The 104,426-nt window shown below is 35.9% G+C and overlaps 3 protein-coding genes across 13 annotated transcripts; 1 reads left to right on the top strand and 2 right to left on the bottom strand.

Moving 5' to 3' along the window:
* Positions 1–10,595: 10,595 nt before the first annotated feature.
* Positions 10,596–19,921, bottom strand: LOC138332866 (uncharacterized). Of its 2 annotated transcripts, none has more exons than XM_069280839.1 (4): positions 19,747–19,921; positions 12,708–12,789; positions 11,324–11,630; positions 10,596–11,125 (listed from the first exon to the last, which is right to left on the bottom strand). In XM_069280839.1, the coding sequence occupies exons 1-4, from the start codon at positions 19,747–19,749 to the stop codon at positions 10,888–10,890; spliced, it is 630 nt and encodes a 209-aa protein (XP_069136940.1). In that variant the 5' UTR covers positions 19,750–19,921; the 3' UTR covers positions 10,596–10,887. The 2 variants fall into 2 exon arrangements, with proteins under 2 accessions (XP_069136940.1, XP_069136939.1); XM_069280838.1 differs by lacking the exon at positions 19,747–19,921 and adding an exon at positions 17,416–17,760.
* A 21,461-nt stretch (positions 19,922–41,382) lies between these two features.
* Positions 41,383–88,976, top strand: LOC138332867 (tubulin polyglutamylase ttll6-like). 10 transcript variants are annotated; one of them, XM_069280840.1, is made up of 23 exons: positions 44,902–45,413; positions 47,223–47,557; positions 57,475–57,607; positions 64,596–64,636; positions 64,909–65,027; positions 65,549–65,679; positions 65,929–66,085; positions 66,378–66,521; positions 66,721–66,806; positions 67,122–67,347; positions 67,677–67,858; positions 68,001–68,186; positions 68,478–68,652; positions 68,982–69,209; positions 72,573–72,617; positions 74,119–74,490; positions 77,509–77,601; positions 78,292–78,318; positions 78,834–79,074; positions 79,245–79,262; positions 81,487–81,534; positions 82,638–82,697; positions 84,747–88,976. In XM_069280840.1, exons 2-23 carry the CDS (start codon positions 47,272–47,274, stop codon positions 85,025–85,027), a joined length of 3,279 nt encoding a protein of 1,092 aa, XP_069136941.1. In that variant the 5' UTR covers positions 44,902–45,413; positions 47,223–47,271; the 3' UTR covers positions 85,028–88,976. The 10 variants fall into 10 exon arrangements, with proteins under 10 accessions (XP_069136942.1, XP_069136946.1, XP_069136947.1 ...); XM_069280841.1 differs by lacking the exons at positions 44,902–45,413; positions 78,292–78,318 and adding an exon at positions 41,383–41,478; XM_069280845.1 differs by lacking the exons at positions 44,902–45,413; positions 72,573–72,617; positions 74,119–74,490; positions 78,292–78,318 and adding exons at positions 41,383–41,478; positions 70,188–70,229.
* A 2,357-nt stretch (positions 88,977–91,333) lies between these two features.
* LOC138334023 (ficolin-3-like) lies at positions 91,334–93,287 on the bottom strand. The gene is made up of 5 exons (XM_069282742.1): positions 93,137–93,287; positions 92,547–92,668; positions 92,160–92,256; positions 91,894–92,058; positions 91,334–91,590 (listed from the first exon to the last, which is right to left on the bottom strand). Exons 1-5 carry the CDS (start codon positions 93,285–93,287, stop codon positions 91,334–91,336), a joined length of 792 nt encoding a protein of 263 aa, XP_069138843.1.
* Positions 93,288–104,426: the final 11,139 nt, after the last annotated feature.

Raw genomic sequence — 104,426 nt, forward strand, 5'->3', positions numbered from 1 at the left:
AACAATATGTTTCACTTATGTTACCAAATTGCTCACTTCGTTGACTACCCTCAGTATATTCGTGAAGAATCGTAGACAAACCGTTGCAAAGCCGTATCGGAACAGTATAGGACATTTAAAACTAGCTTTTCCCGGGGCCTTTCATGAAATTAAATCCGTATTGGCTCCGTCGAGATGATCCGTGAATGTGTGACCGGGGCATTAACGCTCAGCATAACGTGAGTGTGACGACTGGTTCGCCCTTTTTCGTTATGATGTAGCCGGGTGGGGTATGTTGCCTGAGGTCTTCGGCGACATGTTTCAGTTAAATAGTACTGTAACAATATGCAAATATTCCGCAGTCACCCAAACCACGCACTTCATACACGAAACACTGCATACATGAGAGGCCGTCCTTACATGACCCTGGCTGTTACACTTACGGGCTAGGGGTGTACTAGTCGTCCACTCTGGCGTCAGTTCTAGTTCTCTAAGAGAATAGCTCTATGAGATTTTTGAGTCTGCTCACTAGTTTCGAATTTACTTCCTCCTTTGTTAATTATGAGTATTTTGTTCTGCATATCTGCCATCCCTCTTATTTTTATACTAATCTTGTATGTTAGTATGTTTTCTGGTATCGGTTTGGTTGTGATACTAGTCTTATTGGTTGTCCTTTCGATATCTTTCTTACCCTCGTTTCCTATATATTCGCTGTCATCCACTTCTGGGTTTTTACTATCGGTCAGGAAGAAAAGAAACGATATTATCTTAAGTAGTGGCCTTTTACGATCAAGGGCATCAGGTATAATTCTAACGCCCTGCCTGTATTTTGATTCTTGGCATACATTTTTGTAACAAACGTGTGTATAGTAACCGAAATTCCCCTAATAACAAGACCAAATGTCTAGACACAAATAGGCATTACAATTATGTGACTGTCATTGTGTACGAAGTGCTGTAAAACCATATGTGGCCATTACAATGTCTACAATGCTCTATAGAAACACGTATGTCGATTACTTTCCGATGTGGTCCTGTCACCACTACATCGGACCTAGTGGTGTAAAACCATATGTGGCCATTACAATGTCTACTATGCTCTATATAACCACTTACGCCAATTACTGTCCGATGTGTTCCTGTCACCACTTCATCGGACCTAGTGGTGTAAAACCATATGTGGCCATTACAATGTCTACAATGCTCTATAGAAACACGTATGTCGATTACTTTCCGATGTGGTTCTGTCCCCGCTACATCGGACCTAGTGGTGTCAACCGTATGTGGCCATTACAATGTCTACTGTGCTCTATATATACACACTTACGCCAATTACTTTCTGATGTGTTCCTGTCACCACTTCATCGGACCTAGTGGTGTAAAACCATATGTGGCCATTACAATGTCTACTGTTCTCAATATAAACACTTACGCCAATTGCTTTCTGATGTGTTCCTGTCACCACTACATCGGACCCAGTGGTGTAAACCGTATGTGGCCATTACAATGTCTACTGTGCTCTATATATACACACTTACGCCAATTACTTTCTGATGTGTTCCTGTCACCACTTCATCGGACCTAGTGGTGTAAAACCATATGTGGCCATTACAATGTCTACTGTTCTCAATATAAACACTTACGCCAATTACTTTTGATGTGTTCCTGTCACCACTACATCGGACCTAGTGGTGTAAAACCATATGTGGCCATTACAATGTCTTCTGTGCTCTATATAACCACTTACGCCAATTACTTTCTGATGTGTTCCTGTCACCACTACATCGGACCTTGTGGTGAAAAAACCATATGTGGCCATTACAATGTCTACTGTTCTCTATATAAGCACTTACGCCAATTACTTTCTGATGTGTTAACGTTCCTGTCACCACTACATCGGACCTAGTGGTGTAAAACCATATATGGTCATTACAATGTCTACTGTGATCTATATAAACACTTACGCCAATTACTTTCCGATGTGTTCCTGTCACCACTACATCGGACCTTGTGGTGTAAAACCATATGTGGCCATTACAATGTCTACTGTGCTCTATATATACACACTTACGCCAATTACTTTATGATGTGTTCCTTTCACAAATACATCGGACCTAGTGGTGTAAAACCATATGTGGCCATTACAATGTCTACTGTGATCTATATAAACACTTCCGCCAATTACTTTGCGATGTGTTCCTGTCACCACTACATCGGACCTAGTGGTGTAAAACCATACGTGGCCATTACAATGTGTACTGTGATCTATTTAAACACTTACGAAAATTACTTTGCAATGTGTTCCTGTCACCACTACAACGGACCTAGTGGTGTAAAACCATAGGTGGCCATTACAATGTCTCCTGTGATCTACATCAACACTTACGCCAATTACTTTCTGATGTGTTCCTGTCACCACTACATCGGACCTAGTGGTATATACCCATATGTGGCCATTACAATGTCTACTATGCTCTATATAAACACTAACGCCAATTACTTTCGGATTTGTTCCTGTCACCACTACATCGGACCTTGTGGTGTAAAACCATAGGTGGCCATTGTAATGTGTACTGTGCTCTATATAAACACTTACGCCAATTACTTTACGATGTGTTCCTGTCACCACTACATCGGACCTAGTGGTGTAAAACCATAGGTGGCCATTACAATGTCTACTGTGCTTCATATAAACACTTACGCCAATTACCCCATGAAGTGGTGTAAAACCATATGTGGCCATTACAATGTCTACTGTGATCTATATAAACACTTCCGCCAATTACTTTCTGATGTGTTCCTGTCATCACTACAACGGACCTAGTTGTGTAAAACCATATGTGGCCATTACAATGTCTACTGTGATATATATAAACACTAACGCCAATTACTTTCCGATGTGTTCCTGTCACCACTACATCGGACCTAGTGGTGTAATACCATATGTGGCCATTACAATGTCTACTGTGATCTATATAAACACTTGCGTCAATTACTTTCCGATGGGTTCCTGTCACCACTACAAGGGACCTAGTGGTATATAACCATATGTGGCCATTACAATGTCAACTGTGCTCTATATAAACACTTACGCCAATTACTTTCCGATGTGGTTCTGTCCCCGCTACATCGGACCTAGTTGTGTAAAACTATGTGTGGCCATTACAATGTCTACTGTGCTTCATATAATCAGTTACGCCAATTACTTTACGATGTGTTCCTGTCACCACTACATCGGACCTAGTGGTGTAAAACCATATGTGGCCATTACAATGTCTACTGTGCTCTATATAAATACTTCCGCCATTTACTTTCTGATGTGTTCCTGTCACCACTACATCGGACCTAGTGGTGTAATACCATATGTGGCCATTACAATGTCTACTGTGATCTATATAAACACTTGCGTCAATTACTTTCCGATGGGTTCCTGTCACCACTACAAGGGACCTAGTGGTATATAACCATATGTGGCCATTACAATGTCAACTGTGCTCTATATAAACACTTACGCCAATTACTTTCCGATGTGGTTCTGTCCCCGCTACATCGGACCTAGTTGTGTAAAACTATGTGTGGCCATTACAATGTCTACTGTGCTTCATATAATCAGTTACGCCAATTACTTTACGATGTGTTCCTGTCACCACTACATCGGACCTAGTGGTGTAAAACCATATGTGGCCATTACAATGTCTACTGTGCTCTATATAAATACTTCCGCCATTTACTTTCTGATGTGTTCCTGTCACCACTACATCGGACCTAGTGGTGTAAAACCATATGTGGCCATTACAATGTCTACTGTGCTCCATATAACAATAACTTTCCGATGTGTTCCTGTCACCACTATATCGGACCTAGTGGTGTAAAACCATATGTGGCCATTACAATGTCTACTGTGATCTATATAAACACTTCCGCCAATTACTTTCTGATGTGTTCCTGTCACCACTACGACGGACCTAATGGTGTAAAACTATATGTGGCCATTACAATGTCTACTGTGATCGATATAAACACTAACGCCAATTACTTTCCGATGTGTTCCTGTCACCACTACATCGGACCTAGTGGTGTAAAACCATATGTGGTCATTACAATGTCTACTGTGATCGATATAAACACTTCCGCCAATTACTTTCCGATGTGTTCCTGTCACCACTACATCGGACCTAGTGGTGTAAAACCATATGTGGTCATTACAATGTCTACTGTGATCGATATAAACACTTCCGCCAATTACTTTCCGATGTGTCCCTGTCACCACTACATCGGACCTAGTGGTGTAAAACCATAGGTGGCCATTGTAATGTCTACTGTGATCGATATAAACACTTCCGCCAATTACTTTCCGATGTGTTCCTGTCACCACTACATCGGACCTAGTGGTGTAAAACCATATGTGGTCATTACAATGTCTACTGTGATCGATATAAACACTTCCGCCAATTACTTTCCGATGTGTTCCTGTCACCACTACAACGGACCTAGTGGTGTAAAACCATATGTGGCCATTACAATGTGTACTGTGCTCCATATAAACAGTTACGCCAATTACTTTCCGATGTGTTCCTGTCAGCACTACAACGGACCTAGAAACAAAAGGCTGTTGATTACTTCAACACATCGTATTAACTGTATGAAAAAAATCCAAGTTGCTGAATTCAACAGCCTCGAGGAATTAATGGATTATCTTTGATTTTAATTATGGAATGAATCCTGCTTTTGATCGATTTCATGGGGTGATGAATTGAAGTTCATGTTAAATATGTTTCGAGAGCAATTTAAAGGTATATCTGTCCAAATCTTCATACTCAAGAATCGAGAAAGCTTTTAATAGTTTATTCACAACCAACACCAAAAAGTACCAACATTTTGAAATTTACAATGCATAAGTGCTAAATTTACAAGTAAAGTTATAAGCGAAAAATGATGCCTGGCATTACTGCCAAAAACCATTATATTTACATTTACAGTGCAGGAAAATAAATACATCCGGTCAGACCATGAAACCAAGCTGTGGTCTAAAGCTCCATGTCACATTTGTAGTATTATTAGTAATTGTAAAGTTAATTCTGCTCGTATCTAAACATAAATAAGACATACATTATGTGCTGTAACTAATATTTATAAGGTGTCATACATGTTTGTCTGTCCATTTCAATTATTTTCATAGCTTTTGGTTTTCAATAGATCACTTGAGAAAAAATTTATAAAAAAATACTCGCCCAGTTATGTCACATATAACTTTAATCCATCACGTCATGAATTACTGTGAGGTTGCGATGATCATTAATAATTAATTACCCTAGCTGTTAATAGGACGCTACCCTATTAACCGAACCAAACTTATTTCTCTGGGCTTGTTCCAGTCTACAACGAAAGACGACAGAAAATTGTCCGCCATTAAAATACAACTAATTTATGAATAAGGAAATTTTTATAATATGTCAAACATCTATTTAGAAACAATTATCTGATCAGTGTGCTCCAGAAAAACCTGATATGTTCACAATAGAATTACAGCGCTGCGAAAAGATAATTTCTGAGTATACGTGTGTGATTAAGGTTCATGTAAAGGCTTTAACCAGTGATATTTTGCAAGCCTATAACTCATTACTGTGCTGCAATTGAACAAAACTAACTTCATTAATTGTTGGGATGTACCCTGGCTAACTGTCAGTCTGACTGTGGATATGTAATTTGTGAAGCTGCTTGTAAATTTCAGTAAAATAAGAGAAAAATGTATATTTCTGGAGAAGACATAGAACTCGTGTGAATTGCATTGATGACACCAAATAATCATGCTATCGTGTTCAGTAGTGACTATGCCAGGTACTCCAACTGTAATTTTGGCAAAATCGGACCAGCGAATAGCGCAGGAGCCTATTGTTGTAATGCAAATGGCTGCTATAAATGGCGGATCACAAATATAGCATATAAGAAGACATTTTAATTGATATAAGTGTTCTTATATACATTATAAGGTACTCTGAACATGACAAGAAGACTATTTACGAAAAAAAATGTTAAAATGTGGACTTTGAGGCTCTTTCCGGAAATTTGCATTTTTCGCCCCCAACAGATCGGTTGAACTTTTTTTTTCGTGAAGAGTCCTCTTGTCATGTTCAGAATATCTTATGGTGTCTATAAGAAAATTTGTATCAATTGAGATGGCTTCTTATATGCGATATTTGTGATCCGTCATTTATAGCAGCCATTTGCATTTACTACAGTAGGCTCCTGCGCTATTTGCTGGTCCGATTTTGCCAAACAAACTGTTGGAGTACCTGGCATATTCACAACTGAACACGATGGCATGATTATTTGGTTCCATCAATGCAATTCACACGAGTTCTATTTTCTCCAGAAATATACATTTTTCTCATATTTTACTGAATTTTACAAGCAGCTTCACAAATTACATATCAACAGTAAGACTGACAGTTAGCCAGGGTACATACCAACAATTAATGAAGTTAGTTTTGTTCAATTGCAGCACAGTAATGAGTATATTACTGTTTAAAGCCTTTACATGAATTCGTATAAATTTTGGCTTTGACCCCCTGGAACAGAAAGAGTGGAGCCCAATAGGGGAATTAGAGGTAAATATTCAAATTCCTTTAGAAAAGAAACAATGAACTTATATTCAGAACATTACATAGCATTACAAACCAGGTGAGCGATACAGGCCCTCTGGGCCTCTTGGTTTTTTTTCTCACACCTCTTATGATTTAACAAAACCCATTTATACGCGTTCAGGGCGTAAAATCATCTTGCCTTAGGCTTCCTGATTCAAAGCCTATTAACCATTTTATCAGCGCTTCGAATTCAGTCGTTCCGCGTAAGTTATAGTTCGATCGAAGAAAAACGATGTTCAATCGGTACTTACTGATTTTATGATTAAAAACAAGAACGGAACAACCAAACAATGCATGGTAAATGGCAAATTTCTAATAATATTGGTTATCTGAAGCGTGTGACGTCACAGATTCAAGAGTATGACGTCCTATGCGCGGACTGTTACATGAATGGGGTAAAATTCCGCCAAAAATCACGTAAAGGTACCAGACAGATCGGACAAGATAGAAAAATCTAGCACGGGGTATCATGTGAGCTTTCCCTGCCCGAGGTGCGAGAAACCCCTGTCAGGTATGGGAGACACATTTGTCTTCCATGAAAATAGTGTGATAAGACTGACATCGTTCTTAATGCTTATGTAGCTTTGATACAAGTTACACAACCGATAATAGGCACATCGCCATTTATTGACTGTTGTATAAATACATATTAAATTTTGTTTTAATGCCATTTATGCAGACAGGAAGCATTATATTGATTTTATTTGGTTATCGGAAGGGGCGGCTGGATCGGCATGAGTGATGCAACTCTGTTGCACATTTAGCGCATGAATTAGCATTACGTAGTTCCGTCCAGTCAGCAACTGAAGACAGAAAATGGCTGACGAACAAGGTCCATACGGTCAACGAAAGTGGCATCTTTGTTTATGTACATATCTAGTAATTTGAACTTCAAAGTGTATTTTTGCACTCAGATATCTTACATTAACAGTTTTAGCAATACCATTGTATTACAATGTATTATTTTGAAGAAAAAAATGTATAGTGGTTTCCTATTGTCAATGTTTACTCCAACGTCTCGGCTACCACACTATCTGATAGTTCACAGTCACCAAGACTTGGCATACGAAGCTTTCAAGAGAGATAGTTTAATATTCATATCAACTATGAAGTAACTGATTTAGTTGTCTTGTAAGGTGTTCAATCATTAGCCGTGGCGTTTCGGTTAGGATGTCGCTCCAATTATTGAATACTAGTATGTATATATTAGGGCTCAAACATCAATCACCGTTACTTGTTTCCTGGTACATCTGTACTAGCTTCTTGTTATGGGTTTACTTTGGTATGGTATATTAGGTTTAGTACATATAAGCTTATTGAAATTAGAAGCAAGACTAGTTTTTTTAACTACAACTCGGTATTCTCAGCTTGTGTCAATTAATTGCTATCATAATCCATCGTCTTTCTAAGAAAACGAACGCGATAACAATGCGTTTGGATAAGACTAACTACGCTGATGTCCAAGGATCCGTGAAAGACGAATGTAAATTTAAATACGAGCGTCGTCATGGCAATAAACTGTAACAGGCCTAGAGGTAATTACCATAGCTTTAAGCAGAGCACAGATGACTCATTACGGACAAAAAATTGAATTTTGCCATTCTGAACAACTTGAATAGTTCTAAGAAGTAACATTGTTCGTTAAGCTTCAGATATGGCATGGTATAGATAGCGTATAAAGACGTATACTTCTGTCAATTTTGAAAATTGTGTTAAGATTCAAATTTGAAGATACTACCGAACCTCGGTTTATCAAACGACAATTATCTATGAGTTAAATGCACTGCTATACTATTGAATCGGCGAGATATTTAACGACACGAATGTTGTCCAACGTGTATTTTGTATGAACAGCAGCAGGGACATGACCCAAATCATAATACATTTCATTAAGAGGTTTATTTGTCGTGTATATCTTTGGTCATTAAAGTCGGGTTATTCCTGAAATCCATAAAGAGACAAGGTAATGTAAATTTCAGACTACAAGAGGTTTGTGTTGATTATATCCTACATTGATGGTGGTTAGTTGATATACGTAACTTCCTTTGACAGTACACGCCATTTCACATCCTCTGTATGGGATAAGTTGTATGTGGTAAATACTTGTGTGTTTTATGTGGTAAATACATGTGTGTTGTATGTGGTAAATACACTAGTGTTTATTATCTGCAATGTGTCTTCTTATATTCTTTCCAATAAAAAATGTTACGAGTGTATCGCTAAAGAATAATGTCACCTGGTTACAACGAACTACCAAAGAGGAAAACATACAGTCCCGAAGGGCCAAAATGACCTCTTATCGTGTTTCGTCCGCCGTACGTAAACTGTCTTATGTGACCGGATGGGGTGTGTTGCTTGATGTTTTCGGCGGCATGCTTCAGTGATAAAGCACTATAAAAAGGGCAATAGTTCCACTATACAAGGAGACATAACATGAATATACCGCAGTCTCCCACAACACGCACCTCGCACAACATACACGCAACACAACACATATATGGGAGTCCATCATGACCATGACTGTTGATAGGGCGTTAATTAATCAAGCAAACAAACGTACACTTTTCACATTTTGAACTTCTGCTAAAGTTCTGCCGGTGCGATTCAGCTGAAACGTACATGAAATAATCCTGAAGTCCAAGATTGCTGCCACAGCCGCCATCTTGAAAACACATTTTAAACTTCTCAAGTTCTTCCAATGCGATTTAGCTAAAACTTGCATGAAATGATCCTGACATGGCTCCGACAAAGTGTTATTTTTCATTTTAATCCGAAATCCACAGCCGCCATCTTGAAAACACATTTTGAACTTCTTCCCAAGGTCTAACAGTGCTATTTGACTGAAAGTTGCCTGAAATAATCCATACATGGTCCCGACAAAGTGTTGTTATTTGTCGAGTTGATCACAAATTTAAAATGGCCGCCACAGTTGCTATCTTGAAAACCCCTTTTTCAACTCAGGTTCTACAAGTGCGATTTAGCTGGAACTTTCCTGAAATGATCCTGATATTATCTTGACAGTGTTGTTATATTTCTGGTTGATCTAAAATCGAAGATTGCTACCACAACACCATATATAATTAATTTCCTATACGACAATTGCCAAGGTAGTCAGATGACCGTAATGCCCTTGGGCCTCTTGTTTTATAAATAATAATGTGTTTCGTCCTTCGGGTGTGTTGTTTGCTTTCTGGCGTACTGCACTTTCAAAGAGTTCCTTTATTACACGGATACATACTACCACAATCTCCCAAGAGATTCACACACAGCATATTGCAGGCAGTGGAGTTCATAATTAAATAATTTTAGTAAGTATGAGTCACATCAAGCAATCAATTGAACCCATCAGTTGTGAAGATTCTATAAAAAAAAGGGTAAAATAGTTCGCTTTTGCAAAGAGACACAACAAAAACATACTACAGTCTCCCGAAACAAGCACGCATTCATCAAATCCCAAACAGAGGAGACCATCCTTAAATGGCCACCGCTGTCAATAGACGTTAATGTAAATCAAAGAACGAGTCCTACAGGATCAAAAGGACTTTCTTATATATGATGCATATTTTAATTGATGCGACGTTCATACAACCATTTTATTTGACAACACATCTTTCAACGAACATTGAATACAACACCCTCGCATCATTACATTTTTGTATGTGAAATCATTTTCAAATAGTGATAGTCTTCAAACACTACGCACATAGATACCAAAACTATAATTGATTATAAGTCAGTTAACTGGTGCCATAACACAAAGACAATGGAAGAGTGAACATATTCATTCTCACGTCTAAGACATCCAATAGCCAAACAAGCACATGCTCCATCAGTCTACACTAAATTTAGTTAACCTATTAATGCTATGGACAATCCATACCTAGCCACTCCTTGAACAATATGGTGTTCGAAGGGAGGGAACTCAGACAAAAAGTAAACGATTTACAATCATTTTATTACTATGACAAAAAGTAAACTGTTTGGAATAACTTTATTTTTAACATGTAAACAGTAACAAAGCGCATTGTTGAAAAACATAACCGATGATTTTATAAATCAGGACAACTATATCATAAACGATATTGTTTGTCTTCGTTCAAGTGGATCTACACAATACTAGCTCAAGTGGTGTAACAAATTTTTATTTTTTTTTAGGTTTTTGTGGAAAGACAGAAAATAATTCCGTGTGTGAATCTTTGTTTCTTTTCATCTGATGCAAGTGTACATTCTGAAAGTTAAAATGTATCTTTTTATCCTGCTTTTGTTAACAACACCATCCGTACCGTAGTGGGCACGTGCGATAGGCTGGGGAGTAGTCGGACACGTGCATACCCTCAGAAACCCATTCTGGGTTAATATTGAAGTCTCTGTGGGCTACATATTTCTTGTTGTCATAAAAACAGCTTTTTGATGAGAATATGTACGGGTCTCGGTCATCCCACACGGCAGGTGGCGCTTGGTAATCATTCGATATAGCGAGGTTAATCCTATCCGGAACCACCCTGGAAAACATAAGGAAAATGTATGTCATAGTGTAAGTATTGGTTTGTTAAGGATGTACGCTAGCTCAATCAAGTTACTTCCCTATGTTATCACTCGACCGGATAATTGTTTTGAGAAATTCAAATTCCTATTGGCTCAAAAATATAGAGAAAAAACATCTCTTCAGCTGTAACTAGGCATTATCAGTGATAACCTACTTCTTCACTTGTTTCTCCCAGAAGTCCATACTTCGTGTTGCATAGCTCCGTTTAACATCCGATTCGATGAATTTAGGAATAGGATCAAATGTTCGATTAAGTGCATTAAATTTTGGCAGCTGAACTTTGGGCTCAAACGGTCGTCTGCGTCTAGCTGCGCTCCTTAAAGGATGCTGGAAATCAGAAGGCTTCTCCCTCTTTGTGAATCGAGGAGAGGGAGCAGAGCTCTGTACAAGTTGCGGAAGTGTTACAGATCTATGTAAGGCTGGACGATGGTCTACCTGTTGTTGTACTAAGTCGCTGTTATCTGTAATGCAAGCAAAGTAATGTATTTAGGAAGTATTGTCTTATTACATAAAAAGGGATTTGATAATTACCTGGGTTATCCCCTATGGCAAAAGAAGACGTATAATACGTTTCACTGACGTAATATGTTGGTCCAGACGGCACCGAGTGTAATTAAAGATAAATGTCTTTCCCTCCATATGAGGTCTGAACGGTACAAAAGGTAACATTGGTAAAAGAATGTGTCCTTTGCCCAATATCAGAAGGAGCATTATAATTTTAATGGGAAAACATGTAATTTATATCGCGGCCATACCTTCATAAAGTCAAAGTCCTATGTATATACATATATGGCATATACAGCGTGACTTCACCATTAGGTAAACGCTTATTTATAGATATGTATATGTAGTATTAAAAATTATCTATAATATAATTCAAACCATGACGCACTTTCTTGAAACATTACGGTCGCCATCTTGATCTGAAGACAGTGGTTTTATGTTGTTTGTCATTTTCATTTGAGGCTAAACATTTTGCAATGCAGCGTCTCGCTGTTAAGCGAGGTCAAACATATAGCAATTTCCCTACGTTGGTTTTATTTAACAGAAGCCATTGTGTGGCTGGTTTCTGAGGGCTTCTATAAACTACTACGTTATGTAGCACAAAACCAACCGTTTACTGTTAAGCACTTTTTAATCGATTTTACATCGTCAATTACACTTAAAGGAATTTTGAAATCTGAAATGACGGAAGTGATCATCATGATATAAAAGAATATGATTTGTGTAATAGATTTAGACTGTCATCCGTTTCAATGAGTTCTCATTAAATATCTTGATTATACGAATACTGGCATGAGGTATTATCTGCCCGAGAGTGTTGTACAATCTCATTACTTTGGGTGTTCATGGGCCGTTAACATTGCTTCAATCTATTCAGTCTGCTTCCATCGACTATTCCATAGCAAAACCACACATTGAGGAAGTTTAATTCTAAGTACAGTATCGTAAATGTTTTTGTCAATCAAAAAGCGAAAAAAATATTTCTCAGTAAGCACCAAACTTAATATTTTAAATAACAAAACGAACCCACTTACTTTTTCGAACTTGTGCAAGTCCTGATAGGGCCCTGTGTTCCTCTTTCTTCACTGTGGGCAACATTTCAACTGGCCCCTGTACCTACAAAAATAAAGATGTTACTCATCTGTAACAGAAAGGGTCTTTAGGGGCGAGGAAACATGATAATAAAAGATAAAGGGACAATTCAGTCAGGCTAATTCTGTTACATTTGTATGTTGACCAACGTTGGACAGATCTCGGACGAGTTCGAAAATCAGCATGATTCGATTTACTTACGGAGTTATTGCCATTTGCACTAATAATTATTACTGAACCTTGTGAACACGATAACTTACGTTAATATGCACGTAAGTTATCGTGGCCCACTACCTTTCCGAAACGGCTTTTAATTTTTATCAAAACATGGCTGTAATGTCATCTATTGTTATAACTTGAGGCATAGTCGGAACAAAGTCTACTATTATCACCTACTACTGTGGAAAATTTTGCGAACTATTCCTGTGGAAAAGGTGACTATTCCACAATTAAAGGTGAATGTAGATACTGGTGGACTTGGCTTAGCATGTAGTCAGAAATACATACTCATTCATTAAATCCTCGGAGAGATGAAGTAAAGATAAGCCCAGGTTTCAAAGTTGTGATGTACTTATAAACTTATTTTCATAATACCGATATACATAAATATATATGTATACAATTTTCATCACTTCACTCCAAAATAAATGTCATCAGTTCTTTCACAGCCACCGTATCAATAACCCAGAAAATAATTAACTTGAACAAATCCAGGGGAGAGAAGATTAGATCCCAAAGACAAATGCTGATTTTTCTGCCAAAATGAAATTACAGATGCTTGATACGCTTTTTTTCATATTTTGTATATCAAAATCACTTCATATTCCATTAAAATCAATCAAACAAACTTACACCCCTACGTCTATCAAGAAGATAATAATTCCACAGGGGAATACTTTCAAAAACACACTCTTTTGCTGCATGATTTCACTATTGTGTGTATATATCCAAAACATTGGGGAATATTTTGTTGTTTTTTTTTCTTCTAAATTTTGCTAAATTTGCTCCCTCTAAGGCCTGTGCTGCATGGGAAAAGATTTTTGCCGAAATCTCTACAAATTTATATCCAAAATTCATCACTACTGCATATATAGAGCTACATATTTATGGTCCTCCATGTTGAATAGTGAAAACTAAACTGAGTAAATGTTTCAGTGTGAGTACCATATAGTACCTGTGCATGTATCAAAAACATCATGCAAATCATGATTCTTGTTCTCCAGTGAGGTAAATAAGTGAACCACAAATAGTTTCCAAGGTTTGAATAGGTAATAAGGGTTTCCCTGGAGATGTGGAATAGTTAAACAATACCCAGTGTAATAGTGGAGAGTACCAGTGACATTCAGTGCCATGTTTTAAGTATGAGAAACACCTCAAAATGTGGATTAGTCGAGATAATGAATAGTTATCGGCACTTACGGGCCTCGAACAATTCATTATCTTGACTATTCCACAGTTTTTGGTGTTTCTCCTATACATAAAAAATGTAAAACGAGTTCGGTAAGTTTATAGAGTCGCAAAGGTATTTAACTTACCGTTAATACTACACGTATCATCACCTTCTGAATAGTTTGATTAAAAAATGAATACAAGAGGCCCATGGGCCTTAACGGTCACCTGATATTTGATACAAATTAGTCATTTACCAGCCAACTGATGGCTTTTGTTCACGAAATGGGAACATAGATCTAATAGGTCTACATACAATGTTCCATTAAGTTTGGTGCATATTAACTCAAATTATTATATTCAAATGGTTCAATAATTATTATTGCAAAGGGCAGTAACTCTGTTATCAAGTTAGAGTAGGATCAAGCTGATTTTCGAACTCGTCGGAGATCTTTCCAATGTTAGTCTACATACAAAGTTTAAATTAAGCTGGGTAATTATTTGTGCAAAGCACAATAACTCTGTATAATACATTCGCATCACGCTGATTTTTTAACTTGTCTGAGATCTTTCCAATTTTAGTCTACATACAAATTTCATTAAGCTCAATGTATATTTACTCAAGTTATCGCGTTCACAAGGTCCAGTAATAATTATTAGTGCAAAAGCCAGTAACTCTGTAAATAACTGTCGGATTCATTTCTGTGATGATTTCAGCCAAATTGCATGTACATGTATTTTTTTACAAAATATGCAATATCCCAGATACATTTGAGTTTCATGATCACCACATTACAGTTTTGTTTTAGAATTTCACTGTCTGGACGCAAGCGGTTTACTTCATTAACTTTCACTGCGTTGCGTGTAGCTACAAAGAACTTAGTGTAAGTTAATTCAAGGTAAGAGCTTGTGAAGATCAGCAGCGGCCATCACAAATACTCGAACAATACTTATAATGCTCTTTATAGAATAATTATTTCAAAGTAAATACTCAATTAGCAGCGGACATCACATATACTCGAACAATACTAATAATGCTCGTTATAGAATAATTACTTCAAAGTAAATACTCAATCAGCAGCGGACATCACAAATACTCGAACATACTAATAATGCTCGTTATAGAATACTTACTTCAAAGTAAATACTCAATCAGCAGCGGACATCACAAATACTCGAACATACTAATAATGCTCGTTATAGAATACTTACTTCAAAGTAAATACTCAATCAGCAGCGGGCATCACAAATACTCGAACATACTAATAATGCTTGTTATACATGTACATGTAGAATACTTATTTCAAAGTAAATACTCAATCAGCAGCGGACATCACAAATACTCGAACTTACTAATAATGCTTGTTATAGAATACTTATTTCAAAGTAAATACTCAATCAGCAGCGGACATCACAAATACTCGAACAATACTAATAATGCTCGTTATAGAATACTTCCTCACAAGTAAATACTCAATCAGCAGCGGACATCACATATACTCGAACAATACTTATAATGCTCGTTATAGAATACTTACTCCCAAGTAAATGCTCAACTAAGGATGTGTGCTGCATATTTGCCTACGAATAATAATTACTGGACATTGTGAACATTATACATTGAGCTTAATGAAACTTTGTATGTAGACTAAAATTGGAAGGATCTCTGACAAGTTAAAAAAATCAGCGTGATGCGACTGTATCATACAATATCATACATATTGTCCTTTGCACAAATAATTACCCTATTAATGTTCTAAAAAAAGCAAATTCTCGAATTAAAACATCTACGTATATATATGTATGTGTATATTTCTTGATGAATTCCACTACAAGGAATCGTTGACGATAAAACATTACACCATCCCACCTGTGCAAACAAAGTGACCTGAAGGAATTTGATCTTAAATCCTGAACTTTAATATAGATACATAATAACTGTGTATATAAGTTGACAGTCCATATAACCCAAACAAACCATTAAACACAATCTATTCTGCGAGATTTAAAACATTCCCTTCTTTGAATCAAAGTGTCATCGATACTTCGGGGTAATATATACTGTAAAACTATTATGTCATCATTTCACATTGATCCATAAATGTTTCCTACACTATATCTTCTGGCTGGAATATCTGGAGATTCCAGTCAGTCTTACATATAATATATATCATTCCTATTTTATTAGTCCCCTGTCGGTAAACCTTTGTCTGTCTGTTCGGATGCAGGTTTCCAGACGATAACTTAAGAACATATTGATGGATTATAATGACAATTTATACACGGTAGCGTGTGAGATAACAAAGATTGGAATTGTATCTGCGATCCACTTCAAAAGCCACTTACCAATAGATTACAATCACTGTAATAGTTTGTGTGTGTGGGGGGGGGGGGGGTAGTTATTGCTGCAAAAAATGAAGAGTTACATGAACAAGTATATAATGAGGCCCTGGTCGTTAATAGGACGTGAATATAATAAACAAAACGAAGTACTCATAATAGTAAGTTAATGATTTTAAACAAATGTCCCTCCTACAGCACGCTGGTGCCAACTGACTGCTCTATTGGGAGTGAGTGACAAATCGACCATATCAAACCTCCATTCTTTATAACGAGTATTAAATATCGAGTAAGTTTGACGTCTAAAACACACACGATGACGAAACAGTTCATCCGACAACTGAGCGAGGACGCGGGTCAATTGTCGAGTTATCTCGTCAAATAAATACAATGCGAACGGTCAATCATGATTGGATGGTTTCATTTTAAGAGGTCATTTTAAAGTATAATATACTCTTTATGAACAGCTGTCTCGTGTGTCGGTGAACACAATAGCGTAATAATTTGTGTATTCGATAACAGTCACGCGGCGTCAAACGAGTCGCCACAGCTATATAGGTTATTGGTAATAAGATGGGAGTGGGGCTCAATTACCCCTTTATCAAATACATGCAAGTAAGAATAAGTCTTATCGTGTTAGAGAAAAAGAAGTTTGAAATTATACCTCATTATATTCCTGCTTCTGATTCATAATCAACAAATATTAATGTTTTCGAAAATTAATTAGGAAATATCAGAAATTCTATGACTTATTATTAAGACGTTGATTTCAATTTTAAGTTGACATAAAAAACCGTAAAATCAATATAAGAAATATGATATAATCAAGCCTTGTTTGAACTTTTTGATAACGATATGAATTTGATCATCTCTAATAACTAATACCACACTATATAGGTACAGTAAATACATAATACTTACATCCATCCTGAAGTAAACAGTTCCCCTGGAATATCCACACTGTTTCAGGAAAGACTTTCACTTTGTATACACCCTAATTTGAAGATCACCAACTTTTGATATATGTACAATATAATAATGTACTCCCTTCAAGTAAATATACCACCTACTTACGATATCGTGAAGTCAAAGTATAACATAAATCGTCATAAGGGGCAGTAGGCTGAGTGAGAACATTGTATACCCATAACAAAAGACGGGTATATTAAAAATCCAAAACTTAATAACACTTTATACAGAACAAATAAAATGTTGGCTGGATCAGTCTTCGGCTGGGCAGGTGTATATATACGGCAGATTATAACAATTAAGCTCTTAGTGTGTATCCGTACAGGTAGACATGGGCTTTGCGTAATTTATACGAGCGTAATACGATTATCCATACTGCAAATGGATTTTGCTAATACTTTAATTATTAATAAAATTAAGCCTGCTACGTGTTAACTGCCCGATTAGGTTTGCTCGTGAAAGGAACGTCATTTCTCCTGTATCATGCCATAAATGTGTGTGTGATAGGTAGCTGGGTGTAATACCATTCTTTGTACAAAGGTGCCTTTCAAAGCACAGATGGTTATGACAGAGAGGCAATGACGATTTCGAAGATGATTGATGTTTTCGTCATCAGTCAAGGATAATTATCCATAGACAATGACGTCATGAAAAGTTTTCGTTTCGTTTCAGTAGCAATAACGTTCGTTCAAGCATTCGCCGAATTACTTTAGTACAGTCGTGATGTTGTAGTGGTCCTATTATGCCCTGCAGGTTGAATTGTAGCCGCTCAGTATAGAGGGAGTGTGACGAATGGTTCTCATGCTGAACAGTGATATATCAGAAGAAAAATCATGAATATACCGCAGTCTTCCAAAACACGCACCACGCACTTCAAACACGCTACACACCCTATATATGGGAGGCCGTCCTAACATGACCCTGACTGTAAATAGGACTTTAATAAAACAAACAAACAAAAACAAAAGTTGCCCTATTCGGAATATAGTCAATAAAACTCGAAGGCGCTTACCTCCTGGAATATCTTAATATAGTCTCGAGATGTTGTAAACGATTCCAAATCATTCTTGCTCAAACAATTTTGATATTTTGGCTCCTCTATTGTGTCTATCTTTTAACTTTTTATAAAAAAAATAGAACGCCGATGGCTGACTTATACCATCCCAGCCTGCTTCTTATTATTGTCCGACTTGTTAACATGTGTATATTGACCTGGTTACAAGAGCAACTGAAATTTTGTCAAACGAAAACCTGCATGCCCATCCCCCATAATCCCAAACAATACTGTCAAGTTTCATTGAAATGGACCCAATAGTTAAGGTGCAGTTCTTTGGATAAATTTTGAAGCCTTTGCATTGTAACCTGGTTACGATGGCAACCAAAATTTGGACAAATTAAAACCTGCTTGCACATCCTGACATGGTTTCCAACAATACTCTCAAGTTTCATTGAAATCGATCATTTAGGTGGAGTTGTTTCTTAGGCTCTCTATCGAATTACGCGAAAATCTTAACTCGTAAAAATCAGTTCTTTACAGTAATGCGGACTGTGCCGTTATTCTGTTAGGATCGTGTGGTCGTTAAAGCAACCTGAACGACATCGGGCATTACATGATTTATCTCCCCTCGGTAGCTCCGGTTGGTCGTTAAAGGTGACTCAATCTGCTATCTTCTATTTTTCTAATCTATAGAGATTTTGGTTATTTAAAAGTGACCACATTGTAACTGTTTACGTTCATCAACGGTTTGTACGTTTTCAATATAATTTCACCTATTTGGCCGTGTTATTCTAACGACACATACTATCATACCGCAGTCTCCCAAGTAACGCATGCAATCGCATACATATGATGCCATTGTTAAATGAGATTTAAAACAATCACATTAAAACTGAGTTTAAAAGGTCAAATATACAATGTAGTGTGGCTGTGGTACTCCAAAGTACAAAACCAATAAAGAAACTGGGTATATAAAGAATTGGTTGGCAAGAAAGAAACCACTATGTAAATCATGACAAAGTATCACAAATATTGGAAATACAAACCTGTCAAAACAATATCATTAGCCTGCAAAGAAGTGTATAGAAACCCAGGTAAACGTAGTTGCACTAAACGATTAATTAACTTTAGTCACGTAGACATTCGATCAAGAAAACAATCTGAGGAACAAACAATCAGTTTTGTTGTGTTGTTTTACTGGGTATTGTAATATTGATAATAGGGTTCTTAGATACTATTAAATACTAAAAAAAGGTTTTTTTTATATATCAGAAACATATACCTACCATTTAGATGCCTATCTCCTTATCAATAACCAAGGACGTTGTCGCAGGTCTAGCTAGGTGGAATCTGGAGCTTTCTCCCAGACGGTATACATTTTCACTTCGATTATAATGCATATCAATAAATGGCATCAATAAACGATGACAACCTACGTAGATCAGTATAATGGAGTTTCGATTTTTATAACATATCTCTGAACATCGTGATAGCTCATTCAATGAAACATGTCCTATTAAAATGACTATGAAATTGATTTTCTGTGGACATGTTTACAATTTAAAGTAATTGTCAACATAATCTCCCCGCAAGACTTGAAAGTGTTAAGTGGGAACCGCCATTAAAATGCCCTCTTTTCTGGCAATTATAAACCTAATGTTTCGGGAAAGGATTTACATAAATATACAGTTATGCTTGTGCAGAGGAGATCCGTTGGTCTTTAAAAGCAAATTGTTTATCAAGTAGTCTAAAATGTTTCGCAGGCAAATCTAACGGAATTGTTTGCCTGTGGGATCGTACAGTAAGATAGGCTATAGGCCCTAGTAATACCTGCTATTTATCAATAAGAGATGGGTCTTACTGGGGTACAATGTGGATATCAAGTCGTACTTAAACTCACTTAGTGATGTTTACATACGGTAACATTTGTGTAGTTACAGCGTAAATTACATATGATAACCTTTGTGTAGTTACAGCTTAACGTACATATGTAACAGGAGAGGAGAAAATGTAGCGGCCAGACCGGGATTCGAACCCGGGACCCTCAGAATACTAGCCGAGTGCTCTACCGACTGAGCTACCTGGTCACCAATGATCGACCCAGTCCAATCCCGCTACACTCCTCCCTCCTTTCTCGAAGTCTTCTCCCTCGAAGACATACGAGACCCTTCCAAACACCACCACCGTGGGTTATTTAGTTGGGCGCCAATTCTGTAACAGGAGAGGAGAAAATGTAGCGGCCAGACCGGGATTCGAACCCGGGACCCTCAGAATACTAGCCGAGTGCTCTACCGACTGAGCTACCTGGTCACCGATGATCGACCCAGTCCAATCCCGCTACACATATAATAAGCTTTGTGCAGACACAGCATAACTGTGTGTTCTATAAGATCAGGTATTATCATTTGTGATGGTGTTTGTTGAATGTCGACTTACACTATTACACAGACACATCATTATACTGGAATGCGGTATAACACAAACGACGGGCAAGAGTTCCAATAGAGAGTCCCAACACGAACTTACTCTCTCCCAAAATATGCACGCACTTCAAATACGCAACACACCACACATATGGGAGGCCGTCCTTACATGATCCTGACTTTTATCAGGTCGTCAACCTAATAAACACACCACATACATGGGAGGCCGTCCTTACATGATCCTGACTTTTAATAGGACGTCAACCTAATAAACACACCACATACATGGGAGGCCGTCCTTACATGATCCTGACTTTTAATAGGACGTCAATCTAATAAACACACCACATACATGGGAGGCCGTCCTTACATGATCCTGACTTTTAATAGGACGTCAATCTAATAAACACACCACATACATGGGAGGCCGTCCTTACATGATCCTGACTTTTATCAGGTCGTCAACCTAATAAACACATCACATACATGGGAGGCCTACCTTACATGATCCTGACTTTTAATAGGACGTCAATCTAATAAACACATCACATACATGGGAGGCCGTCCTTACATGATCCTGACTTTTAATAGGACGTCAATCTAATAAACACATCACATACATGGGAGGCCGTCCTTACATGATCCTGACTTTTAATAGGACGTCAATCTAATAAACACATCACATACATGGGAGGCCTTCCTTACATGATCCTGACTTTTAATAGGACGTCAATCTAATAAACACATCACATACATGGGAGGCCGTCCTTACATGATCCTGACTTTTAATAGGACGTCAATCTAAATAAACACACACATACATGGGAGGCCGTCCTTACATGATCCTGACTTTTAATAGGACGTCAATCTAATAAACACAACACATACATGGGAGGCCGTCCTTACATGATCCTGACTTTTAATAGGACGTCAATCTAATAAACACACACACATACATGGGAGGCCGTCCTTACATGATCCTGACTTTTAATAGGACGTCAATCTAATAAACACAACACATACATGGGAGGCCGTCCTTACATGATCCTGACTTTTAATAGGACGTCAATCTAATAAACACAACACATACATGGGAGGCCGTCCTTACATGATCCTGACTTTTAATAGGACGTCAATCTAATAAACACAACACATACATGGGAGGCCGTCCTTACATGATCCTGACTTTTAATAGGACGTCAATCTAATAAACACAACACATACATGGGAGGCCGTCCTTACATGATCCTGACTTTTAATAGGACGTCAATCTAATAAACACAACACATACATGGGAGGCCGTCCTTACATGATCCTGACTTTTAATAGGACGTCAATCTAATAAACACAACACATACATGGGAGGCCGTCCTTACATGATCCTGACTTTTAATAGGACGTCAATCTAATAAACACACACATACATGGGAGGCCGTCCTTACATGATCCTGACTTTTAATAGGACGTCAATCTAATAAACACAACACATACATGGGAGGCCGTCCTTACATGATCCTGACTTTTAATAGGACGTCAATCTAATAAACACATCACATACATGGGAGGCCGTCCTTACATGATCCTGACTTTTAATAGGACGTCAATCTAATAAACACACCACATACATGGGAGGCCGTCCTTACATGATCCTGACTTTTAATAGGACGTCAATCTAATAAACACACACATACATGGGAGGCCGTCCTTACATGATCCTGACTTTTAATAGGACGTCAATCTAATAAACACAACACATACATGGGAGGCCGTCCTTACATGATCCTGACTTTTAATAGGACGTCAATCTAATAAACACACACATACATGGGAGGCCGTCCTTACATGATCCTGACTTTTAATAGGACGTCAATCTAATAAACACACCACATACATGGGAGGCCGTCCTTACATGATCCTGACTTTTAATAGGACGTCAATCTAATAAACACACACATACATGGGAGGCCGTCCTTACATGATCCTGACTTTTTAATAGGACGTCAATCTAATAAAACACAACACATACATGGGAGGCCGTCCTTACATGATCCTGACTTTTAATAGGACGTCAATCTAATAAACACATCACATACATGGGAGGCCGTCCTTACATGATCCTGACTTTTAATAGGACGTCAATCTAATAAACACATCACATACATGGGAGGCCGTCCTTACATGATCCTGACTTTTAATAGGACGTCAATCTAATAAACACACCACATACATGGGAGGCCGTCCTTACATGATCCTGACTTTTAATAGGACGTCAATCTAATAAACACAACACATACATGGGAGGCCGTCCTTACATGATCCTGACTTTTAATAGGACGTCAATCTAATAAACACACACATACATGGGAGGCCGTCCTTACATGATCCTGACTTTTAATAGGACGTCAATCTAATAAACACACACATACATGGGAGGCCGTCCTTACATGATCCTGACTTTTAATAGGACGTCAATCTAATAAACACAACACATACATGGGAGGCCGTCCTTACATGATCCTGACTTTTAATAGGACGTCAATCTAATAAACACAACACATACATGGGAGGCCGTCCTTACATGATCCTGACTTTTAATAGGACGTCAATCTAATAAACACACACATACATGGGAGGCCGTCCTTACATGATCCTGACTTTTAATAGGACGTCAATCTAATAAACACAACACATACATGGGAGGCCGTCCTTACATGATCCTGACTTTTAATAGGACGTCAATCTAATAAACACACCACATACATGGGAGGCCGTCCTTACATGATCCTGACTTTTAATAGGACGTCAATCTAATAAACACACCACATACATGGGAGGCCGTCCTTACATGATCCTGACTTTTAATAGGACGTCAATCTAATAAACACACCACATACATGGGAGGCCGTCCTTACATGATCCTGACTTTTAATAGGACGTCAATCTAATAAAACACACACATACATGGGAGGCCGTCCTTACATGATCCTGACTTTTAATAGGACGTCAATCTAATAAACACAACACATACATGGGAGGCCGTCCTTACATGATCCTGACTTTTAATAGGACGTCAATCTAATAAACACAACACATACATGGGAGGCCGTCCTTACATGATCCTGACTTTTAATAGGACGTCAATCTAATAAACACACACACATACATGGGAGGCCGTCCTTACATGATCCTGACTTTTAATAGGACGTCAATCTAATAAACACACACATACATGGGAGGCCGTCCTTACATGATCCTGACTTTTAATAGGACGTCAATCTAATAAACACATCACATACATGGGAGGCCGTCCTTACATGATCCTGACTTTTAATAGGACGTCAATCTAATAAACACACATACATACATGGGAGGCCGTCCTTACATGATCCTGACTTTTAATAGGACGTCAATCTAATAAACACACACACATACATGGGAGGCCGTCCTTACATGATCCTGACTTTTAATAGGACGTCAATCTAATAAACACACACACATACATGGGAGGCCGTCCTTACATGATCCTGACTTTTAATAGGACGTCAATCTAATAAACACATCACATACATGGGAGGCCGTCCTTACATGATCCTGACTTTTAATAGGACGTCAATCTAATAAACACATCACATACATGGGAGGCCGTCCTTACATGATCCTGACTTTTAATAGGACGTCAATCTAATAAACACATCACATACATGGGAGGCCGTCCTTACATGATCCTGACTTTTAATAGGACGTCAATCTAATAAACACACCACATACATGGGAGGCCGTCCTTACATGATCCTGACTTTTATCAGGACGTCAATCTAATAAACACATCACATACATGGGAGGCCGTCCTTACATGATCCTGACTTTTAATAGGACGTCAATCTAATAAACACACCACATACATGGGAGGCCGTCCTTACATGATCCTGACTTTTAATAGGACGTCAATCTAATAAACACATCACATACATGGGAGGCCGTCCTTACATGATCCTGACTTTTAATAGGACGTCAATCTAATAAACACACCACATACATGGGAGGCCGTCCTTACATGATCCTGACTTTTAATAGGACGTCAATCTAATAAACACATCACATACATGGGAGGCCGTCCTTACATGATCCTGACTTTTAATAGGACGTCAATCTAATAAACACATCACATACATGGGAGGCCGTCCTTACATGATCCTGACTTTTAATAGGACGTCAATCTAATAAACACATCACATACATGGGAGGCCGTCCTTACATGATCCTGACTTTTAATAGGACGTCAATCTAATAAACACAACACATACATGGGAGGCCGTCCTTACATGATCCTGACTTTTAATAGGACGTCAATCTAATAAACACAACACATACATGGGAGGCCGTCCTTACATGATCCTGACTTTTAATAGGACGTCAATCTAATAAACACAACACATACATGGGAGGCCGTCCTTACATGATCCTGACTTTTAATAGGACGTCAATCTAATAAACACACACATACATGGGAGGCCGTCCTTACATGATCCTGACTTTTAATAGGACGTCAATCACAACACATACATGGGAGGCCGTCCTTACATGATCCTGACTTTTAATAGGACGTCAATCTAATAAACACACACATACATGGGAGGCCGTCCTTACATGATCCTGACTTTTAATAGGACGTCAATCTAATAAACACATCACATACATGGGAGGCCGTCCTTACATGATCCTGATTTTTAATAGGACGTCAATCTAATAAACACAACACATACATGGGAGGCCGTCCTTACATGATCCTGACTTTTAATAGGACGTCAATCTAATAAACACAACACATACATGGGAGGCCGTCCTTACATGATCCTGACTTTTAATAGGACGTCAATCTAATAAACACACATACATGGAGGCCGTCCTTACATGATCCTGACTTTTAATAGGACGTCAATCTAATAAACACAACACATACATGGGAGGCCGTCCTTACATGATCCTGACTTTTAATAGGACGTCAATCTAATAAACACAACACATACATGGGAGGCCGTCCTTACATGATCCTGACTTTTAATAGGACGTCAATCTAATAAACACAACACATACATGGGAGGCCGTCCTTACATGATCCTGACTTTTAATAGGACGTCAATCTAATAAACACACACATACATGGGAGGCCGTCCTTACATGATCCTGACTTTTAATAGGACGTCAATCTAATAAACACACATACAGGGACCGTCCTTACATACCTGGGAGGCCGTCCTTACATGATCCTACATGATCTTTTAATAGGACGTCAATCTAATAAACACACCACATACATGGGAGGCCGTCCTTACATGATCCTGACTTTTAATAGGACGTCAATCTAATAAACACATCACATACATGGGAGGCCGTCCTTACATGATCCTGACTTTTAATAGGACGTCAATCTAATAAAACACATCACATACATGGGAGGCCGTCCTTACATGATCCTGACTTTTAATAGGACGTCAATCTAATAAACACACACATACATGGGAGGCCGTCCTTACATGATCCTGACTTTTAATAGGACGTCAATCTAATAAACACATCACATACATGGGAGGCCGTCCTTACATGATCCTGACTTTTAATAGGACGTCAATCTAATAAACACACACATACATGGGAGGCCGTCCTTACATGATCCTGACTTTTAATAGGACGTCAATCTAATAAACACACATCACATACATGGGAGGCCGTCCTTACATGATCCTGACTTTTAATAGGACGTCAATCTAATAAACACACACACATACATGGGAGGCCGTCCTTACATGATCCTGACTTTTAATAGGACGTCAATCTAATAAAACACATCACATACATGGGAGGCCGTCCTTACATGATCCTGACTTTTAATAGGACGTCAATCTAATAAACACATCACATACATGGGAGGCCGTCCTTACATGATCCTGACTTTTAATAGGACGTCAATCTAATAAACACATCACACATACATGGGAGGCCGTCCTTACATGATCCTGACTTTTAATAGGACGTCAATCTAATAAACACATCACATACATGGGTGGCCTACCTTACATGATCCTGACTTTTAATAGGACGTCAATCTAATAAACACATCACATACATGGGAGGCCGTCCTTACATGATCCTGACTTTTAATAGGACGTCAATCTAATAAACACATCACATACATGGGAGGCCGTCCTTACATGATCCTGACTTTTAATAGGACGTCAATCTAATAAACACATCACATACATGGGAGGCCGTCCTTACATGATCCTGACTTTTAATAGGACGTCAATCTAATAAAACACATCACATACATGGGAGGCCGTCCTTACATGATCCTGACTTTTAATAGGACGTCAATCTAATAAACACATCACATACATGGGAGGCCGTCCTTACATGATCCTGACTTTTAATAGGACGTCAATCTAATAAACACATCACATACATGGGAGGCCGTCCTTACATGATCCTGACTTTTAATAGGACGTCAATCTAATAAACACATCACATACATGGGAGGCCGTCCTTACATGATCCTGACTTTTAATAGGACGTCAATCTAATAAACACATCACATACATGGGAGGCCGTCCTTACATGATCCTGACTTTTAATAGGACGTCAATCTAATAAACACAACACATACATGGGAGGCCGTCCTTACATGATCCTGACTTTTAATAGGACGTCAATCTAATAAACACATCACATACATGGGAGGCCGTCCTTACATGATCCTGACTTTTAATAGGACGTCAATCTAATAAACACATCACATACATGGGAGGCCGTCCTTACATGATCCTGACTTTTAATAGGACGTCAATCTAATAAACACACCACATACATGGGAGGCCGTCCTTACATGATCCTGACTTTTAATAGGACGTCAATCTAATAAACACACACATACATGGGAGGCCGTCCTTACATGATCCTGACTTTTAATAGGACGTCAATCTAATAAACACACACACATACATGGGAGGCCGTCCTTACATGATCCTGACTTTTAATAGGACGTCAATCTAATAAACACAACACATACATGGGAGGCCGTCCTTACATGATCCTGACTTTTAATAGGACGTCAATCTAATAAACACACAACACATACATGGGAGGCCGTCCTTACATGATCCTGACTTTTAATAGGACGTCAATCTAATAAACACAACACATACATGGGAGGCCGTCCTTACATGATCCTGACTTTTAATAGGACGTCAATCTAATAAACACAACACATACATGGGAGGCCGTCCTTACATGATCCTGACTTTTAATAGGACGTCAATCTAATAAACACAACACATACATGGGAGGCCGTCCTTACATGATCCTGACTTTTAATAGGACGTCAATCTAATAAACACATCACATACATGGGAGGCCGTCCTTACATGATCCTGACTTTTAATAGGACGTCAATCTAATAAACACATCACATACATGGGAGGCCGTCCTTACATGATCCTGACTTTTAATAGGACGTCAATCTAATAAACACATCACATACATGGGAGGCCGTCCTTACATGATCCTGACTTTTAATAGGACGTCAATCTAATAAACACAACACATACATGGGAGGCCGTCCTTACATGATCCTGACTTTTAATAGGACGTCAATCTAATAAACACAACACATACATGGGAGGCCGTCCTTACATGATCCTGATTTTAATAGGACGTCAATCTAATAAACACAACACATACATGGGAGGCCGTCCTTACATGATCCTGACTTTTAATAGGACGTCAATCTAATAAACACACACATACATGGGAGGCCGTCCTTACATGATCCTGACTTTTAATAGGACGTCAATCTAATAAACACACATCACATACATGGGAGGCCGTCCTTACATGATCCTGACTTTTAATAGGACGTCAATCTAATAAACACACACACATACATGGGAGGCCGTCCTTACATGATCCTGACTTTTAATAGGACGTCAATCTAATAAACACATCACATACATGGGAGGCCGTCCTTACATGATCCTGACTTTTAATAGGACGTCAATCTAATAAACACATCACATACATGGGAGGCCGTCCTTACATGATCCTGACTTTTAATAGGACGTCAATCTAATAAACACATCACATACATGGGAGGCCGTCCTTACATGATCCTGACTTTTAATAGGACGTCAATCTAATAAACACATCACATACATGGGAGGCCGTCCTTACATGATCCTGACTTTTAATAGGACGTCAATCTAATAAACACATCACATACATGGGAGGCCGTCCTTACATGATCCTGACTTTTAATAGGACGTCAATCTAATAAACACACATCACATACATGGGAGGCCGTCCTTACATGATCCTGACTTTTAATAGGACGTCAATCTAATAAACACATCACATACATGGGAGGCCGTCCTTACATGATCCTGACTTTTAATAGGACGTCAATCTAATAAACACATCACATACATGGGAGGCCGTCCTTACATGATCCTGACTTTTAATAGGACGTCAATCTAATAAACACATCACATACATGGGAGGCCGTCCTTACATGATCCTGACTTTTAATAGGACGTCAATCTAATAAACACATCACATACATGGGAGGCCGTCCTTACATGATCCTGACTTTTAATAGGACGTCAATCTAATAAACACACCACATACATGGGAGGCCGTCCTTACATGATCCTGACTTTTATAGGACGTCAATCTAATAAACACATCACATACATGGGAGGCCGTCCTTACATGATCCTGACTTTTAATAGGACGTCAATCTAATAAACACATCACATACATGGGAGGCCGTCCTTACATGATCCTGACTTTTAATAGGACGTCAATCTAATAAACACATCACATACATGGGAGGCCGTCCTTACATGATCCTGACTTTTAATAGGACGTCAATCTAATAAACACATCACATACATGGGAGGCCGTCCTTACATGATCCTGACTTTTAATAGGACGTCAATCTAATAAACACACCACATACATGGGAGGCCGTCCTTACATGATCCTGACTTTTAATAGGACGTCAATCTAATAAACACATCACATACATGGGAGGCCGTCCTTACATGATCCTGACTTTTAATAGGACGTCAATCTAATAAACACACCACATACATGGGAGGCCGTCCTTACATGATCCTGACTTTTAATAGGACGTCAATCTAATAAACACATCACATACATGGGAGGCCGTCCTTACATGATCCTGACTTTTAATAGGACGTCAATCTAATAAACACACCACATACATGGGAGGCCGTCCTTACATGATCCTGACTTTTAATAGGACGTCAATCTAATAAACACACCACATACATGGGAGGCCGTCCTTACATGATCCTGACTTTTATCAGGAGGTCAATCTAATAAACACATCACATACATGGGAGGCCGTCCTTACATGATCCTGACTTTTAATAGGACGTCAATCTAATAAACACACCACATACATGGGAGGCCGTCCTTACATGATCCTGACTTTTAATAGGACGTCAATCTAATAAACACAACACATACATGGGAGGCCGTCCTTACATGATCCTGACTTTTAATAGGACGTCAATCTAATAAACACATCACATACATGGGAGGCCGTCCTTACATGATCCTGACTTTTAATAGGACGTCAATCTAATAAACACATCACATACATGGGAGGCCGTCCTTACATGATCCTGATTTTTAATAGGACGTCAATCTAATAAACACAACACATACATGGGAGGCCGTCCTTACATGATCCTGACTTTTAATAGGACGTCAATCTAATAAACACATCACATACATGGGAGGCCGTCCTTACATGATCCTGACTTTTAATAGGACGTCAATCTAATAAACACATCACATACATGGGAGGCCGTCCTTACATGATCCTGACTTTTAATAGGACGTCAATCTAATAAACACATCACATACATGGGAGGCCGTCCTTACATGATCCTGATTTTTAATAGGACGTCAATCTAATAAACACAACACATACATGGGAAGCCGTCCTTACATGATCCTGACTTTTAATAGGACGTCAATCTAATAAACACATCACATACATGGAGGCCGTCCTTACATGATCCTGATTTTAATAGGACGTCAATCTAATAAACAACACATACATGGGAGCCGTCCTTACATGATCCTGACTTTTAATAGGACGTCAATCTAATAAACACAACACATACATGGGAGGCCGTCCTTACATGATCCTGACTTTTAATAGGACGTCAATCTAATAAACACAACACATACATGGGAGGCCGTCCTTACATGATCCTGATTTTAATAGGACTTCAATCTAATAAACACACCACATACATGGGAGGCCGTCCTTACATGATCCTGACTTTTTAGTAGGACGTCAATCTAATAAACACATCACATACATGGGAGGCCGTCCTTACATGATCCTGACTTTTAGTAGGACGTCAATCTAATAAACACATCACATACATGGGTGGCCTACCTTACATGATCCTGACTTTTAGTAGGACGTCAATCTAATAAACACATCACATACATGGGAGGCCGTCCTTACATGATCCTGACTTTTAGTAGGACGTCAATCTAATAAACACATCACATACATGGGTGGCCTACCTTACATGATCCTGACTTTTAGTAGGACGTCAATCTAATAAACACATCACATACATGGGAGGCCGTCCTTACAAGATCCTGACTTTTAATAGGACGTCAATCTAATAAACACATCACATACATGGGAGGCCGTCCTTACATGATCCTGACTTTTAATAGGACGTCAATCTAATAAACACAACACATACATGGGAGGCCGTCCTTACATGATCCTGACTTTTAATAGGACGTCAATCTAATAAACACAACACATACATGGGAGGCCGTCCTTACAAGATCCTGACTTTTAATATGACCAGTGGCGTAGGAAGATGAAACGTAATGGGGGGCAAAGGTCCTCAATATTTTGTAACACCCCCAACCCCGCCGCACCAACAGGAGGAGATTAATTCAACTCCCAACCATATATGCTTTATGTGCATTTTTGATATATCATTAAATGTAATCCTTGTTATAGACAGTGGGGTCGCTAAAAGGAAATTAACGAATACGCAAATTGGCCAAATTAGCGTATGAGCGCCGAAGGCGCGAGATTTTAGTGTTTTAGGGGTCTGAGGGTGACCCCCGGGGAAAAAATATTGTAATTTAGAATCGCTGAGATGAGTTTTACAATGTATTTTGATGATATTGCGAGCGCCTGAAAGCATGAGATTTTGGTGTTTTGGGGGGCCGGGGCCTCCCCCGGGAAAAATATTAGAATTTAGAATAGCTTAAATGAGTTTTGATGAATTTTGGTGTTTGGGGGGTCTGGGGGTCTCCCTCGGGAAAAAAAATACGATTTAGAATGGCTGAGATGAGTTTTACGATGTATTTTAAAGATTATACAGCGTTTTTAACATGGTAATTTTTCGATTTAAAGCTACCTGCATTTAGAAATGATAATTGTGTCGTCATAACATTATGCAACCCTACTCGATCTGAATATACGGCCTCACACCATCGGCACATAGTTATGTAACATAAAAAAATGAATTAATTGTCTCGCTAAGACATAAACAAATTGATGTTTTAAGAGACATTTTTTTAAATTGTACATAGAATGCCTTGATCGATATTTTTAGTCTAGTTCGTGTGTATTGAATTTTTACTATTTAAGGTTTGACATTATGTTTTAGGAAATGCGCCGCGCAGCGGAAAATTTTCTAGAATGAAGTACGAAAAATGTGCAGGAGGACCCTTTTTTCTTTCAAATAAGCATTTTTAGAAAATTTCAGACGGCGAAAATGGCGGGGGCAAAAAGACATGTTTGCCCCCCGTCCTGGGGAACGGGGGGGGGGGGGGGGGGGGGGGGCAGTTGCCCCCCTGCCTAGACAGTAAACATATAAATTAATGTCCCCCACTACAATTTTTTAAATAATAATAATAACACTTTGAAAATTAAAAGCTATGGAATACAATCAAAATATCCATCAAACGATGATGAGCACAATGAATCATGACGTCACATCACGTCAACAAATGGCGCGAAATCATAGGATTCGCATACGCGGCACTCCAGGCCTTGCATGGACACAGAGAAATCCGAATCTTTGAGTTTATGTTAGACAAGTATTACATGTATATCATATACTTCTATAGTACTAAAGTACGTCTTTTTATTTCTAAATTATATCTTCTACATGAATTAGAAAATGAAATAAACAAGAAGAGCTTCGCTCTTCCCATGCCGTGCATGATTCATATTAGGACGTCAATCTAATAAACTATGTCAGTTGATATATTATTGACATATATCCTCAGATTATGACTGTTGTCAGTGTTGGTGAAGCGTTGGCTCTCTGGCGTCCATTCTGTCTTGACTAGCATTTGTATTGTCAGTAACACAAATCTTTTAATGATTTTTGTTGTTTATTTTTCTTCAAAACACGTTCTCACCTTGATGGTCCTTATGACATTAGATTGTCCTATTAACAGCAAAAGTAATATAAATACGCCCTATCATGTGTCTAATGTGTTGCGGTGTGTGGATGTCTACATATCTCAGGAGGATGCGGTATACTAGCTGTATCTCAGGATGCAGTATATATACTGGCTGTTTTATATCAGGAGATAACGGTATACTAGCTGTACTCGTATCTCAGGAGGATGCGGTATACTAGCTGTATCTCAGGAGGATGCGGTATACTAGCTGTATCTCAGGAAGATGCAGTATACTAGCTGTATCTCAATAGGATGCGGTATACAAGCTGTATCTCAGGAGGATGCGGTATACTAGCTGTATCTCAGGAGGATGCGGTATACTAGCTGTATCTCAGAAGGATGGGGTATACTAGCTGTATCTCAGGAGGATGCGATATACTAGCTGTATCTCAGGAGGATGCGGTATACTAGCTGTATCTCAAGAGGATGCGGTATACTAGCTGTATCTCAGGATGCGGTACACTAGCTGTATCTCAGGAGGATGTGGTATACTAGCTGTATCTCAGGAGGATGCGGTATACTAGCTGTATCTCAGGAGGATGCGGTATACTAGCTGTATCTCAGGAGGATGGGGTATACCCGTTGTATCTCAGGAGGATGGGGTATACCAGTTGTATCTCAGGAGGATGCGGTATACCAGCTGTATTTCAGGAGGATGCGGTATACTAGCTGTATCTCAGAAGGATGGGGTATACTAGCTGTATCTCAGGAAGATGCAGTATACTAGCTGTATCTCAGGAAGATGCAGTATACTAGCTGTATCTCAGTAGGATGCGGTATACTAGCTGTATCTCAGGAAGATGCGGTATACTACGTGTAGCTGTATCTCAGGAGGATGTGGTATACTAGCTGTATCTCAGGAGGATGCGGTATACTAGCTGTTTCTCATGAGAATGCGGTATACTAGCTGTATCTCATGATGCGGTATACTAGCTGTTTCTCATGAGAATGTGGTATACTAGCTGTATCTCAGGAGGATGCGGTATACTAGCTGTATCTCAGGAGGATCCGGTATACTAGCAGTATCTCAGGAGGATGCGGTATACTAGCTGTATCTCAGGAGGATGCGGTATACTAGCTGTATCTCAGGAAGATGCGGTATACTAGCTGTATCTCAGTAGGATGCGGTATACTAGCTGTATCTTAGTAGGATGCGGTATACTAGCTGTATCTCAGGAGGATGCGGTATACTAGCTGTTTCTCAGGAAGATGCGGTATACTAGCTGTTTCTCATGAGAATGCGGTATACTAGCTGTATCTCAGGATGCGATATACTAGCTGTATCTCAGGAGGATGCGGTATACTAGTTGTATCTCAGGAGAATGTGGTATACTAGCTGTATCTCAGGAGGATGCGGTATACTTGCTGTATCTTAGGAGAATGTGGTATACAAGCTGTTTCTCTGGAGGATGCGGTATACTAGCTGTTTCTCAGGAGGATGCGGTATACTAGCTGTATCTCAGGATGCGATATACTAGCTGTATCTCGGGAGGATGCGGTATACTAGCTGTATCTCAGGATGATGCGGTATACTAGCTGTTTCTCAGGAGGATGCGGTATACTAGCTGTATCTCAGGAGGATGCGGTATACTAGCTGTATCTCAGAAGGATGCGGTTTACTAGCTGTATCTCAGGAGGATGCGGTATACTAGCTGTATCTCAGGAGGATGCGGTATACTAGCTGTATCTCAGGAAGATGCGGTATACTAGCTGTATCTCAGTAGGATTTGGTATACTAGCTGTATCTCAGGAGGATGCAGTATACTTGCTGTATCTCAGGAGGATGCGGTATACTAGCTGTATCTCAGGAGGATGCGGTATACTAGCTGTATCTCAGGACGATGCGGTATACTAGCTGTATCTCAGGACGATGCGGTATACTAGCTGTATCTCAGGACGATGCGGTATACCAGCTGTATCTCAGGATGCGGTATACTAGCTGTATCTCAGGAGGATTTGGTATACTAGCTGTATCTCAGGACGATGCGGTATACTAGCTGTATCTCAGGACGATGCGGTATACTACATGTAGCTGTATCTAAGGAGGATGCGGTATACTAGCTGTATCTCAGGAGGATGCGGTATACTAGCTGTATCTCAGGAGGATGCGGTATACTAGCTGTATCTCAGGACGATGCGGTATACTAGCTGTATCTCAGGACGATGCGGTATACTAGCTGTATCTCAGGACGATGCGGTATACCAGCTGTATCTTAGGATGCGGTATACTAGCTGTATCTCAGGAGGATATGGTATACTAGCTGTATCTCAGAAGGATGCGGTATACTAGCTGTATCTCAGGAGGATGCGGTATACTACATGTAGCTGTATCTCAGGAGGATGCGGTATACTAGCTGTATCTCAGGAGGATGCGGTATACTAGCTGTATCTCAGGAGGATGCGGTATACTAGCTGAATCTCAGGAGGATGCGGTATACTAGCTGTATCTCAGGAGAATGTGGTATACTAGCTGTATCTCAGAAGGATGCGGTATACTAGCCTTATCTCAGGATGATGCGGTATACTAGCTGTATTCGCGCTGTGTCTCCTTGTAATAGTGGAACCCTTGCCATTCCATACATAACAACCACAGCTGGTATCTCCTGGATATCTACCCTGAAATTATCATTTGGGTTGTTACCCTTATTTGTTTCTCTTTGACATCAGTTCAAACACTAGCCTTTTGACTCTTTGACGCACATCCCCATAAGACATTGTCGTGTCAACCAGAACTTTTGCTCTAAACTGAAAACGTTCTTTCTTGTTTTTGGTTTATTTCCTTAGAATTATGCTGAGAAAAGACTCCAGAAAGATAAGGTAGTGTCTCGTGCTGCTGGTCTCCAGAAAGACAAGGCAGTGTCTCGTGCTGCTGGTCTCCAGAAAGACAAGGCAGTGTCTCGTGCTGCTGGTCTCCAGAAAGACAAGGCAGTGTCTCGTGCTGCTGGTCTCCAGAAAGACAAGGCAGTGTCTCGTGCTGCTGGTCTCCAGAAAGACAAGGTAATGTCTCGTGTTGCTGGGCTCCAGAAAGGCAAACCAGTGTCTGTTGTTGCTGGACTCCAGAAAGATAATGTATTGTCTCGTGCTGTGTGACTCCAGAAAGGCAATCCAGTGTCTATTGCTGCTGGACTCCAGAAAGATAAGGTAGTGTCTCGTGCTGTGGGGCTCCAGAAAGGCAATGCAGTGTCTATTGCTGCTGGACTCCAGAAAGAAAAGGCAGTGTCTCGTGCTGCTCTCGGACTCCTGTTCTTAACCACAAATATAAAATCATCACGAACTTGATTTATCTGAATTTCAAAGTGAATGGCGTGTAAGATGGCATGGATTATGAATACATTTGCAATAACAAACCAAAATTAGTCTTGCCGGCCACCAGCGTTAATTGTATCGCCATAATCATACAACATCTACTGTTATAGTATATTTTCATTAAGTAAAACCCTATTCATTCAAATCGTCTTTTACAATTATTAGTGATTACATGTATAAGCAGTGCATCCAACGTGTATTTTTGTAAACTTGGTTCTCGTTATCAAAAACATTTCCTGCCAGCAGTTGCCAATCTCTAGACATGGAGATATAGCTTCCTCAGGACGACATGTTAACGTTGTGTAGTTTGTTTACCGTTTGTGACCGATATTGTGTCAGTTTACTTTCACCAGTCGCTCTCGGAGTTTTAAATCAGAACATGACACTTTTATATATTTTGGTTGAATACAAATAACTTCATCAATGGCACTTAAAATTTTTCTCATTCATAAAAGTCTACCCACGCAAGTAAACACTAATAGTCGACATTAATTTACGTCGTTAGTTAGATATGTACCTCTCATCCTTCTCGGCTATATATCCTTATTCAGCTCCTCTCCGTTACCAAAAGTCCACTGCATTAAGTTTGTAAAAACAGTAACAAAAAACCAAAACCCAACAATTTCATACCACAATGATATAAGTCTACAGTTGTTATATCATTTAGAACAATGTGTAAACAATTAATATAATGAACCTAAAGCAGTTCTGTCTTCTTGGTATTTGCTTTCTCTAATTATTCTCCGTAGTAAATGTCGAAAACAGATTACTCGATAATGAAAGCATCCCTTTTTGATTGTTTTATTGTTCCTTTACATTTTATGGTCGAATAATTCGCTGTTAACGTGAGATTTCGTTAAGGTGTTTTCCTGTGTTGTTACACTGAAAGTGATCCGTTAATATTTCCGCTCAAGTTCTTTTGGGTTGTGGCTACTTTTGCGCGGGTTCATCGTTAGTCAACATTTCCTTAAAGTAGGTACTAGTCATAAAGCAGCGAATAATAATTATTTGGTAACAAACGTTCTTGTATGAATTGTGCCTCAGATTCCCTCGGGTTGGATTTGCGGGACTCGAAATTAAGGAAATCGGGTAACATTGCTACTGGTAATCACTGCATCTAAATTAAACCAAACATATTCAGAAACATTCTTATAGTTAATCTTATGAAAACATATATTGATATGATATTTAAATAATTATCTTTGAATGAGGGAAATCCAATTTTCCACGAAAGATCGCTTTAGTAACCAGTGGTCTGCAGAGTTACAATATACTAATGGGTTACGTCTGTAGAAATATAGAATAGTGTCAGAACTCTGCCTCTACATTATGACGACCAGCATCTGGAGTGTTATAGAGTGTGTGAGTTCCCTTCCCATGTCGTGTGGATATAGAAAATACGTGGTTAGTGTCTTAGATTATGAGCTGTATTTTGGCGATGTTATGATAGACAAAAGCGACGAGCTGGAGGCTGTTTTCCCTCAGTTCCGAATACAGCAAAAAAGTACGTCGTAGGTGTATTCCGACAATACCAAGGATGGATGTAGGATAAAAATATATAAAGGTACTGGACACTGCCTTAATGTTTTATAACAATGTACAATGTAATGTGTAATACACAATTATTTCGTATTTCAATCGAGGGGAGGTAATTCAGTCATGTTTGCTTATTTCGTGCGTGACTTCATCTCGTAAACAGATTTCAACGCGGAAGATATACGCTCGTTCCTTATTAAATATGACGCGAACTTCATTTCAAATGGTTAACAGGCATGTCTATTGCTTGTCGGTCAGCTGTAGTTAAGTCAGTTTACCTTCCTGGTCTGTTGTATAGCACTTTTAAATAGACAGTCAATGAGGTTTACACGACACCATTAATAAGCTTGTAAGACTGTAATTATCATTCTATTTGTATGGTACATGTAAGACTCAATGATGAAGTAATTACGAAATAAAAGTACTTTCCTTCGAAATTTTTTGTGGATTATTTCCATGGAGCCTTTATACATACTGATTTCAATAGTAGGAATCCAGTGAGCTGCTTTTAAAACGATTTTTTTCGGCATTATTGTGGAAAACTGTAAGAGAGGCGCCATTTAAGCTTTGAGATACCAGTACATTAGGGTGAGTTGTTCTAGAGTTTCCTCTGACGCACTCCCAAAGTTTTGACAGTCTGAACTAAAATAACACGATAAGAAATCTTAAATTCCTAGGTATATTTAGGCTTTTCTTGGTATATACTGTGTCCTATTCGTTGTCCATGAGATGTGAGATAGCTAAGTCATCTGACGCCAAGTGTCAGGAGGAACTATTGTCATCATGCTTCACTTTTCATTCAAACAACTTCTCAATAAATGAAAGGCTCAGTGTACTCATATGATTAGCACTGTACATACAGGGATTAAAGGGTCACCAGTTTTTTTTTTTTTTTTTTTTTTTTTTTAATTATTTAATTAATGCCCCTGACTTTCATATGAATTCACAGGGATGAAATAGACTAAAATCTTTAAACAAAATATTGTCAATAACTAAGAGACCGAGATACCTTATTTTGGGCCTGTAGCATACATTTCCTTTTCTTTTCATTGCATGATATATATATTATATAGCTTTAGAAAGAAAAAAAGGAAATTTAAAGCCCACAACGAATTTACATATTGCATGCATTTTATGTTGCAATAATATTGTCAGGATTGATCAAAACATTGTTAGTTCATTAATTTGAAAATTATCAAAACATGGGTTCCATCCTGCTAAACGCTCACATTAGATGGAGTGGGACGACTGTTTACCCCATTGTTATGACGTGACCGGGTCGGATGTATTTCGGTGAATTAACACTATATAACGGACAAAAATTCTACTATTACGGGGTACATCAATAATAACGCAACATCGATCGTAAAACTACATACAGGAGCACAAGCTATGAAGTAACACAGGATAAACTGAAGCTAAATCATATCCTCCAAATTGTTTGTTTGATAAGTGAGATATTCTGAAAAATAATTATACATAGCGATGATAAGTGAACACTGTCGTCGTCGGTTCATGGTGAAAACACTTCTGTAACAAAGTGCAATTAAATATTTATAGTATGGAAAGTTCGACGCATTGTTTAGTGAAGCATGCTTTCTGTTATACATGATGGATTCGTAGAACAACAAAGGTAATACAAAAGCGATGCAATAAAAGATACCTAAATACTCAACATGGGTTTACGCTTTTCCTGTCGAGTAGGACACACAATTTACATTTTATGTATGTTGACTAGTACAACCAAAGTTTGAGTTAGATGTAGCCAGAGATTTTAATAGCATATACATGTACTATCTATATGTAAAATGTATGTCTCTGATGTACATTGTAGCCTACTGTACCTAAGGTAATGTCGCGTGTACCTAAGATAATGTTTCGTGGGTAGACTTTGGCTTTCAAAGCAGCACTCGTCGACATCAAAACTATGTAAAACTGTCTTATTGGAATTTAAAATTTCATTGCGAATTCGAAACTATTTAAAAACAGAGAGCACCACTGTTTCCTAGCAGTTTATAATTATAAACCAGTACTCTAGATCTGTACACAAACATAATATAAGACGGGGCAAGGTTGTTTTTTTTATATAAACTATACGTACATGTATAAATACACATTTTATCTTGTGGAACATAGTGGACAGGTCGTAGAGGGGATGTTGCATTTCTGTACCAAATATTTATTGATGTAAACCAAATATTTCTCACAGATATAAAAAAAACATCATTGGAAAATTTGTTAAGATACATTTATCAGAATTGATGCTACATGTAGATTATCTCCCCTTTGTTGAGGAAAACATTAAGTCCAATCTCATTGATGTTTTTAATATTCTAGAGACTGCACCTGTCTTTACGGAAATAAAGTATAAAAAACTAATTCTTTCAATCACATGTATACTGTATGATCGATTGTAGGCCTGACCTTTATTTATTTATTATTCGTTTATTTTTATATATTTTTTTTTTTTTTTCAAATATTTTCAAAACATATATGATATTTAGACATAACATCAACAATCTCAAACACATTCATGCAAATGGGTTATTCACATATTACCGTGACAATACATGAATATTTTAATTTCTAGGAGACATTCAAAGTTATCTATTAACGTTTTATACATATGTACATGTTAGGGCCAACAATAAGATTAGGCTACTTTTTCATACTGAAGCCTGGATAACAATATTGTGTTCCTAACTTAGTCTAACGCTATGTGTAAATAAAAAAATAGGATGCACATACATCAGAAACAAATATATATTATTCAGAAATTATTACAAAAACCCTATATACAATGTATCTACAGTATATGTACAGAAATCAAGGGCGTTCTCTCCCATAAGAGTTGTCTTTCTTTGTGTGGTCTCTGTTATTGTTTGAGGTCAAGGATTTCACCGAGCAACGTTTGACCAATCACCGCTATTTGCATTCGGACTACATTAAATATTAATTATTATCTATCATGCGTTATATGTTTCTCTTTTAAAAATTATTTACCTAAAATAAATAAATATTACATCATGAACCTATGAATATTTTGTTTAAATCCCAAAACATGAACAAGTTTCTTTGAATTCATTGCGGATTAATATTGTTTACATTGGATGCGTGATAGGGTTACTAAGAGTCGCCATGTTTAAACAATATGGCGGAACGTGTGTGGGAAATAACGTAACATCATGATATTACTCCAACCAGTAGGTATGTACCGATTGAGCTTAATATCTAAATAACTAAAATATATAGGCCTATTTGGTAATGATTTTCAATGAACAATAGGTTATCACATATCAAAATAAACAAAGAACGAAAGAATCGTCCATAAGAAACATGAACAGACAAAATATTGCATAAATAGGCTATAACCGAACTTGACAGGGTTGAAGAATGCAAAAGTGGCATTTTATCGTCATCGTTTGTGGGTTTCTGTATTATTGCCATCGTTAAAGCTATTTTTAAGCTTTCACAAACACTCTCTGTTTTATTGGATTTATGAGATTGACCTGAAAGTTTTGGAGTTGAATTTGGTAAGAGCCAGTACGTACAGTCACAAATAGCTACTGTTGCAGTGGAAAATATATCACCTTCTTACTGACTTCAAGTCTCTACAACAGTAACTAAGTCACAAAGTGACTTCAAATAGATATAATCAAGTTACTAAATAGTGTATTTGATATTTTTCATCAAAATTGTTCTTCCATATGTCTGTACAGTAGTGTGATTAGACTTCACCTGGGTCGATCATCCAGCTACTGTTCGGATTTCCTAGCATGGTGCCCAATAAAATGCACTATCTACTGCACTTTGGTGGTGTACTGTAAGGGTCTTGCATGTTTTTCTCTTACCCGGATGGGAATATCCATATTTTTACCGATGTGAGATTTTTCTATTTCACCCTAGGATAAAGACATACCACACAAGACCCTTGCCCATGTTCACATAGGATAAGAGAAAAAATCATAATCACACTGTGTGAGTTTTTTCAGACATGATATCTTAAGATTCAGAATAAGATTCTTAAGCTGTGAAACACTCAGAAAAGCCTTGTGTGATAACTTAAACATCTTACCCCTCGTAATGATCAAGATTCTCCTGTCTCACCCTATTAAGGATATAAAAGATTTTATTAGTCTTTGAGGGTGAAGACATTGAAAAGGCCGGATTAGTGTAGCAGAATTGGACTTGGACTATCATTGGTGATCAAATAGCTCAATCATCAGAGCATCTGGCTAGTGGCAGGCGACCAATCCTTGCCAAGTACACATTCTCGCAGCCGCATGTATATTTGTATAACATGGTTAACGTTACACGCAAGAATTTGTGAAGTCATCTTCTGATAGTAGAGGCTAGCTACCATGCATATTTTCACAAGATATTGCTTGAAAATTTGTGTGAAATCATACAAATACACATGCAATGGTGAGAATGGGTACTCGGTGAGATCTGGTCGCTGACCAGTAGTGTTTGTACAGTAGGTCCTGGATTGGAATCACATTCTGACCACTACCTTTTTCTTCTCCTAGCTGTTACATATATATAGAGAGAGAGATAACTTTTACAATGTTACTCTCGATCAGCAGCATGTGGTAAAGGGTAAAAATGCACATTTTGTATTAACATTTAAGGATTAAAATCCATTTAAAGTGCTTCACATCACTCCAAGCTAGGCTGCAGTACATCTAGACTAACAGAATCAATTCAGACTGGTTTCTTCCACTGATATTTCTAGAAGCCTCTTCCAAGTCGCGGATGGTTTTAGGGGAAAATGCTGTTGACTTTTGGTGGTAAATCTATCTTGTTCATCATTATCACTTAAATCTTGGCCCTCCTTACTAAAAAGATTCCTAGTCCAGTTGTAGCATTATTGCCATCATGTAATCAGTGTTTCTGATCACAAATCTAGCCACTCAGTGTTGGAATGGTTCAAGCTGGTTATTGGAGGGTCCCAGATTGACACAGCATATTCTAGTGATGGATTTACTATAGTGTTTTGTAGGCTCTGGAACTTACTGGTCTTGCATCCCTTCATGTTGCATCACAGGAATCCAATAGGTTGTGTATAAGGGCTAGAAACAGCAGAAGTCTCTTGTGGCACACTGGATGTTACCATGGTGACGGAACATTGTTGATGTAAATGGCCATCGAGTATTACTTGCTGTGTTCGCTCTTCCTATAAGGGTCTCATTTTCATCCTATTTTTGGGCCTTTTACACCATAGAATGCTAAAGTCAAAGGACAATGTCTGCCTGTTGACCTTAATCTATTGTATTGGTTATGATGTTTCATTAGGTTTCTCTTTGTGGGTGTGATAATTTATTTCAGTAGGAGGAAGTAGAAACAGAAATGTAACGGTTGACCTATTTGAACCCAAAACTCTGATCCCTCAGGCACAGGTGTGATGCCTGGGGGTATATTGTAATAGGGGCTGTAGACTGGCTGAGTACTGGTTCAGATGTCCTCCAGATATTATCACAAGCCCTCCACCTCTGGGTCGCAAGATCAAATATTATCACAAGCCCTCCACAATCACATGTCAAGGCAAGATAATTCATTACTTTCCTTACTGGCCTTGACAAAATCCGTCGCTTTTACGGTGCTTTACTAATTGCTGCCATCTGGTGGCAAACATTTTCACTACAGTCCTGTTACTGATCGATGACGTAAATTCTGACCAATCGGAACGTTTGGGTTTTTTTCTTGAAGGTTGCTAATTTTTAGAGCTACTTTCGCTTTCAGACAGCCACGCTGTTGATTCGTAACGGGCGCTCTGATTGTGCTGTCGATTCTCACCACAGCAAATCAGCGCGTGGGTTTTCAGGCGCCAATAGTGAGTCTAGTGGCCAAGGGATCATCAACGTATGTCGATATCGCTTGATAGGCGAAGGTGTACACCTCTGGGTCGCAACAAGATCAATGATCAGTTGTCAGGTACTGACCGCTGGTCTGCTTTTTAGTGGTTTTTCTCTGGTTACTCCAGCTTTTCTCCACCATCTAAATCTGGAACATCCTTTTACTAATCTGGCTGTTAATAGGAGTAAAATTAATTGTAATTATTCCAATATTTCCCATTGCTGGTAGCAATAGGGATTGAGTAATTATCCCGATATTTCCCATTGCTGGTAGCTCTAGGGATTGCAGTTGGTATAAAAGTAAAAGTGTTTAGTGCTGTTTCCTTAATATCAAGATAATTCAACCGTAGGAAGTTCATATTTGTATTAGAAATTGTACGCATACAGATTATGTAAAAAGATAAACTTATGAGTTAAATTATCATATTTTGGATATAATTGGTAAAGTTTGCTGTACTGCTAATATATAATTCGATCACATGTAGTTTAAGGTATGTTTCTGTCTGAAGAATAGATTAGCAATACAGCATTACAAAACTTCAAGTCAAGTCATCATTTTACTGCCCATTGGTAACAATAATACTCATTGTGGTTTTTATATATTCTGAATATGGCAGTTGACTATTGTTAAAAAAGGCTTGAGATATACATTTGAATGTACATATTTGTGCGCAATTGACTTACGAGAATTTTATAGTGGCTGGTCTCACCTGCTGGAGATATGCCAACTTACATATATTGTGCTGGCCTATCCTAATGATATTGGCTTGTATACATAATACCAGGTCTCTACCGCTGGCTCTAAACACAATGCAATATCAATATGAAGACCTAAGATACATGTCAATGTTTAAGAACATTATTCTGCCAGAACTTAACCTCACATCTGTACGCATGACCAACCGGTGAGGAAAATCGGAGCCTTGTAGATTCTATAGTTTGGGTCCTGACCCAGGTGTTGTAGTGGAATAATCAATGTAGTGGAGCGCAGACCGTCGTACCTTAAAAGTGATTTTATAATGAAGCTTCAAGTTGTGAACACTTAGAATTATAACTGACCTTTGTGCACAATTGGTTTTATCAGTTACATATTGAGGTGACCAAATTTAATGCAGTTGTGTGTTTGGAAAGAGCTGTGTTCGAAAAGGATCTTTATTCTAGTTGGAGACTGATTTACTACGTACATAAAGACAGATTTTTATGTGAATTTGACCTTGAACTTTGTACTTGATTGTCAATAGAATTACACATAATTTTGGGTGGTCAAGGAATTAATTTCTAAAAATGGTAAGCCTATGAAGTATGTGATGAACCTTTTTACAAATTTATGTATATGAAGTGTAGCGTGCCAGCTTTCTAAGTTTTAATTTGAAAATACCCCTGGAAGTGTGTTACTTGTATTTGAAACATTATAATACCACGTATATGCCTTTGCTAGGGATCAATTTAGAATGAATGCAAATGTAACAATTACCATATTTGATAAATCAGTGATCAGGAAGGATTGTAGCAGGACCTGTGATAAACCTATCAAATAGACAGCTCTATAGATGTAGGACAGTTATCAGGGGGCTATATGTTATTTATTGGTCATAAACGTTAACTCTTTTGGTGATCTCTTCATTTGTTGACTGATTGTCCTGAAAGTTCAGCTTAGGGGACAATATATATATATCATTTATATATATGTTGATTTTTGAGAAATTTAAATGTCAATTATGTATTAAATTTTTCTGATTTCATGAGGTATTGTTTAGCCATGTAGAATTTAAAAGAGTTATTGCCCTTGTTTTCATGCAGTTGGTCAGCCTCACATTAAAAGGTCCAAAACTTCATCACTTTGTTATTTGATAGAAAATGTCTTTATTTCTTAATGACATAACTTAGTGGATTTGAGATAGCAAAATAGATATATATATATATATATTTCTAGTTATTGAAATATAAACCAATTCTGAGTTAGATTGGTTTTTTTGTTGAGATCAATGACCTTTTAAATATAACTTTTTTTTTCAAAAGTTATTCAAAATATTTAAGTTATAACCATTCAATTTACTTTGAAGTAGATATTCTTTTATTATTAATCTGATAACTAATTTAACTTTGCAGTATGGTATCTAGAAGGGAAAAAACATATTTAGCATGATGTTCAGCAGTCGATATGCATATTAAATTTAAATAAGTATTATATACCTCAATACTTATGTATGTAGTCTAATGCTAAAAGCCTATATTGAGAATATCTATAATAGATTATAGCTGATTGTAATGTCTGTCTGTATGTTCATATCTTAACATTGGCCCCTCTGTATACCATTCAATATTAATTATAACTCAACTGAAAAATTCAATGTAGCTGAACTGGAACTCTTTTGTTTTGTCTGGTACCAATCTGTATAGCTTGATTAGTATTCATTGATCAAATCAAGGAATAAAAACATGGATAGATGGGTTCAAGTTTCACACAGAATTGTAATTAAGGCTATCCACTTGAATATGTATCAAGCTTTACTTTGTTAATTATACATTCAAATTTTGTTATCTTAAAGGCCGAGGGGAAAAATAAAATTCTTTAAGTGAGTTTAAGATTATAAAGTATACTGGCCGTTATAATAAAAGTCTGTAAAGCATCCATGCCCATCTATTTAGGTACATTTGTAAATGCCCAGATTGTTCCAACAAGTGCCAGACAGATCTGTAAAGTTACAAATGAGATATAAAGTAAATTTTACAACCCGTAGTATTTTCTTTTATGAATGTTACCTTCTGAGAATTGATGAGGTAATTGTAATTAGTCTTTTAAAATCACCTTGTAATTATGACGTTGTTTATTGATTAGCCACATATAATAACATGTTTGCCATGACCTTGATGTTGAGGGATATGAAGTATTATCTGGTCCAGTCATATTGTTCTCATGCTGCACTACTTTGTGTCCTGTCCCAAATATCCAAAGTCAATCATGGAATGAGATTGAAACATTATATGTTATTGACATTTCTAATTCATTTTTTAGCTCCCTGTAAATGTTTTCAATTAAATACAAAACAACTCTGACCTGAGTTGACTAACAGCTAGTATACATGCGTTTTGTAGGTTAGCCAGTGTGAAGTGAGAAATCAGGGAGCCACCCCACCAGTTGAGTATGGACAGTCCGTACGACAAAGATGAACAGTCAGATGATGGTGACGACCAAAGTGAGGTAGGCGGGTCAACTTTTCGTGACCAGCAAGAGGAAGTTGTTTCCGGCATGTCTGATTCCGACTCTGATAGTGACCAGGAGGAAGTGGATCCTGACGGAACAGACTCGGGTTACGATAACAATGATGGGGTCGGAGGCGGTCCAGAGCTGTCCCTCATGGATGGGGAGTCAATTCTGGTCCAACAAGCACTGGAAATGGAGGGTGAGGGCGAAGGATACGGAGACGAAGGTGAGTGATGTAATACAATGTAGGGAGGGCGCTAGGGTACCTAAGTAGGGCTGTTGGAACCTGAAGGGCAACCAGGGTACCAAAGTAGGGCCCATTTATTCCCCTCCCACAATACAATATCTATATGCTTAAAGTGAATAGTCGGGCAAAGAAAATCAGTCTAAATGCGTTCATTGGCCTTCCAAAAGTTCTCACATGTTAATACGACGGTCAAGTTCTGCTTACGTTTCCCAGTTCTGACCATTGAAATAAAGAAAAGTTGAAAGCATTGAAAGCGAGGCTGTGTGGAAATGTAACCACAGACATAGTCAGCCGGGAGGACATTTTTGGATTCCTATACTTTAAATTAATTTCTTCGTACGCAGAGAGATTTTGACGAGATATTTTATTTTTCTATTTCATAAGAAATTATACTGGATACATTCACACCATTTTTACCGACTTTAGACATCCTTGCCCGACTGTTCACTTTAAAGAGGTGAATAGTTGGGCAAAGAAAACCAGTCTAAATTCATTCACTGGCCTTCCAAAAGTCCTTACATATCAAAACAGCAATTCAGTTCTGCTTAAATTGTCCAGTTTTGACCACTGAAATTATGGAAGGAAAATTCCCATGTATATTTAGCACAGTTTTAAAAATAACTTTGCCTAACCTTTGAAAACGATGCTGCAGGGAAATGTTAACACAGACATAACCAGCTGGCCCGAGGATGTTTTAAGATTCCTATAATATAACTGCAGATATTTACTGAAAATAAAATAAGAATTATCAAAAAAAACCCACTCTTTTAGATAATTTTGATTCATGAATTAATTGGCAAATGGTGTACATGTGAAAATAAAAGAAAAAAGTGAATCTCTGAAGTTTCAATTTTTCCTTGTTTTGATCTTTGTAAGAGCCTTACTTATGATCACTGGTGTGGACTCCTCAGATTTAAAGACTTATAGGTGCATACTAACATATAATTGTCATATATAAGGAAATTCTCCTTATATTAGCTACACTAGACAATAACGTGTCAATATTGGGCGCTTTACTATCTTCATGACTCGCCGAAATTGATATTAAATAGATTTTTACCTGTGATCCTTGAGAATCAATATGTATTTTACCTGTTCATGAAAGGGCAGACATGTTTTCACTGGTATCAAGTAGATATAAATTGTCTCTGAGACAGACGCCCAAGGTGAAAAGGTTCTTTGTTAATACTCATACCTAATGTAAGGGTTATATCTAGAAATTCTCCATAGCATTATGTACAGTCAAGTCTATTGATCATCTGCTGCATACTTACTTTGGACAAACAGAGTCACATACAGGACCTCTCCTGGACAAACCTATAGGCATATAGTCACATGTAGGACTTCTTCTGGACAAACCTATAGGCATATAGTCACATAAAGGACTTCTTCTGGACAAACTTAGGCATATAGTCACATGTAGGACTTCTTCTGGACAAACCTATAGGCATATAGTCACATAAAGGACTTCTTCTGGACAAACCTATAGGCATATAGTCACATATAGGACCTCTTCTGGACAAACTTAGGCATATAGTCACATGTAGGACTTCTTCTGGACAAACCTATAGGCATATAGTCACATAAAGGACTTCTTCTGGACAAACCTATAGGCATATAGTCACATTAGGACTTCTTCTGGACAAACCTATAGGCATATAGTCACATAAAGGACTTCTTCTGGACAAACCTATAGGCATATAGTCACATATAGGACCTCTTCTGGACAAACCTATAGGCATATAGTCACATATAGGACCTCTTCTGGACAAACCTATAGGCAAATAAAGTCACATATAGGGCCTCTTCTGGACAAACTATAGGCATATAGTCACATATAGGACCTCTTCTGGACAAACCTATAGGCATATAGTCACATATAGGGCCTCTTCTGGACAAACCTATAGGCATATAGTCACATATAGGGCCTCTTCTGGACAAACCTATAGGCATATAGTCACATATAGGACCTCTTCTGGACAAACCTATAGGCATATAGTCACATATAGGGCCTCTTCTGGACAAACCTATAGGCATATAGTCACATATAGGGCCTCTTCTGGACAAACTTAGGCATATAGTCACATATAGGGCCTCTTCTGGACAAACCTATAGGCATATAGTCACATATAGGACCTCTTCTGGACAAACTTAGGCATATATAGTCACATATAGGGCCTCTTCTGGACAAACTTAGGCATATATAGTCACATATAGGGCCTCTTCTGGACAAACTTAGGCATATAGTCACATATAGGGCCTCTTCTGGACAAACTTAGGCATATAGTCACATATAGGGCCTCTTCTGGACAAACCTATAGGCATATAGTCACATATAGGGCCTCTTCTGGACAAACCTATAGGCATATAGTCACATATAGGGCCTCTTCTGGACAAACTTAGGCATATAGTCACATATAGGGCCTCTTCTGGACAAACCTATAGGCATATATAGTCACATATAGGCTCTTCTGGACAAACCTATAGGCATATAGTCACATATAGGGCCTCTTCTGGACAAACCTATAGGCATATATAGTCACATATAGGGCCTCTTCTGGACAAACTAGGCATATAGTCACATATGTAGGGCCTCTTTCTGGACAAACTTAGGCATATATAGTCACATGTAGGGCCTCTTCTGGACAAACTTAGGCATATATAGTCACATGTAGGGCCTCTTCTGGACAAACTTAGGCATATATAGTCACATATAGGGCCTCTTCTGGACAAACCTATAGGCATATAGTCACATATAGGGCCTCTTCTGGACAAACCTATAGGCATATAGTCACATATAGGGCCTCTTCTGGACAAACTTAGGCATATAGTCACATATAGGGCCTCTTCTGGACAAACCTATAGGCATATAGTCACATATAGGGCCTCTTCTGGACAAACCTATAGGCATATAGTCACATGTAGGGCCTCTTCTGGACAAACCTATAGGCATATAGTCACATATAGGGCCTCTTCTGGACAAACCTATAGGCATATAGTCACATATAGGGCCTCTTCTGGACAAACCTATAGGCATATAGTCACATATAGGGCCTCTTCTGGACAAACTTAGGCATATAGTCACATATAGGGCCTCTTCTGGACAAACTTAGGCATATAGTCACATATAGGGCCTCTTCTGGACAAACTATAGGCATATAGTCACATTAGGGCCTCTTCTGGACAAACTATAGGCATATAGTCACATGTAGGGCCTCTTCTGGACAAACTATAGGCATATAGTCACATATAGGGCCTCTTCTGGACAAACCTATAGGCATATAGTCACATATAGGGCCTCTTCTGGACAAACTTAGGCATATAGTCACATATAGGGCCTCTTCTGGACAAACTTAGGCATATAGTCACATATAGGGCCTCTTCTGGACAAACCTATAGGCATATAGTCACATATAGGGCCTCTTCTGGACAAACCTATAGGCATATAGTCACATATAGGGCCTCTTCTGGACAAACTTATAGGCATATAGTCACATATAGGGCCTCTTCTGGACAAACCTATAGGCATATAGTCACATATAGGGCCTCTTCTGGACAAACCTATAGGCATATAGTCACATATAGGGCCTCTTCTGGACAAACTTATAGGCATATAGTCACATATAGGGCCTCTTCTGGACAAACTTATAGGCATATAGTCACATGTAGGCCTCTTCTGGACAAACTATAGGCATATAGTCACATATAGGGCCTCTTCTGGACAAACATATAGGCATATAGTCACATATAGGGCCTCTTCTGGACAAACCTATAGGCATATAGTCACATATAGGGCCTCTTCTGGACAAACATAGGCATATAGTCACATATAGGGCCTCTTCTGGACAAACTATAGGCATATAGTCACATATAGGGCCTCTTCTGGACAAACTATAGGCATATAGTCACATATAGGGCCTCTTCTGGACAAACTTAGGCATATAGTCACATATAGGGCCTCTTCTGGACAAACTTAGGCATATAGTCACATTAGGGCCTCTTCTGGACAAACTAGGCATATAGTCAATATAGGGCCTCTTCTGGACAAACCTATAGGCATATAGTCACATATAGGGCCTCTTCTGGACAAACTATATAGGACATATAGTCACATATAGGGCCTCTTCTGGACAAACTATAGGCATATAGTCACATATAGGGCCTCTTCTGGACAAACTATAGGCATATAGTCACATATAGGGCCTCTTCTGGACAAACATAGGCATATAGTCACATATAGGGCCTCTTCTGGACAAACTTAGGCATATAGTCACATATAGGGCCTCTTCTGGACAAACTTAGGCATATAGTCACATATAGGGCCTCTTCTGGACAAACTTAGGCATATATAGTCACATGTAGGGCCTCTTCTGGACAAACTTATAGGCATATAGTCACATGTAGGGCCTCTTCTGGACAAACTATAGGCATATAGTCACATATAGGGCCTCTTCTGGACAAACTTAGGCATATATAGTCACATATAGGGCCTCTTCTGGACAAACTTAGGCATATAGTCACATATAGGGCCTCTTCTGGACAAACTTAGGCATATAGTCACATATAGGGCCTCTTCTGGACAAACTATAGGCATATAGTCACATATAGGGCCTCTTCTGGACAAACTTAGGCATATAGTCACATATAGGGCCTCTTCTGGACAAACTATAGGCATATAGTCACATGTAGGGCCTCTTCTGGACAAACTTAGGCATATAGTCACATGTATAGGGCCTCTTCTGGACAAAACTTAGGCATATAGTCACACACAGGGCCTCTTCTGGACAAACTTAGGCATATAGTCACATATAGGGCCTCTTCTGGACAAACTTAGGCATATAGTCACATGTAGGGCCTCTTCTGGACAAACTTAGGCATATAGTCACATATAGGACCTCTTCTGGACAAACTTAGGCATATAGTCACATATAGGGCCTCTTCTGGACAAACCTATAGGCATATAGTCACATATAGGGCCTCTTCTGGACAAACTTAGGCATATAGTCACATATAGGGCCTCTTCTGGACAAACCTATAGGCATATAGTCACATATAGGGCCTCTTCTGGACAAACTTAGGCATATAGTCACATATAGGGCCTCTTCTGGACAAACTTAGGCATATAGTCACATATAGGGCCTCTTCTGGACAAACCTATAGGCATATAGTCACATATAGGGCCTCTTCTGGACAAACTTATAGGCATATAGTCACATATAGGGCCTCTTCTGGACAAACTTATAGGCATATAGTCACATATAGGGCCTCTTCTGGACAAACTTAGGCATATAGTCACATGTAGGGCCTCTTCTGGACAAACCTATAGGCATATAGTCACATATAGGGCCTCTTCTGGACAAACTTATAGGCATATAGTCACATATAGGGCCTCTTCTGGACAAACCTATAGGCATATAGTCACATGTAGGGCCTCTTCTGGACAAACTTATAGGCATATAGTCACATGTAGGGCCTCTTCTGGACAAACTTAGGCATATAGTCACATATAGGACCTCTTCTGGACTAACTTAGGCATATAGTCACATATAGGGCCTCTTCTGGACAAACCTATAGGCATATAGTCACATATAGGGCCTCTTCTGGACAAACTTATAGGCATATAGTCACATATAGGGCCTCTTCTGGACAAATATGGATATATCACATATAGGACAATTATATAGTCACATTAGGCCTCTTCTGGACTAACTTAGGCATATAGTCACATATAGGGCCTCTTCTGGACAAACTTATAGGCATATAGTCACATGTAGGGCCTCTTCTGGACAAATTTAGGCATATAGTCACATGTAGGGCCTCTTCTGGACAAATTTAGGCATATAGTCACATGTAGGGCCTCTTCTGGACTAACTTATAGGCATATAGTCACATACAGGGCCTCTTCTGGACATACCTATAGGCATATAGTCACATACAGGGCCTCTTCTGGACAAACCTACAGGTATATAGTCACATATAGGGCCTCTTCTGGACATACCTATAGGCATATAGTCACATGTAGGGCCTCTTCTGGACAAACCTATAGGCATATAGTCACATATAGGACCTCTTCTGGACATACCTATAGGCATATAGTCACATATAGGGCCTCTTCTGGACATACCTATAGGCATATAGTCACATATAGGGCCTCTTCTGGACATACCTATAGGCAAATATAGTCAAATATAGGGCCTCTTCTGGACAAACCTCAGGCATATATAGTCACATATAGGGCCTCTTCTGGACAAACCTATAGGCATATAGTCACATACAGGGCCTCTTCTGGACATACCTATAGGCAAATATAGTCACATATAGGACCTCTTCTGGACATACCTATAGGCAAATATAGTCACATATAGGACCTCTTCTGGACATACCTATAGGCAAATATAGTCAAATATAGGGCCTCTTCTGGACATACCTATAGGCAAATATAGTCACATATAGGGCCTCTTCTGGACATACCTATAGGCAAATATAGTCACATATAGGGCCTCTTCTGGACAAACTAATAGGCATACACTTAGAAACTCTTCTTGTAAACCAATGAAGTTAAGGACATCAAAAGTTTCTCAATTAAGGGACAATGTCATTATATTGCATGTATTCTAAATTAGTGTAAAAACTTTCAGAAAGTTAATGTTGCAAGTATTACGCAATGAAACATTATGATTTAATGTACATGTATCATTTAACAAATTGTGCTTCAGTCTACAAATTTCTAATGAATATAGATTCATAATAAAGATTCATTCTTTTTGAAATCATTCCTGATACAAATTGTGTATTGGTGTGTGAAGTTCATTTAAAAGGTCTGTGATCTCCTATAGAGAATTCTAAACTTAAATTAGCACTCAAAGCATGTCAAGAGATAGATCTAAGTTTATTTATAATTACTTACCCAATTAAACAATTATCCTTTTAAATGATTGTCTATCTTATAACTAAAGGAAATAAATTGCTTTTTATCAATTGAATTAAAATTCTTCAATACTATCTAATTTTAAAGTTTGTTATCGAGGCAAATAAGACGTGATGATTGTGGTGTTTTTGGCTGGTTATTGTGTATGGATCAGTGTATCGACAAAGACATGTTTACTGATAACTAACATATGTTGTTATGTTTAGAGTTTTGAGTCTTCTGTCTTGAAACAGATGGTGTTTCAAGATTATTGTCTTTTTGGTGAAGGCCTATTGTTCTACTGTAAGTAATTATATCTAAACCCTATAGACATCTTTATAAAATCATGGACGCGATCAACATATTTACGAACAATAAGGCACGTGGAGTGTATTATCTGTCCCTGTTGGAAGGAGACCAGAGTCTACCTGCAAGCCTTCACGTCCATTCAACTCGTACATTGTCTCTGTATATTATACATCGGTAGTTTTTACAGACTGTTGAAATATGTTGATCATCATGATGTGATATATATATATGACAGGGGATCAATGTTTCTGTAGTGGGTCAGTCTGATGTGGAGGGGTGGGACGTAGTGAGGACTGGGGTGGGGGACAATTATAACTATTAGCAGACAATTTTGGTAAGGATGGGGTTGGGGGATCGGGATAATTTAATTATTTATATACAATTTAACTGTCTAATAATTGTATTCATCCAAAATAGTAGTCTACTGCCATGGCATTGACTATATTTTTGTGAGATATTTACATTCAGGAACAATAGAATGCACTGCTGCTTCTGATATTGTGTTTATCACAAAGCAAATTCGTTGAATGACATATTTTCTGGGAATTCAATGTTGATCTCTGGGTGCTTATTTTGGCCAAATATGTACAAAGTATTTAAACAAAAAAATTTCATCATAAACATACAATTGTACTTTTGTCATTGCTAGTGATTTGCTTTTGACTATTCAAAAAGGCATCACAGGCCAATCAGACCTCTTATCAATAGACATTTATAAGTCATTATGGATATGTCAGTTATAGAAGATTTAATGCTGTACTGTCATGGTTGGTAAACAGATTGTCATATTCCTCGCTTCATTTCCATTCCAAGTAAGCTACATTGTCCTCTATGTTTAACGTATACCTCACTACAATATCCTGATCTAGTTAAAATCAGACACACATTGTATCATATTTCTCAGTGACCTGTTTTGGCTGATTGGCCTATATTGTGGTTAAATATTTTATCATATGGTATGATTCAACATGTACCAAGCATGTTCATTATCTACCGTATTACAATATATAGAATCTGCACAGCAGATATATTTCGTTTTTCTAAATATTGGTTCAACTGAAACATCATTTTCTGTCTCAAAGTATATATATATTAATTGATCCCTCTGCTGATACATCTAACCATTATGAAATATCTACAGGAAGATGGAAACCTACGTAGCTCTGCCTTTAATATATTTTTTTATTAAAATATTAGTTTGATATCACATTTTGGACTTTTGTAACTTGATGTATACTTGATCACACATGTATGTCAACATAACAGATAATTAGCTCACCAGTATGAAGTTTTATAGAATATTTAATCTTTAATATCACCCTTACCTGGCAATAAGTGTTTTATCTATAAAATCACTAACGATAGGCCATTTTATATTGGTAAAATAGGTGGTTAATGTAAGTCATCTAGAAAAAAGATTTATCAGTGTAATATAGAGACAGAAAATACTTGTTTTTATTCAGATAGTCTCTACACAATCGGTTCAGGTTTTACATCACGTAGTAAATTAATGAAAAATTCAATTTACTTTTTCAATAAAGGCAATAATTCTTATCAACATAGTGATGAGACATTTTGATAACTTATGACTTAAAAGTTAAATCTTGTGGAATGGTATGTAAGTACGTCCCAGCTTTATTTAGGGTGACTTTTTTACAGATCATCAAATATTTTATATGGCATATTGTAATGTTCTATGTGAAAATTCCTTTGGGTCTGAACTTATTATTCGCAACAGTTTGGTGATCCAAAATGAACCTGTTTGTAAATTAAAAATAATGTAGATTTCCGCATATATGATAATGTAAAGTTAACATGAAAAGTGCAAATGATAGTTTTACCAGGGTATTTGACAGATAAATTTTCAGCTTTATTTTCAATCTTAATTAGCAGTTAGCTGATGTACACCCATTTCACGGGTCTAATCTTGTCCTGGGATGTTATTGTGGGATTATTGTAAGAAGAAATGAAACATTGTAACATGACGCTATGATGAGTTTAGTGATGAGCCGATGATCGCAAATTAATTGAAAAAAAAAAAATTTAAAACTGATCATCAATTGAGAATTTGTGAAACCAATTAATCAGAATTTTTTGAAAGTGGTCCTAAATCTTAAGATTTAATTGTGTCACGAAACTTTTGTTTATCATAATTCAACTGAATAATAAGCCCATTTTTATTACCCTACAGACATTGTTTCCATGAACTGTGAGTACAGTATCCATCATGACACATGAGTCTGTCGCAGTGGACAGGCTTTCTTACCACACCACGTATTACCTCATGATTAATGTGATATTCGTAGTTATTTCTCGACGGTTAAACATAATTATGCATCGCAATATTCTCTGAATAGCTTTTAATTCTAATATAGAGCAATTATTTCCTGAATTTGAAAACTGATTATAATCGATAATTGATCAATTTTGACATTCTGATTATGGATTTTGAAAGTAAAACCAATTCCCCTCACTAATGTTTTTATTACAAATATGAAAATAAATATGAACCGCTTGTAGTAGAAACCATATTTTTATCCTCATACCTGTCCTCATGTAGTACTTGTCTGGGTGGAAAATTGGCTAAATCATTAGATGGAATAGATGCAGCAACAGTTAAGTCCTGCAGGCCTCTTGTTTTTATTGAACACACCTATAACAATCTACTTTCTCCTTTTAGATACTGGTATCAGCACGCAGGCCGACGACGCATCAGAGTATGAGGGAGAAGGCACGAGTCGCACGGAACAACAGGCTGACCTAGAAAAGAAAGAACTCGAAAAAAAAGCAAAGAAGAAAAAGAAAAAGAAAAAGTATGTACATCAATGCGTCTATTAATAGAATTTATAAGATTGTTAATCTAATGTCACCTCTACCACTGTATAAATGCGAAAGTCTAACATTTTTAAGACCAATCTACTGCCTAACACTTTGGTGCTTTCAATTTCCAAAGTTGCAGGCTTTGGCATAATCAAGTAAAAGTTACACAAATTCTTGTTTCATTGCAAATATTTGGATGAAAATCAACAGCAAACCAGGCTGTTATTTCAAGAAATCATCTTAACCTGTCTTTTTAATGAAGATATAATTTTCATATACAGCACAAATACAAAATATGATTTTGAATTGATTTTGTTGTATAATTTTCGGTGAAAATTGGCTTCTGAGCCACCGTAAAAACTGTAATGAATTTTTATTATCCGATGTGAACATGTCTATTGTCTGACATCTTATTATTACCGTACCAGCATACCTTCCTTCCATTACTGTATGGTTTCTATCTAAGGTGCCAATTTCACAAAACAAAAATGAAGACTTCAGTTAAACTTAAGTTATTCTCCTTCTTTAACTATATGGACAATTTAGACTTAAGTCTGCATTTTTGTTTCGAGAAATCTGCACCAGGTATTCATGGGATCCTGAACTGACTTTGAAATGTTTCGATAATTAGGCTTTGATTTCAGGATTATCAGTTAATATGTTACTTTAAGGCTAGCTATATATAGTGAGAATTATGTTACTTCTCTAACTATAAAATAAATCACGGGATTAAAGCCTGCTGGATTATCCTATTTAGCTCTATAGGATTTGTACTTTCAAAAGTGTTTTGTTTTTGTCCTTCTATTCAGCAGTACTTCAATTAATGGATTAAAGGGAATGGTTAAACTGACTCAGTCATTGGTAACATATATATGTATCAGTGATTGAAAGAGAAAATAATGCAGAGCCTTAGAATGGTTATATTTCATATAAATTTATTTCATAATAATTGTATGATGGCATCATTATTATTTTCTACAAACAAATTGAATTTATAATGGTTTATAAAAATTAATTTTGATAAAATAAATTAGCATAATAAAGATTTAAACATGACGCCAAACATAGCTTGTAACTCTACACACAGAGTAGTACATCTTAATTAATATCAAATCTGTCGCCCATTTATATATCTACTGACACTAGACATGTCAATATTCCTATCATGCTCTTGGGTCAGGTTTATAGTCATGAACCCTATAACACTTTAAAGCTGTCTTACAGGAAGACTTTCAGTACAGTATATATAATTCATCATAGTTATCTCCCCTGAGCATACTTATACAATTATACAGTCAATTAAGCCTTGTATATTTGTCTCAAACAATGTGAATGGGGAAAAGCAGAACAAAAAAGCTGGTTCTTGTGTTCCATAAATTGTGTTAGCCTAGGTATGGAAAGTAACATTGTACAGTAAATATGTGACAAAAGTCTGCAAATTCTGTAACGCTGATGAACGTCAAGAGACTATAGGTAATAGCATTAGCACCTGCTGCTGTAGTCCTACAGTGTAATGCGTGTGGATCGACAGCTGAGACATGTCTTGCTTCTGCAATGATCATAATGCTTGTTTTGAGAGAAACAGAAACATGTACATTTCTGATTTAAGCATGACCTGATGGTGCTAGTTTACTTGTCTATATAAATGGTGGTACAGTATGATTACACTATAAACTGGTCAAATTCCTTGCCATATGCTCTGACCTCTAAACTCTTACCTCTAACCATAAACTTTGACCTCTAACCATAAACTCTCACTTCGAATCACAAACTCTGACCTCTTACCATAAACTCTCACCTCTAGCCATAAACTCTGACCTCTAACCACAAACTCTCACCTCTAACCATTAAACAGCTGCTAACTTTGAAGTACACAAAAAGTTAACAATTTTAGTTTCTCAACAATAATCTACATGTTACAAAGTGACTTGATTGGTTGCCTTGGTTGATGTATGCCTCTGTCCAAGGCTACTTGTGTGACTTGATTGGTTGCCTTGGTTGATGTATGCCTCTGTCCAAGGCTACTGTGTGTGTTGATTGGTTGCCTTGGTTGATGTATGCCTCTGTCCAAGGCTACTGTGTGTGTTGATTGGTTGCCTTGGTTGATGTATGCCTCTGTCCAAGGCTACTGTGTGTTGATTGGTTGCTTGGTTGATGTATGCCTTGTCAGTAGTGTTGTTGATTGGTTGCCTTGGTTGATGTATGCCTCTGTCCAAGGCTACTGTGTGTGTTGATTGGTTGCCTTGGTTGATGTATGCCTCTGTCCAAGGCTACTGTGTGTGTTGATTGGTTGCCTTGGTTGATGTATGCCTCTGTCCAAGGCTACTGTGTGTGTTGATTGGTTGCCTTGGTTGATGTATGCCTCTGTCCAAGGCTACTGTGTGTGTTGATTGGTTGCCTTGGTTGATGTATGCCTCTGTCCAAGGCTACTGTGTGTGTTGATTGGTTGCCTTGGTTGATGTATGCCTCTGTCCAAGGCTACTGTGTGTGTTGATTGGTTGCCTTGGTTGATGTATGCCTCTGTCCAAGGCTACTGTGTGTGTTGATTGGTTGCCTTGGTTGATGTATGCCTCTGTCCAAGGCTACTGTGTGTGTTGATTGGTTGCCTTGGTTGATGTATGCCTCTGTCCAAGGCTACTGTGTGTGTTGATTGGTTGCCTTGGTTGATGTATGCCTCTGTCCAAGGCTACTGTGTGTGTTGATTGGTTGCCTTGGTTGATGTATGCCTCTGTCCAAGGCTACTACTGGTGATGTATGCTCTGTCAAGGTATGTGTGTGTTGATTGGTTGCCTTGGTTGATGTATGCCTCTGTCCAAGGCTACTGTGTGTGTTGATTGGTTGCCTTGGTTGATGTATGCCTCTGTCCAAGGCTACTGTGTGTGTGTTGATTGGTTGCCTTGGTTGATGTATGCCTCTGTCCAAGGCTACTGTGTGTGTTGATTGGTTGCCTTGGTTGATGTATGCCTCTGTCCAAGGCTACTGTGTGTGTTGATTGTTGCCTTGGTTGATGTATGCCTCTGTCCAGCAGTGTGTGTTTGTGCTGGTGTATCTTGTCAGTTGTTGGTTGATTGTGTGATGTATGCCTCTGTCCAAGGCTACTGTGTGTTTGATTGGTTGCCTTGGTTGATGTATGCCTCTGTCCAAGGCTACTGTGTGTGTTGATTGGTTGCCTTGGTTGATGTATGCCTCTGTCCAAGGCTACTGTGTGTGTTGATTGGTTGCCTTGGTTGATGTATGCCTCTGTCCAAGGCTACTGTGTGTGTTGATTGGTTGCCTTGGTTGATGTATGTCTCTGTCCAAGGCTACTGTGTGTGTTGATTGGTTGCTTGGTTGATGTATGCCTCTGTCCAAGGCTACTGTGTGTGTTGATTGGTTGCTTGGTTGATGTATGCCTCTGTCCAAGGCTACTGTGTGTGTTGATTGGTTGCTTGGTTGATGTATGCCTCTGTCCAAGGCTACTGTGTGTGTTTATTTGAAAGAGTGATATGTCCATGTGTATGTTATATATCATCTGCATTGTAAATATGTCCATATTGAATTAGAAAAGTGTACAATCGATTTTGTTTTGCAAAGAGTAAACAAGATTAATATTTCGTAGGAATACAAGTGTTTTAATTTAAAAGGATATGAACCTTGGTATTGATTCTTATCACCAAACTGTGTGGCAATTATTGAATATCAACTGTTATTACAGACAAGTATGGAAAGAAAAACACTCCAGCATTGACTTAAACATTCACTTGAATGGAGATACTTTTGTGATAGCCAATACCATAGTTTACAAAGCCTGAAAGTTTTTTACTTGGAGTATTTACCTGTAAGTTTTCAATCAATATCACCTTCCCTAACTGAATGCTATTCAACAACACTACCGGTATATATATAGCTTTGTCCTTGTTGTAAAGTTTACCTCTAGTCCCCAACATTTCAGATACAGTCAGTCCACAAATTCTACATTAATTTCTTATTCATGCAAACTGTAAATGAAAGATTTCCAACCACATGGAAATCCTTTTCTATTTATAGATGTGTCAAACTTAGGTAAATGAATTATAGATTAAACCCTCATTGATTACAGTGACACAGGTATTTGGGTACACGTTTAACATTAAGGCCTGATGTCACACATACACCCTGTACACTACGTATCAGCAAACATTATCTTACATTATCAGGCTTCCTTAAACCCTAACACCTGAGACTTTCACTTATCAAAATGTCACTGGCAATCGATCCCCATGTTGAAAAAGTTCATCCAATGCTTTTCTGGGTTAAAAACAGAAAGCAAACTTAATTATAACAAAAACAATATTAGCAAAACAAACCCACCAAAACAACAAAATATAATAAGCAGTCAAAGATAGGATCATTTTGGTGTCTTTTATTTGTTGTAACTGGTGGCCATTACATCTTTTATTTGTAGTAACTGGTGGCCATTACATCTTTTATTTGTAGTAACTGGTGGCCATTACATCTTTTATTTGTAGTAACTGGTGGCCATTACATCTTTTATTTGTAGTAACTGGTGGCCATTACATCTTTATTTGTAGTAACTGGTGGCCATTACATCTTTTATTTTTTTTGTAGTAACTGGTGGCCATTACATCTTTTATTTGTAGTAACTGGTGGCCATTACATCTTTTATTTGTAGTAACTGGTGGCCATTACATCTTTTATTTGTAGTAACTGGTGGCCATTACATCTTTTATTTGTAGTAACTGGTGGCCATTACATCTTTTATTTGTAGTAACTGGTGGCCATTACATCTTTTATTTGTAGTAACTGGTGGCCATTACATCTTTTATTTGTAGTAACTGGTGGCCATTACATCTTTTATTTGTAGTAACTGGTGGCCATTACATCTTTTATTTGTAGTAACTGGTGGCCATTACATCTTTTATTTGTAGTAACTGGTGGCCATTACATCTTTTATTTGTGTACTGGTGGCCATTACATCTTTTATTTGTAGTAACTGGTGGCCATTACATCTTTTATTTGTAGTAACTGGTGGCCATTACATCTTTTATTTGTAGTAACTGGTGGCCATTACATCTTTTATTTGTAGTAACTGGTGGCCATTACATCTTTTATTTGTAGTAACTGGTGGCCATTACATCTTTTATTTGTAGTAACTGGTGGCCATTACATCATTTTTATTTGTAGTAAACTTTTATTTGTAGTAACTGGTGGCCATTACATCTTTTATTTGTAGTAACTGGTGGCCATTACATCTTTTATTTGTAGTAACTGGTGGCCATTACATCTTTTATTTGTAGTAACTGGTGGCCATTACATCTTTTATTTGTAGTAACTGGTGGCCATTACATCTTTTATTTGTAGTAACTGGTGGCCATTACATCTTTTATTTGTAGTAACTGGTGGCCATTACATCTTTTATTTGTAGTAACTGGTGGCCATTACATCTTTGTATATTAAAAAGTTATCTGGCCTCAATTTCTCGAAACAAACTTAAGTCAAAAACTGACCTAGTGGGTAAGTAATTGTTTGTGACATCCAGACGACAAAAAACCAACATGTCATTGAGTTTTGTTCACAAAATAATGACATCACAATCAACACCTTTCCACAAGGGAGATAACTGTGGTAGGAGGCATGTCTACATACTATACCGACTGATCATCAGACCTGTGGGCACTTTTAGGTAGACAACCCTCAAACAGATACAGAACCCAGCTTAGGATTTGGCAGAGGTGTAGACATTACATCCTTAATGACCTTGCTGTCACAAGGTACTGCATGACTTCCTAAAGGTTTTACCTGCAGTGGGATATTTTTCTTAAAGTAGTTTGACGTCTTGTATGATGGCTTTGTATAATTGAATTTTAATTATAAAACACATTATATATTGTTACCTTGCATGATGTAAAAAAAATTGTCATAAATGAACCCATGTGAACATGTAAACATACTCAGTATCAGATATTGAATATGTTAAACTCAGTATAAGGTATTGAATATGTTAAGGTACTCAGTATACGGTATTATGGGTATTTCAGTCTTTGATGTAGGGACTCTGATGACAGTACTTAAAGCTCTATAACATAACTACACATCTTTATTGGGGACAAGCTCAAGAGACAAAACGGACCGGTAATGTAAAAGTATATCATGTTACACATGTGAAAGCAGTGCCTAAATATCATCAATATTATCATAGAGACAGCATTATTAGTCTTTGTGATAGACCAACAAAGAACACCATACTTGGTGTATATATACCCGAACGTGTTACAAGGTCTGTCCTATCTACCATTAGGCAGTATAAGGCGATAAGTCAACACTGTATAATGATTACTTATAAACCCGAGAGAGGACATTCGTGTCCGTTTTATTAAATCCTCAGCAGACTGGAATTGTATCGAGTTAAAACTATAGCTATTGTTACCTGACAGGGGACAATGCTTATATTACCTGTACATAAAGGTCTCATTAGCCTGGAGTAGAGAGTTTTAGATTATTGGGGTTGACTATTGATCTTCCACAGTCAATATAGATATGGAGGGTGTAGAGACATCAATATATATATGTAGGTCTGTCCTTAGTCAGGTCAATAATAAAACTCTGGGTATAGCTTAGTGAGACCTTCGGGTATTCTAATATATACTATCCATAATCGCAAAATGTCTAAAGTACATGTATGTATAATGACAATTAGGATATTTGAGTCCACACTTAACCCTCAAGAATGATACCGGTATATGAATTGTTGAGTCAGGAAGACAAGATGTTGAGTTGTCCACCATATAACCAAGGTAGTCAACTTACTATTATTTTAGTATTACACCAGTAATATGTGAGACAGAATATTTGATACCACTTCAGTATTTCACAGTTCACTAATTCACAATTACAGAAAGTAGAAAAGTATATACGTAGTAGTTAAGAAACATCCAGCATACTTTTGGTATGTGTAGCTGTGAGTGCTTTTTTTACTCAGTATATTTTTTGTCTTTATTTCAGAATATACTACATTTGTCTTGCCAACTGCAAGTATGATGTTGGTAAGTAACACTATATCTATAAAAAATTATGTTATCGTCCATAGATTTAATTTCGTCAATCATAAGATTTCTGTAGATGACTCTTTATTTGGCTATTTTACTATTCTCTATGTTTGTTCTGTATAATAAATTGTATATATGGTTGTCTCCAGGTATTTTTATCATAAACTCTATTGCACCAGACAAAAAATGCATAGTACATGTTTGAAAAGTGTTCAGTGTATTTCTCTATCTATTTATGTCTCCTATTGACATCCTTTTTGTGTTAACAGTACGGAAGGTATCGCGGAAGTTTGGGTTTAAGGAGGTGGGAGAAGATGAGGACTGGACTCTTTATTGGACAGACTACTCTGTGGCTCTGGAACGTGTCATGGACATGAAAAAGTATCAGGTACGACTCTCATTACAGTAACGGTGTTAAAATGGGAGATAACCTCATTTAGATGGAAGATAACTCCTAATTTTCTTCATTTACTTTTGACTGTATATGCAAAAATTGTATGGATATAATGAAAAGACTTTTGCTTTTGTTGATTAAAAAACATATGTTTTACATATTTTCTTACAAATTTCTTTCATAATAACCAGATAAATAAAAAAAAAAAAATGAAAAAGCTGAAATCCTTCATATATATTAATATAATGTTTGCATATTATCCTCTTTCATCATGAGGCTATAATATTGGCCAGTAACTAAAGTTATATTTTGATCTCTGTTCGCTTCTGTTAACTTCTCAGTACGTAGCAAAACACGGAGTAGATAATACTTTCTTATTTAGATCTATCAGAGTTACTTCCCTTGTTCTCACTCTGTCATTACAAAGGGAAGTAACTTCAGTAAACTAGATAACTTTCTTGAGTGATGTGCTGTGATATCATGATAGCTTTATATTTTACATTTTTGTATTTCAGAAAATTAATCATTTTCCTGGGATGAGTGAAATTTGTAGAAAAGACATGCTGGCAAGAAACATGAACAGAATGCTCAAGTTGTTTCCCAAAGATTACAATGTCTTCCCAAAAACCTGGTGCCTTCCTGCAGAGTGAGTTTATTTGAATGTTGATATGTGTATGATGGTGTCATACCATTATTATTACATAATGCCTTCCTATAAAACAAGTTTTATTACATATTCTAAATGTCTGATGTCACGTTATGTGTGTCATCAGCCATTTTGGATACTTATCTTTGATTATCTCCCTTTTAAGTATATTTGATAGTAATTACATGCAGCATAAAGAAATTAATTTTCCCTTCTTTCTGAGTGTTTAATATTTTCTGCCTGTTGCAGTCATGGAGATTTCCTAGCCTATACACGACAGAAGAAAAACAAGACCTACATCCTCAAGCCAGAGACCGGTTGTCAGGGCAAAGGGATCTGGGTCACAAAAAACCCCAAGGAAATTAAACCCCATGAACACATGATCTGTCAGCAGTATATGTGTAAGGTAATGACAGACAAACTCTGGCAATGTTCTTTTAACCATTTATCTGTAAGTGGATGATTTTTTTCAAAAAATTCTGTCTTTGAAAATTAGTAGCAGAGTCATGTGAAACGTAAAACATGTTCAATTTGCTTGAATGTTGTTCTCATGTTTTTCTTGGCCTACAAATTTATGAGCACCTTGTGAGTTAAAGAAGTGTTGATTTGGATACCAGCAAGAAAAACTATCAACAAAGAACAAATAAGAAACTCTATGATTCTGTGTATTGTATGATCACTTTTATTTTCCTCCACAGCCTTTACTTCTGGACGGGTTTAAGTTTGATTTGAGAATATATTGTCTAGTCACTTCCTGTGATCCTCTCAGGATCTTCCTGTTTAAAGATGGTCTGGCACGGTTCGCCACCAACAAGTATAGTGAACCGACCAACAGCAATATTGTAAGTAAAGTGAACTTTCCAATAGCAATATTGTAAGTACAACATGTATACTAGTAACTTCTGTGACATATTATATATTATATAATATATGTGTTTAATACTAATAATATTACTTATATTACATATAAAATGATATACTACTCGTACCAAAAGATCCTCTCTCAACTCTCTTAGTGACTGAGTATTCTCTTGTTCACAGGATAATGTTTTTATGCATTTAACAAATTATGCCATCAACAAGCACAGTTCAGACTTTATCAGAGATGATGAGGCTGGGAGTAAAAGGTAGGTAATATATATATTTGGTTAGGTGACTTAAATGTTTTATTTTTGAGAAATTAGTGTTTGGATTGTTTAAGGTTTATATTTATACATCTTGTAAGACATGTGAGTAGAATCTGATCAATTATAACCAATTCTAGTTTTAGGTTCTATATGACCAGTGTAGAAATTAGCTGTAAAATGTTATATGTAGCTGCCCCAAAGATTTTCACATCACATCTTTCTCCAGTTTGACTGCTGTTTGCTACTTTTCAATCAAATTTGGGATGTAAAATTATCATGATTATCCATTTAATTCAATTCAAATTTCCTTACCAGACGAATTAGTACTGTGGATCGATACATGCGTCAGAAGGGATATGACATTGACAAAATGTGGAATGACATTGATGATGTCATCATAAAGACTCTAATATCCGCCCACTCTGTCCTTAAACACAACTACCGCACATGTTTCCCAAATCACGTGAAAGGAAGTGCCTGCTTCGAGATTCTAGGCTTTGATGTTCTACTGGACAGGAAGCTCAGACCCTCTATACTTGAGGTAAGACATAAGGGAGATAACTTATCATATTTGTAAGGGAGAGAACTCAAATCAGACTTATGAATTAAGTAGCAGATATTATGAGAGAAAGATAATTCATTAGATTGAGAGAAAGTCCAATTGTCTTAAGACGTAGTAAATTTAAAGGTGAAAGAGATGAAGTTTACATAATATGTATTTAAGATCTCCAAAAAGGGACACTTAAATGCTGAATAGTTAAAATTAGCAAAGTTAAAATTTAGCAAAATAATTAATATTTCTTAATGTACTGGTTAATTACAATACATTTAACAATACAAACCTGACATGATAATCTGGCTTTATTTCAGGTGAACCATTCTCCTAGTTTTAACACTGACTCAGAGTTAGACAGGGAAATCAAAGGTGCTTTGGTGTGGGACACACTCAACTTAGTCAATTTTGGTGCTTGTGATCGCCGCAAATGTATTGAGGAAGAAAAACGGCGCATCAAGGAGAGGCTGCTGGGGAGAGGAGCAAAGAAAGAAACCAAGTAAGTAATCACCAAATCATGTAAGTGTGGTATGAGAAAACCAAATTTCAACTAATCTTAAATATGCTTTTTTTGTGTATGAAATGAGTTATTGAATTGGTTTTGTATTTGGAGATGTGAATTGTATGATCGACTGTTACAGAGAAGAGCTGGAGTTGGCTCAGGCTCAATATCTAGAAACATTAGAGAGATACGAGAATGGCCACCTCGGGAACTTCCGACGGATATATCCTGCACCTGGCTGGGAGAAGTATGACAAGTTTTTCCACAGTAGTGGGACACTGTTCCAGGAAACAGCAGCTTTTAAAGCCAGAAGTGAACTAGCCAGGTATGAAACTCAATAAGTGAACTAGCCAGGTATGAAACTCAATAAGTGACCTAGCCAGGTATGAAACTCAATAAGTGATCTAGCCATGCAGGTATAACTCAATAACATCTCTATAGAAGAAATGTATAGTATACAATGTCCTCAAAAAATCCCCGAAGAATCAGCAGGATGTCCTTGATTGTATTTGTATATAAAGTCATTGACTGTATTTGTATATTATAAAGTCATTGTTCAAATGATCAAAGTAGGCTTTACTAGATGTATTGCTTACAAATTCTTCATAAATTGCAGACAACAACGAGATGACATTGCCCGTAAAAAGGAGAAGTTAGAATCCATGTTAAAGGGAAAGAAAGGAAATACAACTGGTTTACGTCCAGAAAGTCCCAATAGTCGGAGAAGAAGAACACTCCGACGAACAACTATGCCATCTCGACGTCTCCTTAGCTCACGTAATAGTCTTGAGGTCAGTTTATTTTAATTAATAAAAATAGGTTCCATAATAGCAGATGTATAGCCTGAAATTTTACTTTGGTGTCCTCAGTCATTAGTTTATGTTCATAAAACAGTTTTCATATGATCAAGTATTGTCATAAGTAGTGCTTATTTACTTAATCAACATCTCAATCATCTTCCGTCAATAGCTGTATTTATATTGGTTAATTATGTCCTATCTACAACCATAGGGTCATCAATCATTGACATTACATCTAATATTGGATAAAGATAGACATTACCTTTACTATTGTATAGACACAACATAGAAGTTAATGGATATGTTACATCACTCATTAGGTGATGGGCAGTGAGTCGTCGCGCCAGGTATACGATGAACCCCTCGATACGTCCAAGCCGATGGACATTTTAGAAGAAGAAGAACTAGAGCGGATCAGTGGTCTGCTGCAGCGTGACAATTTAGTTCGTGGTTTAGGGATCGTGGAACATGTGTACCGTCTGCTTCACTGTACACCCGGCACCATGGGAGTCCTGAAGACGGACGCCCGTGCACTCCCGCCACCACTGGTACGTATCTCTGTATAACAAAATAATGGCCTGCTGTTTATCAAGGGAGTTATCTGCTCTTGTGTGCATGGTTATATGTGTTGTTATTCTCCTGAAGAATGCTTTCTCACAAATTAAAAAAGTTATAATAACCAGGACCTACAGATAAGAGCAGATCACTCTGTGATACAAAAGGTTAAAAACATCAGAGAAAGAACTACATTGAAGAAACAATCAAAGGAGCAAACTTGATTTATATCATCTAGAAAATTAATGTAATATTTTAGAACTTAAACATTCTTATATTAATTAGGTAGAAAGCTTGTTAGCTTGTGGCGATATCAGACATGTACACAATAATTGCAGTTAGATTTATAACGTCCTAGAAAATTAACTTACTCATGCTGCAAACATTTTAGATTGTATGGTATATTTAATTATAGTTTTACAATAAAAGAATTGAGCAGTGTTATTTTTAAGAAATATTTTAAATAAATTTTGAATATTTTTTAAGTTTTAATTAGTTATAATGAGATGCCTAGAGTGATAAATTTACTCCTCTACTATTTTTAAAGCGGCAAAAAAATCGTGATATGTTTGTAATTTGTAAACAACATACCATGATACCGGAACTGGTAATAACTCGAGTGGTAGACTAGATTTCTACACATTGTGACTAGTAGAAATTGTGTTCACTAGTAAGGTAGATGTCTCTTTTGGAGAAGAAACCTCATCCATAATTGGTGACAAATTTTTTTAGTCATTTTTAGTTCTGAAATTTGTGAGTTTACCTCTGTAATAAGTTATCATTACATATCATTATCATATCATTACACTGAACACATTATTTTTGTGTTCACCAGAACTTCTTGTGGTTCATTTTTAGATCACATAATATCAGTTTTATTTTACTAGTCACCTCATCCTGCATCAACTGTGGTCATGTAATAATTCCGACAGTGGCTAATAAAATGATAATTTTAATTAAATTCTTGACAGATTTACATCCATAACCCTTTAGCCACCAGGCCAGATACCCAGGTAAAGAGTTAATGCCCCTGAGCTCTGTACACTATAACACTGAGTTGACAGCTAATCAGACTGATGCATCCTCTCGTCACAGTGTAGATCTATTCAGTTGTAGCAGGTTTTGGTTTACTATAGATATACTTAGCAGTTTTCAGCATGTGTTTGGCATTTATATTGTTTTATGGTAAGTTTAGGAGTAGCTGCTACCAATTTCTGCATTGAAATTTGCTTCAGAAGTTATTTTTTTCTTTTTTTAAGAACTTTATTGGAAACTTTCTAAATAAAATGAACAATTATTTGTTTTGCTATGCAATATGGTATTAATTTTGTATTGAATTGATTATAAATTTCAGTATTTAATATGGGTATATGCATTTTGATGAATGTGATTATTTCAATTTATGATTATACATGTATGACAAAAAATATGAACTGTATGTTTATTTTGTTTTCATTTGTTTTTCTTGAATTTACTATTGGCACCCTTTCAGTCTGTTGTGACCTGCCCTTACCTTTATTAGCACGATTTTCCTGAGTTGTCTACCCTTCCTACAGTTATCTCCCTTCCTTTGCCTTGTTGCACAACTGACTTCTTCACATTGACCACTATTATAAACACCCTGTGATGCTGGGACATTGATAAAATTACTCCTCCACATTATACAAAAGCTTTGAAAGGAAAATGTTTAAGATCATTATAAGTATGGAGGTCATAAACATGCAATCTGGAGAATGTGGGTGTTTCTATAATGGTATACGGTAAATTTGTAAATGCAGAACATGTGTACCCCCCCGTACCTGCAATGTATAGCAATAGTTGTCTTAGGAATTTGATCAAATTGTCCAATTTCTAGATATAGAATTTTTGAAACCATATCTTTTATTACTTGATATGTTTAATTTGTTATTTTACTTATTTAGGATTTTAAGTTATGTAGCAATTCATTATTTAGTAATCATGCTATTTCATTTTGAGAATAGGGGATATGAGTACATAAATCACATAGATAGATTTTGATTTGATGAATTCTGTATTTAACAAATAATGCTATGGAGCATCAACTACCCCTATAGGATCATGAAGTTAATAAATGAATCCAGTCCTCTATTATCTTAAGCACTGTGTAAATATGAACTAGTTTAGTGCCGCATTGTTAGGATTATGTAAAAGATAGGGGAGGGCTGTTTATAATGACTTACACGGTATGTTTAAAGCTCCCTAATGATGTTAGTTTCATAGTAGGAAAGGTAAGTGTTGGATTGAGACTAGAAGTGCAGACTATATATACTATGGGTAACCAGTTCCACAATGGAACCATCTGTACTGCATGCCACTTAATATCTCATTATATATGCTATCATTATTTACTTTTTACATTTAAATCCACTTTTGGTCAACAACTTTTAAAATGAACCTCTTTTGTTTGAATCCATTGATTTCAAAATCACTGCTTTTGAGGTGTATGTTGTTATTTATTATTATATACAACAAGAATTATATGAAAAAAATCTCTGAACTGGAAATATAAGGTTTTATTTTTTTGTTTGTTGTGACATATTTGAAAAATATTCATCCCTTAGAATTTATTTAAGCTTAAAACAATGCCTCTTAGCATAGATTGGTACTGATTGGGTGGAATTTTATAGCTAGCTCGTATCTGCTGAGAGGAACAGAACTCTTATTAATTAAAATATCTAAAATATCTGTAATCTTTTAATTTTTATTTTGACAGATTACAAAACACTTGTTATTCATGAGAAACAGATCACCAGGTTATAAACAGAAAAAATTCCCGACTTATTATTTTCCTTATGGCGGATACAAGGTAGCATTGTCTAACAGAATTACACCCAGTCAGTAGCATGGAGCCCCATTAATTTCTCAGCCTTACTTATGTAATAGCATTCTAATTGCCTTTACTGATCGTCCTTGACTCAATTAAATTAATAGTAATATTGAATATTTAGTTATATAAAAAATATATAAAATGTCAAAATAAAAAATGGTGAATTCTTTGTCTATTAGACCAAATTGCCACTGTATATGGCTTTGCATAAATACATTTTCTGATTTTTTTAATTAATTTTTTTTTTGGGGGGGGGCGCAGGATTTAGGAAGGGGGTCTTTAAGCACTGGTTTGCTATCAGGAATTTGTAACTAAGGATTCAATGCTCTTGTGCTTTTTAAGCTGATCCCAACCCAGTATTTACTTTATTCAAGTACAGTTTCAGAATTAATTTTCAAAGAGTACTGTTAGAAGATATTCATCTGTAATTAACATTTTTGAAAGTCTGAAGACTGATAGAAAAAATACCATAAAGTATTAATATCATAGTATAAATTACTGTTTGAAGATTGAGAGACATTTTAAGGGCAAGGAACCAAAAGACAAAGCCCAGGTAAAGTGATAGTAAAGTGTATGTGTAATATATAGACAGGGTTGGTAATAATGGAGGAGGTAGATCAGGCCATTATATAATGATTAAATGTGGTTACAGGTGAGATGTGTAAAAATATAACACCAATATTATCAAGTATACCTTTTTTAATTTTGATCATGATATGTGCATGATTATGTAAAATGCTTCAAGTTTGTGGAAGGTCTGCTTCTGGTCAGTAGTTAGTAAGACAGTCTGAGAAATACTGGCATTACTAATTGTAATTAGTAGATCGTTAATTAATAAGGACTTTAGTTGTCTGATCTATGATTGTGCTTTATAAGCTTCAATAATTTATAACATATTAGTTCTGGTTTAAGCAAGTACAGACTGTATTTATCTGAAAGTCTGTTGTTAAACTACATTTAGTTTCTTAAAAAACTATTACTATTTAAAAAGTTCTACCCAAAAAGCACTCTATGTCTATGTACTCCAAGAAGGTTTTGTCTACTTGAATTGTTGTTAATATGTCATTTAATTATCCTCACTTCAACATTGTTTAATTGTTTTGACCCTAAGTGTAAATTTTTAGCAGTGGCCCCTGGATGCTTATTGGGTTAGCTATGTTAAACAGTGTAAGCCTAGTGACTTGTAGATCTAGCAATGCTGTGGTATACTGAATCATTACTAATCTCATAACTACACTATAACAGAAACAAATAATCATAAACATAATCTTTTTAATGTCTTTAATATTGATTTAAACATATTTTATTGCAAATGTGCAATGGGATTGGGCACAAGTTATACAACTTATATAAAGCCCGTTCCCGTCTTTAATATTCAATACAATTACACTTTTTTCACTTTGATTTAGAGTAAACAGAAGGAAAATATAAAGAAATGTAAATTGAATGGAAAAAAATAGAATTATTATAGAAGACAAATCTATAAATCTACCTTTTGTAAAGTTTGTGTTATTTGTGTTGAGATGTGATTTGTAATGATGATTATTTGTTTGTTATCTATCATTAACAAATCTTTCTGTTTCTCTTATTACTACTATTAGTCTTAATTATTCTAGTTTAGTCAAGAAATATTTATCATTTTACCAAAAACTGCTGGAAAATAGTTATAAAAAAATTGAAAAACAGTATAGGAAAAATTAGATAAAAGTTTAGGAAAAAATCATTTGAGGTTATTTTGTGCATACTGCATTGTAAGATAATGGCGATGTACTAGTGATGTTCACATAGCATTATTATAGTGTTTTATCTAACTATTTTGTCTTTATACCAATGTGTTGGATTTATTGTGGAAGAGAAACATAATGAAGAAACAGGTATTGATTGTAAATCATTTTAAAATTATCAACAACAAATGACAAAAACTTACTTACTCCTAGGAGTAGATGAGGAGTTTAGGTGTGTACATTGTAGTTGTAGAGGCGTCTCTAGTCCATCTGTTTAGTGATCTGTCTTTATCTTGTTCCCTCTTTCTCTCTCTCTTGGCACCTGCGCAGGACAATCAGCGATGGCTGTGCTCTAGTAGAAACACCGAGTCTTGCCTAATGGGGCGCCAAGCTCCTGTACGTATAAAGGACCGCCAGTATTATAAAAAGCTGCTGGATAGGTATTTTGGACACAACCATGCTCTTGCAAATGAGGTCTCCACAAAGGGAGACAAACGAGGCAAGCAACCTAAACCTGCAAACAACCATGCCAATTGTACGTCTAACTATCATGGCAATGTATTCTGTCAGACACGTGAAGATACTCGACAGTTTCCACAAGTTAGGCTCTCGTACAGCACCAGTGACCGCAAGGTGGTCCTAATGCACCAACCTTTTGTCAACGGTGACGAGTGTGAGGGCGAACAGCTCGATGACGATGAGGTTGGTAGCCACAGTAAATGGCAGTGTGGCGCAGACTTGCTGTGATATCCTAACCACTGACTGATCTGACTGTGTTGCGTGCTATATACAAATAATGACCGTTTGGTTTGATTGCAGTACGTTACGGCTGATGTTTAGTTTTAAATGCATGATGCATGCTGTAATACAACCTTGACATACCCCTTTACCAAGCTGTGGAATGATGTGTCCGATTTCAAGCTATATATCCATGCCATCTTTTACTTTAACAGCTCTGCCTCATTACCATTCTCTCATGTAGTGTAGCCATTGCTTTCATTAGAAAAATGGTCCTACACTATTTCTACAAAGGAAGAAAGCCCGTCCATACTTGATCCTAATCCACTTTCAACCTGTTTTCATGACATTTATGAAACAGAATCTTCAGATAAAATCATTTGCATGCTAACATAGACACACATTTTTGCATCCTTTTTAACATATAGGAGTACAAATAACAAAATGACTCTTAAATGTCAATACATAAATTTGCTGTTGACCGCATATTCTAAATTTTGTTAGATGCTCCACTGCCGACAGAGCATAAACGATAGTCATTATTTTACCAATAATTTGTGCTTGATTGTATATATATATATATATCTAATTACACAAAAAAAATGATAAAATATAATTTATTTTGCTCTTGGTGCAGGCGCAACCAGTACTTCACTCCATATAGGACACACTGCCAAGGATTTTTTCGGGATGCAATTAATTATATTTTTATATTTTTATCTTCAAATAAACTTTTCTATGGTGGTAATAGTGTAAAGTATGTAACTTTTGTAACTGAAGAAAAATACTAAATCGTCCGCTCCTGTTTTTGACAGAATAAAAAATACCATCTGTCAGCGACGGAGCATCTTTAAGAAAGAAAAGAGGTTAAAATTAAAACAATAAATATGTAATAGTTTCTGCCAGCATCCATATGTTGGACATGCATGGTTACCATTTTTGTTTTATTTTTATTCAGTTTTATTTACTTTTTTTGTCTAAATCCTATTACCGCTTATTTGCCATGATCATACACAGTACTAATTGCAATAATTCTTACATACAAATGGCCACTTGATTGACTGCCTTTCCTCCAGGATCATTGTTTGGTCTTTTTTGTGTTGAGTTGCCTGCCCATGACAGCAGGTGTCATCTATCATAGACGACTAGAGACTACCCAGAGAACTCTTCATAACATTGTAATTATCGTGTGGTTTCACTGTTATCAGTTTTACGTAGCTTTTGCTAGATAGAAAAAATTGTCAAATCAATGCTTTCTTAACAAAATTGTAATCGTGTCTTATATTTTTGTTTGCTCTAATTTTTTAACTTTGGTTTATTTTTTGCGTATTTGAAGAGAAACTTGAAGTATTTTACATGTTTTATTTAAGCTTTTAAAAAATTATGTACTGGCTGTATATATATTATTAACTGCCATTGTTTTATTGAACAAAGAATCAATAAGAAAATATATGTGTTTTTCTTAAATTATTTTCCTATCACTGGTAACATTAAAAACATTCAATACATATATATAATTTTAAACATGAAAATGAATTACTAATAGATTTAAAAGATATTGAAACTAGAACTATACAACTATTGCTATGATTTGATGCATGTTCCTGAACCACTTTCATGCTTTTACTAATGCAGCACAGTTTTCTGAATGACCACTTTTGGTATGAGGATTACAAAGCTATTTGATTATAAATAGAAATGGACAAGATTTCAATGATTTGTTATTCATTGTATTCCTGTATTGTGAAACTAATTTCCATTACCAGATAAAGTTTGATTTTATGATAATTGAGAAGTTGAAATAGGTATCAGCTGTAGACGTACTGTATCAGATTTTATACTTACTGTTCATCATTAATCAGTTACTGATCCTGTTTAACCATTTATTATTTACCATAGATCGTTATTTATAACCTGGAAATTTCTCACATTTTAAGAAAATAATGGTGGGTTAGAAATAGCTCCATATGTCCTCTATGTCTGGGAATTATAGTAGCAAACATTTTTTTAAATCCATTTGTCACTGAAGAGTCCAACTGAAGGACCCAATAAAGTGCATGCTTATGACATGGCTGAAGTTCGTGAAGTTCGTGAAATGTTGATAATAAGTACAAATCGTTTTCTTCCCCACCATTTTCATTCTTTTTGCTGTTATTATTTGTTTCTGTCATTGGGAAGTAATTGCTATGTCATTGGCTTACTGTACAATTGAATTTCTCATCTCATCCCTCCGCTAATGACGTAACAATCAATATCATTAGGGGGAGATAACTTTGAACCAGACTGAGAATGGTTAGATTAATCATTGACAGATGTGGAATTTTCTGGGAGGTTGTTGTTAGTGGGTTGTTAAACCTAGCTGTTCGTAAAAACTAGACTATATTAATATGCAGTTAATATTCCTTAAATATTTGAATATATATTTAATCAGATAATTATCGTGAAAATATAATGAGTTTCTATATGTGATTTGGACCTCTTGATATGGTCGTTAGTTTGCAAGTGGTAGCTAAGATTGCTTGAACAGCCAGGTGTATACTAGTTTATAACAACACAGACTGACAGCACTAATAAAGGTTTTGCTACTAACCCCATATCTTAGATTCTAAAGAAGACCGTTAAGTTTCCTACATGTAGTAACCCTGGGCTTGTTTACTGTTTTTCCCTTTGTTTCAGAGTGATCGTGACCCTCACAGGAGCCACCATCACCACCCCACTCATTCCCTTAACACTGTACATAGCTCTAACACCAGTAGTTACGCCTGTATGCTTACCTCTGTTGCACTGAACCCCTGTAACATGTCCTCCACCAGTCAGATCACCCATGTATCCCAGCCCTATATCCCCAACCCTTCCAGCCTCTCCTCCACCCACCTCACTCCCATCCCGCCTGGTTACAGGCCTAAGGGAGACAACTCCAATACTATTAGTTATACTCGTATAGTGCCATTTTCACAATCATCTTTGTCCTCCACAATGCAGCCTAGCTATGGCTCGTCCGGCCGAAGTACCACCTGGCAGGGGAAATCAGGCAGCCTGGGTAGCCTTAACGAGAAGACCGTGCCATCCTATCAGGTAAACCCTAGGTCGGCTGTCGTCATCGTCGGCCGTCATCTTCACAGTTCGTAGTTAGCACACTCTGTTTTGGTGGATAGCTACTGGGAGTCGGTATATAATGTTCAGGGTACTAATTAACAACAGAAATGATACATTAGTAAAATGATTATAAATGAATGTTAAATCATCATCAATGAGTAATATATGTTGTTTTCTATAAATTCTATAAAAGTTATGGTGAAGGGGGTTAAAGAATTAACATTGTCCCTGAGGTTTCTTGTGTAGATATAATCTAAGTATAGACTGTGGTTATGGGGTATCAGTCATATTAATAGTATGTCACCTTATTACAATGAGGACAACTCGTATTCCTAACTATTATAATACTTCTAGCCATTTGTTGTCATTTATTCCTACAAGAGTAAATCAAACATCATCAGCTTTAAAACAATCCCTTGTGACTATTAGTAGCATTCGATGACCATCTACAAATGGTTAGCTGATCTAGACTAATTGGTATTTAAAGTTGAGTGACAGGAAATTAGTGAATCTTAAGTGCTATATACTAGTACATATATAGAGAGAGGTAGGATAAAAAGGTAAAGACATCACAACATAAGTTGGGTTTTAAGAATAGTGATTTTCTCTAAAATGGTTAATGAATGACTATACATGAGCTTTGAATCAAAGTCCAGTCCTTCCCTTTAGCGTCCCTGCTTTCACACACTAAATGCGGTAAGTGGTTCCTGTTTATAGCACATCCAATGCTGTTGTTTTACAGTTGAACGTTTGAAGTTGAAACTGTTCTTTTTTGTTGAATTTATTGAACTAATGTATAATTCCAAAGGCCCTGCATTGGTACTAATATCTGTTTATTTGTGCACTTTAAAATATTTGTTGATTTTATACGATATATTCAGTGATGAGTTACCAACATGCTTATTTACATTTTATAGTAAAATTATATGCTATCAAAATGCAGAATAATAATTGAATAAAGAAATATGCTATTTAATGCTTTTTGTTAAATTTGAATAAAATTATAACAACTGCATGTTGAATAATCATGAAGTAATTATGGAATTAAACTCACAACTTTTTGTTTTTGTTTTATGAAAAAGCACAAGAAATTAGATATTAAAAATGTCTCAATTTGCTTCTGTTGATTTGAAGCAATTCTTGGAATGGATTCCAGATTCGATATTAGTACAATGATTATTTAAAACAAAATTGATTCTACCTTACAACAGAGGAACAAGTTTGTGAGGAAGCCCCTGGGTGGATCTAATAGGTCTGCTGGAGGGACGGCCATCATCCCGGAGACGGAGTACCGTAACAACATGTCACATCTGATGGATACAGAAGCTGAGAGGGCAAGGCTGCTGGCAAAAAATGGATACACAACGAGCGGAGAATGGCGTTCCGACACCACCACTCCTAGTGCCACACAGAAACAACGTACACTTAGTGCGCATGGTCAGCGCAAAGAAGGTATGTATGATCAGTTTGTCCATTCATATTCATAGATTAGTTAAGTAAATAAAATCTTCAATGAAACTGTTATAACGATGCATCTGGAAGTTATAACTGACATTTGATTGTTGATCTTTATACGAGATTATGAGTTATAACGTTTGATGCTGAAATGAATTTTTTATCAGATTACAGTGGTTCACTAGGTAAATAGGAATTCTCTTTACTAGATATCCAATAACATAATCATACAGTGTCTCACAATATACTTAAGGATATATGCTCACTGTCAAATCTCCTTTACTGAAGAGTTCTTCACAAGCAAGCCGGTAAGACTGTTTGATGGTTAGTGGTCGTGGGGTTTTATCAAAATGTACCGAAGATATTTGTCTTTTAATGATTTTGTGAGAATTCTAACAAGTATATTAAACGTGACAATTTTGAGGGAATCAGTAGTGAAAGTTATATGTATCGGAGTCATAGGATCTACCACAAAACAAGAAATGTAATGTACAACTAACTTTCTTCAATAAACATTCACTTCAAATGAGGGAACTCTAACATTGTTTTGATAATTCTAACGTTTGAAACATGAACTCTGAAAAAAGTTTAGATCGTCAGACAGCATACATCCTTAAATATGAGAATGACATTGTTCGTTTGCCTGACATCAGAATTAGGATTAAGAGTTGATATTTTGCTCAGTGTGGACTTCATGTTGATCTAACAGTACATTTTCAATTACTTGGTAAATGAAATTTTCCATTCAAGCAAGATTTTTGTCACCAGTTCTACTTTTGGAGATTTCATTTTTGGAATTTATTTCTTTTTTTAGCATGGACAAAATATAAAACTCCAATTCAACTGAATTTTTAATTAGTTACTGTGAAAATGTTTATGTAGCATGAAAAATGAGGAAAGGAATGAGTGAAATTGGCCCAGAGTAAAATAGCTGACAAATCTGCCCATGAAAAAATCGAACTACACTATCATACTTTCTATATGACGTAACTACATATCAAGAGCAGTCTTAGGAATATACAAAAACATTTTTATCAATATCAAAACAGATTAAACCAAAAACGTAAATTATGTAGTAGTTTACAGAATTTATATTTATTCTATAGGACATCCTTTGGAATACTATGTAGCAATTTCATTGTTTTTATTATCTGATTTTCTGCTTTTGAAACTCTGATATGACTTTTCAAAGAACTCATTAATTAAAAATCCTGTCGGCAGACTGCAACACTGTTAGAAATTGTATAAAAACAGTTAAGTTATGGTGATATCAAAAGAACCGTACAAATAATGGCATCTTTCATTTTCTTCTTGCATGGAATTATAAAACAGCACCAGTAAGTTGTCATACTGTCAAACTGATAATGGTGGCCTGGTTAGATACTAGTGTATACAATTTCCTGTTGTGCCTTTCATTTCATTATATTGGATGCCTTCCCAATTATTCTTTGCAAAACTGTTTGTTGGTTTTTTATGTGGATGTGGTAAGCTGCAAGTGGTTCATGCATCTTTCATTAAGGCAAACGATTTAAAAATAATACCAATACTTTTCAGTACTATTTTCACGATGTAGACTTTTGGAAGAAAACTGCGTTTTTTCTAGAATGATCTGCTGTTTAGAGTAAAATGAGATTTGAAAAAAGATTACAGATTTATTATGTGAAAACTACCCAGTAAAAAACCTTGCTGAATTTAACAAAGTAATGTAGACTATATTGATGATCACTGGCAGCTTGTGTGGCCTGTTAAACAGGAGCTATCGAGTATTTAGTGAGGACAAACTATTTCTTTTCTTCTTCTGTTCCCCAAAGCTTTCATTAGCAGCCTAAATATGTTGGCGGGTGTACTGGGTACGGTAGGAGTTTATCATGTAACCTTGTATGTGACAGGTGTAGGTTTCTCTATTGGTAAACAGCGATCCTGTACCAATGGTTTGGCTTTGATGTTTGTGTGTGTCTAACCTGTTTTGGGAAAAATGTGCAAGATCCCCAGTGACCAGATTTAGTTATGGCAAAAATGTAACTTGATAAAATAAATCTTTTGTTTTAGGTTGACTGAATGCTAATGTTATATTTGAAACAACAAACAAATTTGTTTTGTTTTATCATTATTCTTTGAAAGCAAATATGCAGTTTTATTACATAGACAATATTCCCTGTACAATTGAGGGTTTGTTTAGGTGTACGCTTAACTTATATTTCTATTGGTTATCTTGATATTTGATTTACAGGTCAGGTCAATTGATTATTAAGAGGGTAATATAGATATTTTATCCAAGAGATAAAACGAGATTGCGGTGTTATACAAAGCACGATCTCGTTTTCAACTTTGTGATAAGTATTTGTTTACTTTGATGATTTCCAAATTTATATGGAATTACACCATTAATGATGATGTATTTCCTGTCAGCTTTCAGTTCCATCTACTCAAATCGCACCGTGTGGCAGTATCACCTAGGTATATGGCTGCAATTTACTTTGCCTACATTGTTTTACCTGCATGTTCAGTTTTATTTCAGTAATTTTAGCTCACCCTGTGGTGTACCTGGGGACAAATGTTTAGCATTTGTCTCCGGTATATCTAAGCTTTAGCTCCCATCCACCGATATCATAATCTCATAGTCCAATTATGTATAGATGTATATGCCAGTTCCATCTTTTTCCAACATTTTGCCTTTTAGGAACAGGTAGCTCTTCACATAGTGTCATGAGTTGTTTCACTTTTAAGCATTTGTATATATCTGATTATGTCCTTTTGTTTCTCTTCTGATGTCAATGCTTATTGTATTACTTTGTTAGCTGTTGATCAATGCCGTTTTAAATTTATTTATTAAGCTTTTCAAGCTTTTATTACTTCATTTGTTCTCACTTTTTAATTGTCATTTATCAATAATATTGGTGAAAATAAATTGTTTAGTTATTGTGATAAAATAATCTAATTAAATCGAAAACGATGTTTTCGAAAGGGAAAAGAGAGGCAACTCATGCAAAAATGTTTTAGATGTAGATATTCATAATTATACAATTCCTTACAAAGTTAGTTTCTTTAGCTTCTTTATCAAAAATGTTTTAGATGTAGATATTCATAATTATACAATTCCTTACAAAGTTAGTATCAACTGTAATGAAAAACCGTTTCACATATTTCATACTTGTCGAGTACCTACAAAAATTCAAAATGTTCAAAATAAGTTAATTAGGGGGAGGTGTAAACAGTTTATTTCTGTAGCTGTTTGTTAATTCACCTACTTCCCCGTCTCTCACACTATCTCTTATAAGGAAAATTCAACATGCATGTATCTGCAATCGGGTAAAAGTGCAGATCTTCAAAGCTTATAACGTGCTGTAGTACAGAAGACATGTAATAAATCGATCTACTCATAGTAATTGATTGTTTCACGCGATAAATTAAATATATCTCATATTATTGTTAACCTCCTAATTTGTTGAATATACGACATACTTATCCTGATATTGTTGATCTGATAAGCGTTTAAGTATGATGTTAAGTTAGTAAAGCAAGTCCTGATAATGTTGATCTGCTATATGTTGATCCTACAGAAAGTGTCCCATTGGACACGCCAAACAAGGGCCCTAAATCCGCTGAATCATCCGGAGTCAGTAAGTACAAAGTGTACCTACGTGTCTGTGGAGAGAACCAAAGCCCTAAATGCCTAGACCTTCTAGGTGTGCTTCCCACTGACCCTTGCCGATGTGCACGCTATGGTGGAAGGCTTGCTTATGTCGATCGTAAAAGTTCAATGTAACCCTAATTCCTAATGTGCCCAGCCAATTGTCTTACATCATCTAATAACAAAATAGCGATATTTTTCTCTAAAACACTAGATATTTAGTACTCCAATGTAATGCTAGGAGTGTATATATGGATACATTACTTCGGAGACTTCTCAGGCACCTTCACTCACCCCGCCATCTCAACCGGAAGTCCTAGTTTCCAATTCTTGTACAAGCACAAAAATATAATTATCAAAGCAATTAAATTCTCTTTCCATCGTGATACAGAAAATACATTTTCATTATGAATTTGCAAAGTTGAAACTTGTATTATAAAATAATTTCGTTAGTATAAATCCTGACACAATTTGTTGGTTTTGAAATGGTGTTTCAAACAGAATTTAACTCCTAACACAATCTGTTGATTTTGAAATGGTGTTTCAAACAGGACTGTAAGATGGGTTCCCCCACTACCTAAGATTCATTTATTATATAGGTTTTATATTTTTGCTACGACAGTGAACAAATCATTAATCATGTAGATTTAGAAATAATATATACTTCTTAGAGATGTTTTAATTCAGTGTTATTTTTCTTTTTAATTATGTTCCTTTTCTTGATGGTTATTTATACGATCTGACTTTATTTGTAAAATAATTCCAGAACTGCATTGCTTTGAATACGTTATTTATATCCTTCTACTAAGTGTACCGTATATGTTTTTTCAGTTGAAAAGAATTGATGATAGTATCATATAGTATTTGTATACTGACGATTGTCACTTCATTTTAACACATTCATCCCTGTGGACACGTCTGAACTCTTCTCAAACTAAAGCCGGAGCAGTTCAGAATAAAATCCACGGAGTGAATGAGTTAAGATGTGCTAGTAGTAGCTGATTGAACTATTATTTCGACAACCAAGTTTGTGTACCATGGTCACATCAAGTTACCCATGTATCAAAATTATCACCCCATAATCTGTTTTTGCCATTTTAAACATATTTAATCAACAAGAATTAAACAATTTTTGGGTGTGATAAATTCTATTTGCTTCTGCATGCCATTATTGTATACTGCTGAAGGTAATCTGTGTTAACTTGTAAACTAAACGTCGCTTTTTTATATGATTCTTCTGATTAATTATTATAATCATATTTTTATATTGATCGTAGTTGTGCGTGACTACTAATAACCGTTTTATTTTTGTAATATATATATATACACTGTATATAATAATTCTGTATTAAAACGAAATAAGATGTTATAATCATAAACTGTCTAACCGTGTTGTTGTCACGTTTATTGTGATGTTTCCTTAATCCTTTTGATACATTCGAAAATAGATGTGCACGGTAGAGACCTTTTAGTTTGCATTCTGTTATTAAGACTCTATAACATTAAGTAGATTATGGCTGTTTGAAAATAATCTTCTTCCATGAATAACTGAATTACGGAAGAAAAATGATAACAATGTGAAGATTATAGAAAACACATGTATAAACTGAATTGTTAAGGACGTAATCATTTTATAATTAACAGCGATGTTGATTTCTTCAATTAGAAATGTGAAGTTAATTAGTGATCTTGATTGAATTATATTTAAACTGTTATATTTCCCGCCCTTTAAACTGTTACTACTATACATTCTCCTCCTCAAACCCCGCCCGTTTTTCTCTTTAATAAGACGTAATTATAATTTTCATTTTGAAGATTTGCCAAATGATTTGTTAAAAATAACGTTAATCAATTAAGAATTGAATATTCCCAATATATACATTTAACCAACGACTGCTAAAAGGCATAAATCTGTCATGAAAATATGACGCCGGTGATTTTTTTAATATTAACTGTCTGCAGATTGCTAATTTTCTGATTGAAAATATGATACAACAAAATAAAGCTAAACTAAGATTTACTATGTTTTGAATTGTAGACCTACCCAGAGTCCCAGCTAATTGTGGGCCGCAGGGTCTATCAGTGGTCTCGGCCCCTGCACCTGTAGTTCAGCGGCCGGAGCTGGCGTCCCGGTCCGAAATGGAATCACCCGGAGCACTGTCCATCACTAGAGTTGGCTCCAACCAGTCAATGCCGGAAAGTCAAGGAAGCTCAGCTCACCTACGGTCGACCAAGTCTCAGCGGATACGTGGGGCCACCAATAACCTCAGACTTCGGCAACTGGAACTTAGAGAAAACCATGCCGTGGTGTTTAGCTGAAAATTATAAAACCAAAATATTATGAAGTATTTATTTACATTCAGTATTAATGCCAAGAAAAAACTATTCTTGTTGGTTATGTGTGATGCGGTGAACTAATACTAACTAGTATTTTATTTGGTTCTTTACACTTCAAACCAGCTCGAGGAAAGTAGTGTAAGTGTGTACAGGACCACATTTACAGACACATGATACACATGTGTGTAGAGGGGAGGAGAGTGACCTCAGGAATTATCTTATGTAACAGAGTGCCTACTGATCTACTGCTGCGTACGTTTTGCTCTGTGTCTTTGTTATGGAGATCCTCCGTTACAGGACGAAACATTACCTTCGGCACACTCTGCAAGTCTGATGTGGACATTCTGTTCCATTTATGGAACTGTAGATATGATCTACACTAGTAAATACGGTCAATAATGAACAATTTCTGTGGGTGGTAGCTGCACTTCGGTCAATGGTGAAAGTTTGCTGCGGGGACGACATTTTAAGTGTGTGCCAGTACGTAATTGGAATTCATCACTTGTTTTTGTTAGATTGTAATGTTGCCTTGATGTCAGTTAAAATTGTATAAAAAGAGAAGAATAATGAATGAGAATTATCTAATAAAAATTCAGAAAAAGATGTTAATTTTCTCTTAAACAAAGATTCCATATGCCTCATTGATTTTAGTTTTTGAAATCATCTACATGATACGATTCATTTCTGATAAGCTGTGATATATACATTAAAAGCTCATCAGTATTGGGGATATAAGAGGTATTTCTGACATACTGTGATATATACATATATCTGTGTGAGTTTAAACATGACTTAATATTTATCAATCAAGATTAAAAACTTTATTTTAAATTTTCACTGAAATAGATTTTCATTATTACCTCAATTATTTATTAAATTGTATTTACTTTCTTTTTCATTGATATCATTAATATTTATTTTACGCTCTTATACCTGTGTTGTAGATGTGACAACATGCATTCATTGTTAATATTGCTTGTGTACTTAAGCAATCCATCGTGTTGTCATCAGCCTAGTGCCAATTTAATGAAGTTTACCTTAAGGTTGTGTGGTTACTGTGTAGTCATTAGACGGCGGTGATGGTATATAATGCATACAATGTATCAGGTTTCTAGTGTGTATTGTTTATGAAGTTCATTGGTTCATTTATATTTAAAAAGCATTGTCAATTCAATCAGTATTCCTACTGAAAATTTTCTTTTGTATGACATTGAGAACGATGGGAAAATTGAATTTTCAAGATTGAAGATTACAAAATTACAAAAAAAAAAAATCGGAAATAAGACAAACGAGATAAATTTCTATTTTCCCAAAAAAAACAGCATTGCACAAGTTAACTTGATATATATTATGCCATATACCAAACAAACCGGTGAGCTTAAAAATGCAAGATACTTTGATTGTCATAATAAACGTCATTGTCATTATTTGTTTATTTGTATGTCCTAATACAATAGACCCTTTGATAGGTAATACTATGCTTGCAGAAAAGGGTGTTTTTTGTATTTCCTTTCTTTGTCATGCATGAAATAAGTTATTTAAAAAGAAAAACAATTCTGGCACTTTTCAATTCACAAATGACATTTGTTAGGTTTCCTTCAAGCGAACACTAAACTGTATTATTCTTATTGTTTTAAGTCCCATGTGGTCTCAAGTTCACAATATTGTAGCTCTAAATTTTCTCGCTGAAATGAGATATTAGTGCTAGTGAACATACGAACACTTTATTTACACGTTTGTAATGCATTTCATCGAACCAGTGTGATATCCCATATTCAAATCAAACCCAGATATTATTTGCGTTGCATACAGTTCGGCCTTTGTTCAAAATTACACATTTCTACATAAACATACCAAGGTGAAGTTTCTCACTTCAGAAACTACAATTAATAGTATTGAACAATTGACAGTTTTACATTGATACAAAGGAGATTATAGTTTTAGGCTGTTTCCTAAAATGACCAGTGAGACCTTATTTCCTACCTTTAGTTAATATTGACAGTTACTTATATTGTACAGCTGTCCTTGTGTATTCGTGTTATCACCGAGGTGCCAAAACATATGCCTAAATAAAGTTTGGTTTTACACACTATTGTTTACAACTAAATGAAAAGGTTTGAACCTTAGTTTTATAGACGGATTTTAAACTTGAAGCTTTAAACTTATTATGCAGTAGCTTGTTCTAAATTACTTCTTGTTAAATTTGTCAACCACATTTCTTAATTGTTTAAATGCACTGAATTTTGAAGTTGAAGTTTCTTATGTAGATATCTTGTCCTTACGTTGGAAATATTTAAAGAACATTAAATGTCGATTTTAGATTGACATCATTCAATCTTTTTCTCTGTATCTCATTAAGTAAATTATTCTATTAAACTAAAAATTCCACATCTTTTGAATCGCTTCACTTGATGAAAAGTCTAAGACGTGCTTGTACATGTATTATGTCTGATAGAACTCTTGCAATTTACAACATAACTTGACAATAGTGACTGTCAATAAATCCAAATTTCCAAGTTTGATGTGAAAGTTTTGAATTTTCTGTTTAGAATATAAATGGTAATGGTGTCAAGTGGCGGCATGGTTGACCCATCTTGATTGTTGTATTTCAAAATTAGACAAATTGCTAACGTTATGTTAACTTTTATTTTGAGAGCATCACAATACAAAGCATGTAGCCATGTCCTTAACACATTATTGCCATGTAACTGTACACGTATATTCTGTACCTGACTTAATTAGTGTCAAATGCCATTCAATGTTTTACTAGAAAACACGATACAAAGTTTTAATAATAAACAGACATTGGTGATGACTAATATAATAGTTAAATATATATGTATTCTTCATGTGTGTAGGATTTTTGCTTCCTGTTATGAATTACTGTTATTGTTGAAATCTACTGTTAGTGTGCATATATATTTGGTAAACATCATTCGTGTTTTGATTATAAGCTTTATAATCAGCTCAGATGGATGGTTATAGATTTATTAATGTCTAATATCTCTTTTAATCACGTTTCCTTACGGTGTTTTATTACCATCATAAGTATGTTTGTTTTACATGTATCCGTCCATTTATCCATCTTTTTTATTTGTTCACGTTTCTTATTCCTATCTTACATTTGATTTAAACCTTATATGACAATATTGATATACCACTGAAATTTTTATCGTTTAAAACGAAGGCGTCTTATTCAATAAAATTATTTTTGATTCCAGATTTCAATGCCCACTTTATTTTAATTGTGTAGTATACGATAGGTTTGGATTTGAAACATTTGAGTAAGCAGGACAGCTAAAGACTCAAACGAATTAAGAAAATATATCAGAGTTTGTGATTCACGTCCTGAGATGTGTGAGTTTCTACAATTTTGTTATCCAGCCATTTTGCTTACTGTTCTTGTATGGTATTCTTGATCGGTCGTATTTCACCAACATTGGTACCACACTGAGAAATCCCGTTCTATCCTTTACCACGTACAGGTAGAAATGTATGCTAATCAAGGTGAAAGTAGTAATATATAGAGAACAATTATTTGATTTGTTTCAGGAATAAATAATCAAAATTGCACATTAATGTGAAATATTAGTTTTAGCTCGTCTTGAAAATATCAGAAATTATATATTTAAAATGATGTCAAACCTTACGATAAAATGACCGTGTTATTTTGTATTTAAGTTGTTTTCTGAATGTTCCTGCTGGTTCAGTTGACACCAGCTGTTTTGATTTTTGAAAGTGACATTATCTGGAACGGCAGGTGTGAATAAGTTATGTTATTTTTTTCTAGATTGTCTATAAACAGCATTTCAAGTGTAAATACTTACGTGTAGTTAACTGTTTCATCTTTGTATATGTCTATCTACTAAAATAGTGATATACAAAGTTTTTATATCATTTTATGATATTCAATAAAATATTTTGAACATCACTGACCTGATTTGTTTTATTACTTAAAACAAGATAGAGTGGTACCTGCGTGTTTGTGCTCAACACTTAACAAGCTGCCATTTTGTTTGTATACAATACCATAACTCCATAACATATGAACAAAAGGCTAAGGGAGCGCAAGTATGATTACGCATTTATTGAACTGAAAAGGGAGAAAACAATTCTTAAGTTCAGAAAATAAGAGTCAGGATAGTAAGATAATAAATAAATGAGATGAAAACGGGACACTGATACAAATCTCCGGACAAATTTTACAAAACAGTAAACTTTTGTAAAAACTTTATAATTCAAAATGTCCATCTGAATTGGAAATAAATGCTTTTGGTCAAAATACACATGGAATAATAAAGTTAATAGCTGAGGAAATAAGATCATGCGATGGGAAACGTACTAGAAAGTATGCAAAAGTGCACTAAAATACACTATGTAGAAGTCCCGGCGCCGATGGGTTATCGGTTGAATATTACTGAGTAGTTTGAAATCAATTAAAATAATAATTGATCAATTCATTAAATAAGGCATATTGGTTTTTAATCTCTTACTTTCATGAAACCAAAGACCCAGAGGGCCGGTATCGCTCACATTGTTTATTTAGTCAATTATCATATTAAAAATCTTACAATTTGAAATAGCAAAATTGAAAAATGACCGCATCATTTTTATAATTTTGAATCCCCACTCAATAAGGATGCTACCAATGCAATATGAGTGCTATCCAATACTTAATTTTTGAGAAGAAGTTGATTTTATTGAAATAGTCAATTTGACACGTGTCCCGGGTGTCGGCCCCACCATTTGTACAATTTTTGAATTCCCATCCCATTAGGATATTATCAATGCAATATGAGTGCTATCCAATGTTTAAATTCAGATAAGTCATTTATATGGAAATAGCCAAATTGACCCTTTTGGCCCCGCCCCTCAGGCCCGCAGGGGGGGGGTGTCAGCTCCACCATTTGTAAATTTCGAATCGCCACCCCTAAAGGATGTTACAAATGCTATATGAGTGATATGAGTGCTATCTAATGCTTAGTTTCAGAGAAGAAGTCGTTTATATTAGAATAGCCAAAACGACCCCTTCTGGCCCCATCACTCAGGCCCCCGGGGGTCAGCCCAATAATTTGTACAATTTTCAGTTAGTGCCCCATAAGGATGCTACCAGTCAAATTTCGTTAAATTCCGACCAGCGGTTATGAAGAGGAAGTCGATTGATGACGGACGGACGGACGCCGCGTTATCGCATCTAATATAGAAGTACTCTTGACTATATAAGTTTCTCCCACTCGCTATAATTTTTACTGTTACACTAATGAATTCAATCTGCCGTCTCAATAGTATGAGTATATCCATTCAATCCTCTCACAGTCTATTTACAAACTCTTTCTCTCCTGTCATGGTATTATTAACACTTTATCACTACCTCTCATTAATATAATTTCGATGTTACGAAAAATAAAATAAAACATATAACTCTCACAAATCAGGGGGGGGGGAGTGTGTTCGTGGAAAGAGACACGAGAATCCAGGTTTAAAGACCTTCTCGGTTCGTGGCATTGCTACCATTGTCAGAGCAATGCATCCACTGAAAATTCGTCACCACACATTCTAGATGTAATAAAATCATATCTTTTTATTAAATCAATAAATTTATTCGTTTTTTTTAAATCTTCAGTATATAAATTTAAAAAATGGAACAGCTTTTCAAAATTAAAACATTAATGTGTTTCACAGAGCTAGTATTTGGAATTTCACTAAGAATTTAGTTCCATTTTTTCAACAAAGTTTCGCGTAATTACCTGATTTTTTTTCTTCTACTAAAATGAGCCCAATCGGCTTACGTTATATAGAAATTGTTATGAAATTCATAAAAAAAACATTTGACTAGTCGTACAATACTTAGGTCCATTGTTATTGACAATATGCACACATACCTGAGAAGCGATCCCTTTGGGTTTATCCATTGTAGACTAGTGATATTTTGCACACATATATATCACAGATTTGGATAGAGCCAAGTTGACCAAAAGTCATACCAGAGTCTATTGGTATTACTGATGTCAATTGTCGTGTAGCATGTAAATTTGAACCATATATGAAATCATTACATTACAGTGGAAAAGTTCACAAGGATCTCTATATATTACAGTCACCAAATAACCATGTCACTATGTTAACTAGTATCTATAGCAGGATGCACATCATAAACTGTATTAACTTCGGCGTCATGTTAAAAGTTTCTTCGAAAATGACAATAGGAAAGAAAACAGCATTACATTTAAATCAATAGAACAAGACTACAATTGTGTATGTTTGTTTTTTCATTCTGGTTCTTTCTCGTTAAGTATATCTCTTCATCAGCATGCGTGCCTGCCTCATCGGGACGTGTTCCCGGTTGGCGAAGAAAAACTTCCAGCACATGGAGGCCTGGTCATCTCCACTGTCGGTCTTGTACCTGCCGTTCAAATTGACGTGGCTACATGCGTTGTACCACCAAGCACCTAGGCGGTAGATGGCGCAGTTTCCATCTAGTTTTTTGTCATTATCGCGATCCTTTGTGGTGAACACATGTCCATTAACATAGTCCATTCCATCGCCTTGTTGTAAAATAAACATACACTGATTTTTTAATGATTTTAGCTGTTATTTCTACCTTGGTATGTTTCAATTAATTTTTAAAATTAAAATTTCTGTATTAAAGATGGATGGACTTCCGTAAAAATACAGAACGATTAAACCTTAATTAATTGCGAAATTTCTCTCCTATTAATAAATATTCTAACAGAATATACAGAAATGTCTCTATCGACAGTAAAAACAATCAGAGTTGTATAATAAACAGAATCTGTAAAAGTTTACAGAAAACGCCGAAGGTTTCCGATTAATTTTTTGTGACTCACTTGTGTTACCAGAGAAACCACCAATCGTTAATCTGTAATTGTCAGATTCACTAGAAATTTGAAACAAGGAGTACTCGGCTATTCCTACAGTCCCATCCCAGGCCTCAAGCTCTATTCTCAGTTTGTATGACGAAAATACCATCATTGAATGGATGTTTTCATTTCCTGAAAAAAAAAACCCCAATAATGTCGGTATTATATATTGATACTTTAATATTTCGCGATTATTTTTCAGAATGTATTTAAATGTGCCCGGGGTTCTTTACCTAGCCAAAAGTTGCCGGTCAGATCACCAAACCCTGTCTTGTATTCGCTCCAGTTTCTGAAGAAGTCAACGCTGCTGTTTCTCCGGGTGTGTAACACCTAAATAGATAGGATAATATGAGTTACTTTCAATATTAAGAGTTGGTAAAAATTAACTGAATTTAAATGAATACTATTTAAATAAGAAAAAAAGTCTTAAGATACGTTAAATTCAATTTTATTGATGCCGTTCGCCACGAATTATGTTCAGAGCAAAACTGCTCAATGAAGGTTATTAAAGATAAAACATCTAATGTAAAAAAGATAATTTGAAATCAAAAGGCACAGTGCAAACATTTAAAAAAAAATTCGTAATTTGTTTACAACTGAGACAAGAAACTTTAATTTACATTCCAGTGGCCTTGCTCGGCGTCCATATCACATAGTATGTTGAAGCAGCGCCCCGTTTTTGTGGTGATTTTGTGAATGATTGTACTGCACTGGGGGTTGACATCGGAACAGTCTATTGGGCCTTTTGAACAAAATGACATTATACACCAAACTAAAAAAGGAACTGACGATTAATTATTTCACTATTTAAACGCGTACGATATTGTGATTTTATTAAATTGTTTCCTAAGATATTGAGTTTTGTACACCCGTTTTATTTTATTTTTATTTAATTTGGTTTGATAGTGAGTGACCCATTATTAAATACTTGAAAGACAAAACAACATTCTTAACTCCGACAGTTTGATCCTAGCTTTCTATTATACCATATTGTGGCTCATCATTTTAGTGGTATACTTTATACTTTTTAATCTAGCAATAACTATTGTGGTAATCGCACTGACATTTGGTCAAGGTGACCAGTCAGCAGTAAAACATATTGTGCCAATATGAATTAAAGTTCCTTTGATTTGATAATGAGAAACAGAAAAAACTAAGCACTCCAGAATAAAGATAATCTTACTCATTACATAAACGTCTCCGGATTTACGTAGGATGGTTTCCTGGTCATGGAGCGTACACAGTCCGGATGTATTGTCGTACGAGGCCACCTTTCTCTGATTGGTCAGTCCTGACATCAGACATTGTGATAAGGAGGAGACTGTAGTATTGGTCCCTCCTGCAGCCTCCAGATAACACATGTCTATTGTTGGTAGTAGTACCCAGTGCTGAGTCAGGTTGGCTGGTGACGGTGTTCCACCTACTATAACCCATTCAGTTTATACTTTAATTGGAACTGATATTCTATAAATATGATATTTTAGTTACCGATTTCTCGAAATAAACTTTTCTCCTCATATTGCATGTGTCAAATTGACTAAAGTTATGGTTTTTCACTAAAGCATTGATGCCACTATTTTATATTTCATCAGGGCATGAAAGAAATTTTGTTTTCACACTGCGTAGCGTCATTTTCGGATTTTGAAGAAAAAGAATTGGCCAATCAGAAAGTCGGATTAGGTTTGAAAACAAAGAAAAATTATATATTTAAGTTTGTTTCGAGAAATCGGGGTAAGGTCAATGCATAAACAACAGCAGGTAATAATTATAATTAAGTTAGGATAAATAACAGAATCTGCAGACGCAATATGTCTGGCGAATCCTATAAACTGTATTACATGTGATATTTTCTTTCGTGTCTTTTATCAGGGAAATAAACAATTCCCGAAGATGTCTACAGAGAGAAAAATATAAAGATAAATACAACCAACATAGTCACAAGATGGCTACATTCTCAAATATAATTCAAAAGACAAGTTATAAGCTAGAACAAATTTGGAAGACCCTAGAAAACACCTGAAATTTACAACAAAGGTATCAAGCTTTGTGGATACCATCACATTAATGTAGGTCAGTCCGGGTCACGTAACCATCACCTAAATGTAGGTCAGTCCGGGTCACGTTACCATCACATAATGTAGGTCAGTCGGAGTCACGTTACCATCACATAAATATAGGTCAGTCGAGGTCACGTTACCATCACATAAATGTAGGTCAGTCCAGGTCACGTTACCATCACACATGTAGATCAGTCCAGGTCACGTTACCATCACATTAATGTAGGTCAGTGCGGGTCACGTTACCATCACATAAATGTAGGTCAGTCCCGGTCACGTTACCATCACACATGTAGGTCAATCCAAGTCACGTTATGTTACAATAAGGTACTTCAGCGGAACTACACGGCAGTACAAAATAACACTTCAACATAACCGCGCTGTAACACAAACAAGCTCCTCCAGATCCTTATAAACACAATGGGTTCTCTGTCATCAAAATAAATATTCTCTTTTTTGATAAAGAACATTGTATTTTACTGTCATTGATTAATATAATCAAATGATTCGTAATTACTGATCCACAAGATTAAGTTCTTGTTCAATTTGTATTTTATCCTAGAGTAACATATCGAATGGAGACAATTGATTAAACATACTTAAATAAACTAGTAAAAGTGGAATCAAACCACTATTGATTTATGAGGCACTAATTCATAGAAAACATATTCCTGCACTATAATAGCGGCGTAAATGGGGGGAGGGGCAAAATAACTCAAGATGCCCCCCATCCCCTTCGATCTTGACTATTCAATTCCCTACGAAAAAATTACTATTAAGAATGGCTGAGATGAGTTTTACGATGTCTTTTTATGATTTTAAAGCTTTCTTGGTAACTTTTCGAAAAATAACATTGGTTAATTGATATTGCAGATTGAAAGTTACCTACATTCAGAAATTATATACTGTAAATGTCGTCATATCTTTACGCAAAAATGTACTGTATTATTTGCCAAACACGGCCGAGTCTTTGGTGATTTTCCGACTACACTGCGATTATAAATGGTAGGTTTGGATCATTTGTACTAATGAAAACGCATTGTTAAAAGTGAAAATTGAATGTAGAAATGTGCTCTTTAATTAAAATCTTTTTTTTTTACCCATCGAAAATGTCAATAACGGTTTCCATGCATATGTTGTGGTGCATATGTAACAAACCCAAAACCCATTCTCGCAGGTTTTAAGGCGTTTCAGAACTCAGAAGCTTGATTCTTCTGTTGCTGTTGTAATTTATTATCAATATACCGGTAAAGAATATATATTCTAGTCTAGTTTTTAGCCTTACAGTCATTTTATTCCGTTGGGACACATTTAGCCTAGAGTAATGGCTTTGGCCTCGTCGCATTTGACAGATAACAAATAATTTAAAGCTTAAGAGTCTACATTCCATAACGAGTACATTGTACCGTATCGTGAACAGTGTTATAACACCTATGGGAAAAGATAATGAATAATTGGATTTGGCACGATTTGCTTTCCCGATAATAACTAATTAACAACAATTATTTTTATTAAGTTTTTTATTTACAGTTTATTTACAGTATGGAAAATATGCATATGAAAGATGTACTATAGTCATTTTATCGGTGAGAATGCATATAAATATGGTAATGGTGATATTTAATCAGGTTTCATTGTCCTGGTGATGAACCGGACTTTCTTCAACAATTTTCACTACCTTGTTAATTAATTTTTTTTTTTCTAAGAAATTAAATAACTCCACAAATGGATTTTACAAACCCCACGATTATCACTTTCTAGCTAGTGAAATTCATAAAGATAGTTACGTCGACTCATATGGGGAGGGTTTAGTCTCGCTGAAGTCTCACTTCACCCGTTTTTGTGATATGGTTGTACATGTACATGTATATACATTTGATAGCAATGTGATACATCCTATATGGAGAATTTTGATTTAAGTTTTAATTTTTAAATGGGTAAGAGGTTACAATTTCGGAGTCCTCCGGAAGCGCGTCTTGACCGGAAATGCTAGCATAACTTGAAGCAAAATCAATGGTGTGGATTCAGACAAAATTTAATTTAATGAAAACATTGCCGGATTGACCTACATAAATCAACTAGATTATTTTGCCATTGTAATATAACTCTTCAGTTTAAGTAAGGTTTAAATATGTAGTTTTGGGCTAAAAATCAACATAATTTGCAAAAGGTATTTTGCTGTAGTTACCATTTTACATGAAGATTTGTTTTCAAAGAATACATTGCTTTGGTCAATTCTGCAAACATTCAAACTGATCAGACAATCCGGGTGGAATATATTGCAAATTGAGTATCGAATGTAACGTGACGCTACCCAAATTGGTACACTTTTTGAAGAAAATTATTTAAATTTTCTTACATGTACATGTGCTTGAATCCAGATTTTTTTTTTACATTCAACAGGTTAGCGTACCCAAAATGGTATACCTTCTAAGTTTGATTTGATTAAAATACGTCTAAACATGATAAAAAAAGTTTGAATACATTTAAGGAAAGTTCAAACATTTTTTACTTGATTAAAGCCACATATCTGTCAAAAATATCCTATTCAGCAATTGTTTTCCGTGTTTTAAAATATACGGTGTTTTAAGGGTGTCGCACGACGTTTCCCGGTTTTTTTTCAGAATTTCATTATTTTCATTTTTAAACGCGAACGAATACGACATATACAAATGCCACAGTTCCTGTTAATCACCTTAATTTTAGTTCAGAGTATTAACTGAAAATTCTACTTCATATATATCAAAAGTGTACCAATTTGGGTAGCGTACCAATTTGGGTAACGTCACGTAATGGTTGAAACGATGAAATACCAGTTAAATAACATATTTCGTCAAAAATGTATCCTTTCTGTTAACAATAGATCAAGAATGGTATCCTATTTACCAAAATTTATATTTGCCTATATTTAGTATACAATATGCCCAACCTAAATCCAATTAGATAATTTGAAGAAATTTATTAATCTATCTCAAAATAAAACCATAGCAAAAGGGGACGAGGCAAGCATGTTTAGTTTGAGAACAGATTTTACACTGACTTATAAATACACTTATAATATAATTAGTTTATTCCACAAAATATAGCTGACTAGTGTTGGTAGATAGAGAGAGACAGCTAGACAGAGAGGTTGAGGGAGAAACATAGAGGAGCTTACACCTTGTGTGTGGTCCCATTTTGGGCCACACAGCGACCATGTCTGTACATATACTGTCCTTGTAAAAAGTAAATGTAAAATAATGAAATGTCGACAGAACGACAAATTTACACACCACAACAACAGGAAAATATGGAATCAAAGAAGTTAACATCGCTATAAAAAAATACCTTCAAAAAAATCATTTTATTGTACTGGCGCCGTGACCTGCGATGGGACCTAGGTTTTGCAGAGCCCACAACTTTATGTATAATAAAATGTAATGTATAATGTTTATTTTTCTTTTCAAAATCTATATTTACATCTTTTCTTAATATGTTCTTCAATTAACTCATATAAGATCTCAATATGATGTTACTTTTTACTACAGATTTAGGAAAAATTTAAAAATAAGTTATTTTACACACACGCAAAAGGATGATAGTTGTTCTAAGCAAATATCAATCTAGTAAGGTATTGTAATGCATATTATTCTTAATTGTATATGCTTACAATACACTCCTTCATCTTACTTCACTAGGTAGATATACCACTATTTTTTATTTTTAATTGATGTTATCTTTTTCCTAAACTTAAAGTTTTGACAACTTTTTCTTAAGTTATATTATGGTAATTTAATGTTATTGATATGTTAAATACTTTTTGTTTTAAACTATTTTTTATTTACACAAATACACTTTTTTAATACAAAACATATATTTAAACCTCTGGAAATGTTCTGCTGACATGGTCTAACATACAGTTTTAAAAGTAATTAGAACTTCCAGTTTGTCTGAGAACAATATAGGCTGATGAGCTTCCTCTTTAAGGCCCATTGTCTAGACATTAATGACATATTTACATTCATATATATAATTCGCGTTGGGAGGAATACCCGATGCAGTTTAATGTCGGGCACTCAAAAGTTTTTTATGTTTCTCACAACGTTTACATACACAAATACACAATATGGAACTTACCCCGTAAGATGATTTTCATTTCATTGTGTTTGTAAGATCTTAGCCTGAATGGAGTGCAAGATTTTACGGCTTGATGATTAAGACGGTATGACGTCAGCACAAGCATTTTTTTCCCATTAACTTCATTTTTATACAGCACAAGTTTGAACAATACTAGTTCAGGTTTCCTTTTTGGATTTAATAACTAAATGGATTCCTATGCTTATGAACTCTGATCATCCTTTATTATACAAAATCAAAATATTTAAATATTCTAAACAATTACTATTAGATATTTAAAATATAATTAAACAATTACCTGTATTACATATGTTTTACTCTGGGCAAATGTACAATTAATTTTTATAGCATTTTTTTTTACGGATTGGTTTATATCTAAATATCATTCATAATACATTTGTAAACAGACACTTGGTAGTTTGTATATATTGGTCATTTTATAACTGATATATCAACTAACGTTTATAAGATATACAAAAACACTGTGCCCAATTATATTATTATTATTATTATATCAATATTATTCAATATCAATGATATTACATCATGTACATTTATAACTGATAACTGACAAGAAACATATGATGTTCTATTGTAACTAGACACTGTTATATATATACCTGATTAATTAGAGAATATTTTTCCATCATTATTAATAGAACAGATTTTCTTAAGCAATCTAACAATATATTGCTATAACTTTATATACGCTGTGACTTATTCATGATTATGACGTTGTTCTATAATTTTTCATATTGAAGTTCTTTTACCATTTGATACAATGTAAGATATACACACACATTTAAATATAATAATTTGAGGAATGCCCAATGCAGTTTTATGCTGGGTTCACATAAGTTGAAATATATTCCTCTTGCGTTATTTACACAACATTGCTACATTTATTACTTACACAACAACAAAGAACTTCCTTTGAATTATATTATTACATTAATTTTACCAGTCTTAGTCTAATTAAACACAAGGCATCATGCTAGTGTTTTAAAACGATATGACGTTGACCTAACGCTTTTCATTTGTTTTCATTTTTTTTTATTCTTATAACAGCATAATTATCATAAAAATATCGAAGTCATGTAGATTTTGTCCAATCATAGAGTCAGTTTTCGTACGTTCTTTAAGTCAATTGTACATTATCTAAAATTATTAATCTTCTTATGATAACATCGCTATAAAAAAAAACCTTCAAAAAAATCATTTTCATTGTACTAGGCGCCGTGACATAATTTGCGATGGGACCTGGTTTTGCTGAGCCCACAACTTTATGTATAATAAAATGTAATGTATAATGCATTTTTCTTTTCAAAATCTATTTTACATCTTTTTCAATATGTTCTTCAATTAACTCGAATATAAGATCTATATCTATTTATGTTACTTGAAACTACAGTTTAGGAATATATTTAAAAATAAGTTATTTTTAGCACACGCAAAAGGATGATAGTTGTTCTAAGCAAATATCAATCTAGTAAGGTATTGTATTCGCATATTATTTTAATTCTATATGCTTACAATACATCCTTCATCTTATTCACTAGGTTATATGTAAATAATGAATTACTTGCATTTTTCAAACGTTGATTTATCTTTTTTGCCTAAACTTAAAGATTTGATCGTTTTTCTTAAGTTATATTATGGTAATTTAATTTTATTGATATGTTAAAAATACTTTTTGTTTTAAATTCTGTTTTTTTTTTTTTTCATTATATACAGAAGATTTTATACAAAACGAAAGCAAATATATTTAAATTGGAAATTTCGCTCAAATGGTCTAACATACAGTTTTTGAAAAGTAATTAAACTTCCAGTTTGTTGAGACTATAGGCTGATGAGTTCCTACTTTTTTACCCATTGGAATTATTAATGACATATTTACATTCATATATTATTCACTTACGTTGGGAGGAATACTGATGCAGTTTCATTCACTTCACTCAAAAGTGACGTCACAATGTTGTTTAATACACAAATTTACAAATATGGAACTTACCCCGTAAGATGATTTATTTTTATTTACATTGTGTTTGTAATCTTAGCCTGAATGGAGTGCAAGATTTTACTTGATGATTAAGACGGTTATTACGTCAGCATATCGCATTTTTTGCCCGATTAACTTCACTTTTATACAGCAAAAGTTTGAACAATACTAGTTCAGGTTTTTTGACAATTCATTCTAAGAAAAAAAAATTTACATATATCGAACAATAACCCATAATGAAAACGCTTATCAGTCAACGTGAATTTTTCACAGTGAAAAATGAAAAAGGCTGAAGTGAAAATTTGCATGTTTAAATACACAAAAAGACAATGTTTTACAAAAGTTAAGTAATTACACTATCATTGATTTTGCTGTTTTCGTAAATTGCAACTCGTTGTCTCAGAACAATTGGAATTATGAAGATACCTATTACATATTTTTATTATTATTATTATTATAATGTAATTAATTACAAGCTAACCGATACTTATATTATACATATTCGCATTGGTTCTTAGGTAGTTCAATAACGTGCAAATATACACACACATTTATATAACAATAATGACAATAAAAAAGCTAACCGAATTTTATAACGATTTATAATTATACGATTCATTTTTACAAAAAAAACAATGGGCAGCCACTTGATTGAAACGTTACAATGTTTAACGTTATTTGTTTCATATCAAAACGTCTCCTATACATTTAAAATGACATACGTATCAATTTCACTTAAACGTTTCTGTCATAGAATTAGCCTGATGCGTTTTGTGTTTTGGCCGAGGTGACGCGAAAATTTCAATTGTATGGTCTCGGAGTAGCGTTGTGACTGCTGCGTGTTTTTGACACATGTCATAGTCTCATATGCTTAACCTGTGCGAAAACAGAGTATATCTAGATTTAATTGTGCCCATAAAAAGTTACATAACATAATAGGACACAATCGAGAGAATTTCTCGGGTAGCGATAGGCCAAGACGTCTCCTTGCAGGCGGTATATGGGATTTGAGCAAATGATCTAGTACGGATTGAAATAAGTTATTATTATTATTATTATATCAATATTATTCAATATCAATGATATTACATCATGTACATTTATAACTGATAACTGACAAGAAACATATGATGTTCTATTGTAACTAGACACTGTATATATATATACCTGATTAATTAGAGAATATTTTCCCATCATTATTAATAGAACAGATTTTCTTAAGCAATCTAACAATATATTGCTATAACTTTATATACGCTGTGACTTATTCATGATTATGCCGTTGTTCTATAATTTTTCATATTGAAGTTCTTTTACCATTTGATACAATGTAAGATATACACACACATTTAAATATAATAATTTGAGGAATGCCCAATGCAGTTTTATGCTGGGTTCACATAAGTTGAAATATATTCCTCTTGCGTTATTTACACAACATTGCTACATTTATTACTTACACAACAACAAAGAACTTCCTTTGAATTATATTATTACATTAATTTTACCAGTCTTAGTCTAATTAAACACAAGGCATCATGCTAGTGTTTTAAAACGATATGACGTTGACCTAACGCTTTTCATTTGTTTTCATTTTTTTTTATTCTTATAACAGCATAATTATCATAAAAATATCGAAGTCATGTAGATTTTGTCCAATATAGAGTCAGTTTTCGTACGTTCTTTAAGTCAATTGTACATTATCTAAAATTATTAATCTTATATCAAATTTACATTGGAACATATGACAAATCGTTGTGATGTCAATACAATTGAGAATGTATGTGCAGATGTATAGGTACCAGAAATATGATAACTTTTATTATTAAATTTATTATTAACTTAATTACAAGCTAACCGATACTTACATTATATATATAATTGGCTTCTTAGGTAAAATATATGTTTTCGTTTAAATATCACATACAGTGTAGATCTATATAACAATAATGACAATAAAAAAGCTAACCGAATTTTATAACATATATATAATATATACAATTCATTTTTCACAAAAAAATAATACGGGCAGCCACTTGAAACGTTACATGATGATATACACGTGCATATCAAAAGATCTCCAATACTTTTAAAATGACATACGTATCAATTCACTAGTAAACGTTTCTGTCATAATATGCGTGCCTCTGTGTTTTGGCCGAGGTGATCAATATTGCATTTTACGGTCTCGGAATAGCAGTTGGGACTGCTTGTTTTACACATGTTCATAGAAATTTAACTGTCGAAAACAGATATATCTAGATTTAATATCCCATAAAAAGTTACATAATATAAGACCACAATCGAGAGCATCGTGGGTAGCGATAGGCCAAGGACGTCTCCTTGCAGGCAGTGTATGGGATTCGCAAATTATTTAGTCTAGATGAAATAAATGATTATTCTAATTACTGGTTTATGTAAATAATGAATGTACTTGCAATATTTCCAACGTTGGACATTTTTATTTTGCTATAATTAATATCGATGCTGCTATCGTTTTTGCGATGAGATTAGATGAGGAGGTTTTGCAGAGTTATCTCTGTTTTCCCTGTCGACACCAAAATAAAACTTGTATTGTAAGATAGTGACCGGGCATTCTGTTTATCCTGTAACTTTTTCATTATACATACAGAAGATGGTATTCAAAACGAAAGCAAATTGTCTGTTATTTACACGATTTCGCTCAAAGCGAAACGCTTCTTTGATGATCAAGAAAAGTTGCATTCACTAAACCGAATGAGTGTGTACTCCTTTTTACCACCGTGGGAATTATGTAAGCGACGTCATTCCGGTGATTGTGACGTCACTGTTTGGCGGGACTGACTGCCGTTTCATTCACTCCTACTAAAAGTGACGTCACTGGAATGTTGGGGATCAAGTCAACAAATTTAGAAATTGAATAAAACGAAAGAAATTAAACGTTTATTTACTGATATCGTAATATTTTCCTATTGCAACTATTACAGGAAATTCTTATTATCCGATATCGGGTTTTGTGCCCGACTAATGTCGATATTACAGCTGAAAATGCATTGTTTCTTGATATATATTCCGCTCCTTTTGTTGATTTTAAATTCGTAAAATGAACTTAACCCGCAAAGGGCGTCAGAACGCTTGTTTTCAACGTGAATAAACACCGTAGTGATAAAGACCTTCCAAGTGAAAATTTGCATCAGGGAAATTGGGACACAAAAAGACAATTTTCTCCAAAAGTAAGTAAGTTACACTACATTAATTTTGCTGGAACATTTAAAAAAATCGTTCTGATTTCAGAACAATTGGAATTATGAAGATACCTCTTACAGTATTTTTATTATTATTATTATATATAATGTAAGTTAATTACAAGCTAACCGATACTTATATTATACATATAATTGGCTTCTTAGGTAAAATATGTGTTTTCGTTTAAATATCACACACATTGTATATAACAATAATGACAATAAAAAAGCTAACCGAATTTTATAACATATATATAATATATATAATTCATTTTTCACAAAAAAAAACAATACGGGCAGCCACTTGAAACGTTACATGATGATATACACGTGCATATCAAAACGTCTCCTATACTTTAAAATGACATACGTATCAATTCACTAGTAAACGTTTCTGTCATAATATGCGTGCCTCTGTGTTTTGGCCGAGGTGACCAAATTTTCATTTTATGGTCTCGGAATAGCAGTTGGGACTGCTTGTTTTACACATGTTCATAGAAATTTAACTGTCGAAAACAGATATATCTAGATTTAATATCCCATAAAAAGTTACATAATATAGGACCACAATCGAGAGAATCTCGGGTAGCGATAGGCCAAGGACGTCTCCTTGCAGGCGGTATATGGGATTTGCAAATGATCTAGTCTAGATGAAATAAATGATTATTCTAATTACTGGTTTATGTAAATAATGAATGTACTTGCAAAGTTTCCAACGTTGGACACTTTTATTTTGCTATAATTAATATCGATGCTGCTATCGTTTTTGCGATGAGATGAGATGAGGAGGTTTTGCAGAGTTATCTCTGTTTTCCCTGTCGACACCAAATATAAAACTTGTATTGTAAGATAGTGACCGGGCATTCTGTTTATCCTGTAACTTTTTCATTATACATACAGAAGATGGTATTCAAAACGAAAGCTTAATTGTCTGTTATTTACACGATTTCGCTCAAAGCGAAACGCTTCTTTGATGATCAAGAAAAGTTGCTCATTCACTAAACCGAATGAGTGTGTACTCCTTTTTTACCACCGTGGGAAATTATGTAAGCGACGTCATTCCGGTGATTGTGACGTCACTGTTTGGCGGGACTGACTGCCGTT

The sequence above is a fragment of the Argopecten irradians genome, chromosome 10, assembly GCF_041381155.1.
Source record: "Argopecten irradians isolate NY chromosome 10, Ai_NY, whole genome shotgun sequence".
NCBI classification, from domain to species: Eukaryota; Metazoa; Mollusca; class Bivalvia; order Pectinida; family Pectinidae; genus Argopecten; species Argopecten irradians.

Coding starts and splice junctions, on each gene's coding strand:
- LOC138332866 (XM_069280838.1), bottom strand. Junction 11,631..12,707: donor ACTTGCACAAGTTCGAAAAA/GTAAGTGGGTTC, acceptor CTTGCATTACAG/ATAACAGCGACTTAGTACAA. Junction 11,126..11,323: donor TGGGAGAAACAAGTGAAGAA/GTAGGTTATCAC, acceptor TATGTTTTCCAG/GGTGGTTCCGGATAGGATTA.
- LOC138332867 (XM_069280840.1), top strand. CDS start 47,272: ATGGACAGTCCGTACGACAAAGATGAACAGTCAGATGATGGTGACGAC. Junction 57,608..64,595: donor AAGAAAAAGAAAAAGAAAAA/GTATGTACATCA, acceptor TCTTTATTTCAG/AATATACTACATTTGTCTTG. Junction 66,086..66,377: donor GTCAGCAGTATATGTGTAAG/GTAATGACAGAC, acceptor TTTCCTCCACAG/CCTTTACTTCTGGACGGGTT.
- LOC138334023 (XM_069282742.1), bottom strand. CDS start 93,287: ATGTGTTATCTGGAGGCTGCAGGAGGGACCAATACTACAGTCTCCTCC. Junction 92,669..93,136: donor TGACCAGGAAACCATCCTAC/GTAAATCCGGAG, acceptor TTTGTTCAAAAG/GCCCAATAGACTGTTCCGAT. Junction 92,059..92,159: donor GACCGGCAACTTTTGGCTAG/GTAAAGAACCCC, acceptor TTTTTTTTTCAG/GAAATGAAAACATCCATTCA.